We start from the raw sequence: 144179 nt of genomic DNA, 5'->3' as shown, positions 1-144179 counted from the left end.
CAGCTTGTGTGTAATTTATATTAGAAAGAAAGGTAGAAAAAGAGAACTTCCAATTAGGCTCCCCAAATTCAATAAATAGGGACATGGTAGGTGATGTAAATGGCACAGGCAAGCCTGGTGCAAGAGGTGGGTATAATTAGGTACTGGGGAAGGCATTCTCAGTAAAAGGTCATTTCTGTCTGCAGCACCAATTGTGGCTGGTAGTAATCCATTGTGGGCAGATATTTGGAGTTTTAAAGAGAATCTGAAATTTCAATTTTCATAGGAAATACAACTTTTTTTTTCAAAAAAATATTAATTTGAGAGAGAGAGAGTAGGTGAGGGAAGGGGCAGAAGTAAAAGGAAAGAGGATCTCAGGCAGATTCCCTACTGAATGCAGAGCCCAATGTGAGGCTCCATCCCAGGACCCTGAGATCATGACCTGAGCCAAAAACAAGAGTCAAACACTCAACCAACTGAACCACCTAGGTGCCCTGGAAATCTAACTTTAAAACACCTTAAAGGTTGTGTGTGTTTTTGCATGCATTCGTGTATAAATATTAATAAATGCAATGGGGGGCCATCATTATGTGATCTCTACTTGAAAGCAGCCTTGGGCACAGGCTTAAGAAATTAGCTTTCAACACAAGCATTACGAAAAATAAAGGTAAGGCATGAGTGGTGAATAAAAGAAAAATAAAGGTGGGGGAAGAAATGCAACCAACATTGTTTTTGTAATCCCAGAGTCTCCTGAGACCACTAGACTTTAAGGACCAGTAAGGTGGCAGGTGGCAGGGCCCACCACCATAATAGTACAACTCCAGCCAGGCCTCCCCTTTTCTGGTTCTTTCTGGGAGCTGCTAGAGAAAGATCCCAGGTAGAGGAACACATCAACCCCTGTTTCCCTCACTCCAGCCTAACTCATGTCTGTACAGAAAAGCCATCCAAGGGAGATACTTGGCCATTTCCCTTGCTTTAGAAGCTTTACCAGAGATACCTTGCCACCTCCACCAGTTAGCTCTCTGGGAATAGCAGAAAAGTGGAAAATATCCTATTTCCTACCCTGTATCTTACATTATCACAGGCCTGACCTATCAAAAATGGCCCGTTTGGGTTTTGCCATCACCTTACTCTCCCCTGAGGGTCAGGTTCAGCTATGCTATTACACTGACATTGCAGAAAGTCCCAGCTGAGCCCAACCAGAGCTGCATCTATTGGCACATGAAATATTTGCTTTGCACAAAAGGGGGAAGGGAGCTGGTCCTTGGGCACATGGGAGGGATGGAGAGAGGAGGAGTCTCCATCCGACCCTCACAGGGTAGGAAGTGTTAGCAATGACATCTGTTAGCACGTACTAAGTGTGAAACACACTTGGCATTTTGCATCTATTTTCTTGCTCAATCCTCATATCAACTCAACTGATACCGTAATCTTTATTACTCAGATGAGACTCAGAGAGCTTGATGAATTCAGATAATTTATGTGCTGGAGGTGGAGCTGGGATCCTGGCTAGACACCACCATATGCTGCGCCTCCAGAAGAAAAAGGTCAAGGATTGCTTTACCTTGAGCAGGTGAGACATCAGACTAGAGCCTCATAAATTTTTAGTAATCATATTGCAAGAGGAATACTAACATGTCATAGGGTCTACAGAGAAGAGAAACCAGAGACTCTAAGCCTTCTGAGGACTGGCCAAAGTAAATGAAGACTTTAAATCTGAGAGGCACGGGTCACCTGGGTGGCTCAGTGGTTGAGCGTCTGCCTTCGGCTCAGAGTGTGATCCCAGGGTCCTGGGATCAAGTCCCGCATCTGGCTCCTCGCAGGGAGCCTGCTTCTCCCTCTGCCTCTGTCTGTGCCTCTCTCTGTGTGTCTCTCATGAAGAAATAAATAAAATCGGTTTTTAAAAATAAAAAATAAAAATAAATAAACCTGAGAGTCAGAAGACTTAATAGAAAAAAGAAGACTGATATTTTTCTCCAAGCACTTGCAGGGGGGTTGCATTGCCAACATGGTTGTAGAGTATACATGAAGGGTAATTAGAGGGAAACCTTGTAGTTTTGTCTTTTTCTTTAATGAAGGGAGTTTCCTGCAAGAGCAGAGAGTCCCACATCCTAAATTACATCTTAAAATACATTCAAGAGAGTCCGGTGAACTACTTTTCAGCAGGGTTTTGAAACAATTTCTTAAAATGGGGTCCCCAGGCCAGCATTGTCACCACTATCACCTGAGGCTTTGTTAGAAATGTGGATTCTCAGGGCCCTCCCCAGATCTGCTGAATCTGAAATTCTGGGGTTGGACCCAGCTGTCTGCATTTTAGTGCATTTTTATTGACACTGATTTGTCCTGAGTTTTGAGAACTGCCACAGCAGTATGTCTATCCTGCCCTCCCTCCAGATGCTACATATCTCATCTCATCAATGTTTATCACAGGCTCGGAAACATGATAAGTACACCCTTCTTCATCGTTTGATAAACAAATGACTTATCCCTGAAGGAGAACAATTCTGGAGATACGATTCCCAAGTGTGGTCCCTAAAGTACAACCATCAAGATGGAATCCTTGATAAAAATGCAAATTTAGGGGCACCTGGGTGGCTCAGTGGTTGAGCATCTGCCTTTGGCTCAGGTCGTGATTCCGGGGTCCTGGGATCGTGTCCCATATTGGGCTCCACAGGGAGCCTGCTTCTCCCTCTACCTGTGTCTCTGCCTCTCTGTGTGTCTCTCATGAATAGATAAAAATATCTTTTAAAAAATGCAAATTTATAGGTTCCCACCCGATCCTACTACTAAACATACACCTATGGCATCCAAATCTCTGGAACAGCCCCAGGAACATGTATTTTAATTATTTAAATAATTATACATATGCCACCCTTTTAAAAAATTGACATCCTTCTGGAGTAGGCAATAAATGCACCCATATGCCAAATATTCAAAACGTACAAATGGAGATTCAAAGACTGGTAAATCTTTCTAGTACCCTATACACACCCACCAGGTCTCCTTCCACAACACAATCATGGGAAGTGGGGTTTGTTTTGTTTGTTTTTCATGAATCGTTTCAGGGATTTTATACTTAATACAAGAACTCACATACACACATACACATCCACACACTAAAAAAAAAAATCATATTTCCTCTTCAGTCCCTTGCTTTATTCTCTCAACCATTTATCTAGAATTTACAATTACACAAATTCACCAAGTGATGTCGTTTACTCCTGGTGGGAATATATGTTGGTACAACCACTATGGAAAACATATGGCAGATCCTGCAAATATTCAATACAGAACTACCGTAAGATCCAGTAATTCTACTTCTGGGTATATATTTAAAGGAAACAAAAACAACAATTCAAAAAGACATCAGTGGCCCAGCCCCATGTCCCACATCAGTTATAATAGCTAAGACATGGAAGCAACCCAAGCACAAGCACACTTTCCAGAATTAATTACTTGGATTTTTGGACAGAATGTGAAAACTTTGTTCCTGTGAGTTGTATATTCTTCAGACACTTCTGAGTTAATTACTTCATCCCATATCTGGGACCTCACAAGTCGTGAAGCAATAGGATGTGAATGAATGACGTAATATTTAATTTATGTTTATTCTAAGATTTCTTTTTTTAAAAGATTTTACTTATTTATTCATGAGAGACACACAAAGAGAGGCAGAGATGCAGGCAGAGGGAGAAGCAGGCTCCCTGCCGGAAGCCGGATGCGGGACTCGATCCCAGGACCCCTAGATTTTGCCCTGAGTTAAAGGCAAACGCTTAACCACTGAGCCACCCAGGTGCCCCTTATTCTGAGATTCTTATTCTGCATCTCTGACATGTATCTCCCTTGAGTGGAGTAAAATCCACTTCTGGGAAGAGACTGGGTCTTTGTTCTCTGTTCATACATATCCGACACTTCGGGGAGTTGCGCCTGGCACATGGTTGACATTCATTATATAACTGTCAAGGGAATGAGTTAGTGTTCAGTTTATGTGGCTGGACGTAAGCAGGACTGCCTGAGTTGTATGGGCCTTTTGGCCTAGCATCATCCCAAGTACTAAAGTTCAGGGCTTGTGCGTGAGAGAAAATTTAAGCCTCTGCCTTGCTTCACACCTTCTCTCTTTCTAGGTGTGAAGAGCCCTAGTGCAGTGTCATTGATAGGAGTTGAGGCCAGGAAGTCCACAAATGCATGTTGACGGGCTACTTCTAGTCCAAAGGCAGGCTGCTTGTGTAATAAAGGAGCTGTCGCAGCCAAACAGGGCAAGCAAGCAAACAAAATCCATAAAACCAGCAAGCAAAACCATCCTCCGGCCAACTAGTCCCTCAGGGCAAACACCAGCTCCAACTCCTGCAGGACTCCCTGGCTTCACAGCTTGGATCCACAGCTCCCTGATCTCTAGAATGATGATTAAAATAAGACAAACATCTAATATTTCTAAATGGAGGCAGGTGATTTTTTTTTTTTTTTTACTATTAGTTCGAATCAAAAAAAAGAAAGCAAATGGAACTTATGAAAAATATTTTTTTCCTGTGATTTAGCCTCCCTAAAAGGCAGAGATTGAACTGAAAAGACCCTCTGTGAGGCTTGAGAATACCAACGAGGTCCTCCCAGGGCTTTTTAAAGACGGAAAAACAAGCCGTGGTTATTAAAGAGTAGAGCCTCGAGCTGTAGCCTAAGACAAGGGTGTGTTAGGAATAGAAGTAAATGACCCTGGAACTGTTGGAATCTGGAAGACAAGGAGGTATATAAATAGCTGAATCAAAGGATGCCTATTCTAAGTTGTCCTTTTTGCTGGGCATTCCGAGGGAGAGCTGCGCCTGGGGCAGCCCCACTGGATCTGAGGGCGGGAACCAAGAGTGGACGAAGCAGGCACCATGCTCTCTCCGCTGTCTGATTTTCTGCTTTGAGGGCATCTTGCATCCATTCTAGTGCCTCTGCCTGCAGGGATGGACTAGAGATGGAATGCAGACAGAGTATCCCTGAGGGGCGGGAGGACCCAGAGGCTTAGAGACAATGTGGACACAAAAGGACTCCGATGGGTAAAACCAAGTAAACCTCTGTGAAAATCAAAGTTCCAAGACTAAGAGTTGAAATGATAGTGTGCGTTAAAAAAAAAAAAAAAAATTCTCCAGGGCGTCTGTGTGGCTCAGCTGGTTGAGCATCTGACTCCTTTTTTTGTTTTGTCTTGCTTTTAAGCTTTTTATTTTTTTATTATTGACTTGAGAGAGAGACAGTGAGCAAGAGCAAGAGCACAAGCAGGGCGAGGGGCAGAGGGAGAGCTGGATATTTGGGGCGTGTGTGTGGTTCAGTGGATTAAACATGTGCCTTTGGTTCAAGTCATGATCTCAGGGTCCTAGGATCGAGTACCGCATCAGGCACTCTGCTCAGAACAGAGTCTGCTTGAGATTCTCTCTCCCTCTCCCTCTGCCCTTGCCCCAGCTCATGCATGTGGGCACTCTCTCTCAAATAAATAAATCTTAAAAAAAAAAAAAAACTCTAAAAATATTCCATGGATGACTTTTATGCCTCCACAATGTCTCTTTTATGGAGTGGAAAAGTATTGACTTTCTTTTGATGGATTCCTCAAATTCTGCCTCTGTGCCTCAAATTAACTTTCTAACTTTCCATTCCATTCCATTCCATTCCATTCCATTCCATTCCATTCCATTCCATTCCACAGATATTCAGTCATCACCTAGTAGAGCCAAGACACCTTAAAGATGCATAAATGAACAAGATGAGAGACATAAGTATTAGTGATATAAAGGGTCTCAGAAGTCATTCATTAATTCATTCACGTAAATATTGAACCACCACTATGCACCTAGTCTTGTGTCCCCTAGAACACTTAGCAGTAAGCCACAACAGGCCAATCTCTGGTTCCCATGATCCGAGAGTACATTCTAGCATCACCTGACAAGCTGGTATGATGTCTGTCCCAAGGTGCTGTACCACCCTAAAAATTTCGATTCAGTCAGCTTTCATAGAATCATGGCAATGTGGGTATTTCTGATGTAAGCTCAGGCTTGAGACCAGTAACGGAGTACTGTAGCACCACTTTGTCATTAGGTCGAGGACACCAGGGATCAGAAAGAAGTCCTGGTGATCCCAAGGTGATCCCATGATCTGCCGGGACATGCTGGGAAATTGAATGTCATACTACACTACATCATGACCTGGTAAGTAATAAATAAGATACGTACAAAATGACCATTAAAACAGGTAAAACATGACGAGGGCTCTAAGAAAGGTGCAAGTACATGAGGCTATGGAGGGAGGGCCCACTTCTAGGGAGGTGTTCAAAGATGCCAGATCAAAGGAGCCTAGAGCGACAAGGATTATGTAAGTGTTTAAATATTAAAGCGTGGGGTTTCCAACTTTGTTCTTCTTTCTTAAGACTGTTTTGACTAGTTAGGGTCCCTAATGATTCTTTATGAGTTTTATGATGGACTCTTCCATTTCTGGAAAAAAAAAAAGAAAGGCCCCGGGGATTTTTACAGGAATTGCATCCAATCTATAGGTTGCTTTGGAGCACACTGCTATCTGGACAGGATGAAGTGTTGCAACCCATCAACAGGGATATTTTCCAATTATTCAGGTCCTACTTCATGCCAACAATCCTTTTAATTATTTTCAGTGTGTATGTCTTACCCCATTGGTTACATTCATTTCTAAGCATTTTACTCTTTTTGATGCTATTGTAAATAGAATTGTTTTTTTCTTAATTTCTTTTTAGGATAGTTCATTGCTAGTTCATTGCTGGATAATTCATGCCGATTTTTGCATGTTAATCGTATATCCTGCAACCTTGCTCTATTCGTTTACTAGCACTAATGGATTTTTTTAAGAAATAGACTCTCTAGGATTTTCTGTGTATAAGATCATGTCATCTGTGAATAGTTTTACTTTTTCTTCCAATTCAGGTGCTTTTATTTCTTTTTCATCCTGAATTGCTCTGACTAGACCATCTACTATTATGTTCAATGAAGTGACAAGAGTGGGTGTCCCTGCCTTATTTCTGATCTTAGAGGAAAAGCTTTTAGCCTTTCACCATTAAGTATGATGCTAAATGTGTTTTGTTTTTTTTTTTTTCATAAATGTCCTTTACCAGGTGGAGGAAATTTTCTTCTATTCTTATTTCTGAGGGGAAACATGGAAAGATGTTGGATTTTGTCAATGGCATTTCTTCATTAGCTGAGAAAACCATTTGGTTTCTTCCTCTTTTCTATTAATGTACATATTGTATTGGCTGCTTTTGATACGTTAAGCCACCTTTGCATTCCTGGAATCAATCCCACTTGGTCACGGTATATAATCCTTTTAATAGGTTGCTGGATTTGGAGGGATTCTTTCTTAAGTAATTAAATTAATCTAGTACATAAAGGGGCTCCCAGTTAGATTCCTGGGGCTGGAGGGCACACCATGTAAGGAGAAGGATGGCAATCCTATGTGGGTGTAGGAATTGCAAGCGGAGATATTAAAAAGGAATACACAGACTTTCCTCTTGTTGGCTTAAAGATGTCTCAGGAAAAATTCTGGAAAGCCCTTAAGTTGCCGCAAAGGAAGAGCCGTTGATAATAAAAGCCCTGACACATGGTGAAGTTTCAAAATCCCAGGTGAGGACCCTGGTTCATACACTCATGGTGTGGATACCCTGAACAGGAACTGGGCAGTAGATTATAATGAAGTGAAAATAAGCAGAATAATTTCCATGGCTCTAATGATAATTTTGTGATCAACTCCTATTATTTATTGATGCCTAACAAACCACTCTGAAATGTAGTGGCTTAATTAAAGGCAATCGTGTTATTATCTCTGGCAGTTTCTGAGGGTTAGGAATTTAGAGAGAGTTCAGACAGGCAGTCTGGGGTTGAGGTCTTTCATTTCAGTCAAACAGGCATCTGGATATCTCTTGTTCTCTCTCTCTCTCTCCTCATCTAGTCTCAGGGCTAGTCTATGTGCTTTTTCCACACTGGCCACCTTGGGTGTCATCAGAATGGGAAGACTTTGTACATGACTTCCCTCTAGCTTGACTGCTCCAGGGCCCCAGGCTAAAGCCTTGTATCTCTTATGCCCAGCCAACCAGAGCCATCTAGCCTCACTTTTCCCACACCCTATAGTACATAAATAGACACTTAACCTATAGGGTGACCCAGCACTAAGGCTGGCCAGATTCAAGAAAGATGTGGGATGTAGCTCCCACCTCGCTATGCCAGGTGAGTCAAGAAAGAGGTGGGATGGGATGCCTGGGTGGCTCAGCAATTGAGCATCTGCCTTCAGCTCAGGGCATAATCCTGAAGACCCAGGATCGAGTCCCTCATCAGGCTTCCTGCATGGAGCCTGCTTCTCCCTCTGCCTGTGTCTCTGCCTCTCTCTCTGTGTCTCTCATGAATAAATACATAAAATTAAAAAAAAAAAAAAAGAGGTGGGATGTAGCTCCAACTTGCCATGGCAGGCAAGTCAAGAAAGAGGTCGAATGTGCTCCCACCTTGCCACACCAGGTGAGTCAAACACTTGCAGAGAGGTTTTCAGCCTGCCACAATTTCCTTTATTGATTAATTGTATTGTATTTCATTGATAAGAAAAATGTAATCCCCTGATACTGCAGCACACACTTTGTCATCTGGCCCACAGAGCTCACAGCAAAGCAAACGTGTTCAGTCGGTGGCAAGAAGAATGTTCGAGAGCAAGTGATCAGCTTCTCCAGTCCTGCCTTGGCCATGCATATCTAAATTGAGAGTTTCACAAAATATCACAACTCTCGATACCAAAATATAAAACCCATCTTCCAGAGAACCACGTTTCATTTTTCTTTGTGTGAATTGTAAGGAAATATCATCAAATGCCATAAAATCAAGGCCCTCCCATACCTGTGGGAGAAACTTGCTGTTTCCATTTGCATGAACCATTTCCCCTACGCCACAGAGCACAGAGCAAACAGCTGGTGAGCCCTTACGTGAACGTGGTGGTACAGGAATGATGGTGTGTGTGTGTGTGCAAGGGAAGCCTCGCTTATAAATAAAAGGTTGTTCATTTATTTATGATGCAAAATCCATTGTGCATTCAGCAGAAAGAAGCACCCATGACTTATTCAGAATGCCTTGCTTCCAAGTGCAGCTTTTTTGCACATGAAGCATGTCTGCTCTACTTTAAAACATGTCATTTGCTTTTTGATTGTGGTGGATGTTCTCTCTCAAAGTGGGTGGCATTGTGGTAACCTGTACCTTTGATAGAAGACTTCTAGTTGATGATACCATGTTTACCTGAGCCCTCTGTCACCCAGGAGTTAGGGTAGGTGGATCTTGGGATTCCCTTCATTCACTGCTATACCCAGTACCACTCCTCTACCACCACCCCCGCTGCCTGCCAACAGGTGGAATTACTACATCACAAAGTCATTAACTCTGCTCCAGGAGCAAACGTCTTCTCAGGCATCACTGACTTTTTTTTTTTTTTTAAGATTTTATTTATTTGAGAGAGAGAGAGTGAGCGAGAGCATGAGCAGGAGAAAGGGAGAGGAAGAAGCAGACTCCCCGCTAAGCAGGGAGGCTGATCCCAAGCTCAATCCCAGGACCCCAGGATCATGACCTCAGCTGAAGGCAGACACTTAACCGACTGAGCCACCCAGGTGTCCCTCACTGACTTCTCCTAACTCTAGTGAGGGCATGATTGGGGTGATGATGTTATTTCTCGGATGTGTTTTAGGCCCTATAAACTGACATTCATTCCCATGAGTTCTGGATCCATCACACCACATGGCCAGATTGGCCCATCTGGTTTCTACCACTGCGTGCAAACTGTAAACACTGTAAAAAGAGATGTCCACAGCCCTCGATGCAGGTCCCCCAGGGGGCTCATTGGCCTGCCGAGCCGTGTGCAACAGCCCCTCTGCTGCCACACACGGAGAGGTTGTGACCAAGGGAAGATCGGTGGTGTCACCAGGAATCCCTTCTCCTCCGGCCAGCCATCCGTGGCTTCTTTGGTGCAGATAGTGTGAAGGTCCTTTCATTTAAGGACCTGGGTAGATGGCTGGCAAAGATTCTGAGCCAACACAGCTTTGAGGCACTTGAGCAGGGCCAGGTAGCAAGGGGCAGCCCTTGGGTTCCTTACCCACCCTGTTCTAGTTTGAGGCGTGCCAGGTGTAGTCTCCTTAAACCTGCATGGCTCCCATCTCCCTTTGGGTGAACCTACTGAGTGGAGAATGGTCAACTAATAGCCATGACCTGCCACCCCTTTGGATGCACAGCAGCATGCACGCTGGGGCCGTGCTCTCCCCAGGCTGCCTGTGGCAGATGACTGGGTATGATGACCAGAGAGGAAGGTGGCTGGAGGAGGGTCATTTTGTCCTGAAGTGGAGTTCCCTGATGGCCAGTCTCTGCTCTAGGGCTTTCCATCAGAGAGATCTTTCTTTCTTTTTTCATCTTTCTTTCTTTCTTTCTTTCTTTCTTTCTTTCTTTCTTTTCTCTCTCTTTCTTTCTTTTTTAAGATTTTATTTATTTATTCATGAGAGACACAGGCAGAGGGAGAACCAGGCTCCCTGAGGGGAACCTGATATGGGACTTAACCCCAGGACCCTGGGATCACGACCTGAGTCAAGGGCAGACGCTCAAACACTGAGACACCCAGGTGCCCCTAGAGAGGCTTTCTTGGGGTACAGTGCAGTTTGAGGCTCTTCCTACCCCGTCTTCTTTGACAAAGGTCTCCCCTTCCCTGAAAGATGAACAGGCATTCCCCCCTAACCCCCACCCCGTACCTCCCCTCCCAGAAAATCTCTCCACTGTTCCCTTTAGGATCTGTTTTCCAAAGAACCTGAACTGACAGACTGGGTTTCCAAATTTCCTCTTCCTCCTTGCTCTCATCCTTCATTCTCCTCCAGGCTCCTGGCCACACATCCTACATCTGCCCACACAACTGCCCTATTTTCTTATTTTCTTTTCTGGTGACAGATCAGAAAGAAATACATATCCCACCTAGCTAAGCCTAAATCATTAACACATGCAAAACAACCGGTTTGTTTTCTGGGTCTCCACTCCATGCAAAGGAGGTCTTGGGACTCCTTCCTCCACCCCCTCATAGGACAGAGGGACCCTTCTAATGAAGCAAAGAAAACAGTAAAGATCCAGTTGAACTTTGCAAAAATAGGTGAACCCCTCATGTGCTGCTGCATCTAAATATCAGCTGATCATATTTTATTCATCTTTATATTAACGATTACCAGTACGTGGAGTAGTTCTAACATTGTAGTCTGTAGTGAATGAAGACCCCACGAAATTTATGTCTGCTCTTCCCCTCTTGCCACAGACACACAAACACACACACACACAGACACACACACACACACACACGTGCGCTCCTCTTTACATAACCCCTCAGGCACCTCCCGGTATCCAGTGGCTTCCAGCTTCCTTCTGGCATTTTCTAAGACCTTGACGACTATGCACAAATCAGAACACTCACCACCCGAATGTTTTCTTGGTTCTCATCTAAAATCCACATTAAAATCCTTATTCTATGAGTGCCCATTAGTCCAGTTGCCAAAAATCTGATTAAACTCAAAATGGGAAAAGAATTTTTCAAAAGCAATCAGGATGCCGCCTTTAACTAGCTGAAGATTTGGGGTAAGCTGTTTCATTTCTCTCGGCTTCAGATTTCTCACCTGCTACCTAGTTTATAATGTCTAGTGTAAATTGGAAGCATTTTCTGAGAAATGAATTCATACAACAATATGAATGGTTGAAATTTTGCTTTACATTTTCTGGGATATATATAAATATATACACACACACACACATATATATTTATTAAAACATAGAAATACAGAAAATCTGTATATTTATGTATATTTTCCTTTTTTTCTTTTTAAAGTAGGCTCCACAACCACCATGGAGCCCAATCTAGAGCTTGAACTTACAACCCTGAGATCAAGACTTGAGCTGAAATCAAGAGTCAGATGCTTAACCAACTATCAAGAGTAAATAATTATATATATTTTAGGATTTATTTATTTATTTTAGAATGTGCAGTGGGGCTGGGGGGTGGGGAGCACACACACAAAGAGAGAGAGAGAGAGAATCTCAAGCAGACCTCCTGCTCAGTAGGGAGCCCGATGCGGGGCTTACTTCCATGACCCTGAGATCATGATCTGAGCCTAAATCAAGAGTCAGATGCTTAACCAACTGAGCCACCCAGGGGGTCCCTATTTATATATATTTTAAAAGATACCTGCTAAACCCTATAAGTCAGTTGCAATCAGCCTTTCTGTTGATGGGAGTGATGGGTGTCAAATGGTGTTGAGGCCATACTGGAAGGATTGAAAAAGTTATTTTCCTGGCACCAAAGTATATCCATCGCTGCCTCACCACACACACTCATGCACACTACCCTTCCCAATCACCCACATGTACATCTCTTGAGACTCCCATCCTCACTTGCTCTGGAATGGGCAATGGTCTTGTTGACACACTTGAGCAAGTTTGCTAACTCCTTAGATGTCAGTCCTTTGGTTGTCCATCAAGGTTCACAAAGGATGTCTTGACAATGAAAGACAGAAATGCTAGCATGTAAGGGGGTTGAAATACAGGGCTACACCTTGGTTATTTTTGCCTAACAATTCCAGAGTTCTAAGAGAAAGGAAAGCTGGCATAAACCTCCATATTTCTTTTCCCCACTAGTGGGAGGAGACCCTGAAATCCACACACCTTGGAGAAATGGATCTTGCCCCCTCCCCATCAGCTATAAGTACTATGATTTACTAGGATGACAGATAGCCTGAGACACTTTAAATGTTCCTCAATAAAATGTGCTGGAGGAAGACTGCCACCACCCCACCCCCCATTCTGAGACACTGCATGAAAAATGTAGAGCCTATTTCTCTCTCGTCCAAACTTTTTGACAGGATCCTTATTCTTCAGGTTATTTTTAATCTCAGAGTATAAGCAATAGATGTCAGACCATTCCCCTAAATATTCCTGAGGGCCCCTTGGAGTAACAGAGGTGGCAGTCTCAGGACAGGCAATGAAATGTGAGAAGCTTATTGCATCCCACTGATCAAGAGAACATATAATATGGATAATATTTTGAAGTATTGACCAAAGGTTTTCCCTCACTTTTCTTTACTCTGTGATACTTCTTATAATCTTAACAGATAGAACATTCCACTTTCATGTCTTAGGAAGGGAATATTTCAGCAGCTATGTCAAGAGGAAGAAAAATGGAGTCATCTTCAGACCAAAATTGACTTTGAAACTCCTGGCAGGAACAGTGGTCTTTAGAAGAAAAAAAAAGGATTTTTAAGTCACAAGGACCTCAAAATAATGAGTTTCAGGGGCGTGCATGGTACAGCAAATGTCCTCATAAACATCTCTGAAGGGTAAGACTAGATGAAGAGTCAGTTATCCTGCACATACACTGGGCAGATTCCACAGGATAGGAGGAGAGAGGGAACTAGACGTGAGGAAGAAGTTATAGACCAATTAGGAGTTGACCTGCCTCACTCCTTACCCACCTGATCTTCAGGCTAAGTCAGTGTGACAACACCTTCAGGTGTGCTGGGAGAAGGCAGTGCCATTTTGACTCCCTTCCCTATGGAGCTTGGGGAGATAACAACCCTGTTCTCTGGCACCTAGCACAGCAATGGGGCAATCTGTAGTGTGTGTCCCGAGTACTTAGAGTCCTTGAGGCTTAAGAATGGCACCAGAGAATGGCTGGATGTTTGCCTTGAATCCTCTAGTGAACCACAGCAAATTCTGAAGAGGATCCACATGGGTGTGGTAAGAAGAGGCCTTTTAGCTGGGACAAGAAGGATGAAGCAATAAGTTAAATGTTCAAGTAACTGCAGGAATGGTGAGAACAAGTTCAGCTCAATGAATCCTGGAACTGATGGACAACCTTGGGCCAGATGTTCCACCCCCAAAACCCCCATTCACGCCCGCACTGCCACACACACTCACAGGCATGCACACACACCTGCCTTGCCACTTGGCAAGAAACTGAGTTACAACCGCACAGGGCCTACTAGAGCCCTAAAATCAACACATTCAAAAACTTACTTCTTGCGTTCTACACATCATTTCAGCATTCTGGGATTTCAGAAGTGTATAAAATATTTAGTTTCTACACCCCGTGGCATAGGATGCTCAAAGAGAAAGCAGGATTAGCCACTGAAAATAAAGTCACATTTCTTGCAGAGGTGAGTCTGTGGCCTGAAATTAGTATTCATTCCTTGAGGACCTCAAAGGTGTGGCAGGACTCAGGGGGCAGAATGGGAGGGACTGACGCTTTGCTCTGGCTTCCCTAGCTTGAGGGCCTTCTCATGCCAGCCTGATGTATGGTATGCTTCAGTTCTCCTGGTGGGGCATCTGCAGTAACTCCCTGGTAGTTTAACCTCAGAGCAAGAAAGAAGAACCATCTTGGTAGGTGGCTCAGAATAGAAGCAGAAGCTCTGGGAACTAAATTAGATCTCTTACCCCTAGACTCTTGATCTTGCCACTTCAGCCAATGCACACCCTCATGTAGTTTGTATATCGGCTTTTCCAGAAGGACTTGTCTTCTGGCCCAGATGCTGTTATTCCAAGTGCCCAGCCTCTAGCTATTAAGCTACCAGCTACCCTGGTTAATAAGTCCCTAGCTCCCCAAGGCTGATGGAATACCGCCAACTCTGTTTTGATGGAAACCATATGTTTGTAACTTCATGTCAGTGTCAGATGGCAAGACATGGAGTAGAAGCTATGGTTTCTTGTTCCAAAGAGTGTTTGCTTGCCTTAGGCTCATAAAGATTGGTCTTACCGGCTGCTGGGATAACTCAGAATTCCCAACTCCATACAAAAACCCTTTTGCTAGACTTGCATTTGCTTTTGGTACTTCCAGACAGGGAGTCAGAGCAGTCAGCTCAAAACTGAAGCAGTTCACGCATCATGTCACCCACCCCGACATTGCTGCCTACAGGAAAACAGCTCCCCTAGAAGGTAGTGAGGAGAGATCCGGGCTTTGTTCATTACGATGGTGGAAAATACTAGTCACAAAACTCCAAAGCCACCCCAAGTGCCTGTGGTTGATTATAAACAAAGGGGAGGGCCTGAAATGGGCAGAGGCTCGGGTCAGGACCACCATCTTGGGCCTGAGCATAGGAGGCCATAAAGACTCTTATTGTTTACACTGGGCCTCTCTGATGCCCAGTCAGGAAGCCCTCTTCACCAACAGTCGCCTCTGCCAGCCCTGGGGGACCTGGGGAATACATTCACCCGGCCTTTGGTCTGTGTTTAGACTCATGCCACACCGAATTTCATCTGGGAGGAAAAGCTGTTTCAGATGACCGTGAATAGAAGCTTTCATCAGCTGTCACTTCCCATTACAGCCAGCATGACATGGAAGTGTACCGGGAGCTACTAGAGACCTGGAGCAGGAGCAGATCTTTCTATCACAAACATTGATTGACTTCATTTATCCTTTGAAAAAAGTTAATTAGTCTATTTGGCTTTTTCTTCCCTCTCTCACTTAGGTTCTTCTGACTCTTTGGGGCAGAAAAACTTGGTACTTTAGGCTGGCTCTGGGCGGAACTAAGATGCCAACCCATAGCTGATCTAGATGATTTCTAGGGCTCCATTCCATGTTCTTTCCCTGGGAGCAATCAGTTGTGTCCCACCATCCTCATAGGGGCTTGGCTTCAAAGAAACAGTATGAATTTTCTGTTTGGAGACATGGGATAATGTTTTGGTGGCATGTGTTCTGTCTTATATTTGTTGTTAGAAGTAGTCATTTGGCCTTACTTCAGTGGCATTTGATAAAACAGCTCTCTTGAAAGAGAGAAAGAAAGAAAGAACGAAAGAAGAAAGAAAGAAAGAAAGAAAGAAAGAAAGAAAGAAAGAAAGAAAGAAAAAGAGAGAAAGAAAGAAAGAAAGAAAGAAAGAAAGAAAGAAAGAAAGAAAGAAAGAAGGAAGGAGGAAGGGAAGGAAGGAAGGAAGAAAAGAAGAGAAAGAAGAAGGAGAAGAAGAAGAGGAAACAAAGAAAGAAAGGCCATGTTTGTAGTGTTTGCCAATTTCCACAGTGTAATACTCCTATCATGGTTGATTTCAAGCTACCAGCATGACATCACTGAATGCAGAGTCCATGAAGGTGGGAAGAGCAGCAAAGAATGGCTTCCAGTGAGCCAACAGGAATCAGCTCCAGCACAGCGTATGAGCCTGTTGGTTGGTTATACAAAATTCTGTGATGGGTACAGGCAAAAGAGCTTCTTTTTGGCCTGTATTCTTCAAGCTACCACAGCTAATAAAAAGCTCTTAATCCAAGTGATGAAAGGGGCAGAAATGGGTTTTACTCTAGCCTGAGACCAAACAATAAGAGGAACCGTTCATTGGCCATTCACACCGTTGACCTAGGCAATGGGGGATAGGCCAAGCTCTCCTATCTTTACCCTCAAACTCCTGCTTAGGTTTGGTCACACCATGAAGATACACAGAATTGGGAATCAACCTTTATTTATCCAGCCTTGAAAAAAAATCACCAGATTGTATTGTGCTGGGCAGGCAGGAGAATGAATCCAACTGCCTTTGAAGAAAAATGATCCTCACTAGTAACTTTCTACATAAGCTCATGTGGCCAAAGTAAACTCACATGAAGCACCTGAACGTCCCTGCTCACTGCTGATTAGTTTAAGGATTAGTGCTTGATTCAAAGCAACTGTATAAGGGGCAGGGCCAATGGAACTCAGTTGCCTCTGGGGTGAGCCGAGACAAACACCGCCCAGCGGGGGGCACTTATACAGCATGATGGCAAAATGACCCAATTGGGCCCTTTTGGGGAGAACATATACATGTAAAGTAAACACCAAAGATTTGAATCATTTGCCCTCAGTCATTCCTCTGTGAAGTGTGAGAAGCTGCTCTTCTGGTTCTTTGTGAAATGTAGTCAGGGCCACAGCTGGGCTCTCCTTCCCCCATGTCCTTCATCATAGCTACCGTGTCTGTCTCCCAGAGTGCAGCCAGTCCTGTGCTTAAGGAAACTGCCATCTAGGAATATAAATTTATATATAACTAGTATGTAAGTTGGCAACATAGAACTCATCTCCAAAGTGTCTGCTGAAGGCTGTGGAAACAGGAGAGAAGAGCTCAAAATGTGGAATGACTGGGGGATGAGATTATAGAAGACACAGCACTGCAACCTGACCTAGAAGATTCACAGGAGAAAGACCTGCAGAGAAGTTAGGAGGTGGGGAACACCGGAGAACATTCTGAAAAGCACGAGCCACTGGATAAAGAGGCATACATGGACAGTAAGATGAGGCGCAGGGAAAGAAGAAAGGAATCATAAAAAGTAATATAAAAAAATAATAACCCTGACTGGATCATGGGAAGACAAATAATGAGCTAATGAAAATTTCTGAGCAGGAGAGAGTCCTCCTAAGAATGTCTGGAAGATGACTGTGGTGATAGTGTGAAGCCAGGAACATAAAAGAAACAAGATCCTATTTCACCCAGAAACAATCTGACGCTGAAACTTGTTCTGATCAGGATGCCATGTGTATTAAAAGATGATTACAGATATGATATCTGGCATCGATGAAAAGGATCTGAGAGATGTGGAATGCGAGGTCTGGAGGTAAGTTAACCCAGCCTGGACATCTTGCCAGGGCTTGGGTAATTGCCATGGGGGAAGAGTAGTCCCTCCAGCAGTATGAATGAGGTATGGGTAATCAGGAAGTGGAGATAATAGGATTCACTCATTAAATTGTTCTTTTGAGTTTTCTTTATAAAAGCACAGTCTCCAGAGGAAACAATATCACTTCTATTATAAACCTACTCTCCCAAGAACACGATTTGGAAGAAATGCAATAGATTCATCACAGGCTTGCTGTAAAAAGTAATATAAAACCATCTAGCACGGTAACTATAGGGACTGCTTAGAAATGCTTTCCAAATATGACTCATTTGACTTTGAAACTCCTGAGTACAAAGTCCTCTGTGATGAGGTACCTGTCATATACCAGAGGTGGTGGAGCAGTGGGCTATGAGTGTAGGCTCTGGAGCCGGACTGTCTAGTTTGCTATCACTTGAGTCCTTTGGAAGCCTAAACAAGCATTGAGCTGCACAATGACTCAGTTTCCTCTTCTGTAATTGACTGTTGAGGTGCTTAGAATACTAAGTGGATCCACATGTGAACTTAGAATGGAACCTAACACATAATAATCACTTAATAAATATTAGCCAGTGATACCTATCAACTTCTCTTTACTGAATATTTACCTTTGTTGTTTATTCAGATGGACATTAGTTAAAGTCCTGTAACATCTAGAATGGAGGCAGGGCATGTTCACACCTCCAGATTCTACCTGTAGCAGTACATCCCCTATGCTTGTAAGATAAATTGTCTTAATGATGCCCATGTTAGTCTATGGAAAATAAGGGCTTTTAGTTGTTCTCTGTCAGAGTCATCCTTGGATGTTTTTCTGGAACCTTTAGACTCCCATAAGGTCTTATGAATTTTTTAAGACCACCAAGCATGCCCTTTCTTCCCCTATACTGTGCAAGGTCAAATTTCTCCCTCTAGGGGATGGGAAGAGGGAATGAGAATGCATTTGGAAGCACATTATTTAACAAGAGCATAAAGAATTTCTGAGTCTTCTTTCCTCCAAGAACATGTCTCCTTTATTGTCTAGATGGGCCTTTAAAAGCAATGAGATCCATTCTTTCCTTCCTTCCTTCCTCCCTTCCTTCCTACCTTACTCCTTCCTTCCTTCTTTCCTTCCTTCCTTCCTTCCTTCCTCCCTCCCTCCCTCCCTCCCTCCCTCCTTCCCTCCCTCCCTCCCTCCCTCCTTCCTTCCTTCCTTCCTTCCTTCCTTCCTTCCTTCCTTCCTTCCTTCCTTCCTTCCTTTTCTTCTTCTCCTTCTTCCTCTCCTTCTCCTCTTCCTCCTCCTCCTTCTTTTACATTTTTAGGTCACCTCCAACATCTGTAATAGGGTCTTCAACAAAACTTTAAAGATGCTTCATTTTGTGGTGGTGTGCATTACTGAGCATGAGAAACAAGAGGAAATTTACAGAGATCAGAGCCCCCAGCTCCATGGCTACCTTCTGGCCCAATGATAAGAAATTATGGAAGAAATTTGGGTCACTTTTCTCACCCCCGATTCACAGCACTTTCTATTCTGGAGCTGATTTTACTCCAGGATAATATATTTGCCTTTACCCACCCCCTTCTCTTTTAAGCCAATGTGCATATGCAATTCATGAGAAGACTTCATTTTATCTACTGTTCCTTACTCAAAATTTGCTCTCTCACTTGTCCTCAAAACCTCCCAACTTAGCCCAGCTTTCTTCAAAAATGCCTACCATTCTCCCATTTTAATAAAATAAATCATGGGGATATAATGCACAGCATGGTGACTATAGTTAACAATAGTGTATAGATCCTGAAAGTTCTTATCACAGGAAAGGAAAACAAATTGTAACTATGTAGGTTGATGAGTGTTAACTAGATTTACTGTGGTGATTTCTTCACAGCATACACACTTATTGAATCATTATGTTGTACACCTTAAACTAATACAAAGGTATGTGTCCATTATATATCACTAAAATTGGGGGAAAAAATAAACGCTTTTCTCCAATTATAGGGAGAATGAGCATAGGAGTATTGTCTTCCAGAAATTTCCCATAGTCCAAAGCAAGTATTTTGGAGAAAACAATAACTAATCCTTTTTTTTCATATGGTTTCCTAAATATGTTTTTCAAAAAGACCAAATCAATAGGTGTGCCATGGTTAATTCACAAGGGTGGGAGGCAGGCTTTCATATGTGGAATGCAAAATGGAACAGGAGCAAAAACAATAGGTTATAGGGTTCTCCCCACCCCTAACCCCTGCCCCATGCAGATAGGATTTCTGAAGATTATAGAACTTAGGGACACTCCTCATATTTTCTCTGACTTTATTTGGCAATTTTTCCTGGCAATGCGTAGTAATGTAGACTATTGTGAAGGCCAACTCTCAGCAGGTTGTTAGGACACCGCTGGAAATTTGCTCTGGTCATTTACACCTCTCCCACTGCCCCTCTCCTGAGGTTAGAATGCCTTTCTGAGTTCCATTACCTTCTGAAACTCTAGCAGGGGCAGGATGATCCTCAGATGCGTGGGATCCATGGGGATAAGCCAAACAGTTTGATGAAGATGTGGAGTTGAGAGAAAGGAGAGGATCTTCACCAAATCAGATTGAACTTTTTCTGGATTGAGACAGACAGGAAAGAGAGAGAGGAATCTCGAATTCTCTTCTCAGTTGTTCCTCTCATTGAGGAATAAATTCAAGTTCACTTGTTTCTCTCACTGCAACAGGTCTGAACAGTCCATGTGTTTTTCTACTTTTTTGCACATATTTTGTACAGTATTATCTTGCTCCTGGAAGATCATTTATTTTTGTATCAATAAAATTCATGAGCCAAAACAGAAACAAAAACACCACCAAAAGAGAAGCTACTAGACAAGCATCCCAGGATTCCACAGCATATCCAAAGAGATGCTCAGGAAAGGAGAGACCCCCTTGCTAGGGGGAGAAGACCAGGTGAGGACCACCAGGGACATTTCCCCCTAAGAGCAGAGGTGTGTTGGGAGCTGAGTCATTGCCTTAGGATTCTCCCACCTTCAATTTTGAGCATTGTTCCCTTTCCCTGATGCAGGGCACATGCAGTATGTGCAAATTGAAATAGCGTATGCAGACATGACTGCTATAGTTTCACATTATTTGAAAAAAAAATGAATTGAAAAGCCAAATGTCTAAAAATCTCAGGAAAAATTGAGTAAAGAACCACATCACTTTGAATGACCAAATTTATCATCAGCCTACCAGCAAGCAGCCCTGTTTCATCTGTAAACAGACATTCTGGGCACTTTCTATCCATGTCCTTTGTGCTATGCTGTCATTTTTGTGCCTGGAAACTTCTGAAGGTATACTGGTAAGTAATGTGCCTCCGTTTTAGCATGCATTGTAAGTATAACCCCAAATCCTTTTTAATCTTATGACAACATCATCTGAACATTCATTAAGTGGTAGTACTAACGCTATACCAAAAATCACACTCGAAAATCAGTATGTTTGGTGTGGCATTTAAATGGTACACATTGCTATGAAAAAGGCCACATAGGTCCTGTGATAGGTCATGCTGTTATTTAGAAAAAAATCCCTACCGAATATTTGATAGTGCTAGAGTAGGACGGGAAGCATGAGATCAAAACTGTTTTCAGTGATTGTAGATTTGTTCAGTTCAAGGATATATTCCCCCTGCCTTATACATATTTTTAAAATATTCGGGTCTTCCAAGAATGCATCCATTGCACCAAACTTGGCATCCTTGGCCACTGATGAGACTCTAATTTTCTCATGTTGTGATTGCTCACCATTAGGGACATGTATCTAGGTTCTGAGACCTTCTCCCAGTCCTTGTCTCTTCTTTGCCCATGCAATGCCCCACAATGACCACCAGCCCAGATAACAGGGGAATATCGATTGCTGGAGGGGATGGAGGGTAATAGGAGTTGGGGAAACCTCTCCCATGTGTCCTTTGGTGGCTAAGAGCATTGACAAGAACCATTTCAGAAACCCATGAGCTGGGGTGTCTGGGTGTCTCAGTGGTTGGGTGTCTGTCTTCGGCTCAGGTCATGATCCTAGGGTCCCTAGGATCGAGTCCCGCATCAGACTCCCTGTCTGCTTCTCCCTCTGCCTATGTCTCTGCCTCCCTCTCTCATGAATATATAAATAAAATCCCATGAGCTGTCATTAATAGCACCTTTCATTTCACTGATGATATAAAGGAATCAGCCCAGTCTTTCCCTTCGGAGTCACTGTGATTGGGCTAATTGAAGTGAGAATTTATAGTTCAACATTAAGAAAATCTTGGACCTAAATGAATAATGAGAATGTAGATCAAGTTACCACACCAGAGAAATGTAGGTTCTGATATGTGGGAAAGCAAACGGCAGAAATCAGATATTGTGTCATCTCCCGAAAGGCTTGCTGGTGGTTGATAGTTTTCTGAGGCACAATAGCTTGGCACTAAAGGTTTACAGAAGGCACTGTGGGCGGGAACATTTCCTAGAATTGGGGCATGGCCTCCAGGAACTGTGTCTGGGATGATAGTGGTCACCACTGAAGAGTAATATCCTCTAGGATAGGCATCTGTTAGGGTGTCATGAGTAGAGTGTAGACTAAAGCCAGAAATAAACCACAGGGGACCCATAGAAGAACTAGCACACATCCACAAGGGTCAGAACTTTGGAGTATTAATGATCATTCTAGAGGTCAGTAAAGTGTTAAAAATAAGGCCAGCCACCCATCTGTCTACCAGGGATTACTACTACAACTGGTTGCAACATCTGGCATAGATAGATTGGCAAGAAACTATCTATGCCAATATAGATATATATTGCAATTTCCTAATTTACTCAGTTGAGCAGTATACTTAGTTCTTCCATGGATGAGTCTTTGCAGAGAGACCTTAGTATTCCATCTGCCAGGAACTTCTGGGATTATTTGAGTGATGTCCTTTGGCTGGAAAGATTATCCTTCTGGAATAAGCCAGGAGTTAAGGAGTAGAGCCCTACTGATAAAATCAATCCACATGTCACAACCCTGAGCTTCTCATCTCTTCCCGAGTCTCTTTGGACAATGCTCTGTTCACACTGCCTCATCTTCATTTGTTCTTGTCTTTCTCTCACGTGACTCATGTCACCCCTCCATCAGAGTGAGTTTGGCATGCAGTAACTTCCTTCAATCTTTAAGCCTTCTGACTGCTCTAACTAGCGCTTTATTTGTACTAGGTCTGGCTCTGTGAATTGAACCAAACCTCTCTCTGTTCCCAAGCCACATGTGGTTTGCATTAATATCAGGAAGAATGTCTCATGCCAACCCCTGAGCTGAACCCAGTATGCTATACAATGCAATGGTATTCATTTCTTCCCTCCAACTCTGAAGCTCCAGTTTTTGCAGGTGAATGCCCTGATGCTCTCTGGATTCAGTCCCAAGATAAGTCAGAAGGAACCTAGAACTGAGCAGATGGCTTAAATAACTTGTGGGCTACAGACATTGTGGCTAGGAGCATAGCATGCCAGGAAAAGGGGCAAGGAGCTACATGGTGATTAGCAAGAAAGTCAGGCCAAATTGGCATTACTTGGGCAACTTATAGAGCCCACAAAGGCAGGTGATGACTGAAGGGTGGAACTGTTAGTGGTAACCAGCAACTTCTAGTGGAAGTATTGGGTTCTGCCCTCCCCACCCCTCCTAATCTAAAAAAATATTTCTAACTGCTACTGGATGCAGTTCGAAGTTGCAAAACTACAGTTAAAAGCTCCTGTTTTGTCATGGAGGGCCCATCTAAGATCTCTCTTTACTTCCGAACAGTTAATAGAGTAAGAGAGGCTGAAAGGGTCTCTTCCCCCGTTCTCTTAGAAAGTCAGAAAATCAGGATGTGACCACTGGAGAAAAAGTGGGGGAAGCTTTGTATAGGTCTTAACAAAGACCTTTGGGGATGGTTAACCCCAAAGATCTCTTTGAATTCCAAGACTAAAATGAATTGAATATTAACAAAGATTTTCTGCACTGCAGTTGACATCTTATTGACAGTTTCTGTGCATTTGTTTATGGCCCTGGCCAATCATATTGAATTCTTGGATTTTGGTCCAGGGGGTTGGGAAAAAGATCAGATTGCTCTTCTGTCTTCAAAATTCTAGGTGGTTGGAAAACTTAAAAAATCAACACATCTTCTGTTTTTCATGAAAAAGGTAGTAGAGGTGTGGATATAATTAGGATTGAAGCAGACCTTCTTTAGTGGCAATAATTGGAATCACTAAGTTCATTGAGGTTTTTTTTTCATCACTTTCAAATACTCTTTCTTTAGAGCACAGGCGCGCACACACAAAAACACTGTGATTTTCCAAATTCTTTAACATCAATCCACTTTCCATATGATGGCCCTTCAGAGTGTCACAATGAGTGGCCCACAGGAACAAGGAGGAGGAAATGATATACCTTCCAAGGCTGGAATGGAAGTTGAAATCTCAGAACGCTCCATAAGTCTGTGGGGAAGAGGCTCCTTTATGCCTGTTGTCAACACTTAGCCTCCCATCCCTAGGCCAGGGTGAATAGCACCTTGCCTCCACGCCTCTGGGACCTGAAGCATGACATTCTGCCATAAAAGTCCCTGCGGGACAGCTGGAACCAATTTTATTTTTTTTAAAAAATATATTTTATTTATCTATTCATGAAAGACACACAGAGAGAGGCAGAGACATAGGCAGAGGGAGAAGCAGGCTCCCTGAAGGGAGCCCGATGCGGGACTCACCACCCAGTGCCCTGGAACGAACTTTCATTTCTCTGTTGAAAGGGGGTAAGGGTGTTCATCCATTCTTTTTATTTTTAGACAGTGAAGTAGAGACAAAGGTAAGCAAAGAGGTTGAGACAATGACCACCATCAGCTTCAACCTAAAAATGTGATAGAAACCCATGATCCATTTTTGCTTCAAGGCTATAGCTAAGCCCACTGAAACTGCCGTGCCTTGCTAAGAGAGTGATGACAAAATGACTTTTCTTAATTGCGCTTGGATGTAATGAAGCAGAAAAGGGAAGGCAGGTCTTTAGATTCTTAGCCTCATCAGTAGCTAATGAATGAAGCATTCCATCCCTGGCTACCATGGTTTTTAACCATCCCTAGGTACAGGATTTATTGGGGCAGATGGTCATGACATAGGATGCCACTATGAAAAGTTCCCTCCCTTGGAGTTGGAGAGCTGTGTACCCACTGGGGCAACCCAGTGCTGCGGAACAGATGTATTTCCTGCCCTAGTTCCTTCGCTTGGGCCCTGTAACTGAAGAGGTCCCTCATGACAAATTCCTCCAACACTTTTAAAACCACATTTCCCACAGAGGTCTTTCTGAGGTGAAGTAAAAGTTAACGGGAAGCACAGTGAGGGGCCAAGGTCAGGTTGCATTTGGGAAGTTTATTATGATTCACACAACACTATGGGCCCGGCAGATATATCCACTATGCTGTGACATGGTAAATGTAGAGGTAAGCAAGTTTGTCCATTCCTTCCATGGCTTGTCCCTGGAGCAGACACAGAATTCCTCCCAGCCCACACAAGGAGGCTGTGTTGGTGGGAAAAAAATTCTTCCCAAGCCTCATCCAGAGGGTAACTTCTTGGAAATCCTAACTAATATTAGGATCAATGTATATAGCTAGTATATAACAAGTACCTATGCACACCAAGCACTACTCTAAGAACCTGATGTACATAGCTTTGTGGGATACTTACAACAGTTCTACAGGCTTGAAGCCATTGCTACTCTTATTGTACAAGTGAAAATGAAGCAAAACACCATTATCCGGCTCTGTGATCTCAGTGAACTCTGCTATCTTCTGGGTACCCGTATTTCAGGTATAGGACTGCGAAGCTGAAGTGTGGTAAAAGTTAATCACACTATAAAAAAAGTAAGCTGTCATTGGAGATCCCTGTAATCCTGTCCATTTTTCCTTTATAAGCCTCTTTCTGAATTTTATCCCTTTATATACCCTGAGCTCTAGAGCAGGGATGACTAAGAGATTTCATCGCACACCTCAACTTTCAGCAATTGGTAGTAGCTTCCCAAAGCATGTGGTTGGGGAGGCTTTTCTGGGCAAATCAAAGTTCAATATGTCAAAGTATTATGATCAATTAGTGATGTCTTCTGAGGGCATGGAGGAAGCATATGAGGCAGATGATGCAGGTAACCTCCATGCCTATAGTGGTGCCATTTTACCTTTGTTGATACTTCACTAGAGACCTGAGACAATAAACTCACTCATTATCTTATGTATTATGAGAAGCTTCTCTGGGGGTGGCTTTATGCCGTCTCTTGCCCTCACATCAACAAAAGTAAACCCATTCAGGAGTGCCAGGGTGGCTCAGCAGTTAAGCCTCCAAGTCTTGACTTCAGCTCAGGTCACGATCTCAGGGTCATGAGATCGAGCCCCAAGTCGGGCTCCACACTCAGAGGGGAATCTGCTTGAGATTCTGTCCCCCGCCCCATCCCTCTCTCCTGCTCTCTTTCTCTCTCTAGAATAGATAAGTAAATCTTTAAAAAGAAAATCTTCCCATCCATGCTCTGAAGGTAGACTTAAATACTACTGTACTGAGGAATGGGTTGTAAGCTGGGGATTCAAAGAAGAGTTTCAACAGATATTGACCACCCCCCAGTTGGAAGTATCTAACTGAAATCCCAATGTAAAACCGATGTAGCTCTGTACTGTTGTATCTCAGGTTTGAGAATATCTTTCTTTCACCAAGGTGGGGGTTGTGGGATGGCAAGAGGTGGGGTGGAGGTAAGCATGGAGTGTAAAGCAGGCTGAGGAGGAGAGAAGAGGGTATTAGGGCTTCAGGAACTGCTCTGCCAACTTAGCCCAGGAGTTAAAGAACCTAGTGTCCTGAGTGGGAGTAGGGATGGCGAGGAAGGAGAGGAAGAAGACTGCCCAAGTGTATGGGCAGTGACCAGAGTGGCAGCTCCACAGGAGACTTGAGGTAGGGATATATAAGTTCTGAGCTTTTCTCTCCCAGAGAAAATGAGAAATGTTATCGTAAAAAGGAGGGTGAGTGTAGAACTAACTAGATCAGTGCTGGGACAGGATGAGGAAGGAGGGCACTCAAAGGGATCTGAAAGAAGATGAAGAAAGGCAACAGGTACTTCAGGGTCATGTGTGTGTCTACGTGTGTGTGTCTGTGTGTGTGTGTGATTTTGCTACTGTTTTTATTTGAATGCTGCAGCTTTGGCAAGGCTGGGTTGGCTGTCGCTGGAGAGGAGAGAAGACAGGAGGAAAGGAAAGGTGGCAGAGTAAGCAAAGGGAATCCTGTAGGCAAGTGACAGGAGGAGGATTAAGTGTCAAGCCTTCTAAGCAACACTCATGTGGAGACTGGGTGTCTGATAAAAGCAGACCATGGAGGAGGGGAAAATAATATGATAGGGACCTTCTCAGCAATCAATAAATTATATCCAAAAGTCATAGTTCTGTAATTCATCTTTTTAGAAGCAAGAGATTTGATGATAACTTCATATCAGCAAAGAAAGTATTCTTATTCTTCAAGAGACTATGCAAGAGAACATATTAAAAAATAAACAAGTTGAGTGCTATAAATTCAAGTTGTTCTATTCAGTCAGAGGAAAGTGAGAGCCTTGTGTATGTGTTTTTAAAGATTTTATTTATTTGTTCATGAGAGACACAGGCAGAAGGAGAAGCAGGCTCCCTGCAGGGAGTCCGATGTGGAACTCGATCCCAGGACCCCTGGATCACACCCTGAGCCCAAGACAGATGCTCAACCACTGAGCCATCCAGGTGCCCCTGAAAACCTTGTTTATGCAGGAATTAAAAGCCACCTTATGTTGGCTGAAGAAGCCTTTCTATAAATGGTTACCTACTTAGCGAATGTAGCTGGTAAGTTTGGGTCTCCTACGGACAAAAACACAGATACAGTTATAAATGGCTGTATGCTTAGAAGTCAAAAGCAAGACATGACGAATGGAGGAAGAGGTTACCCACAGATGCAAACTTAGGGGTGAAGGAGCTCCCTGGACATTTAAATACAAGAACTGAAGGAAACCTTAACACCAACTTTAGTTCCTTCATTCATCAGGCGAGGAAACATATGGCAGGCAGATTCTGAGGTGTCCCCCAAGATCCCCACTTCTTTGTGTACATGCCTCTGGGTAATCCCCTCCCCTTGAGTGTGGTCAGGATTTGCTTCTAGCCAACAAAATATGACAAAAGTTATGGATCTCGTTCCTGTGATTATGTTACATGATATAAGATTTCACCTTGCTAGCTGACTCACTCTCGAGACTCTCCTTGCTGGCTTGATGAAGTAAGCAGGCCTGTTGTGGAGATATACATGGCAAGAAACTGTGGTGGCCTCTAAGAACTGACTGGCTTCCAGCTGACAGTAAGCAAGAATTGAGTCCTTGGTTCTCCTAGGAAGAATTCTGACAGCAACTTGTATGAGTTTGGAAACAGATTCTTTCTCAGACTAGCCTCCAGATAAGAAGGCAGCCTGCCTGATTGCAATTTTGTGAGACCCCAATCAGAAGACCCAACAAGCTGTGCCTGGACTTCTGACCTGCAGAAACTATGAGATAATAAGCTTGTCACAATTTGTTCTGCAGCAATAGATAACACACAACACACACACACATACACACACCACGTGCATGTGCACACACACACACAGCCCAGAAAGAATAAATCATCAGTCTATGGTGAATTCAGTGTAACTCAGTAAATATTTATTTTAAGTCCTCTGAATTTATGGTGCTGCTTGGGATTGAATTATGCCTCCCCAACGAGATTTGTTGAAATCTTAATCCCAGTTACCTGTGAATACGGCTCTATTTGGTCTTTGGAACTTGCTTATAGTTGTGCAACTATAAGCAAGTTAAGATGAAGTCATCCTATTTTTAAATGACTAAAGTTTTAAATAGAACTACCAAATGATACAGCAGTTCCACTGCTGGGTATTTATCTGAAGAAAATGAAACACTAACTCAAAACAATAAGCGCATCTCCGTGTTCATTGCAACATTTACAATAGCCAAGATATGGAAACAACCTGAGTGTCCATCAATAGATGAATGGATAAAGCAAATGTGGAATATATACACAATGGAATGCTATTCAGCCATAAAACGGAAGAAAGCAAGACGCCTGGGTAGCTCAGAGGTTGAGTGTCTGCCTTTGGCTCAGGGCATGATCCCAGGATCCTGGGATCGAGTTCTGCATAGGACTCCCTGTGGGAGTCCTTTGAATCCCCAGCTTAACTTGCTTCTCCCTCTGCCTGTGTCTCTGCCTCTGTTTCTGTGTCTCTCATGAATAAATACATTAAAAAAAAAAAAAGAATGAAATCTTGCCATTTCTGACCATAAGGATGGACCTAGAGGGTATTATCAAATAAGTTAGATAGGGAAAGACAGACACCATATAATTTCACCTATATTTGGAATACAAACAAACAAAAAATAAGCTCATAAATACAGAGACTAGTTTGGTGGTTGCCAAGGGCGGGGGCGGGGTGTGGGGAATAAGTGATGTGGGTGAAGGTGGTCAAAAGCTACAAACTTCTGGTTATAAAATCAATTAGTTATGGGGATGTAATATACAGTATGGTGGCTATAACTGTATTATATATTTAAAAGTTTGCTGGGAGAGTATATCTTGAAAATTCTTATCATAAGAAACATTGTAACTATGTATGATGAAGGGTGTTAACTAGATTAACTATTAATAGATGAATGTGAACTGATTGTGGTGATCATTTCACAATGTATACAATTATTGAATAATTGTATTGTATACCTGAAACTAATATAATGCTACATGTCAATTATACTTCAATGAAAAGAAGAAAAGCTGAGGGCATACTAGATTAGGGAGGGCCCTGAATCTAATGACTGCTGTTTTTATAAGGACAAGGCAATTTGGACAGAGGGGATACAGACACGCAGAGAGGGAAGATGGCTATATGAAGACAGAAGCAGAAATTTCAGTTATACACCAAGGAATGACAAGGATTCTGGAAACCACCAGAAGCTAAGAGAGGCATGGAACAGAGTCTCCTTCAAGAGTCTACAGAAGGAAACAATTCTGCCAACATGTTGATTTCAGACTTCAGGCCTCCTTAACTGTAAGAGAATAAATTTTTGTTGTTTTAAGCTACTCAGTTTCTGGTATTTTGTTAGACCCAAATTCTCAAGCTTCCTAAATCTGAGTTCTTTAAAGTAATGAGATCCCAGGACAGAGTTTGGAGATATATAAGACCAAATGAGAGTAGTGGAGAAATAAAGTGCATGTGTGTATGTACACATGTTCTTTAAATCACATGTGATCAATAATGAGCAGATGGAAGGTAGGATTTAACACTAGATGTTACACGGAAGAAACATAATTCTTTCGTTTTTGTTATGAAACTATAAAGACTAGACAATGTGACAATTCCACTTTTCTTGGACACCTCACATAAGAATAAAACTCATCATGTTTTTTTTAAATGTTTATTTATTTATGATAGTCACACAGAGAGAGAGAGAGAGGCAGAGACATAGGCAGAGGGAGAAGCAGGCTCCATGCACCGGGAGCCCAATGTGGGATTCGATCCCGGGTCTCCAGGATCACGCCCTGGGCCAAAGGCAGGCGCTAAACCACTGCGCCACCCAGGGATCCCTAAAACTCATCATGTTAAATAACCCACTCCAAAAGCCAACAGAGACCAGATGGCATCCTAAAAAAATAGGAAGTTAATCCAAAGGAAGCTATAAATATATAAAGAAAGGAACAAAGAACAGATGAGTCAGATAGTAAACAAATATGAAGATGATAGATTTAAACCTAACTATATCAATAATCACATTAAATGTAAATGGTCTAAGTACCTCAATTAAGTTGCAGAGACTGTCATATGGCTAAAAAAGGAAAACCCAACTATGCGATGCCTACAAGACAAATCTTTCAAATATTTTGACACAAATGGATTAAGAAGAAAAAGATGGGGAAAAAAGACTTATCATGCTAACGCTAATCAAAATAAAGCCTGAATGACCATTAATTCTAAACAAAATATATTTCTAAGAAAAGAATATTACCAGGGATAAAGAAGCCTACTTCATAATGTAAAGAGGTCAATTCATTAAAGGTACATAATAATCCTAAATGTATGTATACTCAATAACAGAACTTCAAAATGTGTAAAGAAAAATCTGATAGAATTATGAGAAGAAATAGAAAACTTTCTGGAATGTTTGGTATATTTGTTATTTTGAATATGGTGATAGTTTCATGGGTTTTTACATATCAAAATATATCAGGCCATGTACTTTAAGTATGTATAGCTTATTATGTTCAATTGTATTTCAGTAGAGCTGTTAAAAAGTATTTTTGAAATCTGAAAGAATAAGATGAGCAAAAAATAGGTAAACTAACATTAAGTTTTGCTTTATAAAAACCCCCAAGCCTTCTCATGTCCTACTTTCGGATCAAAAGATAGCTAGACATAGTTGATTTTAAGCAAGGAGAAGAATATATGCAAGTATAAAGTTTTGATAATTTTCATTTTGAAGAACATAAGACTAACTTTACTGTTGAAATAATTTCACCCCATAAATAATATTGGGATCCTGAAGTATTATGTTCTATAAATAGACAGCAATAGATGAGAGTGACTAACCTGTGTTGTGTGAAATGGGTGCCTCTTTTTAAGTAAAATAAAAGCACAAACAGACTGTATTTTTTTAAACAGAAATAACACCGAAGGGAGAATGTCCAACAGAAGGTTATGTGAAGACACATGTTTTAAACTCTTTAAACTTTTATCACAGAAAACAAACATATTTGTGGTTACATAAGAGGAGACAGAAAACCTGGTGTCATGATGCAATTTAATAAATACATTTAAAATAGGATTTTCCAATTTTAAGTTTAAATTTGTAATTTGTTATTGTCTATATTTTCCCTGGTAGTTTTGTCACAGTGAATTTACATTTAATACATGAAACAGTTTCCAGTTTAAATTACTAGAGAAGCAAAGTCACAGAATTAAGAAAATTCTCAGAGAAGCATTTTGAATAAAAGAACTTTGCAACTTTTGTAAGAAATAATCAAGAATGATGTACATAAAACAGGAGAAGAAATGGTATTACTTCAGGGAAAGAAACTGGTGAGTTCTCTCAGATGGGGTAAAATTTGCTATACTAAAAAAAAAAAAGAAAAAAATCAAAGACTTGAAGCACATAAAAGCTACCTTTTTGATGACTTAGTCATAGAAAAATATTTTAAAGGAGCTTTGAAAGGAGCTTTTTTTTTTAAATGTTAATGATCATCAAATATGGTCAAACAACTTGGAACTTCAAATAGAGTGCCTCCTTAATATAGCATATGCATAAATATAATTACTACTTCAACAAATATGAGAAAACAAATTGCATCAAATCACCATTCACCACCACAAAGGATCTTTCAGTTCCCTTACCACTACAGGGGGAAGAAAATAAACAAAAATGTACAATTGGCTTAACTGAACCAAACCATTAAGGGAAACTATTAATTTGCTTGTTTTTTATGAACCTTAATATATTTGCAAAAATCCCTGGGAAGCCCGCATTTGCCTTTGAAAAGCAACAACTTTTAATTTAAGAAAAGGCAGGGAAGCTAAAACTGTTTAACCAACTTGATAGATATATAAAATGCTAATCTCCCTAGTCTATAAAGCTGGGAGACTTGTAAAGTTTTATTTCACAGCATAGAAGTACTACTTCATGGTAAATATCTTCATCTTAGGAAACCACTGCCAAAGACCATTTTCATCATGTCAAAGTTGTGCAACTATAAGCATAAATTAGTTCCGTGACCTCAAAACATCCTAATAAACAGAGTGTCCTTGTTTGATTAACCTAGTTTTGAAAGATTTTATTTATTTATTGGAGAGAGAGAGCAAGCACGAGCAGGAGGAGGGGCAATAGGAGAAACAGACTCCCTATTGTGGGTGGAGCCCAAAGCAGGGCTGTATCCCAGGACCCTGAGATCATAACCTGAGCTGAAATCAAGAGTCCGACACTTAACAGACTGAGTCACACAGATGCCCTGATTAACCTAGTTTTTATAGCTAGCGTTGGAACAGAACCCTTTTCAGGGTACGAATCACCTCCCATCAAGCTTTTGTCCCTAAAGCTTATCACTTGAAAAATCAACACGTTTAACTTCAGTATCACCATCTTTCTTCCTCTGCTAACAAAAATATAAAATCTGCATTTAAGTTGTTTCTAGACTAGATGATTGTGGAAGTGGGATGTGGCATAGATGATTTAATCTACCTTGATCCAGTGCCCATGAAATGATTTTTTAAATAAAGAAAATCCTCAGTCCTGCTGTTGCCAAGGCATTACTGAGGAAGTGTCGCTGAATTTAGGTGGTTTAGGAGTGTACAGTGATTAAGATGGAAATATGTCACCTTTTAGGGACACTGACTGCAAAAGAAAAAAAATGAGGGCACTTGGGTGGCTCAGGGGGTTAGGTGTCTGCCTTCAGCTCGGGTCATGATCCTTGGATCCTGCTCATTGGGGACTCTACTTCTCCCTCTCCCTGTGCCCCTAATCCTCTGTTTGTGTTCTCTCTCTCTCTCTCAAATAAATAAAATCTTTAAAGTGTAGTCTGTGCTATTAAAAGACTAACACTCAAGTGTTCTACACGTGAAATGTGTCATCACTACAATTCCCCAAGCAAACAGTTTGATGAAACTTGCATTTATGTTTGCTCACAGCTGGTAGGGACCTTCAAAACCATTTAATTTACTCCCTGATAAGCAAAAGGAAACTCTAAGGGCCCCTAAGGATTTATGTAAAGTCACAGGAGAGTGCCAGACAGAGCAAAACTCCTAGCCTGTCAGGAGTTCCTCCTTACAGAACCTCCCAACTTTGCAGTGGGGAAACCCATGGGTCACTCCACCAAGCAACCCCAAGTGTTTATCTTCTTTTTTACAAAAATATTTTAAGTAAGTTCTACCCCTACGGTAGGGCTCAAACTCACAACTCTGAGATCAAGAGTGGCATGCTCTCCTGACTGAGCCAGTCAGGTGACCCAGGTGCTCACTTTCTGATGGATAACTTGATGGGGAAGCCTCCCTGGTGTCCTTCCTGCCCATGACTTGTTTCTGCAAAATATGGGGTGTAACTATGGAATGACAAACATGAACTCCGTCATGATCCCTTGCTCCTTTGTTTTCTCTTTTTTTCCCCCTCCTTCTTCCTTTTGATTTCTACTTAGTTATTAGACAGATTTAAGATTTGGAACCTCTAGGTGTGTATCTGAGCAGTCTCTAATTCAAGGGAAAATAATATTAAAGTGTAACACAGTGATCCCAAGTTGCATAATCTCTGTGCAGAGGCCTGGAAGTGCAGAGGGAGATAGAACGCATGTGTATATAAACACATTTATTTAAACTATAGCCATTTTCTAGAACCCACAGAGTGACTCCATAAATCTTCTAAATAAAAGCTGAAACCCATATCCTATTTACTATGTCCCAGGCACTGATACAAGAACTTCTCATAATATTTCAATCCTCCTAACAACCTTATGCTGTGTTACTATCATCATCCCTTCTTTACAGGTTGGAAAACTGAGGGTCAGAGAGATTAAGTATGCTTCCCAGAGTCACACAGCTAAAAACTCACACATTTAGAATTCAAATCAAACATTGCACTCTTTTTTTTTTTTAAGATTTATTTATTTATTTGAGAGTGAGAGAGATCACAGAGGGAGAGGGAGAAGCAGACTCCCTGCTGAACAGAGAGCCCTACATGGGGCTGGATCCCAGCACCCTGAGATCATGACCTGAGCCGAAGGCAACGCTTAACTGACTGAGCCACCCAGATGCCTTCAAACACCCACACTCTTAACTAAAAATCTACACTAACTCTCAGCAATAAAGATTCATGTTAGAAAAAAATGGGTTCAGAAGGGCCTAAGAAGGCTGCAAGGTGATTTTTTTTTTCCATTATATTGACATGTCTAGTGTCCCTGGTCCCCATGGGTTCAGGCCGGTGCTGATCAATTTTATCTAGTACTACCACTTACAATTAAAATGAGTCATTATCGTTCCTTTCAAGTGTTGGTGAGAGAATGCTCTTTCATTGCACTGGCTTGTCATTGTTTCTGACATTGGATCCATAGGCATCTCTGTAAGTTAGAGCTGCAGGCAGGTGCCAATGGTAAGAATGAAGAAGAGGATCAGAACAATATAACTGAGAAGTTGAGGGAGGGTGGAATTTGGGATGCGCTATCCAGAAGGGGATGAAAGGGGAAAAAATCACATCCAGCTGATGTAGCAAGTTTATCTTCCCCAAGAATCACACAGGTAGAGGTGGAGACCAGTGTCATGGGGCCTGAAACTCAGATCATTTTAGGTGTTCCTTCAAGCAAAGAATGCAAAACTGGAGATCTAAAATTTGCTAAAGACTCTTTAAAGATCTTACCACGAGTGAAGAATCCAGAGTTTGAGCTTATTTCCTTCACAGTAAGTTTACCTGCTCGAGAATAAAGGCAGGAGAGGACAGAAAACACTACTGTCTGTGTGTGCAGGTAGACAGGTACTGTCTGTGTGTTTTCTTCAAGAACACCATTCAAGAGAATCAACAGCCACCCAGGGAATATCTGTTAAATTTGGAGGAGCTACAGCCACATTAGCTACCCTTCAAACTCCTATGAGAAACACATTCCATTTGAGAGAGAAAACCTCATTTGTCTTGGAAAATGTATGAGAAAGAAAATCTGCCATAGTCATGGAAACATGTTCGTTCGAATTAGGCTTCCCTTGGCTTTAGCATAGGGCAACAATACCATCACTAAGATAATAAAATAAATAGAGAGTACTAAAGGCACAGGTCAGGTGTTCAGGCAAACTTAAGTGGAAATTGGCTGTCCTATCTTCTGATCTGCCCAGGTAGATAAAGCAAGGGAGGTTTGGCAGCAGACATCAGGAAGGTGGTCAAGGAGACAGGCTTGGACTCACCTCCTGGGCCTGGAGTAACTGGGGGAAGAAGGTAGAAATGCAGACAGACACCCAGGTATAAAGGTAGGAGATAACACTTAGGTACGGGGTGGAATTTTGAGATTAGAAACTTGATTACAGAAAAGCAAAATGAGCCTAATGTTAGAATTTGAGCAAAATGTCAAGGCAGGTGGAATCTCTGTGGGTGTCGCTGCCTACTTAAGATTTAGGAATCTATTCCCATCTGAAGACAGGATTGGGCTGTGAACTGGAGTGTCTCTGAATTTGTTTCTAGTAGCATTTTTTCTGATATGCATTTTTTTTAAGAGACAGCAGCAAGAATTCATGCAGATTCTTTATTCATGGTAACACTTACTTGTTTTTCTTTTTAAGTGAAAACAGTGAATCACTTTGATCCATAGTGATCCTACTAAGTAGGCTTAAAGTTAAATTTTGTTTATCCCTTCAGAATAAAGGAGAAAACGTGACCAAGTAGAGAAGCACTGGACGTGTTTACAACTCTGGTAAGGTCGACAAGCAGCCCTGAGATTGTAATGATAAATATATTATGTGGGAAAGGAATGTGGCAGTAAGAAAATCGTGTCTGCTCTCTGGAACTTGCTTGGTCATGCCTGGGAGCCAAAGACCTGGACCACTCATTCAAGTCTAGAGGATGTTGAAGGGATCTCTTGAGTGTTTTATAGCAACAAGAAAGCGTCTCCAATGCTCAAAACAAGAATCTGACAATTCTTGGAGTAAAGTTGAGATTGAATGCGATCCTTAGGGGAAGGCTGTCTGTGAGTGTGAGCATATGGGTTCATGAGTGTGGGTGCCCTTACTACATGCTTACTGTGACGAGTAGGATAAAGATACAGGTTGGTCAGCATCAAGAGTCCAGAATGAAAAGAACAGACATGTGGGGCAAATCAGGGTCCATCCAGATGAAGCTGCCATATGTTTTTTTTTTTTTTTCCCAGAAAGCTTATTCCTGCATTTTATTATGGATGATGGTGGGTATCACATGGTATTTGAATTTCATTAGACAAATTTAAAAATGAGTGTAACAATTATTTTTTAAACAAACTTAAAAATACAACTCACTTATTTACAATTGTGTAAACATAAAATACATAAATATAACTTTACAATTATTTTAATGGGAACAAAGCAACACGGGTTTGAAAACCAATGCTCTAGAATATATTTCTAGACACAGAATTGCTGGGTCAGTTATGATTAATTTTTACTTTACTATATGTTCCCTAATTTTTCTCCAAAGTGGGTATACTCAGATACCTTCCTTTTTTTTTTTTTTTTTTTTTTTTTGCCATATGCTTTCATGGTAGACAATAGGGGGAGGTTTCCAAGGCGTGGGAAGTCTGAAAGAAAGCAGAGGAAGCACTTGAAGAAAGTAGAGGAGCTGCAATTCCCTGCTGTGGAAAGAAAAGTGAGGAAGCTGATTTCATCTGAGGGCCAGGGAAGGGGAAGGAAGACACAAACGGGGAAGGAAAATGAGAAGCAAGTTCGGATGTTATTATTTTTTAAAAGTCCCCTAGAGGGATTATTAGAAGAAGAAGGAAAGAGGCAGCCAAAGATTACAAGTCAGGGAATAAGAACAGAAAAAATATATATATACCACCTTTTTCCTTCACATCTACTAGGATAACTATTATTTAAAAAGAAAAAAAAAAGGAAGGAAAGTAGGGAAAAAGGGAGAGAAAAAGAAAGAAAGAAAAAAGAAAGAAAGAAAGAAAGAAAGAAAGAAAGAAAGAAAGAAGAAAAAAGGCAAGAAAGAAAGAGAAGGAAGGAAAGAAAGAGGAAGGAAGGAAGGAAGGAAGAGAAGGAAGGAAGGTAAGCAAGAAAATCAAAGAAAGAAAGAAGGAAAGAGAGGTATCAGAGAGGATGTAGAGAAATCAGAAACTTCATGCCTTGCCACTGTGAAAAACAACTTGGTTGGTTGCTCAAAAAGTCAAGCATGGATTACTATACAGAAATTCCAGAAACTTACATCCAGAAATTCCATTTCAGGCTAGGTACCCAGAAGACAGAGACCAGCACGTGTTCATACACCCATGGTCATAGCAGCATTATTCCCCATAGCTAAAAGGTGGAAACAACTCAAGTGTCCACTGACAGATGAAGAGATAAACAAAATGTGGACTATACATACGAAATATTACTGAGCCTTAGAAGTGGGCATTCAGACCCATACCACGATGTGGATGATCCTGAGCAACAGTGTAAGTGAAATAACTCAAGCACAAAATGACAAATGTTGCATGATTCCTCTTATATGAGGTATCTAGAAGGGTCAAAATCATAGACAGAAAAAAAAATAGATTACCTGGGGCTGAGAGCATTGGGATGGGGAACCATTGTCTAATGGGTACAAAATTTCTGTTAAATATGATAAATAAGTTCTGGAGATGGATGGTGGTGACAGTTACAGAACGACATTGCAAATGTACTTGACGTCACTGAATTATTCACTTAATGGTTAAGATGATAAATTTTATGTGATGTGGATTTTGCCAAATTCTTTTCTTAAGTAACCCTCCCTTTCCATAAAAGGGAGATCCAAAGACACCCGGGACCTAATTCTCACAAAGTAAAATAGCCGACTAGATTTAATTGTAAGGGCCATAGAGGCAAGGACCCAAAGTAACAGATATTGCCTTTTCTGGTCACTCAATGACACTCTGTGCACACCCTAGACTCAGGAGGCATTTCTTTAAAAAGATTTTATTTGTTTATTCGTAAGAGACACACAGAGAGAGGCAGAGACACAGGCAGAAGGAGAAGGAGGCTCCCTTCAGGGAGCCCAACATGGGACTCGATCCCAGGACCCCGGGATCATGACCTGAGCCATAAGCAGATGCTCAACCACTGAGCTAGATGCCCCTCAGGAGGCATTTTTATAGTTGACCAGGAGGCAAGAAGCATTGTCTCCAATTTCAAATGGTTATAAAGGGTTCATTCTCTCAATAGTCTAGGATTCAAAGAGGAATATTCCTACCTCCTTTTGCAAAAGCAAGGAACGAGACAGGAGGTGGGAAAAACCACAGTATGGAACTTTGCAGAAAATAGCATATGTCCAGGGAAAGACAGACTCTATCTGGACCAGATCAAAGTGATTGATGGAAGCAATGGTTAACACAAGAATGACTGAGTTTCTTTATATTTTACTGTTCAAGGTGGAGGGTGGTCTGTAAATTAAAGGGGCTAAAGTAGATGGATGAAGATAGGCCCAATTCAGAAACTATGATTAAGGATTTTTTTTCCCCAACAGAACTTTTTAGGAATCTGAAAAAGATACAGCCTCAGAGTCGAGGAGGAATGATAATGCCTGGGCTTCAAGGAAAATAGGAAGAAATTCACAATTCAAATGTCACCACTCCTCCAGTATTGACAAATGGGACCAAGTGATAGAGGGAAGAAAGTTTCAGTGGCCAGCTAGCACTAATTCTTACTAACAAAAACACATTTTGGTTATAGTTTTCAGGGGCCTATGGGAAATAAGTAAAGGGATTGATCTACCGATAACCATTTTAAGAGACGGAAGAAAAATAATTATTCATGATAGCCCCTGCCATAAAATGTTTCCAGACATTTCGATTGCAATGAACACAATTTATTCTCTGCATTTTTTTTTTTTTAGTAAAACAAAACAAAACAAAACAAAAAACCACTGAGGTTCAGCAGTACTGAATGATTCATGCAAGACTTCCTTATTTGTGGTCAAATCAAGACTATTCTCCAAATTACCCACCGGACATAGGATTACATCATTAAGGCACAGGAAGAGCTGATAGATTAAAAGAACATCATTAAAAAAAAAAAAAAAAGTAAGTAGGATCAAGAAAATGGGTGGCTTCTCTATATCGAGGTGTGATGTGCCAGGGAGGTGTAATAAATACATAATCACATGATTTATCATGTGACTCTATCCTAGGACTCAAACCGCCCACTGATGGACATTTGAAATCAAGTAGCTGATGACGGAGATCTTCCTGAAGATGCAAAAGCATGAGAGTTGTGAACAGACTCCACAGTTGTAGACACCTAGAAAGCATCATAGTGGTGATAGGAGAAATAAAGAGATGATAGTGAAATTGATGACCATCAGGCTGGAGAAATTAGAGCTAGACTAAATTTAGTGAAAGCGTGGCAGGAATTAATGGGCATGGAAAAGCAGAGAACAGGCTGGTTGAGAAATCTCGGGACACACACTGAAGGAATGTGAAAAACAGACACTGAGCATCGTTACCATGTGGAATATTTGCAATTCCAGTTAGAAGATGGGACGTGGCTGGTAGAAACAGATCTGCTTCCAATTTTTCTGGGTATTCATTATATATGGCTTGGGCTAGTAGAGTTTATCATTCTGTTGATACAGAACTTTTTATTGATGGCCTCATCAAATATCCAGGGCCAACGAGTCTGAAAAAAGAGCTCTTTATTTATGGCTTGATAGAAGAGTGAGAGGGTGTTCAATACGGAAATCATTTTACAATTGGAAGCCAGTGCTGTTTGCTTCTTCTGTACCTTACAGGGTAAGGAGGGGATAATGCAGCTCCAGGCCCAGAAAGTTTTAAATGCTATATGCTGGAAGGCTGGTGGAAAGGGGATGTTTCTTTAAAGAGAACTTTTCTTAAAATGGAGAGGTGCCATCTAAGAAAAGGTAAATGGGATCAATGAAGGTAGAATAAAGGCCAACTTTCGAAATGAAAAATAAGGTAAAATTCTGGGGCCAGAGGGTTACCAAAAATGTGGGGGAGGGTACGCCCAATTACGAGTGTCACTGAAAGGCAAGAAGGATGGGCACCTGGGTGACTCAGTGGTTGAGCGTCTGCCTTTGGCTCAGGTCATGATCCCAGGGTCCTGGGATTGATCCTGCATCGGGCTCCCCACAGGGAGCCTGCTTCTCCTTCTGCTGTGTCTCTGCCTCCCTCTCTGTGTCTCTCATGAATCAATAAATAAAATCTTCAATAAAAATGTTTGAACTCTAAAGACATCAGTTGATGGGGGCGATCAAGAACTCTCATCCATGCTGAAAAACGGCACTGAATGTCTTCTCGTTTCCTTTTGTTCTCTGGTTGACCAGCTGTTCCAGGCCCAAAATAAAGAAATCTGAGCTTAGAGAAGACTTTCTGGGAAAACAGGTGGGAGGAAAATGTGACTGCCCAGATCAGAGGCAGACAGCCTTCAGAAGTGGAATGCCAAGTTGCTGACCCTGAAATTCAGGTGCATGGTGAGGGTTGTCCTTCCAAGTGTCACCTCCATCTCCTTTTCAAAGAAATGTGCCCTGGTACTTACATGTTTGGCTTCATCTGTCTTCCTTTGGGGCCCCTTTTTCTCCTAACATAAACACTCTTGGGGTAAGTTCAACCCATCTGGCCTCCACTCATCCTGGAGTCTACATTATGTACATTTAGAGCTGCTGAAGCTGAGAGAAATTTCCCCCCAGGAATCTGAGAGGTAGGAGGTAGACACCATTGAGCTTGGTGCATTTGTTTTTTCTGTTGTTTTGTTTTGTTTTTAAGATTTTATTTATTTATTCATGAGAGACACACAGAGAGAGGCAGGGACACAGGCAGAGGGTGAAGCAGGCTCCCTGCGGGGGAGCCCGATGTGGGACTTGATCCCAGGACCCCGAGATCACAACCTGCACCGAAGGTAGATGCTCAACCACTGAGCTACCCAGGCGCCCCTGAGCTTGGTGCATTTGAAGAGAGGGAAGAGCTTACATCAGGAGAGGCTGGGATAGGAGGAATCACAGGACAAAGGCAGGACCTGGAAAATGCGAGAAGCATGGAGAGGAGGTAAGAAGGGAGAAGGTGTATTAGTCCTATTTGCCATGGCAACAACCCCCCAGGGGTGGTAAACACTCTGGGCTTACTAGAAAGTGACTCTGGGAGGGATGTGAAGCAAAGAGACTCTACTTTGTCCCCTTGTGGACCAGACGGGGACCTACAAGCTGTCTTCTGAGTCACCAGATAGCACCACACTAAAAATCCCACCTTAGCACACCCCAGCCAGGCGGAGCTAATAAAGGGTAGTATTTCTCATCAGCTCCGATCCTTCAGATGCACCCAAAACCTCAGACCTAGGAATTGAGGGATGGAAAAGGATCCACAGCAGAAAGTATGTTCCCTATTTATTGTTAACTTTTATTTTGATGGCAAAACTGGAGACTAGGTTGTTGGCCATATAGCTAGTAATGGGACCACAATGGATAGTTAAAATGAACTGAAAACCGAGGTTGTACCTGGGTGGCTCAGTGGTTAAGTGTCTTTCTTTGGCTCATGTCATGATCCTGGGGTTCTGGGATTGAGCCCCGCATTGGACTCCCTGCTTGATGGGGAGCCTGCTTCTCCCTCTCCCTCTGCTGCTCCCCCTTCCCCGCTCATGCTGTCTCTCTTGCCTTGACAAATAAATAAATACAGTCTTTTAAAAAAAGAACTGAGTCTGAGACATACTAAGATTTCCTAACAACCCACAATGGGTCCATATATTAGAAGCAATTTCTATTTTCAGTTTTCTTTCCTCCTGGCATAACTAAAATCCGCTCTTTTATGACTGTGTATAAAGTTGCACTGCCTCATAGTATCTCCAAATTCACCCTTTCTTCAAGCTTTATTTTTTTAAGACTTTTTTGGCAAAGATTTTTTTCTTTATTTATTCATGAAAGACACACACACACACAGAGAGAGAGAGAGGAGAGAGAGAGAGAGAGGGAGGAGAGACATAAGCAGAGGGAGAAGTAGGCTCCCTGTGACGACCCCCATGCAGGACTCAGTCCCAGGACTCTGGGCTCACAACCTGAGCCGAAGGCAGACTCTCAACCACTGAGTCACTCAGGTGCCCCTAAATATTTTATTTATTTATTTGAGAGATAATGAGAGCATGTGTGCATGAGCAGGGAGGGGGCGGAGGGAGAGGAAGAAGAGGCTCCTCATTGAGCACGAAGCCCGATGCAGCACTCGATCCCAGGACCCCGAGATCATGACCTGAGCCAAAGATAGATGCTTCACCAACTGAGCCACCCAGGCACCCCTTCCTTCACACTTTAAAGGAAAGACAGACCTGCCATTATTCCAACATTCTGTGATGGGACACACAGATTTATACATTTTCCCATCTATGTTTTTCATCCATATAATTGAGACTCTGAATGCAAATCCATTTGCACACTGAAGATGTTTCAAGGACCAGACTTAGGTTACATTAATGGGGATGTTTCCCCAAAGGGCTTGAGATTTGGGTTTGAAAAGTCATTCTTCATCAGTAATTACAGGATATAACAGGACAATAGGCAGGGTGTTCTATTTCTACAAGAAGAATTGTATTGGACTGAATCCCAGCCACACTTCCCCACGTTTGGCCATCACAAGCTCCTCTCTTCCATGATTCTATGGAGAGGAGACACAATGCCCTGGGGTTTCTAGAAAATTCGGCAGAAATCATCTGCCTTCCTTTGCTATTACTCAGCAGCTCAGGGCCCTCTGTACACCCCAGCATATCCATCTGAATTCTGCTGTTTAACACAAGTGGGGCCATTTACTTCTATCTCTCGACACGTCGGTTGTGTCAGGTAACAAGAAATACTGCCATGGCCCCGTCACGGAGGCAAATTGAATCTGCAAGACTTGAACTTGAAAAAACCTTTAGAAATGTCTTATTGGGGTGTTATTCTTCCACTCGAAGTTGACGGATTCCACTTCATAGAAATGCAATTATCCATTTGTTGTAAGCGGCTCCTGGATCTCAGCTATAAAAAAAAAAAAAAACAAAAAACAGTTCAGTGATGTTTCTCGTTAGCACTCCTCTTGGCAGAGCATGACGTTAAACATTGATCTGCTTACTATAATGGAATCATTTGCTGAGAGAGAGAGAGAGAGAGAGAAGGAAAGGTTTGCAAGAGAAAAACTCCGAGTGATGAGGGAAAGAATTTCCAGCCAAGCATTCATTAGAACCTGCTTTTTAGACCTGCATCCGATGTGCACCAGCTGTATAGGTTTTACTTCTTAAACCAGGAATCTTAGCACTGCTGACATTTTTGGGTAGGAGGATTCGTTGTTATGGGGGCTTTGCTGAGCATCACACGGTGTCTAGCAGCGTCCCTGGCATCTGCCCACCAGAAGCCCCCTCGGGACAACCCAAGTGTCTCCAGAGATGCCCCTGAGAGGTAAAATTGTCTTTTGGGGAGAACCACTGTTCTCATAAGTGTTCACCTGCTTGTCTGGAAAGTAAAACTCGTGAGAGTGGAGAGTGCTGTTGGTTCAGGGATATTTAGTGAAAGGGTAGTCTGCTAGTGAACATACTGTACTATTATGACATACGCACCTTTATGTATTGCCACATCAAATTTTAAGTATCTTCACATGTAACAGATTTGGCAGATATTAGCTGACAGAACTGGATGAAGGCATTTAGGAGAAGCTGATCCTCAAGGTGCCTGGGTGGCTCAGTGGTCGAGCATCCGCTTCAGCTCAGGGCATGATCCCGGGGTCCTGGGATCGAGTCCCGCATGGGAGTCCCCACAGGGAGCCTGCTTCTCCCTCTGCCTATGTCTCTGCCTCTCTCTGTATGTTTCTCACAAATAAATAAATAAAATCTTAAAAAAAAAATAGCTGATCCTCTTTCCAACCATAGCAAACTCAAGAGTAGAGAATTTCCAGACACATTATGTTTTAAACCCCCACATAACTAGTTAGAGAGGATTTAAGTGCCAAATGGCGATTTGATCCATTACATTTTACTCTTTGAAGATCTTTGAAATTAAGAAAAGTACAGTGGGATTAATACTCCATGAGTAATACACATCCATTGTCTGGAAGCTTATTAACCTCCAGTCATCAGAATAAATGAATTTCCCCTAAAAATCACTAAGTGACCTACAGAATTGTAACACCGTAGACGGGGCCTCAAAAGTAAACTGTTCAGGGTGAAACTCTCGACCTCTGGTTGCTCTTCTGGAGAGAGAATTCTCCACCTCTAAGAAGAGTTCAGGAGGTCAGTAGACATAGCCATGGAGCAGACAGCTTAGAGGAAGCATCGCTAAGATGTTCAAATCAAGAACAAACCCACTAACTGTTATAGCTAAACGGATAAAAGATATCTGAAGCCACACACAGCAAGAGTAAATGCAATTTCTCTTCTGGAAGAAACGTTGAGTATACGGATTCTAGATCTGTATATGTTTTGTCAGGTTCTATTAACTTCTGACACTCTTCTGAAACTTTAGAAGCTAGAAAGTTTTCCTGGAAGGCTTCGTAGTCATTCATTATTTAAATAATATGAATTTCAAAAAAAAAATGAAAAAAATCTACATGCAAGAAGAGGTGCTTTGAACTCAATTCTGTTCTTTTATTATTTCTTAACACAGAAAGAGGAGGATTGCCCAATACAACTGTTAGATGCACGTGTTTCCTTGTGCAAGCTACGTTTGCATATTGCCAAGCAAATGCTTATAAAAGGATCAGAGACACAAACAAAACAAGTTAAAAGATGCAAAGAGTTTGAGGTGAGTATCTTGTTTCTAAAAGTGATGATTTAAGTACAACAAAACCAGGGTGTTGCATTGGAAAATTAAGGACACCAGAAAGGAAGGAAACCAACTGGGCAAAGGAGACCCGGAATTGGTTTGTTTGGTTTATTTTTTTGTAATTCTCATAAATGGGATATCCATAACAGAAATTCAAAGGTCTGGAGCAATGCTGGAATACCTAGAAACTTAATAATTTTTTCTCTGCATTTTAATCCTGTGTTGGGCTCCTCAGGAATGCCTTTCTTCCCCTGATGCAGACCATTTATGGTTGATGCACATTTGCACTGTGTATTTTCCAGCAACTTTAGTTTCTTTGGACTCACAACACTGAAGAAAAAAAGAGTATTTTGCAATACCGTAGTGTCTGGTCCTTTAAATTTTTGGCAGACATAGAAAACTTGACACGAGATAGGAGACATTCTCCTCATGGGTTTAAACCTGTAATAAAATGTTGCTGACAGACTAATTATAAACGTTTTATATATTTCGTGCATATGTGCTTCTCTCTAAACCAATTTAATTCCCATTAATGCTAATCTTGTTAATGCCCACTTGGAGAGGAAAGGAATACTCTTCATAAAACTATTGATTTATTTGAGCTATTTAAACGAGGGATGAGAGAAATAGGAGAAGAAAAAAAAACCTCCGTTTTACCCACATCTGTATTTCTTAGAATATTTTCCAAACATTAACGAACATTCGGTTAAACATGGAACAAACAGGGAAGTGGGGAAAAATAAAGTGACGAAGTGGCGGTCCTCCAGCCATGCGAAAAAAAAAAATAGTGACATTTATTCATCCTTTTAGTGTTAACTCCAAGATTAGAAAGGAGATATTACAAAGAGAAGCAGATTTTCTTTGTTAAAAAAGAGGTACAGCAAAAAGAGCTTCATACTCCTAAGCTCTTACTGAAGTGCGTTTTTCCTTAAAAAAAAAAAAAAAAAAGATGATCAAAACCATAACTAGGTAAGTTATGCTCCTACCCTTTTTATCCTTCTCCTAGTGTGACTGTCCATCTTGTTCTCCAGCTAAGACTCTGATAATTTCTCTCAACCTCAGCCAAGACAAGAATTCCGCATCTCCGGGCACTTCAAGGAGCCCAGACTGGCTCTTAAAAGATACTGTGTCCTGGTCCGAGTGGTGTCCTTGACCACTGGTGACTCCTCGTGATGGAGTGTCATAAGGCTACCCTGAGGCCTCAGAGAACAGTAGGCAACCCTCTCTGTCCTATATCAGACCATCCCCACCCCAGCTAACCGCTTCTAAGAGTATACACCGCTGACTTCTCATTCTCTCTGGAAGAAGTGGCATGAAAAAGGGAACAAGTGAGAGATGGGGTTCGGCCTGAGGCCAACCATCTGACATTATTAGGATAAGTCATGTAAAACCTCCCTGAGACTCAGTTTCCTTATCTGTAAAACGGGGATCCTAATCCCTATGTGCTACGTTCTTACACCACATAGCAGAAAGACGGAAGAAGGTTAAGTTTTATTTGAAAGCACTGTGGTTAGCGTGCCGTGTTACTAATCAGGAAACGGTTTTGAAGAGGTGGCACGGGCAAAAAAATTAAAAGGGAGGAAATGTAAGGAGAGAGAGTTTTATCTGGGACCCGTGAGAAGAGAGAGAGAGAGAGAGAGAGAGAGAGAGAGAGATGGAGACAGAAACAGAGAGAGGACTGATTTACCCTTAGGATTTTCTTAAAAGTTTTCATGGCGACCGATGCTCCTAGTTTAGGACTATGTATATAAAACATTAAAACAACAACAACAAAAAAACATCAAAAAATGCAAAAAGTATTTTTTGCTTGTTTGTGTATCCAAATATTGGGTGCTGGTGATGCCATGAAGATGGGGGCGGAAGCCAGAATGCTCTTAACATTCCCTGGGGGGCGGGGGGGGGTTAAAAAAAATACCGAAACAAACATTTTCAGCACAAATAGTAAACTGCCATTTCTCTACCGATCGGTAAAAAAATATATTATATTTTGATATTTTTTTTTCTTTTTAAATTACACTGTCACCCATCCCAGCCGAAGTCCTGGCCGGTCATCTGGTAGAACTTCAAGTTGAAGGGCCTGTAGAAGTCGCGCAGCCTGCGCACCACGTCGCGGTCGATGTCGGGGTGGGTCCTGCCCTTGGTCTTGCCCAGGCAGTGGGGCTTGCTGCTGCCCTCGGCCTTCTTGAGGCACGGGAAGCCCTTGGTCTTGTTGAAGTAGAAGTGCTTGTCGGTGATGATCCTCTTGAGGCCCAGGAAGTCCTGCACGCGGCCCAGCTCGCCGGCCGGGTCGCTGATGAGCCGCTCCCCGCTCACGAAGAGCATCTGGCCGAGCGGAAAGTGGCGCAGCCAGTGCTCCAGGTGCTTGGCGTAGATGCCGATCTGGATGGCGCTCCACGACGTGTCGATGAGGCCCGTCGAGCGGTTCTTGAACGTCAGGCTCTCGAAGGTGGGGATGTCGGGCCGCTTGGACAGCGTCTGCGTGTAGTCCGAGATGGCCCTGGTCACCGGGTCCCGCACCACCACGATGAGCTTGGTGTCCTTGGACATGGCTGAGATGCGCGCGGGCGCCTCGCGGGTGACAAAGTAACTGGGCGTCTTCTCCATGGTGATCTGCCCGTCCAGGGTCCTCGGCATCAGGTCCCTGGGGGAGGAGGGGGAGGGGGGAAGCGAAAAGGGGCATGAGTGTGACAGCCTCCAAAGGGGGGGACTTGCCCTGCGGCGCGGAGGCAGGGAGGGCTCATTCCAAGCAGCGGAGCATCCTCTAGACTCCGGAGCTGGGCGTGCATCCCCCCTCCCACGTTCTGGTCCAGCTTGCACCAGCTTCTCCAGGGCCTCGTGTATTTAAATGGGGGAATAATCCTACCCATTACCTACATTGTTGTGATGATTAAGCGAGTTAATATAATATACTTCAATACTTTAGGAGACTGCCTGACACAGAATTAAGTGCTCCGTAATTTTTTTTGATTTTATTATTATTAGGAACACACGATGCTGTGTAAGAAAGCAAGAAAGAACCTATTTTATCAAAGAAAGAAAGCAACCTCCATCAAATTCTTTAGGTAAATCAAACTGTCATCATAAACACGATCACACCGTTATGCTATTAAAATAGCCTGGGCCCTTTCCGCAGTTTTCTTACAAACGATTCTATTTAACATAATGCCGCTGCCTGGTACACAACACACTTCTCTTTAAAATTTCTGAATTTGGGACAGCCTGGGTGGCTCTGTGCTTGAGCACCTGCCTTCAGCTCAGGGTGTGATCCCAGGGTCCTGGGATCGAATCCCACATCGGGGTCCCCGCAGGGAGCCTGCTTCTCCCTCCCCCTAAATCTCTGTGTCTCTCATGAATAAATAAAATATTTTTTAAAAAATTCTTTAGGTAAATTAGACTATCACCATAAACATGATCATACCACTACGAGATGGTATTAAAATACCCCGAGCCCTTTCCGCAGTTTTCTTATAAACAATTCTATTTACTATAATGCCACTGCCTGGTACACAACACACTTCTCTTGAAAATTTCTGAATTTTCCTTTAACAAACAAGACTTAAATCCATCTTTTATTGAATAATTCGAAATGCCATCACTGCAACACTCTACAGATCTTGGTTCCTCTCAACACGTTCAGCCATGGTGATCTGCCTGTCCAGGGTCCTTGGCATCAGGTCCCTGGGGAGGTTGGAGGGGGAGGGAGCAAAAAGGGGAATGAGTGTGACAGCTCTCACACACTGTTACTATGTTATCTTTTCACAACGCCAAAGTGAATTCTGGCTCTTTGTTGTTCAAAACGTTCTCAATTCTCATTTGCTTACTCTTCCTGATGGCGTTAGGATCACTTCACCACTTCGAAAGAAAAATATGCCACTGGGGTCTTCATGGAGCAGAGGTTGCTGCCTTGATCAATCTCAGGGCCTGTCAAAAGTATGAGCAGGAGAGATGAAACCTATTTGCTCTCCCAATTTATTTTTTAAATCTTTTAAAGATTTTATTTATTTATTTGAGAGACACAGAGTGAAGCAGAGACACAGGCAGAGGGAGAAGCAGGCTCCCTGCAGGGACCCCGATGTGGGACTCGATCCCAAGACCCTGGGATCACAACCTGAGCCGAAGGCAGACGCTCAACTGCTGAGCCACTCAGGCATCCCTTACTCTTCCAATTTGAATGTACTACCATTACCTCCACTGTTTGATATTAAGGCACCGTCTTTCTAATTCCAAGTTTTACAAGAAATAGCTCTGGCTCAAATCAATATTAGAATAAATGTATTTTGGAGATTTCATTTCAATGACTAAACGAAATTTATCTTTTGATCCATTGTGGGAAGAATCAAACATCTAAATGTTCTTATACTGGATTCACTATTATTCCTGGAATACAATCCGTTTGATTCGGATACATTATTCTTCTAACAGAGTCCTACATTTGGTTCATCATTATTTTGCTCTGGATTTTTCATTCATATTCATTAATGGGATGTTTCTGTATTTTTCTTTTGATCAATAGCTTAATCAATTGCTAGAATATGAATTATTCCACCAATAAAATGAGTTGAGAAATGTTTCACATTTTTCTTTAGCTTAGAGAAGTTTAAGTAGCAAAATAGTTTTTTTAAAGATTTTTAAATATTATTTACTTGAGAGAGAGAGAGAGAACATGCGAATGGGGGAAGAGGCAGAGGGAAGTGAAGAGAAGGAGAGAAATGGACTCTGTGCTGAGCATAGAGCCCGACGTGTGACTCAATCCCACAACTCTGAGAGATCATGACTTGAGGCGAAATCAAGTGTCAGACACTTAACTTAATTAACTGAGCCACTCAGGCACCCATCAAAATAATTTTCTGTTCCTTAAATCTGGTGAGCATTACCTACAAAGCTATCTTATACTGATGCTTTGTGGGTAAGGATAGGAAAGAAACAAGAGTTTTCAAGTATCTTTTTGGTTTCTTCCATAGTTATCGGTTTCTTATAAATTTTCTGATTTGTGTCAATTTTGGCAATTAACATGTTTCTAAAAGTCACCCAATTGAGCAGTTAGATCCAGAGTCTGGACTGTAATTTTATAATCCCCAGGAATTTGGTCTTTTCTGCCTTTCTTTCTGGTTTCTAGATTCTGTCATCTTTTATTTATTCATTTTTATTTTTATTTATTTTTATTTTTTTAAAAGATTTTACTTATTTATTCATGACAGACAGAGAGAAAGAGGCAGCTACACAGGCAGAGGAAGAAGCAGGCTTCACACGGGGAGCCCGAGTGGGACTCGATCCCGGGTCCCCAGGATCACACCCTGGGCTGAAGGTGGCGCTAAACCGCTGAGCCACCGGGGCTGCCTGATTCTTTTATCTTTTTAAGTTATTTTATTTGCATTTTAGCTTTTTAACGATCCCTTTGTTCTTTTTCTATTTCTGCTCTGCTGTTCTTCTAATTTATTTAACAGGATACTTCATTTATTTCCAATCCCTCTTCACAAGTCATGATAGCATTTGAGGCTATTATTTCCCTTCCACACATAAACTTGGTCGAATTTCAATGTACTGTTGTCATTTTCATAAATACTTAGTTAATTGCATTTTGTACTTTTAATTTCCTTTTTAGTGTAGGTGTTATCTAAGATTGTTTTTATCTTTTACTTTTAATTCTAATAGTTGGTTTACCGCATTTTTACCATAACTTGGTGATGAGTTTCTATTTTGCCTTTGTGGTAAAAAAAAAATATACTTTGTGTTATGTGAATTTGCCTCTGTTAACGTCCTGTAATTTCATCCCACCTATACTATTTGCCAACTTTATATTAAGAAAAATTTCAAACACACCCCAAAGTAGAGAGAATGCTAATGTAAATCTTGTGTACCTTACATCCAACTTCAAAAAATAGCAACTGTTGGCCAATTTCATTTCATTGTCAACCCCCTCTGTTTCTGCTCCCTCCTCCACAAATGAATTACTTTCAAGTCTGTCTCAGACATCACTCAACTGGTTCATAAACATTCTAGTTCCCCAACAGGTATTGGTGAGGATGTGGAGAAAGGGGAACCCTCTTGCACTGCTGGTGGGAATGCAAACTGGTACAGCCACTGTGGAAAAGAGTATGGAGGGCCATCAAGAATCTAAAATAGAACTACCCTAAGACCCAGTAAATTGCACTACTAGGTATTTACCCAAAGAATACAGAAACACTAATTCAAAGGATACAGGTGCACCAATGCTTACAGCAACATTATGTACAATAGCTGATTATGGAAGCAACCCAAGTGTCCACTGTCTGCTGAATGGATAAAGAAGATGAGAGATCCATTATATACAATGGAATATTACTCAGCCATCAAAAAGAATGAAATCTTGTCATTTGCAACTATGTGGACAGAGCTAGACAGTATTATGTTAAGCAAAATAAGACAAATATCATATGATTTCACTCATATGTGGAATTTAAGAAACAAATGAGCAAAGGGAAAGAAGAGGAGAGAGACCAACCAAGAAACAGACTCTTAACTGTAAAGAACTGATGGTCACCAGAGGGGAAGGGGTCAGAGGATGGGGGAAATAGGTGATGGGGTTTAAGGGCACTTGTCATGATGTATGGAAGTGTCCAATCACTTGTTGTGATTGTACACCTGAAACTAATATCACGCTGTATATTTTACTAACTGGAATTTAAATAAAAATTTAAGAAAAAAACCTATTCTGCTTCCCATTGTCATTATTTTTGGCACAAATTCCTGAACATCTGTGGCAATAAGCCACTGACCCTGGGTTAGTTCAGTGATGTCGTTATTCTCAGATTTTTGCTGTCTTTGATATTTTAGTCTGGTTTTGTTTACTTTTTTCCTTGGAGAAGGACATGATAATTAGCTATCTGATTTCTGTTGCCTTTTGCTGTTGTTTTAAGAAATCTGTGATTCCTTTTGCAAAAGAACCTTTAAAGTCATCCATCCCCCACCCCGCCCCCCGCCAGATAGACCCTAAGGTTTGGGGAGGACTAAGGAGCAACCAGAGTTCACTGTCATCACCAAGCAGACACAAGTTACTGTTACTGAACATGTGACATTAGCGTCACTGCATGACATGAATTCATGGGCTTGTCACTGCCCATCTCCCCATAGAAAACTAAGAAAGTGGCAAGGCCAACCCATTCTGGAAGCTTATGTTGTGCTTTTACAAGATGAGCCAGGAGATCCATCCAGACATTGTTGGAATAATTCAGGGAATGGAATTTGATCAACTGCATGAAAAAAGTCTGGAATAGCAGAAGCAAACATGAAGTATCAGGGAAGTGATGATAAAGAGTATTTGGTGATTAAAAAAAAATTCTGAATTCTTGCCTCCTTTCCTCTGATTTCTGACTTTTAACTACTAGGCTTCCTTTTTTGACCAGTAATATAGAGAGAACATACTTCATTCAGAAGCTACTGGTTGGTGGTGCACCTTAGCATTCAGAAGCTAAGGAGGCTTGGTTAAGTGTCTGCCTTCAACTCAGGTCATGATCCTGGGGTCCTGGGATCAAGTCCCACATCTAGCTTCCGGCTCAGCGGGAAGTCTGCTTTTCCCTTTCTTCCTCTGTCTTTCCCCCTGCTTGGGCTTGCATTTTCTCTTTCAAATAAATAAAGTCTTAAAAAAGAAGAAGCTACTGGTTGAGGATCTCAATCTCCCTCTCCCCTGTCTCAGGGGAACACACAGATCTCCAGCAGCCCTTTAGCACAGATTCTGGCTATAGATTGTGCAGCACAAGAGAAAATCCTACTGAGGTCTCCAAGAAAAAAAAAAAGAAACCATATTTTAAATTTTCTTAATAGAGTAGGTCAATAGGCGTTTGAAGAGGAAACAGCTAAAATAGGATTTCAGAAGAAAAACACATTACTTACTGTCATCTACAGGGTGAGGAAAACAGGCTGGTTGGGCATGGGGGTTACAGTGTGGGTAGGGAGTCTAGTTAACTGGAAACCACCTGCAAGCCACTTTTTTCAAAAAGGAAGAAGTGATAGTCTAAATAAATCCTTAATGAAACTAACATTGCTAAAGGACTCACAAAGGGATTCTTTAAATAGTAATCTCCCTTTTAATTTCTTTATTCATTTTCTTACTGCAATTTGAATTTTAATGTTCAAAACAGAGAACATTATACATCTATCACACAGAATGCAATACATGTGTAATTTGGAATACCGTATTTCAAAGTGTTCAGGAGAACCTGCAAATCATCCTTCCTTACCTGAGTGAGACTTCCACTGTGACTCTACTCTGTGCCAGGACTTGGGCCTGAAGGGGGAGGGAAAAAGCCATCCCAGTACACGAAAGGTTGGAGAGATCCCATACAGGCTACGGGAGAAGAAAGGTGTATGCAATAAACCTGTCAAGTTTCCCTACATACGGAACAAGCTGGGGATGAATTGGATGATGGGAGGTGTAGGTGCTAGGAGGCCTTAACTTCCCGACTAAGTGTGTAAGGCTTTCCCAACGTCACCTCTAAATAACGATGAGGATTTGGAGACATTAATAGTAGGTATATGGGGATGGGGAAGTGGGTAGAAACCAGAATTGTGAGGAGAAAGTAGAAAAGATTTGTTTGTTTTGTTTTGTTTTGTTTTCCTGAGGAAGGCAAGAGTAAGAGGGGATCTCACAAGCAAATTAAGGATTATTACAAAATGGGCCGCTAGTCAACGTGGAAGTGTCACCAAAATGTTTCCCTCTAGGAATAATTGTGCCAGTTGGCATGGGAATAAATTGATTCCCCTTAAAAACAGCTCACCTCTCTCTCCCACCATAACAGGCAAATAACCGGCTTTTCCAGTTCATGGCTTTCCAACCAGGCACTGTCATTGCCTGAATGTCACACGTATAAGGCCTTCAGTGGACAGGTGTGTGGATGTCCCAGGAACATGTCAGAGGGGCTGTGACCTTCTCTGGATCCTTGTGATCTCGACTAGATGGGGTTCTCCTGGCAGCCAGAAATTCTAAACACTGGGTGTCATCTTCTTAAGAACAGTTCTTGATATGTGCCATATATCATAATGGTCATAATGGTCATGTCAATGCTGCTTATGATCCAGATTCCCCAGCCATAATGGTCATGTCAATGCTGCTTATGATCCAGATTCTCCAGCCCTTTGGCTTGATTCTTCAGGTGAAGTGAGTAAGCTGAGACTGGAGAGCTTGAATGACTAGCTCATGGTTGAAAGAATAGCTCCATGTTGGAACACGTGTCAAAATTCCTTTCCTTTTATAGTTGCATAATATTCCATTGTATGTAGGGAGCATATCCTGTGTACCCATTCATCCTCTGATGGACCTTTGGGTACTTCTACTTTTTGGATATTGTAATTCTTGTTGTGTTCTTTGGGGAGAAAGAGCAAATGTGTGCAACCCACTTTGTAATAATCCTTAATTTGCTTGATGTCTCACCATATAGAAAAACCAATTCCAGATGGCTGGTACATATAAATATGAATGATAAAATAATAAATCATTTGGGAAAAAACCTTAGGAGAGAATTTTAACAATTGAGAGGGGCAGATATTCCTTAAGTTTCTTTTTTTTTTTTTTAAGATTTTATTTATTCATGAAAGAGACACAGAGAGAGAAGCAGAGACACAGGCAGAGGGAGAAGCAGGCTCTGGGTGGGGAGCCTGATGAGGGACTTGATCCTAGGACCCTGGGATCACAACCTGAGCTGAAGGCAGCCCTCAACCACTGAGCCACCCAGATGCCCCAATTTAGCCCTTCTGCCAGATGAATAGCATGTTTTTCATTTCCAGCTGCTTTTCCTCCTCCCACCCCCACCCCCAACCTCTCTAGGCTTCTCTTCCCCCACTGCTTTGTCCCCAGGCACTAGGCTGCTTCTGCCCTAGGGGCCCTCAGGTGCACAGAGGGGGCCCCTTGCTGGCCCTGATACTCTGGCTCATTTCTCTGTCTCCTCCTCTGTTGGATACCACTTCCCACAGGCCTCAGGTAGCAGGGGATGGTGGGACAGGGCATCTGTATGGGGCTAACCAGTCTAGTGCCAGGACTCTTGCTTTGGGGAGGAGGGTCCACTGGCCTGTGAAGGGGACCCAGCACAGGGGAAGCCTTGCAAGGACCTGGCCCCAGGCTGGATCATTCACCACTTCCTGCTCTCCCCACCAGTAAATTGAGCATTAAATAGAATACCTGGTGCTTCAGGGCATGCGGAGACTTGAAAGGGACAGTCCTGCTCAGTCACAAGCCATTGTCAGGTGCTGAGCCTCAGGGCTGAGAGCTCCTTGCTCCCTCTTCACTATCCCCTCTGAGCTCCCCACTGTCACTCATCTCCATCTCCTCTGAGCTCCCTCCCCCCATCCCTCTTTCTTAAGTTTCTTAAAGGAAGAATCACAAAGAAAAAAATGATGAATTGGACTCTATTAAAAATAAGAATTTCTGTTCATCAAATGATACCAATGAGTAAAAAGGCAACCATTAGAATGATAGAAAATATTTAAAATACATATACCTGACAAAAGATTTCTAGCCATAATACATAAAGAGTTCCTACAAATCAAGGAGTTAAAATGAACTAAACATCATAGAAGAAAAATGGGCAAATGTCTTAAATAGGCACTGCATACAAAAAACAGTATCAAAATAGTCAATAAATGTATGAAAAGGTACTGCACTTCATTAGTCATCAAGGGAATGCAAATTAAAACAAAACAGCATACACCCACCTGAATGGCTAGAACAAAAAGCACAAAGAATTCCTGGTGTGGACGAAGATGTGGACAATTGGCTCTCTACTGCTCTGAGTATAAAGAGCTATAATGACTTTAGAAAACTATTTGGATCTATCGAGCAGAGCTGAACCTATGCATATAGTCTGGCCCAGCAATTCTGGTCGGAGGACAATGCAATAGAAATCATACATACGTTAATCAAAAGACATGTTCATGAACATTCATAATTAATCATAACAGCCCCAAAAGTAAGCTCCCTAAACATCCATCAAAAATAGAAGACTGAATATATATATATGACTGAATATATATACATGTGTGTCTATAGAGAAATAAAATCTATATAAAATAATATATAGAATTGGCATGAATAACTCAGCATTTGTGAATGAATCCCATAAACACAATGTTGACAAACAGAGCAAGTCACAAAAATGTATGTACCATATTATTTCTCTTGTAAAAAGTCCAAAAACAGGCAAGACCCACCTAGAGTGTTAGATGTTGGGGACAGTTGTTACCCTTGGGGGGATGAGTGACTGGAAGGCGGTTCTAGAGAGATAGGAATATCCCACTCCATAATGCAGAATTTCTGTCCTTTTCTGAATTTGGTTATACTTCAATAAAAAATTTGTAAGACATCAGAAATAAATGGACCAATTCTCCATAATTCTCCAAGAAAAACAGGCACTTCAAAATAGTGCATTTAGTAAGTCAATTACGTTTCCTTTTTTTAAAAAATATTTTTATTTATTATTAATTTTTTATTTATTTATGATAGTCAGAGAGAGAGAGAGAGAGAGAGAGAGAGAGAGGCAGAGACATAGGCAGAGGGAGAAGCAGGCTCCATGCACTGGGAGCCCGAAGTGGGATTCGATCCCCGGTCTCCAGGATCGCGCCCTGTGTCAAAGGCAGGCGCCAAACCGCTGCGCCACCCAGGGATCCACTCAATTACGTTTCCAACTCATAGAAAGATCATAAAGGAAAAGGAGCTGACCTCCCATCCGTAGGAATCAGGGGCTCTCTCAATGGCCTTCTCCCCTTTGCACAAGTCAAGTTTCAGAGCAGCAGCCACATAATCTCTATCGCACACCTGGGCCACTGATTTCTCACAGCGCTATGCGCACAGTGGTATTCACAGCATCATAGTGGATGTGTCTCTGGGAGTGTGGACAGGGGTACAGAAATATCTGAAGAATGCATTATGTTTGCAAAACATTTTAGCAATTGTTTCCTCATTTAATTTTTACATCACTCCAGGTGAGATAAGATAGGCATCGTGTCCCCCAATTTTTCTGATAAGCAAGCTGAGATTCAGAGAGGCTAAGCTGCATGCACAGGTTCCCACTGTCTGGATATGGAAGGTGACAGATGGACACCCCAATGCCTAGTGCAAGGTCACTTAGTTGCAACAGACGAGAGAAAGTCAGCAGACAAAAGGGATAGGACAGGAATACACCCAAGATGGACAACTTGAGAATCTGAGAAAGCTGTCCAGAGGGCGGCTGTGAAGATCCTGGCAGAACCCAAACTCTTACCCGAATACAGATAGAATCTGTCTGCATTAGGGCAGCTGACAGTGAAGATGATGAGATGAGGATGGTAAGATTAATGTCAGTGATATTATGATATTATGTGATACGATGATATTAATGTCAGTGATAAAGGAAACTGGACACAGAGCACAAGCTGGAATGGATGAAGGAAAGCATGCAGGTCTTTGGGTGCGGCGGGGGGGCTCTTCCAACAGGATCCAAGCTTGAGGAGCTAGAGACCTGGCTGTTGCAAGATAGACAGCACCGTTCTGAGGAGGCTGGGCAGCTGAATTATGATGGGAACCAAGCAGTTTTTAAAGAAAATCCTTAATTTTTACACATGGAAAATGATAGGAATTTTACTAAAAGAAACAGACAAGCCCTGTCCCAAAACTGTTGTTTTGGAGAAAGAAGTAAGCTCCCATTACTCTAAAAAAGAGGGAAAATGTTTCTCTTTAAGTGGAGTTGGGACTAATTTTTCTTTTTATTTATTTTTTAAATATTTATTTCAGAAGGGGGAGAAAGAGAGAGCGCGAGCAGGGGCTGTGGTAGAGGGGGAAGCAGACTCCCTACTGAGCAAGGATCCTGAGAACCCGAGAACCTGGGATCATGATCTGAGCTGAAGGCAGATGCTTCACCAACTGAGCCACTCAGGCGCCCCAAGGTTAGTTTTTAAAAGTTAGGATTTCTGCCTAAGAATGCTGATGAGGACTAAACATTATTGACTTTATCACAAAATATGGCACCGATGGATCACATGTCTCCATGAAGACAACGTAGTTTTATGGGAAACTCAAAACTGGGCATAGGAATGTGGATCCATTTTGGTTCTGCAGCTCCTAAAATGTGTGATCTTAGCAAATCGTTTGGTTCTCTGGGCCTTGGCTTCTTCGTAAGCAAAACAGTACAACTAGTATTGTCCTCCCAAGTCTCTAGGACCATCCCACCTCCAAGACTCCTGGATGGTGCAGGATTTAAATTCATTATTAACTTGTCAGGCTTAGAACTTTGCAGGCCTCACTACAGCTCTGTTCTTAAGTGTGACTCCACCAATCACTTACACCAAAAAAAAAAAAAGATTTGTATAAATCATGAGGCAGGGCAAACTTGCATCAAGAGAATTCATTTCTAAATCAATGAGGTCTGAAAAAACACAGTTCAAATCAATGATGCTGAGGTTAGTCCAAATAAAGGCTCCCTTGGTGTTCCCCTAGCCCTTGGAGGCAGGAGAAAGCCCAGGAAGCCCAGGAGATGAGTGGTGAGATCGGTTCAGAGAGGTCTTGCTACTTGTCTGAAGACACACAGTAACGAGTGAGAGTGACAGAATGAAAATCTAGGGTTGTTCAGCTCCAAAGTGCGTATTCTTTGAACCTCCCCAGACATGTAGGCAGCATCAGGAGGACTCTTGTGGTCGATGTTATTGGTCATCTCCAATATTTTGTCAAAACCTACGAGCATTCAATGCACAAACTTCCCTATTCATGGCAGGGTGCAAATCATTCTGCTTGGAATCTTGCAAACAGGCAGAAGATACATGTTTTTCTAGGGCGTTCTTCCGTAAGGCAAGGACAGGCTGCCAGGAAAAGTCTGGAGAGTTGGAACACAAAGGTAATTTACCTTGAGGAGTCAATAAATCTGGCCCTTGCACAGCACATATTTTCTTCTTCGGCTACACAAGCAAACAGAAACAATGCGTCTGTTTTTGGAAGCTTCTGGCAGCAGAAAATTCTAGGAAAAACACGCTCTCTGCATGGCCCTGGCCTGAAGGTAGTTCCCAGGGGTCCCCCATGGCGTGAGCCTGGAGCAGAGAAAGCTGCCAGAGACTCCCAGCGCTGTCAGCCCACCATCCCTCGGGCCCAGGTCCAACCACATCAGTATTTCTTTTCCTGCTGTTGTTCTGTTGGACTCCACTCCAAACGTGACTTGTAAGGCTGGAAAGAAAACTCTCTTTAGTTACTGTTTGAGTTGGCTTCTGTGGGAGGGGAAGACTTATGTTTTGGAACCGGCTCCCATGCTGACCCAATCTAGATGCACGATTCTAATCACCCAACCCTCGTCAAGGTATGTCATCGTCAAGCATGAAGGCTGTGGTTAGGAAACTCTTTCTGAAACTGGGAGCGATCAACCAAAGAAAGAGAGAGCTTTCTAACTCTCCCCAGGCCTTATGTCAAAGGGAGAAAGGGTATTTAAAAAATCAACCAGCCGACCGAACAAACAAAAGCCACATTATGTTCCTTGGTGCTCTCAGGGGAGGTTCTAGAGAAAAGTCAAGGATTCTTGATAATTTGGGGGAACTTCATAAAAGGGCAGAAAACACATCTGCATCCCAGTCAGAGAAGAGAATAACACTGAAAGGGAAGGAGCAAGATCTTAGATCATAAATTCAAGGGCGAATCCTTTATGTTTGCACAGGACCTTAGTTTTCCCAAGCAATGCCACCAAGCATCTCATTCATTGACTCAGCACATACAGAAATAGGCCAATATTTTACAAGGCTCCGAGCCTCCCCCTCTGCTTTTCTCCTTCCAAGTTTATTCCACTGGGGACTGTGTCAGATTTAAAATATAATTTTTAACTCTGTATCCATGGATCCCAAAGTCTTTTCTTAAAAAGGGATCTGACTCTGGGCACCTGGGTGGCTCAGTTGGTTCAGTGTCTGCCTTCAGCTCAGGTCATGACTCCTGCTCAGCAGAGAGTCTGCTTCTCCCTCTCCCTCTGTGCTCTTGCTTTCTCTCTCTCTCAAATACATAAATAAAATCTTTAAAAAAATGAAGGTGTCTGGCTCTTGGGAACTGATGTGCTACCAACATCCTACCAAGATGTCAAAAAATATCCAGAGGGAAAAAAAACCCTAACATTAAAAACTGAAATTCACATACAACTTAATAATGATGTTTAAATCTTTAAGATGATCAGAATCTAAGAAATCACCTGGAGAAAGACGGGAACATGTCATGCCTCTCCATAATGGGTTTCTCTCTGAATTTTAGACATTAAAAAGAAAAAAAAAAAAAAAATATATATATATATATATATATATATATTTAAAGATTTATTTATTTATTCATTCAGAGAGAGCTATGAGAGAGGCAGAGACACAGGCAGAGGGAGAAGCAGGCTCCCTGCAAGAAGCCCGATATGGGACTCGATCCTGGGTCTCCAGGATCACACCCCGGGCTACAGGCGACACTAAACCGCTGCGCCACTGGGGCTGCCCTAAAAAAATATATTTTTAAAGATTTATTTATTTATTCACTTATTTGAGGGGAAAGGGCAGAGGTTAGAGGTGAGAAATAATCCCAAGTAGAGCCCCACTGAGCATGGAGCCTGACACCAAGCTCAATCACACCTCTCATGAAATCATGACCTGAGTCAAAATCACTAGTTGGATGCTCAACCGACTAAGCCACCCAGGAGCCCCTGAACTTTAGACACTCTTGATGCACCAACCAAAAGAGTGACAATAATTCTTCTACCCTGTCCTGTGTAGAACTGAACACTTGCATCACCCAAAAGCAAGCACCTCCTCAAATCTGTACTACTCGTTCCTGCCCTTTTAGGGAACCACGCTCTGAAAAATATTTGCAAAATTTGGGATGCTTGAGCATAAAGAAAGCATTTCATAGTCAGTATACAGAAAGGCTAACACAGTAACACTGCAACTAGCTACTTGACAAACAAGGTTGAGAGGTGGGAGGGTTGACATTACACTTTCTTAGTAAGTGCCCACAGGTTGTTCAAGTTTGAAAGGAGAAAAGACGCTTATCCTGAGCTAAGCTGTATTTCATTTGAAGTCTTATCAAAGTGACGTTTTCAGGGGACATCTGGGTGGCTCAGTGGTTGAGCGTCTGCCTTCGGCTCAGGGAGTAATCCTAGGGTCCTGGGATCAAGTCCTGCATTGGGGTCCCTGCATGGAGCCTGCTTCTCTCTCTGCCTAGGTCTTGGCCTCTCTCGCTGTGTCTCTCGTGAATAAATAAATAAAATCCTAAAAAAATAGTAACATTCTCAGATATGCAATGATTCTGGAAACCTTTGCATGGAGGTATTTGGAAAAGTCTCCTAAATTGCATTTCAGTTGAACAACAGATGCAGTGAAATGAAAAGCTCAAGAATGAAGAAGTCAGTGTATAAGAAACTGAGGGGATGTCTACTATGAGTTAGAACGGAAATAAATCTTCATGAATGAGTCTACAACTAGTTGTTTTAAAAATGACTATAAATAGCAGAGATGAAGTATAATTTAGTCAGGGTTTAAAGTCTGATAAATATTTATGAACCCTCAGAAGTGTGTGTGTGTGTGAGAGAGAGAGAGTGAGTGAGAAAGAGAGAGTGGGGGGGAGAAGGAAGTTGGGGGTGGGTAGGGGAAGAGAAGAAGGTGGGATTAAAAAGAGAAGAACGTTCTAGACAAAGACAAGTGGGAGGACCGCTCTGCTAGGCAGCAGCAGCACTGAACACCAAAATGGGAGGAGTCTCAGAAATCCCCTAATCCAGCCCCTTCATTTCAGATGCAGAAAGGTCTGAGAAGTCAGGCTGCAGAAGGGACACAAAGGTTAGCTTAGATTCTGGTCCACTGACACCCCCCCACCCTCCGGCGTCTGGTTCCCTCTCTTTCTGTGATAGAGCATTCTTCCTTAATTCTAGAAATACAACACACACAGGGAGGGCCCAACCACCTTGAAACGTTTCAAATCCCTGGAAAATAAAGTTCCCTCATGGAGGGTAAATCCCCTTCCAGTGTTTTCTGAGGCTGGAAAGTTAATGTTGACCATGAGCCTTGATGAGAAGCAGAATGGGTTTTCCTCCGTCCTACCTGGTACTCTAACCGGCATTAGAGGCTGAACAATCCAGAAGGGGAAGAAAGGGTTCCTAGCCCAAGTGGGCAGGTGGGAGCCAAAGGTGGGCACCTCTCCTGGCTCTGTGCTGGCCGCCACCACAAAGCCCCATCAAGGCTCACCGAGGCTCTGACAGGAGTTTTATAAATGATTCATCGGAGAAGCCTGCTATCAGCTGTGTGCTACTGCGGACAGCTGCCTCAGAGCAGGGCTCCCTCAGACGGCCTGGAATTATCAGCTCTTTGCATATGTGTTGCTGGAGATAAGGGAAGGAACGTGCTCTCCTTGCCTGGGGATGGACAAACTGAGGACAGCGGGGAGGCCAAGAGGGATGCGCAGAGGGCACGACGGCAGAGAAACCCCAAGGAAGGTCCTTTGTTACGTTTTGGCAACAGTGGGGCATTCGCTTCTTTAGGTTTCCTTGATTTCTTCTTTTCTCTTCTGTTTGTTAAGTTCTGGCCACAGAGTAGGTGCTAAGTCAACATATCTTTTAAGTTTCAAACAGGAAAAGTGACATAAACATGTGGTTTTTATAGGGTCCAGGGCATTGCATTGCCTGGATGTTCTTTCAAAAATTGCCAGCAGGAGACGGGGCCCCCAGCTTCCCTGGTTTTGAACAGGAGAAAAGGATACATGTTCTATCACAGGAACAGAACCTCCAAGATAATCTCACTTCAATGCTACAAAGAAAACCTCCAAGATAGGACATCACCGTGAAATGAGGCGTGCAGAAAAAGAAAGAAAGAAAGAAAGAAAGAAAGAAAGAAAGAAAGAAGAAAGAAAAGAAAAGAAAAGAAAAGAAAAGAAAAGAAAAGAAAAGAAAGAAAAGAAGAAAAGAAAAGAAAAAGAAAAGAAAAGAAAAGAAAAGAAAAGAAAAGGAAAGGAAAGGAAAGGAAAGGAAAGGAAAGGAAAGAAAAAAGTGAGGTGTGCAGACCAAACTTCAGGAAAGCCATTCAGGAGTGTCCATTAGGCACAGTCCCTGGGCATGGCTGTGCCACCTGCCGCTCAGAAGGAGAAAGCCATTGCTCCGCCAAGGACCCCCGTGGAGAGCATCATCACCACAGCCCTCGGACAAGATGCATCCTTGCTCAGAGCCTCCACCATTTAGAAAGTCTTCATCTTACACACACAGATTTACCATTCCCATTTATGCAACCCATGACCCCAAACATCCACTCTCATGACTAAGGCTGAGAAGCATCCCCAGGGAAGCATCTCCAAAATCATGGCCCTGTGTCTTCAAAGCGAACATCTGAATGCTGACAATGGCCACGGGTTTGGGTTGCTGCTGACATAGAAGGTGGACATGGATCTGGTTTGGGGAGTATCTGAGTGAGGAAGCGGTTAGTGGAGAGAAAGGATAAGTCACTTATCCCATAGCGCAGATGACAGAACATGAAATATCTTCCTGATATGAAAATATCATTGGTTAGTATTATTGAGCGCTCCTTTCTTTGCGTCACCTCCCGTGGAAATTCACGGTCCTGGAGGTACTTACTGGTCAGCCCGGTGTTCACAACAGTTGTACCCGGATGTCGAGGGACACTTTGTACAATTAAGCAAGTAGTGCTACACAAAGCCTTTTAAATATGTAGGTCAAAGGGCGCCTGGGTGGCTCAGTGGTTAAGCCTCTGCCTTTGGCTCAGGGGGTGATCCCGGGGTCCTGGGATCGAGTCTCACATCGAGTTCCCCGCAGGGAGCCTGCTTCTCCCTCTGCCTGTGTTTTTGCCTCTCTCTATGTCTCTCATGAATAAATACATAAAGTCTTTTTTAAAAATATGTGGGTCAAGGTGAAACAGACTAAGTAGGACAGCTGGGTCTTTTCAAGGGCAGAGAGATGCACATTGAAAGCTAGACTTCAAAATAGTTCTAATTTTTGGAAAACATTTAGTAAGATTTAATCACCATTTAAAAATTAATTAAAAGAATCAGCTTTAGTTTTTTGGTTTCAAATTTTCATATTTACTCATTATAGCCAATATTTTACCTTTGGATTTCGATTGATAACTTGGAATACTCACAAAGAAAAATCACTTATGAAAACTAAAGAAGATCATTTTAATTTTTACACTTCCTCTAATTTACAATTTGGATCAAAAGATGTCCAAATTTGTCCTTTACACTTTAAAAATCCCTTAGGCAAAGGGTTGCCACACTCTGGCCCTCAAATTCAATTATTTTTATAATAAAGTGTTTTTTTAAAAAAAGTATTTATTCATCAGAGACACAGAGAGAGAGGCAGAGACAGAGGCAGAGGAAGAAGCAGGCTTTGGGGAGCCCAATCCAGGACTCCATCCCAGGACCCCAGGGTCACGCCCTGAGCTGACGGCAGACCCTCAACCACTGAGCCACCCAGGCACCCCTATAGTAAAGTCTTAGGAACACAGAGCCATGTCCATTGTCCATGGCTGCTTCTGAACACTGACAGCAGAGCTGAGCAAGCTGTGACAGAGACCATAGGCCCACAAGGTCTAAAACATTCTCTTGACCTTTCCAAAAAATGTTTGCCGATCCCTGCGTTGGATCATTACTGTCAATAGAACAACATTAATATAAAGTCTTTTGTAGCATAATTAGCATTTTTCTAAAATTAAGTGTAAAAATCAGTGGTCCTGCCTAAATATATAATAGCTCATGATTTGTGTTATGTCCTGATTTTATGACTCATCTAAAAATTGCTGGTCCATCAACAGAATACTCAGCTGAGCAGTAATAACTAAATCTAGTCATCTTTGGTATTTTGCCAAAACTCTCAGACATGTAAAAACAATAGATTAAAGTATATTTTTCCTTTTTTAAAGATTATTTATTTACCTATTTATGAAAGACACAGAGAGAGGCAGAGACAGGTAGAGGGAGAAGCAGGCTCCCTGCAGGGAGCCCAATTCAGGACTTGATCCCAGGACCCTGGGATCACGCCCTGAGCTGAGGGCAAATGTTCAACCACTAAGCCAACCAGGTGCCCTGAAAGAGATTTTTAAGCAGGTTCCACGCCCAGTGAAGAACCTGACACAGGGCTTGATCTCAGGACCCTGAGATGATGACCTGAGCCGCAATCAAGAGTCAGACACTTAACCCACTGAGCCACCCAGGCGCCCCTAGCTATATTTTTCTGTTCTGTCATTAGGAAGGAATATTCGTCAACACAGGAGAAGAGAATATATTTCATTTAACAGTTTATGAGGTTGAAATATCACTCTTTAACTGTTTGTGGACACATGGATGTGGGGCGGATTCCATTTGTACTCTTGTTTGGCGTCCTGACAGCGAGGAGGTCGGGGTTGAGGGAAGTCACAGGGCTCAGAAAAATCCTCATAAAAGAGCAGAAGGCAGACAGAGGAGGCTCTGGTTCCAATCAGGCCCAAGAGCCCTCAGGAGTTGGACTTTCCAAATGAAGCAGTTCACGTGGACCTAGTGGTTCCACCACCACAGACACGTCCCAGACCCGCTCTCACTGTATCTGAGGGACTGCACAGAAAGGAGCCTATCTTCTTTCAGCACAGAGGGTTTAAAAAAAAAAAAAATCACAGGATGGAGGATGAGATCATGAAGAAAAAAGCTATATTCCAAATGTATTTCAAATTAGATTTATACCATACTAATACAAATTTTAATATAAACATATAAAGTGAAATTTGCACACATGAAAAAGGCTCACTGCAGAAAAATCAGAAAAATCAGAGAGGCACAAAACCCTCAAAAAGGAAAAACCACCAACCATCAGTCAGACGCAGCATTTAAAAATATATCCGTCTAGACTCTGCAGTTCTTCGTAACTGAATCATAAAATGGAATCATTTTGTGTGTACACCATTATAAACTGCTTTTTGCACTTATGAATAAATGGGAAGCATCATTCTCTCTTCTTTTTAAAAGATTTTATTTATTTAACAGAGAGAGAACACAAGCAGGGGGAGATGCAGAGGGAGAGGGAGAAGCAGACTCCCCACTGAGCAGGGAGCCTGATGCGGGGCTTGATCCCAGGATCCCGGAATCATAACTTGAGACAAAAGCAGACGCTTAACCAACTGAGCCACCCAGGCACCCCAAGAAACATCATTCTTGATATTAAATACACATCAACTTCATTTTAAATGGATGCACAGTATTCCACTCTATGAATCACCATAAAGTATTTAAGTGAATCCCTTATTGTTGGAGATCTAGGTTGTTTCCAGTTAGAAATTCTAGTATTTCACCATTTTCTTGATGTGGAGAGGAAGGCATGTGTATTTTAAAGGTTTTTAAAACTGCACTGCAAACTTGCCTTCTATGAAGGCATTTTCACTTTGTCTTTGATTTTTAATATATTATTTTGAACATCTTAGTTCTACTTCAGTAAAGGTTTATGTTTTCTCATGCGCTAATGCTGTGTGTTGCAATATTGCACAATAACTGCCAAAAATACGGGAAATTTTTAATACTTATATTTTAAACTAGCGTTTCCCAGATATTTATTAAGTGTATGACTTCTTTTAAAAGACATTTCCTGGTTATGTATTTTTTTATTATTTTTTTTTTGCCAATTGTTTTCTACTGAGATGCTTTCTTTCTTAGACGTTAAGCATTTTCTTTACATTAACAATATTTATACACTTTTATGTAACAAATATTCTAGTTTATCATTTTACAATATTTAAAAATTTTTAACATTTTAAAATCTCTGATTTTTTCTTTATGACCTTTCCTTTTTCTTTAAGATGTTTTCTAAGTAAGACTGCCCTTCCATCAATATTGAATAAAGATTCATCTCTGATTTTAATATTATTTTGAAATTCATTTTAAATCCTTGCTGATACTGAATTCTAAATTTTTTCCTTTTTAAAAAATGACTTTTTATCCAGTACTGATATGCCATCTACTCCATATACCAAATTCCTATGAAGCTTTCAAGCTGTGCATTGAGTATTATATTCTTTTTTTTTTAAGATTTTATTTATTCATAAGAGACACAGAGAGCGAGAGAGACAGACAGACAGACATCATCAGAGGGAGAAGCAGGTTCCCTGTGGGGAGCCCGATGTGGGACTCAATCCCAGGACTTTGGGATCACACCCTGAGCCAAAGGCAGATGCTCAACCACTGAGCCACCCAGGTGCCTCTAAGTTTTATATTCTGTTCTGTGTTTATTTTGGCACCAGGAGAACACTTTTTAAATTATTGTAATTTTAGAATATGTCTCAAATCTAACATGAAATTGCCTGTGTATTCTATTAAGTGGGTTTTCTTCCAAAAGAAGAAATCATAAAATATTTTCATCAACTCCCCTTCCCTTTTTCACTTCCTTTGGCACTGAAATGTCATTAGAGGTAAAGATTAATTCAGTTAGAAATGACAGCTTGCTATATTGAGTCTGTCAATCTAGAAGGATGACATATGTTTCATTGATACCGATTTTCTTTCACATTCCTAATAAAACTTTTATTTTATATTTAAATAGACATATAGTAAAACTGACTTTTCTGGAGCATGGTTATATGAAATTCAAGATGTATCTAGGTTTGTTTAGCCATCACCTCAATCAGAGTGCAAAATAGATCCATTTCTCTGATACTGTGTTCTCACTTTGTGGTCTTACCCTCTTTCCATTCCCTAACTCCTGGCAAATGTTGATCTGTTCTCTGTCACTATAGTTTTGACTTTTTGAGAATATAATATAAATGGAATTATGACACAGAATCTTTTTTTTTTTAAGTAGGCTCCATGCCCAGTGTGGAGCCCAACACAGTGCTTGAACTCATGACCCTGAAATCAAGACCTGAGCTGAGATGAAGAATTGGATGCTTAACAAACTGAGCCACCCAAGGACCCCAGAATTATGACCTATGACCTTTGAAGCCTGGCTTCTTTCACTCAGTATGCCTTTGAGATCCATTCAAGCTGCTACATACATCTAGAATTGGTTCCTTTTCACTGTGGAGGAGAATTCCATTGTATGGGCATACCACAGCTTTTTTATTCACTCACACGGAGGTCAGTTGGGTTGGTTCCAGCTTTCAACAATCATGAATAGGACTGCTCTAATAAGCACTGGACATAGGTTTTTGTATGAACAGCACTTTTTCTCTCACGTAGCTAGCCAGGAGTTGGATTTCTGGATCATTTAATAAGTGATATATTTAACTGCCAAAGTGTTTTAAAGAGTGGCCCTTCCCTTCACATTCCCAAAGCAATTTGCTCCAATCCTTATCAGCACTTGATATTGTTGGTTTGTTTTTTTTTTTTCCTTTCCTTTCCTCTAGATATGCAATGGTATCTCATAGTGGTTTTCACTACATTTTTTCTTTTTATTTTTAAAGATGTTATTTATTTATTCAAGAGAGACACAGAAAGAGGCAGAGACATAGGCAGAGGAGAAGCAGGTTCCTTCCGAAAAGCTCCATGCAGGACTCAATCCTAGGACCCCGGGATCATAACTTGAACCAAAGGCAATTGCTCAACCACTGAGCCACCCAGGCACCCCCATCTTTCTTTTAGCAGTGTCTTTGGCTGGACAAAAGTTTTAGTTTTTATGAGGTTCAATTTACCCATGTATTTCATGGATTATGCTTTTGGCACCATGTCTCTGAACTCTGGTCACAAATCCTCAGTAAAGCTTTTATAGGCAAGTTGTATATGCTTCTTATTGCTATTATTCCTAAATAGCTTCTATTTTTGCTATTTTGAGTGGATTATTGATTTTTCATTTTATCTAAATATACCTTAAAATTTTCCTTACGATGCAAAAATCATTATTTCTTACGTGGCAATGTTTTTGGAAACCCTTTCTCCCCAAAAATTGAATAAATTGTGTGTTTACACAGAATGATGGCTTTGTAATGTCAAAGAAGCCATGAGGCATATTTGGGTTTTTTTAAAAAAGATTTTATTTATTTATTCATGAGAGACAGAGAGATGCAGAGATACAGGCAGAGGGAGAAGCAGGATCCCTGCAGGGAGCCTGATGTGGGACTCGATCCCAGGACCCCAGGATCACTACCTGAGCCGAAGGCCGATGCTCAACCACTGAGCCACCCAGGCAGCCCCGTGAGGAATATTTGTGATAGATGTTTCTATTCACATGTATCTCATTATCAATAGCCAAAAACAGGGGTGCCTGGGTTGCCCAGTCAGTTGAGTGTCTGCCTTCAGCCTGGGTTGTGATCCTGGGATCCCGGTACTGAGTCCTGTATCATGCTCTCCAATGAGAGCCTGCTTCTCCCTCTCCCTCTGCCTGCCACTCTGCCTACTTGTGTTCTCTCTGTCAAATAAATAAATAAATAAAATCTTTTTTAAAAAGAGCCAAATATAACCTGTGAATATCAAGAAATACTTTAGGCAAAGGCAAGGTATCTAAAATATATATAGAACTATATATACGACAGGATCCATATATTCAGGCCACCTGCACACCTGTCTGTCATGAGGCAAGGACAAAGGACCCTGACGGGTGGGACTGTCATGATGATAGTCTGACCTCAAGTCTCCAGACCTGCCCTTGGCAAAGTCTGACACACAACCTACCAATAGAAGGCAGAGGTTTTAACCTAAGCTCCAAGAATGAGTATCAGGAGATAATGAGCCCACTAAGTGTATATAAAAAGTGAACGTGAGCATTATGTGCATTTTCCTGGGTAAAAAGTCTGAAATTTCATCAGACACTCTAAAATTACCATTCCATTTCAAGAAGACCCACTCATGTTCTCCCCATTCTCTCATTTCAAACATGTCCAACTCACTATACAAATTCAATAAATATCTATTGAATGACTGAACAGATAAATATTTACTGAATTACTATTACATGGTCAAACTTTAGGGCTGACCTCAAGTGTAAGATTTTTATTTAGCAAACATTTATTGAGTGCCACCTTTGGCCAAACACTCTACTAGAATATGCAACTCCATGAACAAAAGGGCAATGCTCCTGTTCTCAAAGAGAAAGACATAATAGCAAATGTATTTCAGCAGGAGAAGTGCCAAAATGGGAGTATTCATGACATTCAGAGAAGGAGCATCTGACCTGCCTATGGACTGCGGAGAAGCCTTCCCAAATACAGTGGTGCTTGAGTGCAGATGAGAATGCGGATGACAGAGGAGCTCTAAGTAGCTCCCAGAACCCTTTTTTTTTTTTTTACAAATGCTGGAACTTGAGGCTATTGCAGAGTGAGTATGATATGGAGCCTGAGAGCCCATCACCAGTTATATACAGAGTCTCTTTACCATGGGTTTCAGTTTAACAAAGTCAAGCAGGAGAGGCAGGAGGAGTCTAGAAGAAATGGTGTTTGAAGACACAAAGGTTTAAGAGATAGTGGTACGCTCAGAGGACTCCAAGTAGCTCAGTCTTGCAGGAAGATAAACTGTGATGGATCTCACCATCCTATATCTACAAGGTCAATTTCCAGAAATATCAGTATAACTACACAAGCATTTACATAAATGGGTGTCCACTATAGCACCATCAAAAATGTTAAAATATGTTTTGTGATTGTTAGTTTAATTGTATTGACAGCCCCAATTATCCGCCCCTTGCTCCAATCCTTGCCTTTTGCCATGGATTTTGCAACTTTTTCATCACGAGTGGCATCTCTTTTCCTATTTCTGATACTGAGTTCAGCCATATGACTTGCTCCAGCCAATGGACATTAGCAAGTGTATAGTTATTTCAAGAAGTTTGAAAAGCCTCTTGTATTTTCCACTCGTGTTCTTGCGCCTGGCCATTACTGTGAGGGCATGTCTGGACTAGGCTCTGGAGGATGAAACACAAACAGAACAAAGTTGAGTCACCCAAGTCAGCCAAGCAAAGACCACCCTAGATCAGCCTTCAGCCAGCTGATTCCCAGACATGTGAGCAGACCCAGACAAGATCAGAAGAGCCATCTGGCCGGCTCACAGCTGACCACAGACACATGAACAAGGCCGGCTCAGATCTCAAACCAAGCGTGGAACCCAGCAGCCTTCTAAAATAAAGAACTATATGTTTATGAGGTTTTGTGGTAATGCCATGGAATATTATTTTAGCCATAGATAATGAATACACTGTATTTGTATATAATACAGGCTTACCAAATATCTGGACAGATGCACACCCAACTATTAATAGTGGTTGCCTTTGGGGAGAAGAATTGTTGGTCAACTTATACATCCAAACCCTGAAAGCACTGCTGTACTCTCTCAGAAGCAGAATTGCTATTCCTCTTTGATTCATCCTCCTTCTTTAACTTGTTCTTTAAATGCCAAAAGTAGAGCAGATATGAAATTATGTCCTGATTCTAGAAGGTGGCTGCCAGAAGAGTAAGAAAGAGTAAGTCTAAAGGGCTAGAGCATTTGCAAAGCTTAGAACAGTTGGCTTTTGCTCCTGTCTGCAACACTAATAGAACAATGGTGAATGTGCCACCAACCTCTACTTTTTTAGCCTATTTTTCTTTTGTAAAGATGCAAGTGGCTCCCTGCTGCAAGTGGGGTCATTGAGATAATCATTGTGTCTACTATGAATGGGAGAAGCCATCATGAGAAACTGTTAAAGCTACCCAAAATGCTGTACCAAGGAGCAAATAATCTGAACTCCTTGAGGTTGATCTAGCTTGGACTTTTGGATGATTAAAACAAATGAGATGTTTTACAGGTGGCTGGATACTGATGCATATCATTATTTCATTCATCTTAGACCAACTCTCTGGGAGAAGATGTGGTTAACCTTTCTTAGCCTTTACCAAGTCTAGAAAAAAAGAAAGTAATTACAAATTACTATTGATTTGGTTGGATTGTTCTACCCACATTAAGCTCCAAAAGGCACCATTAACTGCCCGCAAGGCATTAAAAGTGACTGTAGAAATCGAAAATCTCAGGGGAGCATCCCTTGGTGAGAAGCATAGAACTCAGAGGTAGTAGGATGTGGTAATACCTCGGAAATGGGTCCGATTTGGGGACTAAAAGTATTTGGTCACATTTCCTATTAGGTAGGGGACCCATAAATATTTTAATTTTTCTGTGTCTCAGTTTCCCCATCCATGTAATGGAAATAACCAAAGTACATGCATTATGAAAATCACATTCAGTCATTTGCCACTCTCTTCCTACTTCTGCCTTCAAAATAAGTATGGCAAAGGATCAATAAAGAACTGATGAGGGGGCAGCCCCAGTGACTCAGTGGTTTAGCACCGCCTTCAACCCAGGGCGGGATCCTGGAGACCCGGGATCAAGTCCCACGTCAGGCTCCCTGCATGGAGCCTGCTTCTCCCTCTGCCTATGTCTCTGCTTCTCTCTCTTTCTCTCTCTCTCTGTCTCTCATGAATAAATAATTTTTTTAAAAAAACAAAAAGGACTGATGCACTGCTGCTACTGACACTCTCCAATTCTCTCTCTCTCTCTCTCTTAAAGATTTATTCTACAGAGAGAGTACATTTTGAATGGGGAGAAAGGGAGAGAGGATCTCCAGAAGATTCCCTGCTGAGCATGGAGCCCACTCGGAGACTCGATCCCAGGACCCTGAGATCATGACCTGAGCTAAAATCGAGAGTCAGGAGCCCAACCGATTGAGCCACCCAAAGGCCCCCTTGCCCTATCTCTTATAACCAAAAAGTATTGATTCGTTATTAACCACCCTTTCCTGGCATGCTCTTATTTTTCCAAAGTCAACTTGAATGGAGATATGTAAAAGATCTGTTGTAGTCACGAGAGTTCCGTTAGGACGCTATCCTCTTAAATCCACAGTATAGTCAAGAGGAAATGCACCTTTATGGATGATAGCAGCCCAACCATATTCACTTCTGCATTTAGACGTAAATGTAAATTTATTTATTTATTTTTTAAAGATTTTATTTATTCATGAGAGACACAGAGAGAGGCAGAGCCACAGGTAGAGGGAGAAGCAGGCTCCCTGCAGGGTGCTCGATGTGGGACTTGATCCCAGGTCCCCGGGATCACACCCTGAGTCAAAGGCAGACATTCAATCACTGAGCCACCCAGGTGCCCTGTAAATGTAAATTCATATTTACAAGTGCCTGACTAGAAGACATAAAATAATTTGCCCCACATCACAGGAATCAAATAAGGGCAAAAAATCTAGCACTCCACCCTTTAGACCAGAGCAGCCAACCACTGTATGTCTGTAGAAGCAATCTATAGCGATGAGAGCTAAGGACACTAAGAAACATGCAAAACATTTCCACTTATTTTTTTTTAAAGATGTCATTTATTTGAGAGGAGAGAGAGAGAACGCACACATGCGCACACAAGCAGGGGAGGGGGGGAGAGGGAGAAGCAGACTCCCCACTGAGCAGGGAGCTGGATGTGGGGCTCAATCCAAGACCCTAAGATCATGACCTGAGCCGAAGGCAGATGCTTAATGGACTCAGCCACCCAGGCGCCCCAACATTTCCATTTAGATAGATAAAACAGATCGCTTATTCACAGGAAAACTAGAATAATGTCCCTCTACACTGAGCTTGTTGAGACAGCCTCCAACCTCTTAATAAAACCAACTTTGTATGCCTCCTTCCAGATTCTCCACTGTTCACACACGTTCTGTTGTCCCTCTTTGTCCATAGTGCAGCTGTCTACGGTGGCAGGGCCCCAAGCCCCGTGCTCCTGACTTGTAGCCACGACGGGCCCCTCGGCCGAGCTGTTCTCCAGACCACATTAGAAGTCCCTCCACCTTGTGTTCCACTTTTAGATTCTTTGCAGATCGCTTATTTCTTTTGAGGGGCGCACACACGCCTCGGCTTCCCCTCCCCAGTGGGCAGGACGTTCTCTGCTTTCAGATGTCTTCCGCACTGCCGGAATAGAGTCTTGACCTTGGGAAAAGAAGTAATTAGCCTGATAGGGAATAAACTGCCCTGTCAGCAATTTTCTCCCTCTTGGGTTTTGAAGAAAACAGAGGCCCAAGCGGGTCAGAAAGAAGTTGACTGCTCTTGGGTCTTAATGCCCCACTAAGCTCCAATACCAACTTCTGGCACCCCGAGCTCATTAGCTCTGACCCAACACTGCTAATCACCCCGAGCGCTGAATCAGCTTTCACGGACACTTAGAGACGCGTTTGTTAACGTTTTAACCTCCAAGTGCCCTGTATGGCCGTGAGGACCTAAGTCTAGCAAGGTGGCATAAACTTTAAGAAAGAGCACTCCGAACACTGTAGTAGGATAAATGGGTCTACTTTGTGGGGTCCCCATAAAGACAAAAATTGTTCTTACTATTCCTCTGGAAAGAATCTTGGCATATTATTATGGGCAACATTACCCCTTTCTTGGTTAATGCTGGCGGAGGAGTGTGTTTAGACTTGTGGGTACAACTCTTTAGATCAGGGTTTCTCAACCTCAACACTATTGACATCTCAGGATGGATAATTCTTTGTTGTGGGGCTGTCTCGTGTAATATAGGGTCTGAGCCGCATCCCCTGCCTCTACCCACTAGATGCCAGTAGCATTCTCCTCCCCCCGTCAGAGCATGACAACAACCCAAAGCGGCTCCAGACATTGCCAGATGCCCTCTGGGAAGCAAAATCGCCCTCTATTCAGAATCGTTGCTTTATAAGATTGTCACCCGCATTAAAAAGAATAGAATAAAATAGGATAGGATAGAAATTATCAGATAGAATGAAGTAAAAATATTCTCTCATGAATGTGTATTCCACACTTGTTTGTTTCAATGTCTATGCATATAAATAATATGCATCACAATTTTCAAAGCTTGAAAAATACAGATAGAGTATCTTGACTCTCAAAAAATAATTATCAGTGCTACTGCTCAGAGATGGTTATTAGTCCCCCACTTAGAAATCTCTAATTTTTTCAATAGTTTATTGCATGCTTTTTTGAGCTGTTTTTAATTTAATATAGTTTTCTATCAAAACTGGTGAAATTTTGTCTTCTATCGTATTAAGGCAATTGTATAATATATCTGTACCGTAGAGACACAACATTGCCAAAACGGAACGTCACGGATCATCTAGCAAATCAGTGGAGTCTCTGCTATGTGCTGAAAAAAAATGTGTGAAGCCAGACCCCTCTGTGTCAGGATTTATCATCTCTTTCAGTATAAAATCTAATAAATAGGGACATTTAGGGGCTCAGTGGTTGAGCATCTGCCTTTGGCTCAGGGCATCATCCCGGGGTCCTGGGATCGAGTCCTGTACCAGACCCCCCGGGGGGAACCTGCTTCTCCCTCTGCCTGTGTCTCTGTGTCTCTGCCTCTCTCTGTGTGTGTCTCTCATGGATAAATAAATAAAATCTTTAAAAATAAAAAAATATAAAAGTAAAATAAAAATAAAAATCTAGTAAATAATTTCTATGCATGTCTCACTTTGCCAACAGATTGCACAGAATTAGTTGGTGAATATTAGACTCATATAAGAACTGGTATTTGTTAGGGACGTATAACAAAAACCTGTAAAAAACTGAAACAGGTATATAATGATCAAATAATGTTTAACAACACCAAAGTTGTTTCAAGCCAAGCTTCACAGACCACACACACACACACACACACACACACACAGTGAGTACAGAAGACGATGCTCTTGGTTTGCGCCATACGACCGTAGAACCCGGACATGGAGTTTTGTAGGCAGTAGCAGGGCATGTTGTTATGCTGAAATAGACATCTGGAATGAGCTGGAAATGCTGTGTTTGGAAGTGAAAGAGAAATGGGTGGAGATAGGAACCAGAGGCAGAAGGTATGGCCAAAAGCGAGAAGTTATACAACCCACCAGGTCTGTAAAGGAGAGAGGAAGAACTAGATCTCAAGAGTCCAGCCTCTAAAACCTAGGATGGAGCAAAAGATCAAGTGAAGTCTGGTCTGTTCTCTTCTTACGGAGGCTCCCTTCTAGAAAAAAAGTCATTTCAAGATCTGGCTGTGTAGTTATTTTTTAAAATGGGTGAAATTAAAAGGAGTAGATTAAAAAAAAAAAAAGCTAGTCCCATTATTTGAGAAGGAAATAGGATGGGTTCCTTGAGACAAAGGAGATAACAATTGGTAGGACAGAGACTGGACCTTGGGGGCTCACAGGGTAAACTCAGGAAGAAAAGACAGCATAGGAGGAGGGTGGAGTCTTGGGAAACAAAACAAGAGGGTACATTTTAAAAAGTGGTCCTGATCAAGTGTCAAATACCAATTGCTGCAAAGACATGATAAAGAGGTGAGGAAAGAACAGACTCCCTAGGCTCTGTGCCCCCTACAGTGAGGCAGGCTCTTTAGTGCTGCCTAAAGTTAGTTAGTTTTACATGGACTTTATTGAGTATTGAGCAGAGTATTGTCTGCTCTTATTTGGTTGTTTTTATTTATTATTTTTTACGAAAAGATTTTACTTTATTTATTCATGAGAGGCACAGAGAAAGGGGTAGAGACACAGGCAGAGGGAGAAGCAGGCTCCATGCAGGGAGCCTGACGTGGGACTCGATCCCCGGACTCCAGGATCATGCCCTGGACCGAAAGCAGGCGCTAAACTGCTGAGCCACCCAGGTGTCCCTTATTTGGTTGTTTTTAATTAAATTTGGATTGTCTTTCAATACCTGCTCTCCTCTGTCCTCTGTCTCCGGAAGACAGTTCTGGTGACTGGTGTCATTTCGATACATAATTTATTCCTAGTCTATTTCAAATTCATTATTATAAAATTATACAGTGTATGTTTTGTAATGTCTTCAGCATTTCTGGCCATATGTATTCTCATTGTTTCACTGTATTTTGCTCCTTTTCTAGTTTTGCGGTTTGAATGTTGACTTGGCTCATTTTCATTCCTTCCGAGTGTGATATTAAATTATATAGACATGAATTCATTCTACTTACATCACTGACTACACAAGTATGATAGGTATTTAGTTTATCATTTGGCTTTTATGTAAATGACTTTTTAAAAAAGATTTTACTTATTTATTTCTGAGAGACACACAGAGAGAGGCAGAGACACAGGCAGAGGGAGAAGCAGGCTCCCTGCAGGGAGCCCGATATGGGACTTGATCCCACAACCCCAGTATAACACCCTGAGCTGAAGGCAGACGCTCAACTTCTGGGCCACCCAGGCACCCCTCTAAATGACTTTTAGCCAAAGATTTTATTTCCTCTCTAAATGAAGAATTTTAAAGAAAATAGTTTTTTATCTTGCCATTTTATTAATTTTATTTTTCCTGTTATTATTATTTTTCACGTGGTCAAAGTATGAGTTTACCATTATTTAAACTTTCAGGATACTTACTACACTTTTTATGGCAAGTATATAAACATTTCTATAAATGTTTCACAGACTTTTGAAAAGACCACCTGTTTTCTGTTTGTAGATACACAGCCTTCTGGTAACTTTTTTTTTTTAAATGAAAATTAAGTGTATTTTGGAGAGTTCCATGTGTTTATTCATATTTTCCCAACTTATCTGGCAAAGATTCAAATGAATGGTTGGAGTATTTTACTGGTATTGTGATATTTTAAGCCATCTCTGTTCTGTGAATTGTATCAGTGTCAGTTTCCTGGTTATGATATTAATCTACAATGTACAAGATGTTTCTATTGAGGGAAGCTGGGTGAAGGGTACACGGGAACTTTCTGTCCACTTATTTGCAATCCTGCAAATCTATAATTATTTTAAAGTAATTTAACAAAACCCCCAAAACACAAAATCTATTTTTATTACTAACAGCTTTCCCTTCATGTATCTTGACGCTACAAGGGTACACCATCTCATACATAAAGGTTCATGAAAATTAAGCTATGGGTTGTACTCTTGATTATTAAAAAGTTTTTTTTGTTTCATGTTAAGTGTTTTATCTTGGATTTTGCATTGTCTGATGCCAATTTGGTCATGCCAGCTTGCTTGCTTTCATTTCCTTTGAGAGACTGTGTGTGTGTGTGTGTAACTGTGTATGTGTGTACACGCGTGTTTATGTGTGCACATGTATATGTGTATGTATGCATGCGCACGTGTGTATGTGCATGTGTGGGTGCATGTGTGTGTGCGTACATGCACACATGAGCTTGAGTCAGCTTTGGCCATTCTTATATTTGTAAACACTATTTCATATTGTCCTCCTACATCTCTTGCAAACTACAAATAGCCATTGCAGATGATTCATTTCCTTTTCTACTATATAATTCCACTTGTTTTTATTGTAAACTTAACTTTTTCACATTAGCCATTTGAGGTCATCTTAATGGTTAAAAATTCTTAAGTCACAAACTTTTGGTCCCTCAACACTCTGTAATAGGAGACTAGCACTTTCTAAAAGACAATATTTTGAGGAAAACACCTCATGGAAGCTTCATTTATCTTCTTGTAAGGGAATCTGTTTTTGTTATCTAGATGACCGTAAGATTTTTTTTTTCTACCCCTTCATCCTCTGGGAAACTTTTCTCTTTGGAATCAGGATACATGTAGGGCCATGTTTACTACTTTAATGTGGCGTTTGGTTGGCCTTTTCAACTGAAGACTAAAATCTTGTTGAGAAAATCAATGATTTTTTTTCAAGTTTTCTCCTATTTCACATGGAAGCTCTGTACATCATGAACAGGAAGGGAGATGCTCGTTCCAATTCCTTCAATTGGTTATATTCTCTTAAAAGATTGAGACTTGTATTTTATCATGTGTCTGCCTGCTGGCCCTGTGGAGTACCAGAGACTAACTTGAATTTGTCCTCAGTTAGGGCGGAGGTGGCTTTTGCTTTTCTGAGTTCCTGCTGAAATCTGTCACAGCCAGAGGAAGGGAGAAGAGAAATGTCACGTATTATCTGGGCTTTACTTTGTCTAATTAGAAGTCAAATTATTCAGCCATCAGACAGGATGAATACCTACCATTTACATAGACATGGCTGGAACTGGAGGGTATTATGCTGAGTGAAATAAGTCAATTGGAGAAAGACAATTATCATATGGCTTCACTCATATGTGGAATATAAGAAATAGTGAAAGGGACCATAAGGGAAGGAGGGAAGACTGAGTGGGGAAAAATTAGAGAGGAAGACAAACCGTGAGAGACTCTTAAACTCTGGGAAACAAACAAAGAGTTGCAGATGGGGAGGTGGGACGGGGGGTAACTGGGTGATGGCATTAAGGAGGCACTTGATGGGATGGGCACTAGGTGTTATACTCTATGCTGGCAAATTGAATTTAAATTTAAAAAGAATATAAAAAAAGGAAGTCTAATCAGTGCAAGCCAACACCAGAATTAACTGTGCTGAGCCCCCTACCTGCCTCTGGGGGCCCAGGTCTGCAGGTATGAGTGCTGTTCCGTCAATCCTGGCACTTGGTGTCTCCCTGGAGTAGACCTGGGTCTGCCCCTGGTCCCTACATAGCAGCACACACTCCCTGAGATCCTGACACCTGAGCATATGGGTTTCCAGATGGTCCCTTCTAGCCCCTGCACTGGCTACCCTTCCCACAATCCAAAGTTCCTCGCGCTCCCCTTAAAGAAGGTTATGAATTTTTTGGTATATTGATGGTGACCTGCTCTTGCCCCATTGCTGGTACTGCTTGCTCCTTATGGCTACCATTTCTGGCTTTTTCACTGGAGATGTGGGAGAAGGGGAAACTTACATTCATATCATCATATTGAACTAGGACACATCTTCAATTTTCATATTTTCTTATTATCTGCTTGGACCGTGTTTGATTTTCACATCCTCAAGGTAGGGGGAGAAAATGGATTCTGTGTACCTGAGGACACCAGAGCAATCACAGTGAAATCAAGTGGAAGATCATGAACAGAGGTAATGTTCTATGGATGCCCCATTGGGGCTGCCACACACCGTGCTCTGGCTGTATATGTCACTATTCTGGGGGGCATGGGGCCCCCTTTCCAGAGACTTCCTGCACAACTGGGTGTGCCAGCCTGCACTACCTTGCCCTCTTTCCACTCCTCCAGCCCTGAGAGCTGAGGTTGGCTGGAAGGGGAGAGTGACAAGTCACAAAAACTGGAACCTAGTAGTCTGGGTCTGCATTTTACCTGCCCTTCCAATGAATTTTTTCCCCCTTTTCTGCCTGGGTTTAAAAACACAGACAGAACAGAGGCCTCCTATGTCCACAAAATGACACTTTAGGGGAAGGGGAGGGAGAGAATGGAGCATGAAAAAGAAAGACACAGAATGCTCAAGGGACTCAGAGTTGATTCTGTCTAATTATACTTTTTAAATTCCCCTAATTGCTCTGTTTAATTATTGATGTGGAAAGTGTTCCCTTTTAGGGAGTTGAGTCATCAAGAGCCCTCAGGACCAAAGCAGACATCACCTGCTTTGGGTTTGGTAATTAAGGCATTATGGGTCGCCAGTGGAGGGGGGCAGACCCCTGTGGGAGAGCAGACCCCCCTCCTCACCCCCACCCCCACCCTGACAAAGAGCACGAAGAGCCAGTGAGAGTAGAGTCTTGAAAAGCTCACTTAAGACAGCCTCGGAGCCTCAGTGGCTTCTAGCAAAAGCGACTGATAAACAGACAGGAAAACAGACCCTCTGTTGCAATTTGCTCCCACTCTGCTCATTCATTTTCTTCCTTCTAGAACCAAGAGTTTGTTCAGATTCCCAACTACGGCTGCAGTGGATCTGCTCTTGTGAGTTTCAGGTCCCTTCATTATCTGCAATTGTTTGGGGACTTCGAGTCCTAAAAGACCAATATTTAAGTGTCGATGCTAGTGTGTGAGCGTTTTAACGTGTCATGGAACCACTAGGGCCTACTACAGATATTGCTAAGAATTTCCTCGTTTCCTACCTGACATTCATCGGCATCCATTCCTTTTGGCCCCAGAAAAGGACAGTGCTTCCTGGGTTGCCAGAAAAATGGGTACTTGGATGTTACTGGAATGGGGACAGCTGGACTGACCCACTAGATTCCTATGTGGGATTTGATTCAGGATAGATCATACAGTGAAGGAAATCACAGTCCAGTGGGGACAACAAAGGGTTCTGCGTCCTTGTCTGTAAAATCTAAAGTCTCACCTGCATGACCTCTAAAGCCCCTGGGAGAGCTCACATTCTGGGTATGTGGGTCATGGAATAAAAAGTCTGATAAGGCTGCAAAAAAGGTGGATGACACAGATGAGCTACTCTGATCCCCCCTTCACCGAAGGACTTGTAGCCCAGCTGTGGGAAGTATAATGAACTGACAGCTTCCTGCTGTTAGGAGTCCTTCCCTGGGGTCAGTCTCAGCCATTGAGCACATACTTTGCTCCGGGCGGCTCTTGGTCAGTGACTGAACAAGATGGTGGCACAGTCTGGCCATGCTGGGACCTCCACTGACCATGCTTGGCTTGACATGGTCGCTATCCTGGGGAAACCCGCCTATGACAAATCCCATTTGGTTTGTCACAGTGACCCATAGAAACACAACTATTCAAAGTCCACGGTCAAAAAAAAATCATTTCATTTCCCAATCATACTTGACCACAAAACCCTCCTTCTTTCATGACACCTACAAACACTACAGAAGTAACATTATAGGAATGCATTTTTCAGGCTGACTTTGAAGATTTCAAAAGCATTTCATATCAATATGGGAGAGCAGTAAACAAAAGAACTGAATTTGTCCTGAACTTCATTCTTTAACTTGCTGCCTTTGGATTCAAAGATGAAGCAATTTTTACTCTAGGTCTCCAGGTGGGGCTAGTAGAGACCATCATGTCTACATTGAGTCAGTCTGCCCAATTCAGCCTCCTTTCCTTTTCCTGTAGAGGTCAAGACAGTTTATACTCTTCACTCCCTCCGAGGATCTGCTTTGTGGAAAACCCAAATGGCGACAAAGTGTTAAGTTTTAAACAAAGTGGCATACAACTCCAACATGGAAGTCCAACCACTAGAACCACAAAGCGGCAAGCAAAGTCATGAAGAAAGTGGCATTTGAATTTATCTTTGAAGAATGAGTTGGAGGGGGCGGTAGGATGGGTAAATAAGAAAAAAGGTCTTTCAGTAAGAGGGATGGACACATGCATAAAGGCACAATGATATAAAGATGGCGGACCACAGGCAGTGCATGGGAATGGAGTATGGGTATGTATGGTGGTGGGGGCAGGAGGGTGGGCTTGGGACATAAAGCTGAAAAATATGTGGCTCAAGATATACAGTTGCCACAAATGCTTGTGTATAATCTTATGGGTCCAGAGACTCTGATATAGGAAATGGTAACTGTAGGAGAATAATGAGGTACCCAAAGCAATAAAATATGGAAAAAATCCATAGCAGAGTACTTTTGACAGCCTTAAAAAAAAAAAAGATATTTTACTTCTATGTAGGTGGTTTCCTTGAACGAATAGCACCTGCCATTTGTTAGGGAGAAAATAAATTGCTTGTCCCATGGTACAAAAAAAATCAATCATAGCATAAGGCCAATCTATCATGTAAAATTCAGTCCCGAGGCCCATGTTTTCAGGAAAGAAATAAGCAGTTAATATTCCTATCTCTGTCTACTTATTCAGGAGAAGTAAAGGACCTGCATAGGTCTCAAATTAACCTCCTGAAGACCGTGATCAAATTCCAACAACGAACTTCATCCATCCTGTGATTTTATAAATCACAATTTGCTTTAATTTAAAAGGAGGGCATTCCCCAAACTGTGTCCCAAGGAACACACAGTACTATGGATTTTCATGACAAATGCGTGGTTTGGCATGGTCACCGTCCTGGGGAAACACTGCCTATGACAAATCCCATGTGGTTTGTCACAGTGACCCTTACAAACACAACTATTCAAAGTCCATGATCAAAAAAAAAAAAAAATCCATTCAACAAGGAATTCATTTCATTCATACTTGACCACAAAACCCTCCTTCTTTCATGACACCTACAAACACTACAGAAGTAACATTACAGGGAATGCATTTTTCCGGATGACTTTGAGGATTTCAAAAGCATTTCATATCAAAATAGGAGAGCGGTAAACAAAAGAACTGAATTTATTTTTGAACTTGCTGCCTTTAGACTCAAGGATGAAGTTAAAGGATTTCTCTCTCTAGCTGGGTATGTAGATGGTCCTTCCAACGGGTTGTGCTGTGGTACGTCCTGTGAATGGCAAGATGGGAATATTCAATTTACTGTTTCTGTGGTCAAAAGAGGAAAGCTCACACCTGAAGCACCTGAAGGTATAAATGAGAAGTTCTAGGCCTATGGTTTGCTGAGCTGCTGAACCACCATCTGCGGAAAGGATTTCCTATTCTGCAAAATTAAGGAATATTTTATGACTGCAGTGCAATAGTCTTGTGTTCATTTTAGATTTCAGTGATGTGATAAAAATTGCACATTACTAAAACAATGATACAAATCTGTCCAACACAAGTTAGGGAGAATGCAAGTCAGTGAGCTAGGCATTCAAGCCAGGCTGAATGCAGCCCAAGAGGCTCCCTGGAAATGTTTTAGGGAAACCTGACTAAGCAAGAGGGTGGGTAAGCAGGTGGGTTCTAGACATCCCTCATTCAATCAGTACAGATTCTATTATATGGTAAAAGTTGGCAACAGGGTTTGTTTTTAATTTTTGGAATGAGTCCTAGTGGTAGAGACTTTTTTTTTTAAAGACTTTATTCATTTACTCATGAGACATGGAGAGAGGCAGAGTCATAGGCAGAGGGAGAAGCAGTCTCCCTGCAGGAGCCCAATGTGGGACTCGATCCCAGGACCCCAGGATCACATCCTGAGATGAAGGCAGACGCTCAACTGCTGAGCCACCCAGGTGCCCCTAATCTCTAAGTTTTTAAATTCAACTTTTCACGTGGTTAGTCTATCAAGTGAGTATGAGGGAGGTATTTCCTCTTTTCCACCTGGTGTTTTGACAGCATTGACTCAAATCCTCCTCTTTTTGAAGACCTCAGTGAGGGTCCCACTCATTCCATTCGGCCCAGGAACCAACCCACCAGCTTTCACATCCCAATAAATAGAATCAAACACTAGTGATTCTTTATTTCCATTTGATCCAGTTAAGCAACTTCTCCAGAGGTCACTTTGGTGTCAGCCGGGTTCAAGAGAATCCATCTACTGCCACAAGCCTGAATTTCTTGATTAATTCAATCAAACACTTAGGGAATAAAGCATACAAAGATGCTCCATGTAATTTTATCATGACTTCCCAACTAAGGGAATTCAGAGCAAAGTGTGGATTGAGACCGTTCAAAGAATGGCCAACTTCTCAGACATGCTCATCAGCAAATAGCTCGGGATTCAGAAGCCAGAACCCAGAGTTCTTGTCTTTTATCCATTTTTCCATCAATTTGCTATAGGTATAATTCCTGAGCGACCAGCCACCCTTACGTATGGTTTTTCCTCTGGTTGGAGCAGGAGTTTGCAAATGGCAGCTGTATTTGTATGTGAGGGGGTGGATCGGGGTGTCGATCCTGACCACATCTCAATATCTGCGATAGAAAAACTAAATGGGTTTTGTCCCTTTTAAAAGGGTTTCAGACAGGAAAGACCTCCTTGAACGTTATAAACTTGAATAGGAAAAATGTTCATTCTCCTTCCCCACCCCCCACCCTGTTCCCAGAATCTTTGTTTGCACGAGGCTCAAAAAAACATGTAAATCTTCACCCAGACTAAGCAAATCACCTTAAAAAGGAAGGTTAGAGAACTGTTTATTATTTGAAATGTCTCTCCCTAGACCTTATTTTTGATAAATTGGCTTCAGCTTCATTACTTCATGATATATCTCCCTTGACATTTAATTATACTTACTCCATACACATTAAGCGAATCAGTCTGAACAGCTTCTTATTAATATGCAAATTTCTCCTTTGAAAACCCATGAATCTGTGAAAAATCTCTTTAGACTTCCATTAAACCCACTCAGGAAGTTGTATACCTCACACAGACACTTGCTTTATTCACTGACTCAATGATTCAGCATTTACTAATTGTCTGAGTTAACTATTCTGGCCACATCAAGAGGAGGTGGTAGGAAAGAGACAGGGGGGGACAGGGAACCAAATGGGATTCAGAAGCTTAAAAGATGAATGATCAGAGGCCCAGGCCTGAATTAGCGGCTGTAATTCGAGTTCAGAATCAAGCCCCTTTGCAAAAAGCACATTCAGCCAGAGGAGTGGAAACAGCCCACGCTGGACTGGAGAAGCCACGAACAGACACGGTTCACCAGTGAGTGACTTCTCTGGCACCAGCTGTGAAGTCTGGAGTAGAGGCGGAGTTGAACTCGGATTCGAGGTGGTCCCCTACAGAAGAGAACTGTCCCATGCACTCACTAGCAAAGGGTCCCTGCACACGCGTGCATTTACAATTGCATTTGCAAGAGACCTGGTTGTCACGGAAGATGGAAGAAAGACCATACATAGGCTCTCTAAGTCAGCAGTGGGATAAGGGGAGACCAAGAATGACCACTCCCCGCCGACCGCCCTGGGAAGCTCAGATTTCAAACTGGCAAATAAATGGTCCTCAGGCTGTCATCATGGGCCAGAAGCAAATTCCAGAAGCACACTGCAGACCTGGCACCGGGGAGATGGAGACGATAAGATGCGCAAGGGGGAAATGAGCTTTCCAGGAGAATCCAAAGGCTGAGGGGTCAGAATGAAAGTGGAAAGGTAGAAATCCACACAGGAAAGGGATCTGGATATTTGGAGTTTAGCAGAGGATTAAGAAATTCTCCGGTATCTGCAGACAGGATACCCAGGATGGGGAAAGGCCACCATGCTCTGGCGTCCTCAAATAAAAGTGTGAAATCTGGGACATCTGGGCAGCACAAGATAAGAAGATCAAACAGTAGCATGCCGGAGTCCGGTTCTGGCGGTTTTTATAATCTTGGTCAAGACTTTGAATATTTCCAAGAAACATTTGCAGCAAGTAAGCAATATGGTGACATATATAATTTTAGCTCATAATGAAAATGGAAGAATTATACCGAGTCATTTTCAGTGATGTCTGTGATCTTATCCCGAATAACCTCATCCTCTGTAGATCCCAGCCTCATCATCTTACCTAAAAGAAGACAATGGCACCTGCTGTGTCCTTTTCTTAGGGATGCTCTAAGGATTACATTGAATGAAATACATCTGAGAGTGAGAAGGGGGTTCTGTAAGCTGTAGAGAATTCTATATGTGTAAAGTTATTATATATGGCAATAGCTCTACAGGTTAGACTTTCTCATTTATACACTAGCCTCATAAATGACCCCAACTGCAAAAGAGAAATAAACTGCCTAATAAGGGGAACAGAAAAGGAACAAATAAGCAAGGAGCCCTGCTAGAATATAGGTACCACTTCAGGTGATTTTTATAAATTTTTTTCACTCTGTCCTCCCAGTGACCTTTGAGGAACATGGAAAAATTGTCATTGTCCTAAGTTCTGTTTGGAAGGAAAAGGTCTGACACCCAGACCCTTCTTTAAAAATTAGAGTCTGCAGACTTTACAAGGAAAGGCAACAACTGTAATCACAACAAAACCCCCAAATAAATCATAATCTGAAAAATTATTAAACCTTTTTTTAATAATAAATTTATTTTTTATTGGTGTTCAATTTGCTTAAACTTTTTTCAAGTCAAGAAGAAACCCCTGTGTATCTGTGGTTTGAGGTTGCTCACATCCATTGCAAGTAGGTTAATTCAAAATAATAAATAACAGGAGGGATTTGTACGTGATAAAAAAAAGGTTACTTTCACAGAAACAACTCCCCAACGCTTTCAGTATAGTCAAACAGAGCAACAATAACCAGAAAACCTCCATTAAATGCTACTTATTATGATAGAGAATCACGGACTCAAGTATAAATTTCTTATTTAAAATTCTTGTTTTATATTTATTGCAACAGATCAAAAGAAAAAGGATTTGCATTAAGGACTGTAAATTCTAGAAAAGCTTCTCCGAGAACCTTGTCACAGCTCTCTCAAAGCAAGCCAGAGGTAGAAATTAGGATGGACTTGGTGTTTTTGAGAAAAACCAATCAGAAATATCTATTTTGGTACCTTCCTTTTCTGGTCCAAGAGTTGTCCTCTCCTTGACTAGATAAACAGAAGAGCATGTGAGAATGATTTGGGGAGTCAATGAATCGAGTCGGATCCAAATCCTGGCTGTTCCACTTAGGAGCTGTGCCAACTTGAGTCTTTGTTCCTATTGATGGTTTAATGCCCAACTTATGGCATAAGTTGGCATTACTTATAGGCAGATACTATATTCAGGTTCTTGGAATAAGTAATCGTCAAGAATGGTCACTACTTCCACTAAACACCGTCCTTGATGATGAGATATGTTCTATTGTACTTTAGGCTCTTGAACAAGGTGGGCTCTCAACACATATGGTCTGTTCTTATTATTTGAGGTTACTATGTTCTCTTAAGTCCCTGGGAATGCTGAATTAGTGAATATGGAACCACTGTTCCCAGGGGAAATGTAGGGTTAGGTTCCCATGAGTCTTTGGTCAAACTTTGGCCAATCAATTCATATAAAACCTAGTTTCTGTTGAAAGCCTTCTTATTTATTATGTATTATCGACGCATTAACACTGAGCTCACAGCCAGCCACACTGTAACTCATGACTTAACAAAACTTATCTAATGCAGGTATTTTCTCCATAGAGCACGAGAGCCGTCCTTTACTTAGAAATAGTAGGTATTTCAGTACTACCTCGAGGAGCCACTTTAAACAGTGAAATCACCACCAGCAAAAAACCCCACAAGAAATGTGAGAAGCATGGCACTCCATAGATGGCAAAAAAGGATTCTTATTTACAGTATGAGAGCTGAAATAGGAAAGCAGAACGTCACATGGTGTGACCTCAGCTGAGAACACACATGCAGAGTGACTCAAATTTCTTGTGTCTCTGTTGCATGTCCAAAAAACAACCAGGAAAGTACTGGAAGTATTAATTTGGGAGTTGCAGATAAGTGTTGGCAAGCAACTTATGCACAAACAGAAACCTGTGAGTTAACAAGGGTCAACGGTATTACTAGATGGTTGAATAGAAAAAAAGAAATAAAAAGCGTATAAAAGTAGACCAAATGCATATGCTCAGGTTTAGTGATCCTTTTATGGTTAGAGCAACAAAAAGGTTAAACTTATCTGAATCCCATCTGTCATCTCCCCGCAGTTCAGCCTGAGAACCCAGGCTTTACAGAAGGCACTAGAGTTTCAAGGTCTCTTTTCAAATAGATAAACCTGCCAACATTGCCTGCAAAGTCGGTTCTAAGACAGATGAGCTTATGCTTTTTTTTTTTTTTTTTTTTTCTGTTTGGAGGATGAAAAGACTTTTGAGTTGTCATAGAAGAAAGGCAAACAGTAATTTCTAAGGCAACCAATGGACTTGCTTTTGTTGTATGAATATGGGAAAATATGCTCTTTTTTTAAACCTAAGTTTTCTTTGCTCTATGAGACAGCAGCCACAAGCTGTTTCCTGCGTCCTCGGTACCCAAAAGGGTCCACAGGTAATCTCTGCACAGGTCCACATTTTTAAGAACAGAATGAGGGGAGGCTCTTTGGAATGAAGACGTGAATTCTATAAAAGAGAGAAGATCAAACTTAGTAATATTGCTTACTGACATCCCCAAGTTTCATCATACACACCCCAACCCACTCCATCCCCACCATGATCAGTTTAACACATGGAAACTGACAACTCCAGATGAGAAGCTTCTTATCATAAAGTCATGGAGCCAGTACGGGCTTTCAAGCCATGAACCCAATGCCGTCTCCCAGGCTCCACACTTAGAAGAGCTCGGCCCTTAGTTTTGTGCTCTGCTGTCACAGACAAAAAAATTTCAGGTGTTTTTGTTTTTGTTTTTTAACCAGGAGTCCTACACTATCATTGTGCCCTGGGCCTCACAGATTATAAAGCTGGTCTTGCATGGAGCTGATCGCTGACCAAGGGAGGACCCCATGGATTCCTGGTTTGGGGCTTCTCCCACCCACACTCAGTGATTCGACATTAGGTCTGCGAGATGGGTCACATACACAGACTTCTGTGTGTGGTGTCAGCTTTATGCTTCAAGAGCCCATCCATCTGCCCAGGACAGGCTGTGAGTCAATCTCTCTTGCACCACCAGCCTCAAACACCCCGGAATCACAGCCTCCACTTGGCTCTGCCAAGACCCACTTTATCTCCATTAAAGGAATGAGCCAGTGGACTGGCAGGTTAGGAACACAGTTGTTTCCTGGATAAACAGTGTGGCCTTCTGCACTCCTTCTGCATCATGCGGTATATTTTATGCATCTGTATTTTTATAAAGCAGTGAGAGAAATAAAGTAATCTCCTATCATCTAAGAACAACAACTGGACTTTGTGTTTGGCAGGCTGCCCTGTCGCCCTTCATGCTGCTTTCCCGTCTGCAATTCTCCCTCTCTCTCTTGCAGGAGAAAAGGCCTCTGGAATGGTCTCCCTGCAGGTCCCCATAACTTCACAGAAAGATGAATAAATCAACGTGAAACTCTGATTATCTTATTTTCTCTCTCTGCTCCCTCCTGTTCTGTCCTCCCAATCTTGAATGGCTCGAGAAAAATTAATGCCTGTGTCTCTGGCAAATGTATTACGCCTATAATTCAGTTTTAAAACAAGCATACCAGCAGTGGCCAAAGCCGGGGTAGAATGTTCATTTTTCATCCGAGTAACTGAATCCTTCTCTTCAATTTTTTTCAAGTATTAAAAGACAACTGGTGCCTCACTAAAAAGTCTTATAAAATTTCCACCAGACACTTGTCAGCTGACGGTAGAGCCACCTCTTGCACCAGATAGGGATGGGGGGGGCGGAAGTCGGAAGGGGAAGCATTTTTCCTGTACTGTCCAGGCAGGTTACCCCAAAGACACTGAAAAGTAGTAAGAATTATGTATCCCATCAGCCTCCACTTTATGCCATCAATATTTCAGTAAGGTTAAAATCTGGGCTTTGGTGTTTCCTCGGGTGACAACGTGGCTGAATTTGACAGAGTTTTCCACTAACACAATAAACATTCATGAGCAGATTGCTTTGCCCTGCCAAGGTTTTAAGAGGCGTTTTCTATCAAGAAATATCTATTTGGCCTGTAAGTGCTACATTTGTGTATTTTAAGTGACACATCAATTTTATAGTGTTTTCCTAGCCAACCGAAGTGACACGTCTCCTTAGTTAATCTTTAGACATCTAGCAACTGTGTTTCGTGGAATTGAATTCCCTGTGGCATCGCATGAGTAAGCCATCCTGTGTGTTTACAGATGATGACTCCACTTTTTCTTCCCCCAGAAAACTGTATTTTATCGTTGGCTGCAATGACCCTACGACATCCAGATTGACCACATAGTAGCCCAGGAGAGGTGGATTCACCATTTTGCAAAAGCCATGACTTTGTTTCTTGATATTTTCATGGTAGCACTGTCTTTTCCTAGAAATTCATTTATGCTTCCTTTCCCTGGAAGTGTCTGATTTCCCACTTCTGATCCTTATCATTGCCTCCTCTTCCCTGAGGATTTTAATCCTTTAGAAAGTAATTGTGTGCCACCTGTCACTGTCTCCCTCTGCTAGGAATTGAAAACCAAGCACCAGTAAAATAATATGGAATGTGAAATTTATGAAACCGTGCCCAGCATTGGTGACCACTCCAACTAAGCTGAGAGCCTCATTGAGACACTGCGGCCGTGTCCTCTGGCTCCATCATGTTTGAGTGGAATGGAAGCCTGTACAGGATATGCCACCGGGAGAAATCCCTCGTTTTATTTTGTTTTATGTTTCTTCACTAAAACTCTGGGCAGCATCAGAGGATATAAGAGCAGAAGTGTCTATCTGGAAGAAGTTGAAAACAAAGCAGGCAAGAGTCTATGAAACAACATCTATTAGAAATCTCATGGCCAACTGTCTCAATGACCTACTGCTGCTTGACAAAGCAGTCAAAACTGACTGCTTAAAACAATGCGAAGCATTCATTTGCTCTTGTTCCCGTACTGTAGGAAGGGCTCCACTAAGTGGTTCTTCTGCTCCATGTGAGGTCAGTAGTATTCATTTAGCTTTATTCATCCTGGAGCTCAACTGGTGCTAGACTCACCAAAATGGCATCTGGGTCCTGAGTTGGGAGGCTGAAATGCTGGGGGCTGGCCAACCTCCCTCTCCAATACGGTGATTGGCCTCCACTTATGGTGGCTCAGGGCTCCAAGGGAGCAAAAGTGAAAGCCATGAGGCCTCCACATGACTAAGTGTAGAACCAGTACAGCATTGCTCCTACCTCATTCTACCACTGGACTCTGCAAGGCACAGGCCATCTCAGATTCAAGGAGGAGGAGATAATTCAATTCTACCTCTCAATGGGAGAAGTGGAATGCATGAAATGTGGATGAGAGGAATTGTTGGTGGCCATCGTTGGAGATATGCCTATAGCCATTTCCAGTGTTCTTCTAAATCCAGTTCTAGCTCAGTGGAGAGTACTAAGGTCCAGTTTGGGGAAGTCAGGAGTGGGGAGTCTTGGTGATTCTACCTAATTTTACTTCACAGGTTAGAAACACCACCAAAGAACACTTCCTTCCTTAAACATCACTGTGTATTTGTTATTATGTCCTCATTTCAATAACTATCACCATCAACCAACCTATGGCTAAAGCAGAAAATATGTACAGTAGAATCAGATCATGTGCAGTCCCCTCCACATTTCAACCAGTGAAGGTCACAAAGAACAAAACATAAAACATATTTATGCTACCTTGTATGGTTCAGGAGACCTTGGCTTTCAACGTTACAGGAAAAAAAATCTCAGCCAAATTTCCAGAGATAAAAGTAACAGATGATAGGTCTTTGAGCTTCTAACAGTCCAAAGGATTCTCAGAGATAATTTTGATTTTGTATGATCTTTACTGTTTATACTGATTTTATTATTTTTTTCAGGATTTTTTTTAAGTAGGGTCCACACCCAACATGGGGCTTGAACTCACAACCCCGAGATCAAGAGCCGCATGCTCCACCCAGAGAACCAGCACCTGTATTGATGTTATTTTTACTTTTTGGTACTGATTTTAGAAACCTAACACCAACTATGTAAGACAATAGTCCACTTGATATTTTCCAAATGTATCACTGAAGAGCTATAAATAGAAAGTATTCTCTGCTCCCAAGTTTGGGCTTAGGTAAATAAAGCCTTCAATCCTTCCATGAACATGTTTTAAACTTATAGGTCCAGACTGATACTTGTCTTTTGTGTTTCAACAAGTAGATCCTTGGGATCCATCTCAGGTATAGATGACATGCATTTTTTAAAAGATTTTACTTATTTATTTGAGAGATAGAAAGAGAGAGAGAAGAAATAGAGAGAGAAGCAGAGGGAGAGGGAGAAGCAGACTCCACTGAGCAGGGAGCCCAATGTAGGATTCAATGCCAGGACCACCAGATCATGACCCAAGCCAAAGGCAGATACTTAACCAACTAAGCCACCAACATGTATTTTTTTTTTTTTTATGATAGTCACAGAGAGAGAGAGAGAGAGAGAGGCAGAGACACAGGCAGAGGGAGAAGCAGGCTCCATGCACCGAGAGCCCGATGTGGGATTCGATCCCGGGTCTCCAGGATTGCGCCCTGGGCCAAAGGCAGGCGCTAAACCGCTGCGCCACCCAGGGATCCCCAACATGTATTTTTATATAAGAGAAAGTGTGGTGCTTTCTGATGGGCCTCTGATTACTATGCTTTTATGACTTGATCTAAGTGCCCTCAAGCAACAATCTATGTCATAGCATTATCTCTGTCACTGACCAGCTGCTTGACATCAAGCAAGATATTTTGCCTTTTCTGAGCTCTGAGGGGTTTAGGGGCTACACATCAAAGAAATATTAAAACTCCAGTGAAAAGAAAGGAGGTACACATCATCACCATCAACACTTAAACTCTTGTGAAATGTTTTATAGGTTACAATGCACCTTTATGTAATTATCTCATTTGACTTCCATATGCAGGGTCTCTTCCATCTTTAGTGGTCTACAACTTGATGATCTAAGAAAACACATGCTCAATTGGTAAAACTCACTTTTTTTTTTTAGCAGTTTGTTTTAAACAGTCCGTGTTTTAAATGTTCCTGCTGTGGGAAAAATTCACCTCCTTTAATCTCTACATTTATGTTGGAAGACCACATTGCTTTCAAAATATTTTTCAAAACTCAAAGAGAGGTGTGACTTACTATTTAATGATCGGCTGTCGTTCCCACATGTTCTGTGGTTCACTGGGAGAAATTCAGTGTAGAGTAAGAATCTCCAAGAGAAAAAGCATTCAATCTATCTTCTTGGAAGATCTTGGCACTTGTTCTCATTAAGGGCTACCCCAAAAGAGTGAAACAGAAATACTAGGGTCTCTGAGACCCCCCTATATCCTCATGTGAGCAAACTAACTTTCCTTATGACGGTTTTGTTCCATTTTACTTCAGTGTAAAATTTCATCTGAACCAAGAGTTCTAAGGTCATCAAATATTTGAAAACTACTGCTTAAGGGAACACATGTGGATTTGTAAATCCTGCTAAATCTACTTATATATTGTGATATAATTCTCCCTACTGATGCTGTAAAAGAATTTTTTTCTTTTTTTAACTGAAAGCTATGATATAAACTATTCAGACTGACCCTACATATCCCCAAAGGCCTCCTTTATAGTTCTACCCTGTGGTTTGAATGAGCTTTGAATGGATGCCAAACATTTTCTATCTCCCTGGCTAAAAAGGCTAAGACTACAAAAGAAGTCAAGCCAGGAAAAAAAAAAAAATCTCAGGAATAAAGTTTTAAAGAATTTTCAGATGCTAATTCTGACCCGGGTGCCAGAGTGATTCACTGGTGGGTGATGCTGACTAATCTTACTTTGGACTTCTTAATCCATGTGCTATTAATGGATTTTAGCCACAGCTCAAAAGGTTAGGAATTAAAGACCCCATTTCCACCTCTTTTTATTAAATTATTCTAACCTCATCTTGGGTAATTCATCACTGTCTCACTCACTCTTGGTATACACGTTGGGAATGGAAGGGCCAGTTTCTAGAATTGCCCTCACCACCTTCCCAAATAGATTAGATGAAAACAAGGCCTGAGTCCAGTTTCTTTGAGATCTGAGAGGGTGAGACTTTCCATGTTACATCCTGTGCTGCAGAAGCACCCGCTCTAAGAGACTCCTGCTCCTTGAGAGAGCTCTCTTCCCTTCATGGAGTCATACCCCTTGCCTTAGGCGTGATCATTTTCAACGCTGATTTAGGTGGCATCTTTGGGCACCATGGCCAGCTAGCCATCCGTTGGCTGTATACACCGAACTCATGTAGGGGACATAGATCCTCAAGGCTACTCAAACAACAGACAAGCAGTTCAGCCCCTTCTCCATCTGTGAATGGTGCTGGCTTTCTGGTTCCTGAACAGGTAACAAAACAGAAACAGAAGCCTTGACTTAATCGTACCTATAACGGACTGAGTTGTGGTGCCCCAAATTCACATGTTGAACCCTTAAACTCCAATGTGACTATATTCTGAGATAGGGCCTTTAAAAAAGTGATTAAAGTTAAGTTACCTAATAAGACTTAGAGACTCTTCTAATAAGTGTGGCATGCACAGAGGCAAGGCCATGGGAAGACACAGCAAGAAGGCAAGGAGAGAGGGCTCAGGAGAAACCAGCCCCGCTTACGTCTTGAACTTCCAGCCTCCGGAACTGGAAGACAACATATGTCTGTTTTTTGGTGTGTTTTTAAAATATTTTTTTATTTATTCATTTGAAAGAGAGAAAGAAAGCAAGAACACAAGTTGGGGAGAGGCAGAGGAAGAGGAAGAAGCAGAATCCCTGCTGAGTGGGAAGCCCAACGCGGGACTCTATCCCAGGACCCTGGGATCATGACCTGAGCCAAAGGCAGACGCTTTGACCTGACCACCCAGGTGCCCCTGAGTCTCTGTGGTTTAAGTCACCTAGTCTGTGGTACTTTGTTAGGCAGCCCTCAAAGACCAAGACAGTATCGCGTCCCTCCATACCTGGAATTAGCCTGAAGGAGAGAACATTCTAGACTCATATGTCTGTCTTTAATGTCTGAGGGGCTATTGCATAGAGAATCAGATTTTTTTCTATGTGTACCACAGAGGAAATCTAGAATGAATGGGAAATGATAAAGATTTTGGTTTTATTATAAAAGAAGAAGAAAAAAAGAGTACTTAACTCTTAAAATGAGCCATAGACCAAAAAAGAGGGAAACCCAGATACAAGTCACCATTTGCTGGGATTTTGGAACACTGCACTCCCTATGGCTCTATCTATAATGGTGTCAAGGTGGCAAAATAAGACTAAGGAAGCCTCTTGTGAATGGTTATGCCTATGATCTTGGGGCAAGTTGTATAAGGTCTCTTAAGCCCGGGTTCCAACATCTGGTTTTTCTTAAAGCAAGTTCAATTTTTGAGAAAATCCAAAAAGACCATATTGGTGGAGCATCATATAAATGGAAACAGCATCCTCACCACCATCACCATGTTGTTCGTGCCACCAAATAAAACCATTCCAAGGACAGGTATCTACTTATCTGTCTAAGCAGACGGGTAGATGTGCTTGCTTTGCTTTGTGCTTTCCAGCCTCTTTATTTGCTCTGTTTGGCTCATGCTGACACAGAGAAGTGATGTCAGGAGGCTCTGACTCAGGTGAGCAATAAGGAACAGATGGTGTCTCCAGAACCCCCAAGCCTCTCCTCGTGCCCCTCTCCTTGGGGCAAGAGTGATTATTGTGAACGGGCAGTGATAGGATGAGCAAAGGTGCAGGTTTTCCACAGGGATCTGCAAAGCAGCATCCTCTAGCAGGCAGTGCAGCCGCTGCCACAGGCAAGACAAAGGCACCCCGATTGGGTATTGTTTACGAACATGGTGCCCACGCCATGGGTTATTGTCCTAATCTGATTAATGAAATAGTGCTGCTAACAGGGTGTCCAGCTTGCTGCCTCCCATGGCTGACCCACATCGGGCAATCCCCCCCAGAACATCAATTCTCAGCGCCCTTGTCAGATAACCATTTATGAAAAGATGAATGCATGTGGCAATCTCGGGTGAAGGAGGCTGATGTATGTGTTGTTAATGATCGAAATAATCAGTTTGGTAATAACTGGCATGTGGGTTTGTCAAGTGGCAAGCTGAGGAGCATTAGCATTCTCCAGGCACCTGGTCTTTATCTCCAGGCTGGTGTCTGACAACTCCCCAAGATCCCCATGAATAAATACCGAGCCTTACCCAGACATAATTAAACTGCCAATGCAGATATACCTAAATAACATTGATATCTTAATGACACCAGATAGTGTTCAAATAATGAAAGCAGCATGAGAGGGAATCATGCACAATGAATGGAGACATCAATGCTCTGCTCACTTCCATGAATATCTCGAACCGGTGCTTGCTTGTCATCATGGCGGAGATTGCATTTCTTGAATTTTCTCTTCCACTGGTTTGCCTTCACCATCTGAGAAACCTTTTCTCCCTTCTTCCTACCTATACATGGGAGGTAAGCATCTCTGCAGGGAGGAGGTTTTATATCTTCATCACAGTCCACTGGCCTTAGAGGTGGTAGTCCTGTGATCTCTGAAGTAACCTAACTGTGCTTGGGACACGGAAGAGAAGTGAGCGTAGATCTAAGGCTGCATTACAACTTCCACGAGGTCATGGAAAAGAGCTCTCTTCCATGGAAAGGACAGGCTCTTCCTCGTGTCTGGGTCACTCAGAGCATCTAGCAACAATAACTCAAAAAGTATCAGGTGAATATTTATCTCCAACCTCTTGCCATTTGGGGATTGCCTGAGAATGGGACTATATATATGTATTTCTCTACTTAATTTCCACTAGTCCTTTTACACTAATGTCATGACACTGTCTACTAGGTAGACCCTCGCCTCATCACTATAATATGTACACTTTTACCTTGTCTTATCCCTGGATCTTCAATGCCACTCCCAGGAAAAAAAAAAATGGAGCTGCCCCCCCAAATTTTGTTTCAACCAGTTCCCATTATCCTCCAGCTGATTTTCCACACTGACTATACCTCTCTCTTTACTGACTACTCATAGATTTAATTTCCTCATCTGAAAGATGTAGAGGTTGGACAAGGTCATCATCTCTCAAACTGCATTCTCTAGAACATCAGCCTTTCATAGCATAGTACCAACTAGGAGATCGTTCACTAAATATGTGTTCAATGAATGAAAATGCATATACCATGAAAAAAATGGATTTCATATACAAGTAAGTTTGGGAGAGTTGAGATAAATGTGTTTAATCTTTACTCTCCGGCTTTGAGACCCTTAACGGGCTAATAAGCAGTATGAGACTCCCAAGATCATATGACATGCAACATTTAGCAAACATATTGATCTGGCGTATTCATGTTTCTGCAGGTTTCCTAGAAAGCCCTCACAGAATCCGTATTAGACCAAATTTCTTATTCTATTACATATTCTATGACCTATATGATTGCAGGACTATGTCCCTTACTTAGAGGCCCACCCTCCATTCCCATCCATCTCAGGGGAAGAGAAGGAGTCTTCAGCCAGATCTCTCCCCTCAGCATTTAACACTATGTCTTGATTTTTAAAGTCCCCATTATTTAATTATACTAACAAATCCAAGTCTCATTTTCCTACTCCAATGGTTTCCAATAACCATTTCCACTGTTTTTAATGACTCTGTAACTGTACTGCTTTTATATATTGTCTTCATTGGTTCGGGCTGCTATAACAAAATACCATCGACTGGGTGGCTGAAGCAACTAACTCTTATTTCTCACAGTTCTAGAGGCTGGAAGGTCCAAAATCTAGGTGCTGGAAGAGCTGGTATTTAGAGAGTTCTCCTCCTAGTTTGCGGATACCCACCTTCCTACCGTATCCTCATATGGCAGAGGAACAGAGGGCTCAGTTTCTTCCTCTTCTCATAAGGACACTAATACCAACCTTCGTGTTCCCGTCATGACCTCATCTAAGCCTAATCACATCCCAAAGGTTCCATCTCCAAATATCATCGCATAAGAATTAGGGGGTAGGGAATGCAGACATCCGGTCCATAGCATATCAGTACCATGTTTCTTAACATCCTAGATAGTACTCAGTTAATTGAACCATCAACAACCTTGACCAACAACCTTTGGTCTACATCATCTAAGACTTCACTGAGCCTCCACTCCACACCTCCTACCCATCAACAAAGGTGCAAACTCAATGTACAACACCACTGACTCTCCGCCTCTTATGGGGATATTTTCTCTTGCTGTACTCCTTATGCTCACCCACCATTAACAGTCCTCTGACCTCAGGTAAATTTCCCTGACACTGATCCCTCCCCACGAACCAACTCCATTGCTCCTCACTTGGTTGGGCTCTGTAACTGGACTGATGCACACTACCATACACTAATCCCTTCAACCCCCATGACGACTTAACTATTTGCTCTATCCATTGTCCTTGCTAGCCAGGTCTTTTTCCATTCTAGCTTCTAGGAAACTTACTGCAAAAAATCACAAACCTTGCCTATCTTAAGTAACCATGATTAAAAAAAAAAAAGATTTTTATTTTCATTGTTTTTATGTATTCTTCACCCCCCAATGTGGGGTTCAAATTCACAACCTCGAAATGAAGAGTCACATGCTCTAGTAACTGGACCAGCTAGGCTCCCCTCCATAAATTCTTGTCAACAAATATAACTGGACTGTTAATGGTTAATTGTACTCAGAGGACTTTCTATTCATTTCTTATTGATTTTCTGAAAACCTCCCTTTCCCCTAGATACACCATTTCCCAAAATGCCCTCAGGATATTGATAGATATTCTATGAAAGAAGGTTCCATGGTCATAAATATGTTTGGGGATATTCGGTTATTAAAACAAGCTTCTTTCATTTATTCTCAGAGCTTTAAAATACTAACATGCATTAAGAATCCGCTAAATGGTGAAACAGCATGAAACATTTAGAAGTTTATTTGATAATTGAACCTATTTATTAGTAATTTACCAGGTCTACTACCACTACCTAGTGGTAGTAATTTTTTTTCTTTTTAATTTAGAACACAAGAACTTTGAATACCATTAGTTGAAATTTTCTTTTCTCTTTTGCTCTTGAATTTTAGTGGGTTTTTTTCCCAGTTAAATTTTCTTTTCAGAACTTGTGACAGAGAAGCCTCCTAGCTGTTCATCTGGCCAATCCTCTTTCCTTGTGAGAATATGGCTACTCTTTATTTGCCAACCACCCACCCAGTATGGTGTGGCATGTGACTGAGCTCCTACCAAGCAGGAGAGCAAAGATGGTGTGCATCTCCTGGTCTGTGAAAATCTCTCCTCCACTATCATTCACATTCTCTTCCATTTCTGGCTACTGGAATGAAGATGAGCCCTAGGACAAGCTGGGAGGCATGTGTCAGTTAGAAAACTGGGTCCCTCTGAATCACCACATGGAGCAGAGTCACCTGACCCAAAACACCTGCAATGTCTGTTATCCGAGTGAAAAATAAACCTCTGTTTATGCAGACACTCAAATCTGGGGATTTATTCAAGGCCGGGACCCGGGTAAGATGAATGCAAAATTTTCCACAGGTGCGTAATGTAAGGGGACAACCTAAAATTCAGTAATCAAGGTAAGATTTTAATGCAGTATTTTTTTAAAAATCAAAATTGGTGCAAAAAAAAAATCCATCATGAACAACCTATCAACATTTTCAAAAAAGACAGGCTCACCATTTATTTGCTTCCACAGCGTGTTTCCCAAACTAATAGAGGTTTCTTTCGTCATGCACATAGCAGCAGATTACCTGTCTGTCCTGTGTAAAGGCCACCCAGGTTAACTCTAAACTGCTTAGCCAGAGTCCTTTGCTCTCAGGCTTTAAATTATTTTTTCCTGCCTAAATATACCTCTCATTATCTGCAAAAAAAAAAAAAAAAAATTAAGACATTCTATTGAATAAATTGCATTTGCTTCCATCTTTACATCATATGTGAACTGCTTCCCATCCTTAGCTTTTCTTTCTTAACCTTCTTCATCGTACAGAACCCTCTTCACTGAAGATCCAACCTCCATGAGACTTTATCTGAATGATCTACTCTGCCTTGTAGCACATCCTATGTTTTCCATATCTCATTTAAGTCAAGAATGACTATTTAGCATCCAACTCAGCTGCATGCTTTGTGAAAGTGGAGAGTCCTGTTTCAATCCTCCTTCTATCCCCACACACAGAGATGCCAATTGACGGGCACTTACTGATTTGATTTAGACTTCAGTTTATGGCTGTCTGACTGGCAATTGCTGTATTTGCTTCTTGAACACTTTAATTTTCCCTTGGCTGACCACAGTACTTATAATCTAAGTGCCAGGTATGTCAGGGCAAAATACGATTGCAGCATTGATCAATACAGCTTCCCCATGAAAGCCTTCTCAAGGGCAATGTCAAACATTGCATTGGGGGAGGGGCTCTTTCTGTCTCCTCTTAGGTGGCTGGCTTTGGCTCTGTCACTTCATTTGTAAATGTATTTGTATGTATTTTAAAAAGAAAAAAAAAAAAGAGTTCCCATCTCTCCTGAAATACGTTTTTCTCCAGAACTCTGCCTACTGGCTGGAGGGACAGTGTTAAAATCTACCTTCCTGATTTTTCAGCACTGCATTTGTTCAGAACGTTTCAGGCCGGTCTGGGGGACTTTTTCAAATGCAAATGAAGACAAAGAAAAGTATAGCTAAAACTTTTCATCCTCCAGCCTCATCAGCAGCCATTGTACTTGAGAAGAGCAAATCAAAACAGCAGATTAGGGTGAAGGGCTTCCCACGGCTTACCTTTTCACAGCAAGCAAATAATTTGAACCTTGGGTAAACCCAGTCAAGTAGTTCCTCCTTCTGTGGTTCCTGACTCAGGCATAATAATCCTTCCCCTTTATCAGGGAGAACTGCCATCTATGGCCTGGAGAAGTAGCCTTTTAGGATCATTTTGACTTCCAGTTCCCTGGGTCTAAGGCTTCCAGGTCTTTCTATAATCAAGTTAAGGTAGATTTTTTTTTTTATTATTCCCACCGGGCAGAGTCTGCATAATAAGCAAGAATTTTTTTTACTGAACCAAAGGAGCCTAGAAATTCCAGAGCCCTGTTAACAAGTGATGAGACTGGGATGTCTGGGTGGCACATTGCCCCCCCCACTCCCCCGCAGGGAGCCTGCTTCTCCCTCTGCCTAGGTCTCTGCCTCTCTCTCAGTGTCTCTCATGAATAAATACATAAAAGATTTAAAACACACACACACACACACAAAGTGATGAGCTTGTCTTTAAGGCTGAGTTGTGGAGCTGGAGCCCCTTGCCTCCAGCCTCTTGCTGGCCCTGAGAGTGGGGCATGTGGGACAGGAGAGTGAGTGGGGGGGCACCACAAGCCCCAGGACAAGAACACACCGCTCCCCCCACAACAGGTGCAGCCCGGGATGGCCAAAGAGAGCAACTGCACAGAGCCTGTCCATACAGAGCCCAGCTTTGCAGGAAGGAGCACAGACCACCGCTGCACCTGCTCGTGTGCAAGCCCCCACAAGCCACCACTGTGTTGGTGCTTTTACAACAGCATACATAAAGATGTCTCGGAGGAGGATACCATGCCTTCTCTCTTAGTTGACCAAACGGATATCCCCTCTCCTGTGCCTGCTGCAGGGTCCTGTCCAGATCAGATTACTTTCTCCAGAAACCATCCTTGGGGCAAAATTCTAAGCAGTGGTTCAACTGACCCTGAAAACCTCTGAGATGGCATCTCACCAAACAAGTGCCCCATCCACGGCACCCTTTTGCTTTAAAGACTTTTCTTCTGAGGTGCCCTAGCCAGCTAAATTACTACATTCTCAATGCTCCTACAGAGTTCTTTCTAAGCACATGAAATATGATTGATTTCTAAAAAAAAAAAAAAAAGAAAAGAAAAGAAAATTAAACTATTTATCTCTAACCCCCGCTCTTATTCTTTCAAGTACTTCCCTTTATTTTTTATTTTTATTTTTTAGACAGAGAGAGAACAAGTGAAGGGGGAGGGGCTAGGGGATAGAGAGAGAAAGAGAATCTCCATCAGGCTCCACGCTAAGCACAGAGCCCGATCTGGGGGGCTTGATCTCACAACCCTAAAATCATGACCTGAGCCGAAACTAAGACTTAGATGCTTAACCAACCAAGCCAGCCAGAAGCTCTAAAGTGCTTTCTTTTGAAACTCCTAGTAGACCTTTGGCCTACCTGTGCACATCTTTATCAAACTTCCCTTAGGAGGATAGTCCAGAGGGAATTTTATTCCTTTGGTGCCCTTTATAGATAGGTACCTATCTGTAATGGATGGTCTAATCATTTTACTATAACTTTAGGTGAGAATGTCAAGGAAAGTGACCCCAAGATACATGAACGATGCCACTAACATGATTGCTCACAAGGCTGGGGGCTGGACACTGCAAGGAAAATCAGAGGTTCAAAAGGAAAAACATTCTTGGGGAATTAGCCAGAGCTGGGGATTTCCTGTGTCATAAATAAGACATCTTATCCATCGGATTGTAGGTTTATTTGGTGACGGGGAGAGGGGGTTGCTTGCTTGTTTTGCTTTGTTTCTGAGCATTTTTATTGAGTTGCTAGCCTGTACTCTAGGGAGCAGGACGGGGGTCCCCATTTCCACCTGCCCAGCTGCAAAGTCCAGCAGTTTGTGCAGCTCTGAGCCCTCCGCTGATGGCAGGGAAAGTCATCGCACTCAAAGAGGTAATTGCCAGTTATTGCTCTACTGGTTCCAATTTTAGTAGCAAATGAGCAATGTATAATGTATCAAGCCTATTAAAAATAAAAATGAGAAATAAAAGTGCTCACAAGGGGAATGGCAAATCCACGAAGTTTACCCAGCCCACACCACTAGCAGACCTGCCATCCCACAGTGCCAGGCACTGCTTGGCTCTGAGGTCTCAGGGATGCAGCCCCTGACGGAGGCTCAGCGGCCACTGAGCAGCCCTTCCCCGTGATCACTGCCTTCCTTGCTGAGCGCTGGTGACTTACAAGTGTCAAGTCCCCAACCCAGGATGCTACTCTAGTTAGAAGCACATTCAGCCTTCCTTCAAAAGACAGCCAGGGTTCTGTTTGCCAAGCAACAAGGGAGAAAGTTCATTCAAGCTTCTCAAAACCTGCCAGGTGGGATAAGATGCCATCCTGGAGGTCCTAACAGATGCCACCTCCCTCACCATCCATCCAACCCCAGGACCACCTTATTATTTTGAAACTAAACGATGGCAATGTCTTCCTAAGTTGCTTCCCTACAGGCAGACTGTCCCCCTTTCTGTTCCCTCCTGCATCCGGGTGCTGTCAAATCAGTCCTCCTCAATTCCCCCGAGGATGGGGTTACTTAAAATCACTCAGTGGCACCTGGCTGATGAGTGGATCATGATGGAACACTTCAGTCTGGAATTCACAGTTACCCCCAGAGGAGCCCCAGAGTCCTTACCTCACTTGCCTTATCTTACACCTCTCCCCAGCTCGTGACCCACATTTCCGTTGATCTGGAACATCTATGGCTCCCTGAGCACAGATCAAACTCTCACACCTCTTTGCTAAGCCCTGTGTCTGCCTGGAGCTCACCCTGCCCCCATTCCACCCTGGGAAGCCTGCCCCAGACCCTTGCTCTTCTGACAGGCTTCCTGCAGTGTGGGAATGAGAAGGGGCAGATGGAGAAGCATCACCTTCCCTTGTTTTAAATGGGCGTCATATTAAACATCCATTTCACCTAGACAGATTCAACTTGGCAGCAAGAGAGCACAAGCGAGGGGTGCCTGGATGGCTCAGAGGTTGAGTGTCTGCCTTTGGCTCAGGGCATGATTCCAGAGTCCTGGGATCAAGTTCCCCATTGGGCTCCCCGCAGGGAGCCTGCTCTTCTCTCTGCCTGTGTCTCTGCCTCTGTCTCTGTGTCTCTCATGAATGAATAAATAAAATATTTAAAAACACACACACACACACACACAGGGCAGCCCGGATGGCTCAGCGGTTTAGCACCGCCTTTAGTCCAGGGCATGATCCCGGAGATCAGGGATCGAGTCCCACGTCGGGCTCCCTGCATGGAGCCTGCTTCTCCCTCTGCCTGTGTCTCTGCCTCTCTCTCTCTCCCTCTCTCTCTCTGTCTCTCATGAATAAATAAATAAAATCTTAAAAAAAACAAAAAACAGAGATGAATAGGCAGGCATTCTTGGCTAAGTTTTTCTAAGTATAAAAGCTCAGAAACAAACCATGAAGGTTAAAGATACCGCTGGCTTCATTAAAACCCCTCCTTCTCTCACATCCTTCACCCATCTTAGGCAAAATGACCAAAGGAAAGTCAGAATGTAGGAAAGCCACACCCAGCATCCACATCCTTCTTCAGGGAGGACCCAGATGGCTTCAAGCTAACGGTTGCTCATGGTACCTTTTCCAAAACAGCAGTGTACTGCGACCAGCAGTAAGCAGGGGCTGCCCCAGAAGAACTGGAATCCCTCCCCAATTCAGGGAGGCTTAGAAAGCCAGGGGTGAGTCCTAGAATAAATAAGAACAACAAAACACTCAGAAACTCAATGGCACCGGTGCTTGCACCCAGCAGAAAATCCTTAGGACAGCAGCAATTTTCCCTGAATTTAAGGCAGCAGCCAGCATAAGAAGTTCAGACATTGTCGCATCGTATACCCAGGGTCGGGGCTCAGCCAAGCGGATCAAACAAAACCCACAAACTCCCAATGAACCGAAGCCCATGCAGAAATCGGCCCTCTTGCCCAGCAGATTCACAAAATGGCCAGGGGTCAGGGGGACAGCCCAGAAATGCTTTCCCGGGGGGCGGGGGTGCTCCATGCTGAGGCCCTCTTCCCCTCCTAATCGTTGCTGAATCATTTAATTAGAATGGTTTTTTTTTTTTTGTCAGAAACTGTTCCTCCTGTTTATCTGAGGTGAGTGGTGCACCCTGTCTTTTGAGCAAATTACAGGCTCAATATTCAAGCATGAGTCACCCGATAACCACCAACATCAGCTCTAGAAGGAGAAGCCACAGAATTAAGGGAAGGGAACAAAGCCCTAAATAGAAAGGGACAACAAGTGATGGTGATCTCCATGTGGGAGAGGAGGGGGAAAAATACAGCAAACCAACAAAATTAAATTCAATTTGAAGTGATATGTGCCCAACATGCTCACATGAAATACAGATTCTGTAAAAGCAAAGAGGAGACGTGAAAGGCTAAGACAGGCTCTAGACAGACATGTAACAAGGTTGAAAAGTGAATTGTTGGGCCGCCTGGGTGGCTCAGTGGTTGAGTGTCTGCCTTTGGCTCAGGACATGATCCCAGGGTCCTGGGATCGAGTCCCGTGGGGAGCCTGCTTCTCCCTCTGCCTGTGTCTCTCATGAGTAAATAGATAAAATCTTTAAAAAATAAAATAAAAAAAAAAAACAAAGACGCCAAGGTTTGGGGAATTAAAGTGGCATTCCTCGAGTTCCCTGACTGGGGAGATGCTGGAGATACTGCGACTTAAATTCTAGAAGATCATCCAGCAGAGCCCAAAACCTGAAAATGCACAGCGTGGAGGTGGAGGGGGGAATGAGGGTGTAACAGAGTCGCTCCCAGGCCAGGAGCAAACAGCTGCCGCGTCCCTATTCCTGTTCGTAACTCATCCACGTGCAGGTGCCCATCCCTCTGCACATGAGACCTGTCCCGGCACCTTGTAAATGAGGCCAGGGGCCTTGGAGCCCAGGTCGGGCCGATTCAGCGGGAGTCTCGGGGACAGAGCCAGGGCATCAGGATGCAGGGTCTCCTCGGGGGACCCGACTAAGCAGCCAGTGCGGGGACCCAGGGCCCTGGGAGGATGGGAGCTCGGGTGCGGGCCACAGCCGTGCATTTCTGTCCGCCCCCTGCCCGCGGGCGTAACCCTAGACTGCAGGTGTCCGGCCTCGCTGCTCCTGTGCTGGCCGCCAAGGGCTCACCCCGAGCGGCTGCGACGCGCTGGCCGCAGGCCTCCCAGCAGGCTGGAGGGACAGGCAGCAGATGGCAGCCTGCTGCGGGGAGGGGGCGCCAGGGCCCCGATCGCAGGGGTGCGGACGGGAGGACCCGGGGGGCAGGCAGAGGGCCCGGCGCGCTGGGCTGTGTGGGGCCAGAGGCCCTTCCCCAGCTAAGCCCCGGCCGCACGCTCACTGGGCCGCGGGGCTCCGCCACCGGAGGAGTCGGGAGCCCACAAAGGCACCCGGGGGTCCCTCACAGATCCTCAAGCAGAGACCAGCGATGGTGCTGCTGGCTCAAAGGGAAAAACGGGGTGCCGGGGTGGCTCAGCGGTTGAGCATCAGGTGGTGACCGCGGGGTCCTGGGATCGAGTCCCATGTCAGGCTCCCTGCATGGAGCCTGCTTCTCCCTCTGCCTGTGTCTCTGCCTCTCTCTCTCTCTCTCTGTGTGTCTTATGAATAAATAAATAAAATCTTTAAAAAATACCTAAAAATGAGATCACAAGACAGATCCGATTCTGTCCCCTTCATTCCCTTCTATGTGTGGCCACCGCCACCTCATCGTTTTGGGAAGGGCCAAGCCGTAACTTTGGCTCTGCCTCCAGGAAAGGGCAGCCCGGCAACGGGCAAGAGTCCACAGGGCTCCTACAACAGGCCAGGAGGTGGGTCAGGCCCAGTCCAGGGCAACCGGCTGCGAGAGCGGTGGGGACAACCCCAGGCCACTCCACTCCAGGAGCATCTCACATCCTGTCCCCAGCCAGGCTGCACACGGAGGAACAGCGGGCCAGGACGGTAACCCTATCCGATTCCTGACACGGCAGCCCCCTCCCGCCCCCTCTGATCTCCCTTACATCCTGGGATCGAATGGCCCTATAAAAATGTCCAGCGTGAAAGATAGATTCAAAAACTGAAGAAACATTATCCCGATGGCAGTCCTTCGGACATCCTCTGTCTTCAGCCTGCCCCCGACCTCGGGCCCCGCCACACCTACCCCCTGCTCCCACCCCCACCCCCACCCCTGGCCAGGCAGAGAATTTATGGGCTGTAACTCCTGTTTTTCTACATTGATGGAAATTGCTAGCCAACATTTCTACTGGGCCAAACTCCATCCGAAGAGTCAAGTATCAAGGCACCCAGCTGAGGTCCGGGAGTCAGGGTTTATGAAGCCAATCGATGTGCCCTACGACCGTAAACCATCTTATATTTACTATGACAGGACACTATTTGAGTTCATAAAAAGATGATTTTTGTCTAACTTTAGTTGTCTGGAAGGCCTTTGCTTCTTTTACACGGAGATTGTTTATCAGGAGCAGATACAAAGCCTGAGGAGTGATGTCAACCAGCTGTTGTTTGCTCACTTTGGAAAGACTTTTTCTTAAAGATTTTATTGATTGATTGATTGATTTATCCTTGAGAGACATAGAGAGAGGCAGAGACACAGGCAGGGGGAGAAGCAGGCTCCCTGTGGCGAGCCCGATGGGGGACTCGATCCCAGGACCCCGGGATCACACCCTGAGCTGAAGGCAGACACTCAACCACTGAGCCACTTGTTTGCTCACTTTGTGGGGGTAAAGGAGTTGGAGTCTAATCAGATCTAAAAAAGCCCTAAACAAAACCCCACGGATTCTCAAGGGCTGAGCTGAAAAGTGGAAAAACATGTACCTGCCTCATGTGTGCTGCAGATGGAAGGCCGGGGGAAGGGAACCCATTCCCCAAGCTCCCAGACCCTGCTTCCTCCAGAGATGTGTGCACTCCATTTAGAAAGGAAGAAACTCAGTTGTGAACCTCTGAAACATGTCACCGGAACCCTGGGGCAGGCAAGAGTCATGGTCACTTCTCCAGGGTGGCACGGAAAAAGATCAAAACACAAGATGGGGGCGCCTGGGTGGCTCAGTGGTTGACATCTCTGCCTCTCTGTGTCTCTCATCAATAAATCAATTAAATCTTTAAAAAAATTAAAAAAAAAAAACAGGTGAGCCTGAAGATTACAGAGGCACCACCTGCCACAGAAGGGGGACAGCAAATTCTCTGCTCTTTCAGGAACCTGAAAGGTCTGTCTGTGGGTTGGTCAGTAGCAGTGTCATGATTCGCTCAATCACGGTGCATCATTAAAGGACCTTAAGTCACCTAGACCCTGGGAAACTTGAGTAAGATTTTTTTGTAGGTCATCTGCTACTGGGAATCTGGGAAAACTCAGAAAACATCAGGGATGTCCAGCTATTCTGCTGATCCCATTCAGGGGAGAGGTCCGGGGGGGGGGGGGGCACATACAGTTTTCTTCATCTTCATAGCAGCTGGTTGGGTCAATTCAGAAGGTTCTTCTCAGCTCTGACATGCTCTGCCCCTAGGAATCAGTAGGGGGAGTCCAGAGAGCTGTAACTCAGCAGAACATAAGGAAATGTCTTCTCTCAAGACATATGTCCATGACGGTGAACTGAAGACCACTGTTCTCCCTCTTTCTGGGTGTGGACATTGGTCCCTAGAGAACACGGCCGGAGCTCCTTCCTTTCCTGAGCGTATGTTTCTGAACTTTCTAAATGCTTTTAATTAACTGCGAGAGGGCAATGCAAAAATCACAAAATTGCAACTATTAGCACCGGTGCCAGAGTCATAATTTTTCTTAATTATCGTTGAACGAATGGCCCGATCTTCTCTGACACAAAGAAACATTTGGACCCAGTCAGTTGACCAAAAAGCTGCATCACCATTGCTCGGTAGGAAGCTAAAAGGTTCAGAATTCATTTTAGAAAGTTTTTAATGTTAATGCAAGAAAAGCAGTTCTTCCATCAGCAACACTTGAGGACATGTGTTAACGACATTTTCTTCTATGCTGACCTTATATTCTGCTTCTGCACAGCAAGCTGTATTTTTTATTGGTGTAGAAAACACTAGAAGTGGAATGCATTGCCAAAGTTTGAAGGGAGCAAGGATCTTCTCCCAAGACACAGGTTCTTTTGGGCAGAGATCTGTTTTCCTGAAGAAATCACCCAATCCGAGACTCTTTCAGTGTTTGAATTTAACCTATTTACATTTATTTTGATAAGTCATAAATCTGAACTTGTTTCCTACCATTTTATTTGATGCATTCTATTTCCCATGTCTGTTTTCTTTGTACCTTCCTAAACTTCAGTTGGATTGATCAAATTTATTTGTATTTTGTTCAATTGTCTCCGGCTTGCAATTATTTTAATTCTTTTAGTGGTTATGTGAAATGTGTATGATGATGGACTTAAGAAAATCAAAAAGTTAATATTGCTAGCATTTTCGCAATCAACACAAAGACTTTAAAATGCCCTGACACTACTCCTCACTTCATCTTTCTTTTATTTTCACTAATAATACAAACAATTCATTCCCTCTTGTTAATTTTATACTCAATTATTCATTTAAATTTTTTTAAAATTTTTATTTATTTATGATAGTCACAGAGAGAGAGAGAGAGAGGCAGAGACACAGGCAGAGGGAGAAGCAGGCTCCCTGTGGGGAGCCCGATGTGGGACTCGGTCCCAGGACCCCGGGATCATGACCTGAGCCAAAGGAAGACACTCAACTGCTGAGCCCCCCAGGCTTCCCTCAAGTCTACTTTTTATTTCATATTCTCTCTGGTTCTTTTAGAAATCTTCTTTTCGCTATCATGCTTTTTCATTATGGTTCTTATGTTTTACTTTACTTCTTTAATAATCTGAAATAAACATATTGGTATCTTTCAGAGCATGCGATTTTGAAGTCCACCTTGGTTTGTTAGGGCTACAGCCTCTCCCTCATGGTTGCTTTCTTTCTTCAAGTGACTGAAATTGCTAATGGTGCACTCATCCTCAATAGTGGCTGCTCATTCTGGGGAAGTTACAAAACTTAGGGAACCAAGTTATGAAAATCATCCAGGGTAGTCTCAGTTTTTCATCTGCCAAAGATATGGTGGATTCCATAGTCCTGAGTCCCATCTTTAAGTTGATTTCTCAGTTAGTGGTTCTCATACTTTACAGGAAGTATAAACTCAGACCACATGCAAATATACAACTCATATTAGCTGTGGTTTTATTTCCTTGTGGGTGAATCTTTTTCTTTTATCCAAAATCCTATAGAGAGGGAAAGCTTCCTCAGCACTTTTGTTTGAGCTGGGAGACCAGCCATGAGGTCAAAGAGCGTGGTGTTTGCCAAAGTATTCGGTTTTATGTGTGGAGCAAAATTTGTATCTCCTGGCAAACCCAGGTCAAATCCCAGAATCCCAGCCTTCCGCCTGCAGGTCCTTTTTCCCGCTTATCCTCTGTGGCTTCCTACAGCTTCAGGCTCTACTTACTGTTCTGGCAGGATTCCCCTTCTTTAAACTGTGACTGCGTGAACTTGTTTTTATTGTGGTGGTTGTTATATTTTATACAACATTCCTATGTGTTTATTGTTAATAGTTGGAGGGAGGCAGGAAATAGACCACATCTTTCCTCAGCTTCATCCTTCTCATTGCTGGAAATGTTGCTGAGATAATTAAAGGTTTTAATTATGAGGTTATATTTGTACCTCATCTCTTGAGTGGAGAGGCTAAGCATGCAGCAGCTATGTGCATTGCTGTAACACAGCAGGTGTGTGCAACAACATGAGCCCTCCAGTGAAGACTGCTACGGAGGGACACCTGGGTGGCTCAGTGGCTGAGCATCTGCCTTCAGTTCAGGTCCCGACCCTAGGGTCCTGGGATCAAGTCCCTGCATTGGGCTCCCTACAGGGAGCCTGCTTCTCCCTCTGCCTGCGTCTCTGCCTCTCTTTCTGTGTCTCTCATGAATAAATAAAATCTTAAAAAATTAATTAATTAATTAATTACAAAAAGAAGACTGCTATGGAATGTTGCTGTCAAGTACACAAAGCCTGATGTTCTGAGCTAATACAAGGAATGAATCAGATGATTCACTGCTCATGTTCCCAAGCTGTGCCTTGCCAGCTCCTCACTGTCTAGCTCCCTCTATAACCATTAATGATTTTTAAGATGTTCGTTTTTCACAACTCTCAGCTTCTGAAACTTGAATGCAGAAGACTTGACTGGGAGTAAAATCCTGATGTATATTCAATCCCTTGGAAATGGCAGTGGGGGAAAAGGTCAAAATGGAACTTCTGAATCGTACACTTAAAGAATCTCAATGACACCTCCCTTCTGTTCCCTCCCTGGTTTTTGCATTGTGTTCTAAAGATCTAAAATGGATCTTTAGCCATTCCACACTCCTCCCACCTTCCTGCTCACATGAACTGTGTCCCAGATGGGTAGACTGGAAATTCTATTCTGGGAGTCACCACTAATCCTGCTTGGAAAGTAGCACAGAGCAGAAGATAGCAATTAGCAGATTACCCAATAGTTAACCTCACACCACAAAGTCTTCTTATAGCTCAGAAGTGATAAAAATTTGCTAGAAGTTTTGACATTCAAACACTCTCAACACACCTGAGAGATTCCAGCTCTTTCCCCTTTGCAGGGAATGTTCTTAGGATATGGAAGGCATAAATCAACAGTCTCTGCTCCTATCAGGCAAAGAAGGTTCCTGTCTATAATATTTCCATTTTTTTCCCAAATGGCTGGTCCTTTTCTTCTTCAGCTATCTACTACAGAGATCATTTCTTGCTTTTTGTCCCAAAATGATAAGAACAGATGCTTAGTCCTACTGCACCATTTTTAAATGATAAAGGTAGGGCAGCCTGGGTGGCTTGGCAGTTTAGCGCTGCATTCAGCCCAGGGCATGATCCTGGAGACCTGGGATCGAGTCCCACGTTGGGCTCCCGGCATAGAGCCTGCTTCTCCCTTTGCCTGTGTCTCTGCCTCTCTCTCTCTTTCTGTGTCTCTCATGAATAAATAAATAAAAACCTTAAAAAATAAATGAAAAAGGTAGCATCACATTATAAATAATTTTGGAAACAAGGAGAGGAAATAATCACTCCTCCATAATTCTAGCACGCTAGCTTCTTAATGTATTCCGCTCACTTTTTGCCTTATGATTTGTATTTCAATATATGTATTTTTCATGTATTTACAAGAGTTTTAGGTTCCTAAATTCCCCTCCCTCTCTTCTTCCCTTTTCTTCCTTCCTTCCCTTATTCTTTTCTTCATTCACAACAACCCTCAAACTATAACAAGGTAAAAATTCTTGGCCATAGATTACAGAGAAGGAAACGGAGAGGCAGGCATGTGATGGGTCAATTGCTCAGCATGAGAGAGAGACAGGAGGTGTCCCTTTGTTGTTTAAGCTCTTCTTGGCCAACTGCAAGCCCAGGAAGCTCACATTTGCTACTTCAGCCCACACAAACTCATGGATAGTGAGAGAGCCACCCCGACTAAGGAGAAAGGAAGGGCAGGGGGTGACTTGGGAAGTGTTGATTATGAGTTTAGTCAGCAATGATTAGAGATCAGCAAAGATTATGAGTCTAATCTGCCTGTCCAGAAGCAATTAAGTCTGTTTTCTTGTGAGTAATTAAGCCAGTTTTCTTGTGAGCTGGACAACTCCGAGAAGAAAAACATTCACCCTAATACTCTGCACAATAGCAATACTGGAATAGGTATATATCTCTGCTAGAGGCTGGCTTTGGTGAACTTCGTTCATTTAAAATAACAAATTTTTTTAAATAACAAATTTTTTAAAATTCAGGTCCCTATTTTCACATTATATATTACGCAGCTGATGCATTCTTTCTGAAGATTGCAGGAAGACAATCGTCCTCAGAGGACATCCAAGATGGTGCTGGCGACCCATTTGGAAACTCCAATTTGCCTCAGATGTTAACTGGCAACTTTCCCTAACTTTCCATGGCTCTGTGGTGCCTCAGGAAAGATACTAACACCTGGAAGAATCATGAAAATGGAAGAGAATTCACACTAGAGAGAGGATAAATAGATGGAAAGACAGACAATATAACAAGTATAGTAAAATGTTAAGGAGAATCTAGGCGATGAGTAGGTGCGTTCACACTACAATTATTTCAGCTTTGCTACATGTTGAAATTTTTTATAATAAAATGCTGTTCAGGGAAACCTGAGTGACTCAGCAGCTGAGCGTCTGCCTTTGGCTCAGGGCGTGATCCCAGGTCCGGGTATCAAGTCCCACATCGTGCTCCCTTTGAGAAGCCTGCTTCTCCCTCTCCCTATGTCTCTGCCCCTCTCTGTGTGTCTCTCATGAATAACTAAAATCTTTTAAAAAATAAAATAAAATAAAATGCTGTTCAAAATAAAGAAAACAAAAGAGAGAGCTTCCCAGGAAAATGCTTTCCCACATAACAAAATGCTACTGGCTAGACTTTTGTTTTCATGTGTCTTCAGCTTGTTCACCTCACCCTCTCACCGTGTCCTTTTGACCTCTATGAATTTCTTAGAAACATGTCCCTAAAGATGACCAAACATGATCCAGAAGCATTGAGCCAAACCCATTTTGGGGAGGACAAAAGTGCTTCCTGAAGAGGGGAACTGACTTGTCCCAAGTCAAGTCCTCACACAGCAAGTTTAGGAGCAGAACACAGGTGTCCTCTGTTCCAGAACACACAGTGTCCCTGTGCACTTCTTAGGGGATGAACAGTTGGACCTCTTTCTTGTAGGACTTTAATCTGAAGGGAACTGGAAAACGAACGTGTTTGGAAACTTAAGTTTCCTTAACAAGTCAGGATGCAGAGGGCAGCCCACAAGCCAGCCAAGGGGATGAGAGAGCAGCCTGGTGATTTGATTCTATGACTAATACGGGGGCACACAAGGGAAGTAGCTGTTACTGAACCTGTGGCTTCTGTTCATAAAGGCTGGGTTCCCTAGAGGAGATATCCAGGCTGTCCAGAAGCAATTCAGGTCATCTTCATCTGCTAAGGTCCTTTCACCTGCCTGAACTTCAGACCCATCCTTTCACTTTACAGGAATCAGGAGACGGGAGATTCAATGGCTGATTGTTGACTTTCCACCAGGTGTGAGGCACTGGGCCAGAAACAACCGGGGAATTTCTTAAAAACTGAACAAAGCACAGATTTGAGGAACTAACCGTCCTGCTAAGGATATAGGAGACACAAAAGGAGTAACTTAAAAGATTGTATTGAATTGCAGAAACGCCATGACCCTTTTCATAAGACCACGCCTTTGAACAGCCCGATGACAGTGGACAGGAAGTGAATTTTATGTGTGGTCCTGGAGCCCAGGAGAGTCCTGGAGAAACAGGACCACCCGCTCCATTACAGGTTTTCCTCTCACATCTGGATTTCAGTCAAAATACTGAATGCCCATCAGATTGCTTACCTTGATCTTCTAACTGCTGGACCCATTTGACCTTTACTGTTCGTTCTTCTAGCTCTTGTCTGTCTGCATTTAAGATGAATGCTGTCCTGGCCTCCCTGGCATTATAGTGAGCCTCCATCTCATCTGACCTCTCTAGATGCATTTAACTTTTTTAAACATTTTATTTATTCATTCGAGACTGAGAGATAGAGAGAAAGAACATGAGCAGGGGAAGTAGTAAGCAGAGGGAAAGGGAGAAGCAGACTCCCCACTGCGCAGGGAGCCCAATGCAGGGCCTGATCTGAGGACCCCAGGATCATGACCTGGGCTGAAGGCAGACATTTAACCCACTCAGCCACCTAAGTGCCCTCCAGATGAATTTTAAAATACCTTTCTGTAATCCAATGGCTCCACTCAGGCTTCTTAAAAGCCCTCCTGCTCTCCCTCTCTTAAAAATGCAGTCCTGCATTTTTAACAAAAATGGGATTTAACAAATCCCTGATTTGTCCTCTGACTTCTAACAGATTACTCCAAGTCTGCATTGCAGTATGACACTTGTCTGATGAAGACTCCATCTGGAACTCTCCCTGCCCCCACCACTTGACCTCTGTGTGCATCTACAGCCACAACTCTTTACCCATGGTCACTCGCCTTCACCCATTGCCATACTACTATGATGAAAATTTGGGCAGAGTCACTTTTAATTCCTTTGTTATTCTCCCAAACCAATCAGACAACGAAATGCAATGGTTCACCCTCTTGTAGGTGTCATCTGCTATGAGTTGCTTCACTATCTCTAGCCCAAATAACAGAAGTGGTCTTTGGGAGGCGTTCTCATCTGTAGGGAGGCTCTATCCCACATCCAACAACCTCCTCAATTAATTCAGTCTATGCTCACTGTCCTATCAGTCTTCCTAAGACATTTAAGGCAGGCCATGTATCATTACCCTGCTCAGAAACTCTCCCCATTTCTGTAGGAAAGAATTTCAGAACTTTCCAAGTGACTTTCAAGATCCCCCACCATGAGGTTCTAATCTTGCTTTCTCATCTTACCTCATAATCCTCTTCACAGACAAAACATCAACCCACTTAAATCAATCTTCTTGCGACCACACTGCAACAGCACCTACGTGTACCCCCTCCCTACTTTGCTGTTCCCTCTACCTGGAATTCTTCCCCATGTCTCCCTGCTTATCTAATTTCTACCCAGTTTTAATGATCTCCTCTCCTCCAGGAGGCTTTACCTCAATGCCCCACCACACGGAGTTCTCTCCTGCTCTCTCACCTCTGAAATTCTCTACTATGTGCCATCTGCTCCCCTCACCTGGCACTGCACACACTACCCTATATTGCAACTCTTTCTGAGTCCCCCAACGATTTACAAAAACTCCTGCACTAAGAGGGGAGAAAGTATCTTTTGGAGGCTCAAGAACATTAGTAGCGATGCTTGAGGTCAGAAAGGAATGAAATTCCCACACTCCATTCTGGTTTCAGCCTTTGCCAAATTCACAAGACACTGTAAATGGAAACGCATGGCTCTCTCTCTGTGTCTCCTAATTATGGTGACTTGTGTCAGAGAAAAAAAGTGGGAAAACCTTTCGTTTTTTGAGAGAGAGAGAAAGCACATGAGCCGGGGGAGAGGGGCAGAGGGAGAGGGAGACTCAAGCAAACTCCTTGCTGAGTATGGAGCCTGACGGAGGAGGAGCAAGATCTCACGACCCTGCGATCATGACCTGAGCCCAAATCAAGAGTCGGAGGCTCAACCCACTGAGCCACCCAGGCTCCGGGGAAAACAATTCTTAACCTTCACCTCCCCCTCCAGTGTAGCTTACAGCCTATTCTATGGGGCTTTTAAAGATTTTAGCTCCATCTTCATTTGTCTAAGTAACAGCACAAGACCAAGCCAAAGGTTAGCAAGGGGTCTGCCAATACAAGGTAAGAAAGGAGAGAAAAATTGGGATCGTATACTGACCATCAATAAACACTCACTAAACCTACCCAATGGATTTTCAAGAGCAGGAGTCTAGGAATCCACAGGCGAGGGGCAGGAATTGAGATACATTTGACCAACAATTCTGTGTTAGTCTCAGGTGTATAATGATTTGATATTGTATATGTGGCAAAACGATCACCATTATAAATCTAGTTAACATCCTTCATCACACATAGTTACAGACCGTTTATCTCATAATGAGGACTTTGAAGATTTACTCTCCTACCAACTTTCACATATGTAATACAGTATTATTAACTATAGTTGTCATACTGTAAATTTCATCCCCATGGCATTGATTTTATTACTGGAAGTTTGTAAATTTTATCTCCTTTCACCCATTCTACCTCTCCCAACCCCAAGTCTGGCAACCAGTCTGTTCTCTGCATCTATCCTGTTTTCTGTTTTTAGATCCCAAATCTAAATGGTTATTTCTGTGTCTTTTTCTGACTTCTATCACTTGGCATTATACTCTCAAGATCCATCCATGCTTTCACAAAACAAGGTATTACATTTTATGGCTGGTACATGTATCTCTTAAACTGGTGTTTCTGGTTTCTGTGGATAAATAGCCAGAAGTGGAATTGCTGGGCTATGTGATAGTTCTACTTTTAATTTTTTAAAGAACCTCCATATTGTTTTCCATAGTGGCTGCACCAACCTATGACCCTACCAACAATGCACAAGGGTTTTCTTTCCTACACAGCCTCGCCACCACTTGTTATTTCTTATCTTTTTGGTAATAGCCATTCTAACAGGTGTGAGGTGATAGCTCATCGTAGTTTCAATTTACATTTCCCTGATGATTAGTGATGTCGAGCATCTTTCATGTACCCTATGGCCATCTGTATGTCTTCTTTAGAAAAAAAATGTTTATTGATTGTCTGCCTATTTTTTAATCAAATTGTTTTTCTTGCTACTGAGTTGTATGAGTTCTTTATACACTTAGACACCTTATATACTTGGATATTAACCACTTATCAGACATATGATTTGGATCTTCTTATTCAGTAGGTTCTTTTCATTTTGTTGATGGTTTTCCTTGGCTGTGCAAAAGCTATTTGATGTAGTCCCAACTGTTTATTTTTGTTTTGATTGCCTTTGCTTTGAGGGTCAAAGTATTATCTCTAAGACTGATGTCACGGAGCTTACTGCCTATGTTTTTCTTCTAGGAGTGTGAGATGTTACGTCTTACATTCACGTCTTTAATCCATTTTGAGTCAATTTTCGTATGATGTATAAGAACGTGGTCTAGTTTCATTCTTTTGCATGTGGCTGTCCAGTTTTTCCAACACCATTTATTGGAGACACTGTGTTTTATTGGCTTCTCTGTCATAAATTAATTGATAATATAGGCATGAGTTTATTTCTGGGCTCTCTATGCTATTCCATTAATCACATGTCTGTTTTTATGCTAGTTCCACATGGCTTTGGTTATTATAGCTTTGTAACATCGTTTGAAATCAGAGAGCCTGAAGCCTCCAGCTTTGTTCTTCTTTCTCAAGATTGCTTTTACAGTTCAGGGTCTTTTATGGCTACATACAAATTTTAAAATTGTTTCTTCTATTTCTATGAAAAATGTTATTGATAATTGATAAGGGCTGCACTGAATCTGTAGAGTGCTTTGGGTAATATGGACATTTTAAAGATACCAATTCTTCCGACCCGTGAACACAAATGATCTTTCTACTCATTTGTGTCTTCTTCAATTCCTTTCATCAAAGGAATCTGTGTTTCAAGGCACTCTCTAGGTAATTCTGATGCCGGCTTGGATTTGAGAAGTACTGGCCTCACAAATAGTGCTGGTGGTTGTATTAGGAACTGCCACATAATGAGTAACTCCAGAACTTAGTGACTTAAAAAAACAGATGTTGATTATCTCATGCAATTTCTGAAGGTCGGGAGTCCTAGGGCAGGTTATCTAGGTAGTTCTAGCTCAGGGTATCTCTTGAGCATACAGGCGAGTTATGAGCTGGGGCTATGGTTGGTCATATGAGACTGGACTATGCTGAAAGACCCATTTTAAAGTCATTAATGTGGCTGCTGGCAGGAGGCTTCAGTTCTTTGCCACATGAGCCTCTTTAGAGGGCTACTCCCAAAGCATGGCAGCTAACTTCACCAAGTCAAGTCATCCAAGACAAAGAACATGACCAAGTTGGAAAACACAGCCTCTTGATACATGAACCTGAAGAGTAGCATACTATCAGTTTTGCCATATTCAATTTAATATAAGTGAGTCAATGGGCCCACCCCTACTCAAGAGGAGGAGGATTAAGCTCCATCTCTTGAAGGAGAATCAAAGAATTTGTGCACCTATCTTCAAAACCCCACAGCAGTGTTGGAGGTATCCAAAACCATTAATAGCACATAGCACCCATTTTAATTAAGATCTCTCTAGCATGTGACATCAAGGGACATTGTAAGAATCAGTTCATTATTCTAAGAACAAGCAACTACTCTAATTTTATTTTCTTGCCATTAAATTTACCAATGCTACTAACACAATTTCCATATCTAGTACTGGATGCTAGAACAAGCATCTGCTTGGTAGGATGGCCTAACCAGCATGCTGTTAATTACTGGAACTAAGGTATCTTCATCTTGATTCCACCTAGCCTGGACTAGACAAGATCCTCTAAGCTATTACCAGCTCTGTTTCCAACAGGTCCATGGGGTTGCTGCCCAGCTGCCTCGCTACAGGGAGCCTGTCTTCCCCAGGGCCTTTCACCCTGAAAAAACCTTTAGATCAGCCTGTGGAGGGAACCAGCAAAGCCAACTGTGCCCTCCTTAGAGAGAGGAAGAATGGGAGCTTGAGCTTGAGAATACTGGTCATGACAGAAAAGCCCAGAAGCTTTCCCTGTATTCATACAGCATAGTACAAAATAGAATGATACAATTTTAGGCCAAGGGAGTGAACAGAAATCAATGAGTTTGACGTTATTTTGCAGGTGAAAAAACTCAGTCCCAGAGAGTCAAGTGCCTTGTGTAAGTTCACTAATCAATGACAAAGCCAGAAGTAGATGCAGGCTTCTCTACTACAAAGTGCTTCTCTACCACAGTCAGCATGAACTGCTATTTGCATCAAGTTCAGGCACAATCTAATTCATTACTTTTATGTCTGATGACTTTTTTAAAGATCCCAAGAGGGACTCCTGGGTGGCTCAGGGGTTGAGCGTCTGTCTTCGGCTCAGAGAGTGATCCCGGATCCCAGGATCGAGTCCCGCATCAGGCTCTCCCTCTCCCTATGTCTCTGCCTCTCTCTGTGTGTCTCTAATGAATAAATAAACAAAATCTTTAAAAAAAAAAGAACCATGATCCCAAGAAATACTAATAATAGCTTTTGTATGTATCTTTTTTGTATACACATCCACACACATGCACACACACACATATATTTCTCAGAATGGTTATTTATCTAGAACCCAATCAAAGTACTCTCTCACACCACCAGTAGGAGCATTTGGTATAATATTTCCCAAAGGTAATTTTCCAATTATCTCTCAAAACCTTAAAAAATGGGTAAGTCAGTTTATTACCCAACATTCTTCTTCTGAGAAATTATGTTAAGGAAATAACCATGGGTAAGCACTCAAGATTTAGTTATGTGGAATCCACCGTAGGTTTGTTATAGTAAAATACCAGAGTCAAATTAGACATTGAACAGTGGGGAGTGCTTATGTGACTTATGGCACATCAGACAACAGAATCCATGCAATATTAACCAAAAAAATCTTTAAACTCTTTTTTAAAAAAACAGGGGCTTCTACAGTGGTATTTAGAGAGTTATGCCTTCCTCACTCAATGCCTTAATTCAATCCAGTCTAGAGTCAGGGCCCCATGGTCACTCCTCATACTTGGATCTAGTACCAATACGGTGCCTAAGATACCATCTCATGAATGAGCATACGAGTGAATGGCAATTAGACTCACAGTGTGACACCAAAAATCCCCTAATAACAAAGTCTCACTTGAGTGAGAGGAATTACAAACACCCTTTCAACATGAATAATTATTTGCAGTATGGTAATCATTTGAATGTGAATGACTTCATGTATTAAAAACAGAATTTGATTTTCCGTTGTTATGGTAGTGAAATCTGCCGTTTACATTAAGTATACAAAACGTACGAGCTGTCTGATGTCTAAATACCCAGAAAAAATATTTTAATGTTAGAGATGCTGGAGACTCCTTACCCATACCACACATAACTATACACTTTAAAATATCCCAACGCCTAGCATTGTGTATCTTTTTATAAAAATAAATGAAGACATTTGTATAACTGCACACCTTTTCCCATTTGAATGAAATGCTTCTCTCTGTTGTTTGAGAATCATGTGCACACAGGACTTTGCCACACTTCTCTACCTGTTCAATACTGGTGGGAATATAAACTCATACAATCACTTTGAGAGTTAATTTAGCAAAATGTATCAAACATTCCAGCCTTTGACCTTTCCATTCTATTTCTGGGAGTAGGTTCTAAACAATTTGTACTCAGTATAACAAATAGCATTATAAACAAAGATAATTATCAGAGGGCTATTTATAGTAGCCCCAAATTAAAAAGTACCCAAAGACTAAATGATAAATTATGATATGTTTTTATTCTATTTATTTATTTATTTGAGAGAGAGAGCAAGTGCAGATAGGGGCAGAGGGAGAGGGAGAGAAAGAATCCAAGCAAACTCTAAACTGAGCATGGAGCCCGAGATACGGTCAATCCCAGGACCCTGAGATCATGACCTGAGCCAAAATCAAGAGTTCAACACCCAGGTGCCCCTATGATATATTCTCAAAGGGGAATTTAGAAGTCATTACAATATTTATAAAAGGACCACCAACATAGTTAGAAAACGTTTACGGGCACCTTGGTACCTCACTGGTTAAGCATCTGCCCTCAACTCAGGTCATATGCCAGGGTCCTAGGATCAAGCCCCACGTCGGGCTCCCTGCTCAGTGCAGAGTCTGCTTCTCCCTCTGCCCCTCACCCTGCTCGTGTGCTCTCGCTCTAGCTCTCTCTCAAATAAAATCTTTAAAAAAAAACAAAATGTCTATACTGTACTCCTAAATGATAAAATCATTAAAAATTATACATACACCTTGAACCTAATTAGGTAGACATTTTTTTAATAGCTGATGAAGAGTAAAATGTCTGGGAGTAAATGCCTCAGATTGGTTACAAGGATAGCCTTTAGTGAGTTTGCTACATCGTCTGCAATGGGTGAGCACAGAGTCAGTGGTGCTGTTAACTCCAACAGATGTATTCCTAAAATCACCACACCGTATAAAATCACACAGTAAAAAACCACAGGGCTTATGGGGATAATGGAGTTAGGGTATTAGACTCCCAACTTTATCAGTGCAATATTTTTAAAAAGATACGAACCTAATAACAGCAGCAGAACAGTTTTACACACCTGAATGGTTAAGAAATTCATACATACTACAATAAATATGGCACCTGACCTTGAAGAAGCCTTAAAGTTTGCTGGTGAAAGTGGGCACTGGAGGGTTGCAGCTAGCCAGTTACTGTGAAGTGGTAGCAGGAAGGTGTTTTAAAATGGGACCTGGAGCTGCACACCAGCCAGGGTGGGTGGGCCTCACAGCTTGCAGTGAGGTAGCTGGTGGATATCTGAGATCTGTGTGTGTGCATGCGGGCCTGCCCCTTCTTGCATGGCTGGGTTCAGCTGAGAGCCCTTTTTTCTTCATTCACCTAGTGGTTCTCGAGCACAAATATGTGCATAAGCAAATGTGATTGGCATTAGACAACAACAGGCTCCTAAATATGAATTCCGTTGCAACACATTCCTGTTTGCAAAACACGCATTACAGCAGAGCTGACTGTATTCTCTTTCCAATAAGCAAATAAAATTTAATATGAGCTAGTAAAATCCTATTTGTAAAAGCTGTCTACACACTCTACACTGTCTCAAAACACCTAGTCACAAGAACAAAGGATAAACAGATGTGAATCTGCTTGGCAGCCAGTATGCAGAAAAGCAGCAATAGATGGACTAAATATTTTGCTCTTCAAATAAGCTGTGTTACATCAATGTTTTGAAGACGTATCTCCAAAGCACTACTTGATGATGAGAAAAGCTATGAAGCGGTTTTAATAAACTTTGGTCTATCAGATAAGTATTGCACTAGATGACCTTGGGGTCATTTCCAATGCTAATGATGAGATTTTATGACAGGATGTTTTTTCCTTAATAACGAGGTATTTATTTGGGGATAAGAATAAACAAGCTCATATCCCAGAGGGCTGAGATTTAGCACAAGCTCTATGAATTCCAAACAGGAATTGAATATAATAACGATAAATCCAGTCACGCCATTCTGAGGCTAAATATTTCAGATTTTTTCCAAAAAAAAGTTTAAAGTACATTTTATGTTTTGTTGGAGTAGCATTTTAAACTGCAAATGTGTGAAGCATCTCTTATCTCTTGTCATTTTTATATGAACATATGCTGTGAAATAGTCCAAATTACTTTCTTTTGATTTTAGAAGACACTAATTTCCTTTAACTACTGTCTTATTATCTCTGTGCCTATAGAATAGAACCCAGAGACTCAAAATCTTTCCACTTCCTAAATGTCACCTGAGAACAATATCGAGTTTTCCTCTGATTTTAAAATTACCTTGACTTAAGCAAACACATAAAAAAGGCCTTTCCTGGGAAACAGTTTGTCCAACTAGACACTTCCTTTTTTTCTGATGGATGTTATAAAAGGGGAAGCGACTCATTTGGCAAAGTATAGTACATCATTACTCAAATCTGAGTTCAATAGTTCAGATTTTTAGAGGCCTTGGGGAGGAAGAAAAAGAACTTTCTGTTTTCAAAGAAAATGAACACTGAGCTAGCATATTCTACAAAAATCTGATAATAGGCATATGTAAGTCAGATGTCCAAATCAATATGCTGGAATTGCTTACACAGCTAATTACTTTTCAATTTTTAAGAACTTCCTGTTTGGAAGGGCAATGGTTTCACCTAACCTCTCAAACAGTGCTGACACGTTATGGTTAACGGGTATACATAATTCACATGTTCAAGCCAATACACTAGGAGTCATTTAAATGACCTATCATTTATTTGAATTTTGTTATAAATGAAGGAGAAGCATGCTTATAAAAGTAGAGCCACACTACCACTTACTCATCTGATGCAGTTTGCTACACAATCAAGGGGCTGAAAGTGAAACGAGACATTTAATGTCCAGTGGATTTCTAAGCATTTCATAACCATCATCTTTTAAATTCGCAGAGCACTGCTCATACATTGTATCATTTGATTAATAATTCTGATGTTTCTGTCCCTGAGAAATCAATCACCTAATTTTAAGAAACCGTATCTGAAATACCGTCTATCTTTCCGAATGCCTTATTTTTAAACTAGCATCACACCATCGAGAGTAGCCCTAGGCACACGCTTTGATAACGTGTACACAGACGGCACAGTTGGTGAGACTGTCATTTGTTAATTTTGTAGAGGCAGATGATTTAAATTCCTAACAAGACAGTATAGCCATTCAGTACCCAGAAACAGGGGGCAAAGTTTCCTTTCAAAAAAGATCAAGTGGACAAAGTTGTGGAAACTGAAAATACAGTACATTTAGGGTCCTGGGAAACTGACTGGAACCCCCTGGCTGTGGAGAAACAGGTGACGAGGGAGACAGTATCAGGAGCAGAACATGAAACGTCTGATACTCGGTGTGCGCAGGGAAGAAATGGGATGATGTCACTGATGAAAAGACTATCCAGTGGTTGAATTTAAAAAAAAAAAAAAAATCAGCGTTGATGAGAAAGGAAGAAAACACAAAGCAGTTAAATCTCTTCGTCCTCCCAAGGAACTTTAAAGTAAGTGTTCAGAAGATGAAGGCTCATAAAAGCAAGTTCATTTTGCTTTCCACGCTGGCAATGGAGTTTAGAATAGGCTGGTGCAGCGCTGCCTTGAAAATTTACAAATATTTTCAAGAAAACAGGCATATCAGACACTACTTGTGTTCAACAATTAATGCTGAAAGCCTTAAGCATCCATTAAAAAAAATTCAGGGTGCCTGGGTGGCTCAGCAGTTGAGCATCTGCCTTTGGCTCAGGGCGTGATCCTGGGGTCCTGGGATCGAGTTCCCCATCAGGGTCCCCGCAGGAAGCCTGCTTCTCCCTCTGCCTGTGTCTCTGCCTCTCTCTGTGTCTCTCATGAATAAATAAATAAAATCTTTTTAAAAATAAAATAAAAAATAAGAAAAAAGGTCCTAGCTAAGACTCTGATAAAGAGACTTTTGATCAGGTCACCATGTAGTTTTACTACATGAGGATTCATCATAACGGCCATAAAGTCTGTATGAAGACCCCATTGGTTGATTCCAGTCTAAGCAAGAAGAGGGAGACAGACACAGGGGCCAAGTTCATTGCGTTCCTCATGTCTTCTGACACATTTCCACGTACTCACCAACTCACTGCTGGCTGGCATGTGTCACACGACAGCCACCTAACCTGGTCTCAGGATCCCCAATAACTTCCTAACTGCTGAAACAAACACTCCTCCATCTCAAACCTCTATACCCCCTTTTAACAGCATTTGATACCAATGATCTTGAAACTCACCCCCTCTACCACCAACATTTTATTATGAAAATTTTCAACACAGCAAAATGAGAAGGAATGGTGCAAGAGACACCCTGCGCCTACCAACAAAAAATTTGTTTAAGATTTTTAATTTATTTATTCATGAGAGACACAGGCAGAGGGAGAAGCGGTAGGACTCGATCCCAGGACTCCGGGATCATGACCTGAGCCAATGGCAGATGCTCAACCACTGAGCCACCCAGGTGCCCCCCAACTAAATTCTAAATACATATTTTCCTTAAAAATCTGTATTTGTCTTATCCCATGATCTACCCATCTTTCTATCCATGCAAATTCATCTGATCTTTTTTCAATGTGTTTCAAAGTAAACTGCGGACATCCACACCATTTCCTTTATACACTTCCCCATGCACAGCATCAACTCTAGAAACTATATGCCCTTGGAGTGAAAATATAAACACGTTTTCCTGGTCCTGCTCTCTTTCCCCAGATCCTTGCATTCTGCTACACACTCTCACCTGTCGGGTTTGTGACAGCTGGCAAGACCTCAACAATCTCGCCCTACGCGGTTCTCGAGCCTAACCTCCCCCATGAGCTCCAGCTTACCCTGAAGCCCTTTCCACTTCACACCTCAGACAAAGTTGCTTGTTCTCATTGGCACCTGTCATTTCTTCCTGGGTTCCTGACCACAGTCACAGTTACTAATAAATATACCAGAGCTAGGAATCTTCAAATATTCTCCAATTTCTCCTCCCTCCCTCATGCCTAGCATCCCATGCAAAGTTTTATAATCCCTACTACCAAAACTTCTAGCAAATCTTTCTCCCCTTTCCCACACCAACTGCCCTGCTCTAATTTAAGCCTCCATCATCTGTCCTCTAGATTCTGATAGCTCAGGCTGCATTTTCTACCCTTCTAATGCCCCCTGGGATAAGGTGTCCACACCAGAACCAGAGGCAATCTGTGGGATCAGTCCTCCACTGAAAGCCCCCACCACCCCATCCCCATCTGTAGAGCTATACTATTCAATATGGTGGCCACTGGCCTCACCGGGCTACAGAGCCCATGATATTGCCTACTCAGAATGGAGACATGCTACAAGCATCAAACACATAGATGTGGATGATTCACATGAAAAAATGTAAGATGCCTCATCCAGAATGTTTTGATTTTTGATTACTCATTGAAATTATCATAGTTCGGATGTATTAACTTTCAAACAAACTATTACAGAAGTTAATTTCACCTCTTCAGTCTTACTTTGCAGATGGCTTCTAGAAAATTCAATATGGCCAATGTGATTCCATATATATATATTTTAAGTAAGCTCCACACCCAGAATGGAGCCCAATGAGGGGCTTGAACTCGTGACACTGAGATCAAGACCTGAGCTGAGGTCAAGAGTCAGCCGCTTAACCGGCTGAACCACCCAGGCACTCCTCCCACTAGATTTCTATTAGACAGTGATGATCTAGAAGAAAGTTCAGGCTCCTCAAACACGCCATGTACTAATCCTCAGAACTCTTTCCTCATGTTTGGCTCCAGATGTGATGTCTCACCACCACCCTCCCCCCCTCCCCCCCCCATCTGCAAAGACAATGTTGAACTCAACCACATGGCAAGATGGTTTCTCATAACGGAGATCAGGTGAGGAAGTATGACCTCTTTATATCCCCAGAACTCCCTCCAAATACTTCGAAGCATGCCCAGGCATCCAGAAGACAAAAGAGAAAATAAAGACTCAGGGGAAGATCTACAAACCAAAGATGCACTTGAGTACAAAGTCAAGGAAACATCAGAACAGATTCTCAAGCTTTTCATGAAAATGACCAAAGCTGCTTTGATTTGTGTGTATACAATACTCTTCCAAAATAGAATGTGTGGGATCCCTGGCTGGCTCAGCAGTTTAACGCCTGCCTTAAGCCCAGGGCGTGATCCTGGGGTCCCAGGTGCCTGCTTCTGCATGGTGCCTGCATGGTGCCTGCTTCTCCCTCTGCCTGTGTCTCTGCCTTTCTCTCTCTCTGTGTGTCTCTCATGAATAAATAAAAATCTTAAAAAAAAAATAGAATGTGCATCACTGAGTGTATGATCACCTTTACATGAAATGCCACCATTCTACACAAAATTTCAAAAAGTTCCTACAGGTCACTGCTAAGCAGTTTCTGGGTGAACTATCTTATTCTCACACAACCACAAGGGAGTTCTGCTATTTCCAAGTTGTATCTCAAGTGGGAAGTTATTTCTACATCATGCATTCACGCCTGCTATGCACGTTAGTGGAGGGTACCCACCTGAGAATAAAAAGGTAAGAAAGGGGAATCAACATGTTTGAAGCCTTCAGCCTACCCTAGAAGTCTGCAAACTCTTGGTAGTGAACCAAAGGTCTGTTTTGGTAAATAAAATTTTATTGGAATATAGCCATGCCCGTTCATTGACATATTGACCAAAGGCTGCTTTTCTGCTACAAAAGCAGAGCTGAAGAGTTGAGACCACAGAGCCCAGAAAGCCTAACATATTTACTCTGGCCCTTTTCAGAAAAAAATTCCTGATCTCTGGCCCCAGGGTCAGTTTCAGTTTTTCATTAAACCAATAGTGAATCTTTTATGTGGCAGGCAGAGCTCATGGCCCTGGAGATATAAGGTTGAAAAAGACTAAAGAGGTGAATCCACAGTATGGAGCATTCCCAATCAGTTTCTCGAAGAGTCCTGAAGCACATTCATTTTGGACTTCTCAAATAGGACTTCTGTTCACATTAGCCAGCGTTTTTCAAAGTTTTCCCATCGAGAGCCACTCTGCACCCACTCATCCATGCATGTGTAGGCACCGGAACCAAGTTTGTCAAGGTAGTAATACTTGTCTTGCTTACCACATGGGATCAACGCTCCTATTTTATCCTATCAAAGTGCCTCTCATTAAACAAAACAAAACAAAACAAAAAACAATGGATTCTATTACAATGTCTTGTGATTCACAGTGTAGAAAACTCTTCGTATAACACCAGCTTTTGTTTGTCTACATCTGGTCCTCACCATAAACCAACCATTGGTTATAAACTAGCAGCCATTCACCTTCGGATGACTTTGACTTGCTCCACCCATGCAGAATTTTGTTTTTAGTGTCGCTTTTGGTTTTTCATTATTATTACATATTATTTCTCAATTTTTCTTTTGAAAAATCCAAGGGCATGGCAATAACAAGTCTATTTTCTCACTTGGTAACAATCAGTCGGAGCTAAGAAGTAATTTCTCCAATGCTTGCTGCCAACTTGCCACCCTTTGCCACAGGGCAAATGCACCTGAAAATCTCAAGAATTTTCATCACAGGCATTAGTTCTCCACGACCTCCCCCCCATGATAAATATAAAACAGATCCAATTTGTTTTGTTTCCATCATTAAACTCTAGCAGGTCATTCTAGTAGACCCTCTGGCTTTGGGGAAAGCTTTTTTAACAGATACTTTCGTAATCCTGAATCCTCCCACACCAAGAAGAAAGAGCGAGACCTCATTAGAAAGAAAAACAAGTAGCTTTTATTTCTTAGAAAAAAAAGAAAGAAAGAAAAGAAAAGAAAAACCCACAGCATTTGATGAAAGCACTATAAGAATAATTAGAGTCCACCAGGAAATTTAAAAAAAAAAAAATCAAAAAAACAGATGCCAGATTTTGTTTACTTAAAACCTTTGTTTGGGAAATGAAATAATTTCATCTCTGCAGCATTTTCCTACAGCCAGAATTTTTTAAGCTATCAAGTTAGAACAAATGAGACTCTGATTTGGAAAGGTGATGAGGCATGCAATTAGCTCCAAGAATGTAACTTTAGTTGCAGCTTAATTCCATTCTTTTCTTTTTAATATCTGAACTTCACAAGAATCTACAAAGATTTATGATCATACCAAACACATCCATCGTTTTTGACTTTGTCCTTTAAACTAGCCTGGTAATTTTGATATTTCTATTGAAAGGAGAGATCTAATCCAAGAAAGAAGCCTGAAAAAAGGAAAAAGAACTTTATTCCCATAATTTGATGGATTACTTCCTACTCTGAACACTCAAGAGAGAAAAAGCAAACTTAAAAAAAAAAAAAAAAAAGAAACAGCAAACTTTTTCCTGTCTGTACTCAGATTTCCCCCACTAATCTTTAACAAGCAGGCAACGATCATAAAACACAAATTACTCACAAGGATCCATGGGCCAATCATGTTAGTGGGGTCCCTAAATCTGTACACACCAAAGTATTGGGAAAATGCTCTAAGATGAAAACCAGGCATTTAAAGATGAATTGACCGCTGATTCAAGTCAATGCAATGCTTTAATTTACCCATTCTGGGAGGAGAAAAACATAATGCTCTAACTTGTTCCATCCTCTAGCATATTTTTGTCATTGTTGCAAAACCTCCAAAACTGAATTTTTATCATCTGGAACATGGAATTGTTTCTTAACTGGATTCTTCAGAATGGTGCCCTAGAATTTGAAGCCCTAGGTTCCTGTCCTTTATAAGCAAGACGATCTTTATCTCTCAGAGACCTTCTAACTCCAGCAATGTTTAGAGTTTATGATGCTATCTGGCTGGAACCAAAGGAAGTTCCCATCAGGAGCCAAGGCCTTTTTTAAAAAAAAAAAATATTTTTAAAATGTATTTATTCATGAGAGTCACAAGAAAGGCAGAGACACAGGCAAAGGGAGAAGCAGGCTCCCTGCAGGGAGCCCAATGCGGGACTCGATCCCAGGACCCCGGGACCACAACCTGAGCTGAAGGCAGACGTTCAACCACTGAGCCACCCAGGGGTCCCATGTCTTAGGTGGCAATGACCTGACCACTACAGTAAAGGGCTTGTGTTGCCACTCATAATGACCAGCTGCCAGGAAAGAAATTAGATGATGGTTATTAATAAAATAATAATGGAGGTAGACAGAAGAGTGCTTTGGGGTAACAACTGGGCTGTGCCCTGGCTGAGAGTATTAGCATACCTCAACGAATTAAAAAAACGGAATGTCAATCAAAAGGTACACACACAGTCTACTTCTCCCTCTGCCTGCATCTCTGCCTCTCTGCCTCTCTCCCTCTCATGAATAAATAAGTAATATCTTAAATTAAAAAAAAAAAAGTGCACACACAGAAAAGAGAACTCTGGACATTGGCAGTGACTCAGCCATGCTCAGGAGGAAGAGGCGGTCGGCAGATTCTTACAGGTAAATGGGAGCACAGGATCACATGATGTCACAAGCAACCTGGCACAGCCACCGGCTCGCGTGGCCCCAACTTCCACGAGCAGTAAGCAGCTTTCTGATTGCATTTCTGACAATATTCGGGCTTTCCCATACAGCAGTTTAGGAGGAAACCTGCTCATCTGGGCCACTTAATAGTTAAAAGTTCTTTCATAGTTACTGTTCATATTTAATGGAAGGGGGGGTAGGGAATGAAGTAGACCACCCGGATTTCTGATAGGCTCATTAAGATGGATTCTGGAATCTGATACTTAAAAAAAAAAAAAAAAGAAAGAAAGAAAGAAAAGAGAGAGAGACAGAGAGAGACAGAGAGAGAGAAGTTGAGAAAAAACACAAGTGGTTTAGTTATCTCACAGGCCACCAGACTCATAGGATAGACAACCACTTTTAACAATTTAGGTTTTCAACCCTGTGTTGATATGCTACCCAGTTCTCAAATGAAGGGTCCAAGACCAGGATGAAATGTGTCCAATCACATGGGGCAGCCTCTCCATGTCCACGATCTCTGAGCCGCTGATGGCCTGCTGTTTGGGCAGGAACCACACAGGGGCCATGCTGAGAACACAATGGCATACCCTGGTGGTGAGGTGCTGGCATACCAGAGGTGGGTGGCCCTGGATCCAGCACCAGTCTTACCATTTAACTTGGCTGTATGGTCTTGGACAACTTACTTCATCTTTAGTGATAGGATCTGCCTAATAATAGTCATCATATTAATAAAATATCCAGACTACATGTAGATCATTTGGTAACATCCAGTACAGGGTGAGGCCTCACCAAACATTACTAATTGTTACCTGACATCTAAAATAAGAGATAATCCAGACAGAAAATCAATAAGGGAACATTGACCTTGAAGGAACGATACATTAGACCAGGTGGACCTCATAGACATACACAGACCACTCCATCCATAGCAGCGGAAATACACGTTCATCTCCTGCAGGCATAGAATGTTCTCTGGGACAGACCACATGCTGGTCTGCAAAACAAATATTAATGAATTTAGGAAGATTGAAACCCTATCAAGTTATCTTTTCAGACCCAATAGTATGAAGCTAGCAATCTATAACAAGGGTGAAACCAGAAATATCACAAATATGTGGAGATTGAACAACCCACTCCTGAAGTAGTTTTAAGAGGGAAGTCACAGACACCTGGGTTGCTCAGTGGTTGGTGCCTGCCTTCAGCTCAGGTCGTGATCCTGGAATCCAGGATCCAGTCCCACATCAGGCTCCCTGCGAGGAGCCTGTTTCTCCCTCTGCCTGTGTCTCTGCCTCTCTCTGTGTGTCTCTCATGAATAAATAAATCTTAAAAAAAAAAAAAAAAAAGATGGAGATAAAGACCACCAAGTGCCTACATTAAGAGAAAGATCTCAAATGAACAGCCTAACTTGACATCTCAAGGCATGAGAAAAAGAACAATCTCTGCTTAAAGTTAGCAGAAGAAGAAAGCAAATAACAAAGATCAGAGCAGAATTAAATGAAACAGACTAAGACAAAATATTTCATCAAATGTCCATTTCAGGGTTCAAATAGTTTGCAATTGTTTTTAAGAAGGCTCAAAATGCATGAAGAAAAGTGTGTAGTAACTAAGATGGAAAGATACAGAGAATGGCATTAAATCAAAGAAATTATCTTCTCTACATAAGCATTAGTAGCCTGTCCTTTGCACAACACATGTTCACAAAACTAAGCCAATCAATGGGGTGCCTGGGTGACTCTGTTGGTTAAGCCGTCAACTCTTGATTTTGGCTCAGGTCATGGTCTCAGAGTTGTGAGATCGAGCAAGCATGGAGTCTGCTTAAGATTCTCTCTCTCTCTCTCTGTCCCTCCCCATCACTCTCTGTCTCTAGAAAACAAACAAACAAACAAAAATGAAAACTAAAAAACTGATCCAATAAAGATAAGGGAGTAAGAATTATAAGGAAACACTAAGTTCTTTGCTTCTTGAGATGCAGGGCCATGCTGTTTTGTTTTGCTTAAGAGAAAATGTAATGTGAACAAAACTATTTTTACAGTTGTTGAAAATATCAAAAGAAATGTTTCTAGGGAGATTTTCATGATTCTGGTAAACCAGAGTCTCAGAAGCACAACTCTGTGTTTAAAAACAGAAGCAGAAAATGCCAGCATGTCACCTAGACGTGGGGACGTTTGGGTCCCAGCACACTGGCATCCGGACTCAGCACCTCAATGGGAAGAACCACCCCAGGCGCCCAGGTTCTGGTTCTCCAGTGCACTCGAAGTTGGATTTTCTCTGATCCTTGAACCTGGCGATTGCTCCACATCTGTTTTGCTCCCATGGCTGGTCCTATAAGCCACAGTGTCTAAACCAAAGCACCAGGTCGAGCAAGCAGCCAGGAGCGATAAGCTGGCCAAGAAAATCTGGACTGGGGGCACCTGGGTGGCTCAGTGGTTGAGCGACTGCCTTTGGCTCAGGGCGTGATCCTGGGGTTCTGGGATCGAGTCCCACATCAGGCTCCCCTCAGGGAGGCTGCTTCTCCCTCTGCCTGTGTCTGCCTCTCTGTCTCTCATGAATAAATAAATAAAATCTTAAAAAACAACAACAACAACAACAACCAGGACCGTGCTGGCATCTCAGCCACAAAGAGCAATGGTTCCATCCCATCACCAGCTTCCCAACCCGACAACTGCTCCTCCTGTGTCGTAGGAAAAATGCCTGATGCCAACTGATTTTCCCCTGACCCCTGCCTCCATCCTTTCTGTTCTCAAAAACCTGTCATTTACATCAAAGGGATTTGTTTTTGTTTTTTGTTTTTTTTTTTAAAGGGATTTGTTTTGTTTTGTTTTTACTTTCCAACAAGAGTACAAGTCAATCAGGGGTGGGGGACTTTTTACACCTTCCTCACTTTGCCAGCCACAGAAGAGAGAAGGACCCAACAGAACCATCTCTGTGCTTGGTTCGGGGACAGCGAGGCGGAGGAGTCAGCGGAGGGAAGATCAGCAGGTCTGGAAGCCACAGGTGCTTTGGGAGAACAGGGCACAAAAGGGAGCGGGTGTGCAGAGGAGGACCTCCGGATGAGCCCTCATCCCTTGAAGCCGTCGGGCATCTCCTCCCTTCCTTGCGGATGTTACTGTTTTTTTCCTTTGGTTCTAGAATAATTTCAAATACTAAAATTGTTCCAAAAAAAAAAAAAAAAGACAGCGCGGAAACTTTGCAGATACCCCTCCACCCAGACTCCCCTAAGGTTATCATCTCACGTTTCCCTAGCACTGTGATCAAACCCTAGAATTTAATCCTGGTATCGTTCCACCAACAGGCTGCACACACATCGTCTCATTTTTCCAGTTTTTTCCAAGAATGCCCTTTCTCCAGGATCCAATTAAGGATCCACCATTTTTACTCACTAGTGGTTAGTCTCTGGTCTCTGATCTCTGACAGTTTGTCAGTCTTTGTTTTTCGTGATCTTGACATGTTTTAAGGATGCCAGTCGGAGATTTTCTTCGGTAGCTGCCCTGCCATTTGGGTTGATCAGATGTTTTCTCATGATTACCCCGGGCTTGGGCGCGTGGGGGAAGGATACCCCCCAGGTGAGGTGCGCTCCTCGCTGGCTACATCAGGCAAGCATTAAGCTCGTCACCTGGCTGCAATGGGGTCTCCTGATGTCTCCTCTGTAATGTTCCTATTTTTTCCCCTCCTCCGCGGCCTTGCCTTCACCTGACCACCACCCCTCTCCCCCACCCTCCCCAGGCACCGGGCTGCAGTCACAAGAACGGTTCTCCTGTTGGGAGTCCGAAGGCACCTCCTGTGACATCGTCCCTTGTGGGGGGGGGGGGATTTTCCTGATGTGTCTCTGTTGGTTCGGGGTTAAACAGGCTTCTGTGCGCTGCCCGTTAGGAAATCAGGGGACCCTCCTCCAGAGCCTTACAACCCCGGGAAGCCACAGGCTGCATTACTGCTGTCGAAATAAAATCATCTGGAAGTATTTTCATTTGAAGCTGGCTTTCAGAAACAGAGGCAAAGCACACTAAGGAAACTAATCTGGGGCATATGGTGTTCCTTTTCACTCATGCACATTTCCAATATAAATCTCCTACTCATTTATATCTTGTTTCTCAGGTTTATTGTGAAGGCAGGTCTCTTTTATTTCTCTCCAAAGAATAAACTCCCTGCCTAAGAGGAGTGAGCTCAGGCAGACAAGCAAAGCAGAGCTCGGCCACACTGAACAGACAATCCCTGGGCTATTGATGCTACTACCTAAGGCCACCTGCCCCGATTTCCCTAATCCAGACCGCACTTAACTCTCTGATTACAGGTTTTCAAAGTTCAGCTGCTTGGGTCCCTTGCTGACTCTCCCTCCCACTAGGTGGCACTACATGTCACCTTCAAAAAGGGGCTGCTCTCCACAGTCTGCGAAGGAAGATTTTATTTTTTTCAACGGTGCAAGGATGTCACACGCCTCGTGGTCAGCTACTAAATTTCATTCGTATAAACACTTCCTCTTTTCTTTCTTTCTTCCTTTTTTTTTTTTTTTTTTTAACATTTACTGTCTTCGGACAGCTTCTGGGACAGGTCAAATCTGAACTCTTGGGACACGGTCCTCAAATGATCACAGGAGACATGTGAATGTTCCAGGCATGGTAGTCATGACCACGTGAGTAATGCAAAAAAAAAAAAAAAATCAAGAATTGCATCACTGGAGACCAGCAACTGGGAAGATGCTTCAGGTCACTGAACTCAGCATTTCCTCAATTTCTAAGTTCTGGTTTCACACACGTTTATCTATTAACTTACCACGATCCCCCATGGAGATTCTTAAACTGTATCAAGTTACATCAAACAGGGCCGTCCAACATTTTAAGACATTCTTATAAATGCGAAGACTAGGGAGTTACAACATTATGTAGTTATGCTATCACTCCGATTCCTCCAATTCCTTATGAAAGGCCTATCTGTAACAGAAAAAAATCTCATTTTCTCGACTGTAACTCATTGCCTCGAACAGAAACCAACTTTCACAAAGCGCGGAGTCCAATATCACTGGGAAACGTACCAAGAGAGGACACTCTTTATCTGCCAAGTTACTATTATTTGGTGGAGAAAGATGACCTTCCTAAAGAAAAGTGCTAAGTGTGTAAAGTTCCCAACGGGACCCTGGTGATTTGAATGATGGTAATTGCAATTTGCAGTTGTTCACATGCACGCTTTAGGGATGGGAGGCCCTTTGTTGTTTATATCAAGTAGGTTTGTTTGCTCTGTGACACTCTTCCCCTCCCAATGTGAGCATCTGGTCTATGTAAGGTTAGCCCCCGATGTCATTAATTGCACAGGCTTATTATTTTATTCCCATGACCCCCTCCAAGATACAGATTTGGCACATATGCTTTCCTGGCCAATCGACAGAGTTATGTATATGAGACAAACATTTTGGCCAGAGGGCTTTCTTTTTTAAGGGGAGGGCAGATCACGGTATCGTGGAGGATTTTTCCACTCTGAGACAGCTATGCATTTCACATAAAACGTATCAGCACACGATAAATCTCATTGTTATAAAGGAATATTGGAGCATGCAAGCTATTCCAGTTCTAGGCTATAACAAACGTGGCTTTTGTTGTTTTTAATGCCCAGACTCACTAGACCCAAAGCCTGTCCCATAACCTCGGTGTCTGATATATCATGCTCAGAAGTTCCGCAGGCACTTAATAACTAGCCTGTTACCAATTCTATCAATTTCCCCACCTACCAAGTGTCTGCTCTTACATGCACCCTTGGGGACACACACACACACACACACACACACACACACACCAGGACTAAGCTGTCTGACTGGTATTGCTGGAGTCGTCTACTGGGATGCTAAGCCCAGAGTACAGGCATTCAGCTAATAAAATGAAAGCTCTGTGGCTTCTCAAAGGGCCTGTTTGCAGCCTCTAGGTGGATAGAGAATGTACAGTCACTGGGAGCTGATGGGAACTATATGCATAAAAGAAATTAGCCCCTCTCCCCCTGTAGGCACACACCCTAGACTCGAGGTCCAAAGCAACTTCTTTCCTCTCTCCTCCTAGCCCACATCCCTTCCCACTGTTCTTTACTCTAAGGACAGAGGGGCTCTCTTTGGACTTCAGTCCCTATGACCTTGCATGGGTGGCCAGGCTCTGCAGCTCCCTTGGCTCGAATTTCATTTCCACCCCGTCATACAGAAGGGGCTTGTGGCTCAGGAGGGTGGGAAAGTGCACATGGAGGTAGTTTGCAGCTGCTCCCAGCTGCTAAGAAATGCCGGTTTCTCCTGATAGGAACCCAGAGTTCCTCTGTCCCGTCCGCCTCTTCGGTAGACTTGGAAAACAAGGCGATGATCGTGAGAGGCCACAAAACTTTAAATTTTGATGGAGCTGGGGTGGGGTGGGGGGGACCAACTCTTAAACTCCAAGCTGATTGATCTCTGATCTTCCTGGATGCTAGAAAGTAAAATATTTTAGTGATACTCTTCTCCACTCAAAAGAAAACACATCATAACATAGGGGAGAAGCATGCTAGCCTGAGAGATTAGGTATGGAACAGTTACTATCTTGTCCCAAAATACGAGAGGAAACAAAAATGTCACACCAAACAAAGTGTTATTTATACGTACATATGCGTGTGTACGCATGTATGTTTAGTATTTTATAAATAGGGATCTTTGGTCTTACAAAGAAAAGAAATGACCCCCCCTTCTGAGTTGGCACAGAAATACCCAGGGAAGAGGGGGGCCTTCTCATTCAATTCTTAGCTCACCTGCTCTTGAAATGACAATAGCAGCATTTGGCTTCCAGAAAAGATCTCAAAGCCTTAAAGCTAATGAAAAAAATTCCCTAACTTTCCTTTATGAACCCACCACCCATACCATGGAAACACACGCAGACTGTTCATTGCAAAGGATTGCTTTCCCATGACATGCAAGCCACAGACATTTGTCGTACTGATATCATGTCTGCTAAATTAAGTAATGTTGGAATGTTTTTTAAAGCCCCCACCAGGGTGGAGTTTCACATCCAGAAGACTCCACCGAAGCATCCTACGTTATCATTAACACATTTCCTGGCATATAAATATCTGTCTTTTTCGTTTGTTCTAGAGGAACATTAGGGCATTTTAAACCAATCAGAGCAGCTTCCCTTTTTAGAGATTTTGAAAAGACTCAACTTTCTTGCCTTTACTACAAATCTGTCCAAAGGAAGAAACCGATTATACTAATCTTGGGACGCAATTTACAAAGTACTTTATGTTTTTTCTCAGTGAGGCAAATGTACCGAAATATCCCAGCCATGGTGGTGGCCACAGTATTCATTCTCAAACACACTCTCCATGGCATTTTCTTTCAGCTTCCTAACAACACACTTCTCCCTTTGTCAGGACAGTAGGGGGCACTGCCACAACGATCTATTATGGCCAACTGTGAGATTTCATAGGGCAAAAAAACCCACGGCTGGACATATAAGATTGTCCCACGTCAATGAGCATCTAAAAAATATTTTACAGGGTTTTTTTCCTTCTATAATTCACTTTGGGGTGCAAACACGAGCTGTCTTTCTGTTCACGTCGCGGGGGCTGGGCGGGGGGCGGGGGGGAGGCAGGGTAAATCAGAAGCATGTGGCAGAAATCCCATATAATAAATTTGGGGCTGACTCAGGAAAGTCTCACCGAATCCCTAATTGTACATACTGGCCAAACACCAGCAGTAATGTCCACTTAATATAGGTTAAGTAGTATTCTGTGCAAGAGATTTTTTTTTTCCAGAGTTAATGTTCAAGTCTCTCTCACAAACATCATACTCCCAAGTTCAGAGCCAAGATGAAAGAGAACTGTGGCAAAATTTCATTAAATGAGCGCATAATCCAGGCTGTATAGGTGGAGGGTTTTTTTTTTTTTTTAATAAGAGTTTTATATGTAATTGAGTTAAACTTAAATTTATGCATCCAATAAAAACCATTGCAAATGGTAAAACAAAGACATTGCTACGACACTTAGAAAATTAAATTCACCAAACCATGAAGTCTACCGTGCAGTTATTTTTGTAACCACCATAAATTGCTTTATAGCACTCCTCTGCTGGAATAAACAATCCAAGGAGAGATTTACTTTACAGCGTGCATCTAGTTTCCAAAAGAGAGTGACCTAAAAGTTTATGACTTTTCTTTCTCCTCCCCTTTCTCTCTCTCTTTTTGTTTTTGTTGTTTTGTTTTGTTTTGTTTTGTTTTGTTTTTTCTTAATACTTGTGTTTCTAAGTTACCTTGAAACATTCCTTCTCTCTTACATGATCTTAAGAAGGTTCAAGGAAAATAAGATCCACGTCTGTAGACTGTGCCCTCAAATACTAAATTCTGGAATAAGAAGAAACAATCCTACTTTGTGGAAATAAAGTCTACATGGTAAAACGAAAAGAAAGAGTTTTAGTGCTAAATGTTTCACCGTATTTAATGGCACCTCAGATCCAAACGTTGTCTTTAGACCTTCCGTGAAGTTGGCTTGAAATGTGTTGTGTCACAGCACTGTACGAAGCCCGATTCAATGCAAACCTCTATAGATAAGAGTTTTAGGGGTCTTTAATCACTTCTTTCTTGTGTCCTTGATGGAAAAAACAGAGCTGCCTTTGTGCTAAAAAGAAGGACCTGTTGTTTCCAGATTCAACAGGTCATTTTTATAAGAACTTCCCAGAGGATACAACATAAATGACAGAAACACAAGGGGATTTTTTTTTAAGTGGCTGATGATTTTAAATGATATATATTCTATATTAAGGGAAGGTTGTTTGTTTTTCTTTCCAACAAATGGAAAGTTACTGTTTTAAAAATGTTTAAGGTTTGAACTTGACTTTTAAGACCACATGTTTTCTCCTAAGTTGGGTTACTGTAAATTCGGCTCCCGAAATCAATCTGAGGGTGTGCCTGACTCCTCAAATAAATAAACTTGTCAGATCAAGTTCATTTCTGTTTCGGAGATGAATTATTTAGTTAGTGAGCTTCTGAACTCTATTTAAATTGTGCCAGTAACTTTTGTGATGCTGTGTCAGTTAAAACAACAAAGAGAACACGTACTTAATGAACAAGATATAACGTCATAAAATGAGAATTCTGGCCACATGATTTTTGGTTGTTCTCGGAGGAAAGAAAACAGGCCAATATTTTATGGCAAATAAAATCCAGGTGACACCAGGATTTATTGGAGTTTGGCTGATTCCATTATTAAAGGTGGTCTAAATTTGAGAAGACTGGCAACTTTAAGATTGAGATCTGAATCGGACTTGTTTCCTAAACTTTATTAGGAGGGTTTTTCACAATGTAACCAGTGTCCTGATTTCTTTTTCTCCCTTTCTTTTTTTAAAAAGGGAAAAAAAAAAAAAGTTGCCTCATTTGGAAAGAGAATTGTTTGAAGATCTTTAGAAAAGTTTCAGCCAGGCCAGAAACACGAGACACTATTCTCTTTAAAGTTAGGAAACACTTTTCAAAACTCATTCCTCACCACAAGCACAAGTTATTACACGGGAAGCCCTTCCTTAAAGCAAGCACACAGGCTGGTTGCTGGCACGAGCGCTAACCTGTATTTCCCAACTGCCCAGCCTCTGGTTCTTGACACTTTTACTAAGTCTCGATATTACTAGGGCAGTGATCTGGCAAAGGGTCAAGGTAAATGAATACCTGATGGCAGAGACTGCAGGAACCACTGGGTACCGTTCAGCAGATAAAGAAGAAATAAAAGCATGCTTTCTGCAGGAAAAGCATGGACTAGGCTACACGCCTCCTAATCGAGGAACAGATTTCTAATTTAGGAGGTCCCTTTCCACCCACCCAAGCCCTTAAGCTAACAACAGAGACACACTGACCGAGCAGGAGAAAAAGATGGGATTGGCTGCGTGAAGGAAAGGAAATCCCAAGGACGAAAGGAAAACTCGTGAAGGCCAAAATGTTCCACCCCTTGCCTCCCTTAACACCCATTTCCCTGGAGGCACAAGGGACGATGGGGAAGGAGACCCCCGCACTCAGGAGCAACGCCTGAGGCCCCTTTGCGTGGAACCTGGAAGGGGATGAGCTGGGGTGGGGGATCCCTGCACCCCGCGCACCCCGCGCACCCCGACCCCGGCTGCGCCCTGCGCCAGCTCACCGGTACCAGGCGAGGCCCTTGTCGTAGCTGCGGTCGAAGAAGTGGGGCTCGGCGCCCACGGCGCGCACGTCGGGGTGCACGCGCAGGAACTCGAGCAGCGCCCGCGTGCCGCCCTTCTTCACGCCGATGATAATGGCCTGCGGCAGCCGCTTGCTGCCTTCGTCCAGCAGCAGGGCCAGCGTCCCCGGCGGGGCCTCGGCGGCGCTGCTGCCGGCCCCCGAGCCGCCGGGACCTCCGGCCAGGCCGGGGGGCTCCCCGTCCCAGGCCGCCTCCTCGCCGTCGTCGCGCGGCACGGCCGGCCGGCGCCTCCGCCACCGCTGCAGCTGCAGGAGGCGCTTCCCGTGCGCCGCCGCGGGCCACCCCGCCGGCTCCCCCGGGCCTCCCGCCAGGGCGCCGCGCCCCGGGGCCCCCGCCCCGCCGCCGCCGCCGCCGCCGCCGCCCGACGGCCGCACCAGCGGGCCCGCCAGGCTCTGGCAGCGCTCGGCCAGGCAATAGAAGACGTAGAGCGACGTGAGCAGCGAGCAGAGCATCAGCAAGAACCTCCGGAAGATGCTGCGGGACAGCGGCTCGGCGGAGGTGGCGGGGGCGCCGGCCGGGCCCGGGGGGGCCATCCTAGCCGGAGGCGACGTCGGGCCGCGCGCGGGCCATGCTAGGCCGGGACCCCGCCGGGTGCCGCGACCTCGGGCTGGGGGCCCCGCATCGCCCGTGCGTCCCTGCGGCCGTGCGAGCTGCCCCGGGGACACGGAGCCGCGGGCGCCCCGCGCGGGACCCCTGCCTCCGGCCGAGGGGGCGGGAGGGGGACGTGGTGCCGTGCTTAAGAGACCATCGTCGTCGACTCGCCCGTCCTGAGCCTGGGGTTCGCGCTCGGCGCCCCGGGTCCCCGAGCGCCGCGGGAACGGGGGTCCTGGCGGCGGCGGCGGCGGCGGAGGCGGCGGCGCGTGCGTCTCAGCCCCGGCCCCGGGCGGCCTCCCGGCGCGGATCCCCGCTCAGCGGTCGTGCATCCCTGGCTCGGTCCCGGGGAGGGCACTCGAGGCTCCGGGCACGCGGAGCTCCGGGCGCTGCGGCCGGCGGCGAGCGACGGTGCCCTCCTCCGGGCCGGTGGCCGCCGGGGCGCGAGGTGCCCCCGAGTGCGCCTGCCCCGGCGGGAGCCCGAGGCCCGCGGCGGGCCGTGCGCCCCTCTCCGCGCGCGCCCGGCTGCTCCACAGCGCCCGGGGTGCCCACCGGGGAGCGGCGCGCCGGAGCCGGGCTGCGCGGGACCTGTCAGCCGCCGCGGCCACTGCGCTCGCAGACGCTGCCCCGCCGCCGCCGCCACACGTGGGGCGCGGAGGGCAGCAAACTTGGCGGTGACGTCAGCGGCCCGGGCAGCACCGGCTCCCGGACGGGCGCGGCGGGGCGGACCCGGCAGGATGGAGAAAAGGTGGCGCGGACCCCGCAGCGTCGGCCCAATGGCATCGAGGAGGGCGGGGGCGGCCGGGGCGACGCCCCTTCCCCACCCCCCACCCCCCCCCCCGCTCCGCGCACCGCCGCAGCCTCGCCCCCTTTCCGGCGCGCGGGGGGCTGCGGGGGCTCCGGGGTCGTCTGAGCGACAGCGCGGGCCGGCCGGATCCCCGGGGGCCTGACTTCCCCCCGAGCCGCCTCTCAGCCTCGGCTCAGCCCTGACCCCCTCCGGGTCCCTGCTCCCGCCCCTGTCGCTGCCTCCTCTCCCCGCCCCCTGCCGCCTCCCCGGCCCTTTGGAAGTTTCCTTGGCTGCAGTTGCCAGCCCCGCTGCACGCCACGCCCCCGTTTGTCCGGGGCGAGCCGAATTCCTCCCCGCCGCCCGCCCGGGCTTGCACCTACCCCGCTGCCGCCGGCCGGCCCCGGAGCCCAGGCCTCTTCGCCCCTCGCCCGTATCTTGTCTTTTCCTCGTGACTGTTTGGCCTCGTACTGGTTTAGGGCGATCGAGAGTTCCCCAGGACCGAGATAGGAGCAACCTCTTGGGAACTGAGCCCATAAACAAACCGAGGAGAGAAATAAGTTTTAGAGGGGGAAAAAAAAGAAAAAAAAATCAGGTCGCCTGCCACATCCCCCACACCCAGTTGCGACGAAGACTGTGCTGGCGTGTGGATTTGTAGGTGTGTGTGCGCGCGCGTGCGCACGCGTGTCGGGAAAGGAGTCCCAGGTTGCCTCTACAGCGGCGTCCTCTCCGGCCTGCCCTGACCCGGTTGCCCTTGGCGCGCTCCTCCGCTCCCGCTCCCGAGAGCCGGTCAGCAAGGGATACAGATCACCTCGCTGTTCAGTGGAGGGAGGCGGCCCGTGGAACCTGCAGGACGTGGGGGTCTGATTCCATCTCGATTTGTGGCTGATTTCTTGGCTTCCTTGTCTCGGCAGGACGCCTGGCAACGTGGGCGGTAGGCTGGCCGGCCCGACCGAGGCCCCGACCGAGGCCCGCCGACCGGTGCAAGTCACCCAGGCAGCCGTGCACCGGGCCCCGCACACGCACCGCGCCCTGCGCCTCGCCGGGAACTCCGCCGCCCGGGCCGGCCTTGCCAACCTCCCCGCCTGCCTTCCTGCGCTCTGTGCTCTGTGTGACCGTGGACGTGCAAGTCACGGGAGTCCCCCTGACCCTTCCTAGGGAGGACCTACTGATTCTCACTCTGTGCTGGGGTGGAGCTGGTCTGTCTGTGCCTTTGCTACATCTGGGGGGTTTTTGTTTTTAAGATTTTACTTATTTATTCCTGAGAGACACACAGAGAGAGGCAGAGACACAGGCAGAGGGAGAAGCAGGCTCCCCATAGGGAGCCTGATGCGGGACTCGATCCCAGGACCCGGGGATCACCACCCGAGCCGAAGGCAGCTACTCAATCACTGAGCCACCCAGGGATCCCTGGTTTTAGGTTTATGAAGTACCGATTCCAGCCTCTTCTGCAGAGCAGCCAAGAGCTTATTAGCTTCTGATGCCTTAAAGCAATGAACTTTTTACAAGGATGAACAGCAGATCCCGCAAGGTCTGCTGTCTCTTTGTGTCCTAAAATTGGATATTGACAAGCCAGTTCAGTTTTAATACTATCTGGAGCTTTAATATGTTTTGAAGTTTTTCTCTCAGTGTTTCAGCCTGATTTGCAGAAGGAATACCAAAAAAAAAAAAAAAATCATTTTAAAAGTCTGAAAACATATGCAGTCTCATAAATGCCTACAAACATGCCTCCGTTTCCTCCTTGGGAAAATGATGGTCTCCACATTCCCTGCTAGAGCCAACAGGGTACAATATCATGCATTTATACTTTCACGTTTCAAACCTAGGTATCTTCTTTATGTGGGTGTTAAAGACCTACATACTTAGGAGACATGGTTTTAGGAGTGCTCACAATGTCTAGGGCAGCTCTGTACATTACAAATAAATTACGAGCCATAAATACAAGTCTTATAGGTAACTTTAAAATTTCACGTAGCCACCTTTAAAAAAAAAAAGCCAAAAAGAAAAAGGGGAGGTCAATTTTAATAATACCTCCAGCATACCTAAAAATGTGACTTTAACGTGTAGTCCATATTAAAATTATGAGGTCATTTTAGATTCTTTCCTTTCACATCAAGGCTTCGAAATCTAGTGTATATTTTACCTTTGCAGCACATCTTTGTTGGGACCAGCCACATTTCAGATACTCAATATCCACAGGTGACTAGTGGCTGCTATACTGGGCAGCACTAATGGGGATGTTATTTTTGGTGAGAGAGGTATAGCTGTGAGAGGCTAAACAGGAAACAGGATATTCACATCAGGATAACTCATGGCAGGGAGGTTATTTATGACAGAAGTATTTCCGGAAGAGTGGATAAGGCAAAGGCCAAGGTACAGTGCAGTAACCCTGGGCCAGTAACATCGGGGCTGTTGCCGCCCTTAGGTCGAAAGGAATGAGGGAGAGAAGTTTTCAAAACCCAGAAGGAAGTCATCTAGACAAAGCCCCTCAGAGAAGAGGCAAGCTTGACTGCTAGAACCCAGAACCGCCTAAGGCAATGAATGTCTCAGGAAAGAGTCAGGGGAAGAATGTTTCTGGACCAAATAGCAGGGGAGAGATATGTGACATTATGTTTAATCATGAGAAAGCATCAAAAAGACTGATTAAAGTCTCTGGATAACATTAGAGGGAGTCATATTCCACAACTTGTTAGAAAATTCTTGGTCTTTGATCCACTCGGGTGCATTTATTAGAATGGAAAACCATTCCAGCTAAT

General features: G+C 42.9%; 1 protein-coding gene across 1 annotated transcript; it reads right to left on the bottom strand.

The window, feature by feature from the left end:
- Positions 1–44846: 44846 nt before the first annotated feature.
- HS3ST3A1 (heparan sulfate-glucosamine 3-sulfotransferase 3A1) lies at positions 44847–140614 on the bottom strand. The gene is made up of 2 exons (XM_077892583.1): positions 139971–140614; positions 44847–47689 (listed from the first exon to the last, which is right to left on the bottom strand). The coding sequence occupies exons 1-2, from the start codon at positions 140579–140581 to the stop codon at positions 47068–47070; spliced, it is 1233 nt and encodes a 410-aa protein (XP_077748709.1). The 5' UTR covers positions 140582–140614; the 3' UTR covers positions 44847–47067.
- Positions 140615–144179: the final 3565 nt, after the last annotated feature.

The sequence above is a fragment of the Canis aureus genome, chromosome 3 (genome assembly GCF_053574225.1).
Source record: "Canis aureus isolate CA01 chromosome 3, VMU_Caureus_v.1.0, whole genome shotgun sequence".
Taxonomy (NCBI): domain Eukaryota; kingdom Metazoa; phylum Chordata; class Mammalia; order Carnivora; family Canidae; genus Canis; species Canis aureus.
This window is presented reverse-complemented; position numbering and strand designations above follow the sequence as displayed.

Coding starts and splice junctions, on each gene's coding strand:
- HS3ST3A1 (XM_077892583.1), bottom strand. CDS start 140,581: ATGGCCCCCCCGGGCCCGGCCGGCGCCCCCGCCACCTCCGCCGAGCCG. Junction 47,690..139,970: donor AAGGGCCTCGCCTGGTACCG/GTGAGCTGGCGC, acceptor CTCCTCCCCCAG/GGACCTGATGCCGAGGACCC.